This window comes from Centropristis striata, chromosome 18, assembly GCF_030273125.1.
Source record: "Centropristis striata isolate RG_2023a ecotype Rhode Island chromosome 18, C.striata_1.0, whole genome shotgun sequence".
Taxonomy (NCBI): Eukaryota; Metazoa; Chordata; class Actinopteri; order Perciformes; family Serranidae; genus Centropristis; species Centropristis striata.
Window position 1 is genome coordinate 8,563,382 of NC_081534.1, and position 116,818 is coordinate 8,680,199.

The 116,818-nt window shown below is 39.1% G+C and overlaps 10 protein-coding genes, 1 long non-coding RNA gene and 2 other non-coding genes across 23 annotated transcripts; 6 read left to right on the plus strand and 7 right to left on the minus strand.

Annotated features, from left to right (window-relative positions):
* Window positions 1–4,251: 4,251 nt before the first annotated feature.
* On the minus strand, window positions 4,252–9,664 carry LOC131991210 (alpha-1-antiproteinase-like). Its single transcript, XM_059356541.1, has 4 exons — window positions 8,777–9,664; window positions 7,268–7,535; window positions 4,973–5,117; window positions 4,252–4,765 (listed from the first exon to the last, which is right to left on the minus strand). Exons 1-4 carry the CDS (start codon window positions 9,540–9,542, stop codon window positions 4,577–4,579), a joined length of 1,368 nt encoding a protein of 455 aa, XP_059212524.1. The 5' UTR covers window positions 9,543–9,664; the 3' UTR covers window positions 4,252–4,576.
* Window positions 9,665–10,069: 405 nt separating this feature from the next.
* Window positions 10,070–18,942, minus strand: clmnb (calmin b). Its single transcript, XM_059356527.1, has 9 exons — window positions 18,270–18,942; window positions 18,083–18,178; window positions 16,110–16,193; window positions 15,900–15,992; window positions 15,554–15,780; window positions 15,235–15,428; window positions 14,274–14,356; window positions 11,719–13,148; window positions 10,070–10,917 (listed from the first exon to the last, which is right to left on the minus strand). The coding sequence occupies exons 1-9, from the start codon at window positions 18,378–18,380 to the stop codon at window positions 10,791–10,793; spliced, it is 2,445 nt and encodes an 814-aa protein (XP_059212510.1). The 5' UTR covers window positions 18,381–18,942; the 3' UTR covers window positions 10,070–10,790.
* A 3,757-nt stretch (window positions 18,943–22,699) lies between these two features.
* Window positions 22,700–24,583, minus strand: prkrip1 (PRKR interacting protein 1). Its single transcript, XM_059356369.1, has one exon. The coding sequence runs from the start codon at window positions 24,454–24,456 to the stop codon at window positions 23,872–23,874; it is 585 nt and encodes a 194-aa protein (XP_059212352.1). The 5' UTR covers window positions 24,457–24,583; the 3' UTR covers window positions 22,700–23,871.
* Window positions 22,944–23,221, minus strand: LOC131991745 (small Cajal body-specific RNA 13). Its single transcript, XR_009396177.1, has one exon. It is a non-coding gene; the product is annotated as a small Cajal body-specific RNA 13 (non-coding RNA).
* Window positions 24,584–24,637: 54 nt separating the features above from the next.
* glrx5 (glutaredoxin 5 homolog (S. cerevisiae)) lies at window positions 24,638–29,967 on the plus strand. The gene is made up of 2 exons (XM_059356370.1): window positions 24,638–25,175; window positions 27,739–29,967. The coding sequence occupies exons 1-2, from the start codon at window positions 24,878–24,880 to the stop codon at window positions 27,909–27,911; spliced, it is 471 nt and encodes a 156-aa protein (XP_059212353.1). The 5' UTR covers window positions 24,638–24,877; the 3' UTR covers window positions 27,912–29,967.
* A 2,736-nt stretch (window positions 29,968–32,703) lies between these two features.
* On the minus strand, window positions 32,704–49,593 carry ints9 (integrator complex subunit 9). Of its 3 annotated transcripts, none has more exons than XM_059356504.1 (17): window positions 49,570–49,593; window positions 47,020–47,147; window positions 46,863–46,923; window positions 46,673–46,735; window positions 46,222–46,361; window positions 45,235–45,321; window positions 44,799–44,919; window positions 44,560–44,694; window positions 42,425–42,536; window positions 42,156–42,336; window positions 41,507–41,567; window positions 38,818–38,989; window positions 38,583–38,707; window positions 35,789–35,956; window positions 35,419–35,517; window positions 33,505–33,642; window positions 32,704–33,089 (listed from the first exon to the last, which is right to left on the minus strand). In XM_059356504.1, the coding sequence occupies exons 1-17, from the start codon at window positions 49,576–49,578 to the stop codon at window positions 32,913–32,915; spliced, it is 1,977 nt and encodes a 658-aa protein (XP_059212487.1). In that variant the 5' UTR covers window positions 49,579–49,593; the 3' UTR covers window positions 32,704–32,912. The 3 variants fall into 3 exon arrangements, with proteins under 3 accessions (XP_059212487.1, XP_059212488.1, XP_059212486.1); XM_059356505.1 differs by lacking the exon at window positions 49,570–49,593 and adding an exon at window positions 48,349–48,371; XM_059356503.1 differs by lacking the exon at window positions 49,570–49,593 and adding an exon at window positions 47,558–47,790.
* Window positions 48,496–59,376, plus strand: pla2g7 (phospholipase A2, group VII (platelet-activating factor acetylhydrolase, plasma)). Of its 4 annotated transcripts, XM_059356508.1 has the most exons (12): window positions 48,496–48,875; window positions 48,947–49,038; window positions 49,616–49,743; window positions 50,190–50,340; window positions 51,949–52,042; window positions 52,151–52,219; window positions 54,119–54,287; window positions 55,003–55,116; window positions 56,300–56,391; window positions 57,231–57,401; window positions 57,487–57,635; window positions 57,718–59,376. In XM_059356508.1, the coding sequence occupies exons 2-12, from the start codon at window positions 48,975–48,977 to the stop codon at window positions 57,816–57,818; spliced, it is 1,302 nt and encodes a 433-aa protein (XP_059212491.1). In that variant the 5' UTR covers window positions 48,496–48,875; window positions 48,947–48,974; the 3' UTR covers window positions 57,819–59,376. The 4 variants fall into 4 exon arrangements, with proteins under 4 accessions (XP_059212491.1, XP_059212489.1, XP_059212492.1 ...); XM_059356506.1 differs by having other exon boundaries at window positions 48,496–49,038; XM_059356509.1 differs by lacking the exon at window positions 48,947–49,038 and having other exon boundaries at window positions 48,498–48,875.
* A 1,297-nt stretch (window positions 59,377–60,673) lies between these two features.
* Window positions 60,674–77,651, minus strand: tdrd6 (tudor domain containing 6). Of its 5 annotated transcripts, XM_059356240.1 has the most exons (20): window positions 77,424–77,651; window positions 75,138–75,212; window positions 69,116–74,600; window positions 68,633–68,712; window positions 68,449–68,526; window positions 68,264–68,309; window positions 67,839–67,909; window positions 67,634–67,688; window positions 66,750–66,817; window positions 66,558–66,659; window positions 65,705–66,305; window positions 65,481–65,575; window positions 64,713–64,764; window positions 63,126–63,187; window positions 62,948–63,002; window positions 62,769–62,809; window positions 62,617–62,680; window positions 62,377–62,444; window positions 61,357–61,411; window positions 60,674–61,210 (listed from the first exon to the last, which is right to left on the minus strand). In XM_059356240.1, the coding sequence occupies exons 3-20, from the start codon at window positions 74,568–74,570 to the stop codon at window positions 61,119–61,121; spliced, it is 7,140 nt and encodes a 2,379-aa protein (XP_059212223.1). In that variant the 5' UTR covers window positions 74,571–74,600; window positions 75,138–75,212; window positions 77,424–77,651; the 3' UTR covers window positions 60,674–61,118. The 5 variants fall into 5 exon arrangements, with proteins under 5 accessions (XP_059212223.1, XP_059212221.1, XP_059212220.1 ...); XM_059356238.1 differs by having other exon boundaries at window positions 65,705–66,659; window positions 66,750–66,790; XM_059356237.1 differs by having other exon boundaries at window positions 65,496–65,575; window positions 65,705–66,659.
* Window positions 77,652–82,008: 4,357 nt separating this feature from the next.
* Window positions 82,009–85,452, plus strand: LOC131990627 (uncharacterized). Of its 2 annotated transcripts, XM_059355706.1 has the most exons (3): window positions 82,009–82,281; window positions 84,372–85,089; window positions 85,127–85,452. In XM_059355706.1, the coding sequence occupies exons 1-2, from the start codon at window positions 82,215–82,217 to the stop codon at window positions 85,064–85,066; spliced, it is 762 nt and encodes a 253-aa protein (XP_059211689.1). In that variant the 5' UTR covers window positions 82,009–82,214; the 3' UTR covers window positions 85,067–85,089; window positions 85,127–85,452. The 2 variants fall into 2 exon arrangements, with proteins under 2 accessions (XP_059211689.1, XP_059211688.1); XM_059355705.1 differs by having other exon boundaries at window positions 84,372–85,452.
* An 817-nt stretch (window positions 85,453–86,269) lies between these two features.
* Window positions 86,270–87,487, plus strand: LOC131990628 (uncharacterized). Its single transcript, XR_009396067.1, has 2 exons — window positions 86,270–86,564; window positions 86,694–87,487. It is a non-coding gene; the product is annotated as an uncharacterized LOC131990628 (long non-coding RNA).
* A 9,299-nt stretch (window positions 87,488–96,786) lies between these two features.
* LOC131990652 (ubiquitin carboxyl-terminal hydrolase 26-like) lies at window positions 96,787–101,800 on the minus strand. Its single transcript, XM_059355735.1, has 18 exons — window positions 101,553–101,800; window positions 101,291–101,358; window positions 101,009–101,111; window positions 100,812–100,855; window positions 100,538–100,625; window positions 100,363–100,424; window positions 100,031–100,204; window positions 99,507–99,743; window positions 99,234–99,302; window positions 98,975–99,106; window positions 98,732–98,849; window positions 98,484–98,635; window positions 98,253–98,352; window positions 98,005–98,081; window positions 97,701–97,809; window positions 97,529–97,589; window positions 97,162–97,319; window positions 96,787–97,076 (listed from the first exon to the last, which is right to left on the minus strand). Exons 1-18 carry the CDS (start codon window positions 101,580–101,582, stop codon window positions 97,071–97,073), a joined length of 1,788 nt encoding a protein of 595 aa, XP_059211718.1. The 5' UTR covers window positions 101,583–101,800; the 3' UTR covers window positions 96,787–97,070.
* A 1,844-nt stretch (window positions 101,801–103,644) lies between these two features.
* On the plus strand, window positions 103,645–103,831 carry LOC131991736 (U2 spliceosomal RNA). Its single transcript, XR_009396168.1, has one exon. It is a non-coding gene; the product is annotated as a U2 spliceosomal RNA (small nuclear RNA).
* A 3,450-nt stretch (window positions 103,832–107,281) lies between these two features.
* sf3b6 (splicing factor 3b, subunit 6) lies at window positions 107,282–111,132 on the plus strand. Its single transcript, XM_059356319.1, has 4 exons — window positions 107,282–107,405; window positions 108,814–108,932; window positions 109,332–109,470; window positions 110,485–111,132. The coding sequence occupies exons 1-4, from the start codon at window positions 107,376–107,378 to the stop codon at window positions 110,572–110,574; spliced, it is 378 nt and encodes a 125-aa protein (XP_059212302.1). The 5' UTR covers window positions 107,282–107,375; the 3' UTR covers window positions 110,575–111,132.
* Window positions 111,133–116,818: the final 5,686 nt, after the last annotated feature.

Here is a 116,818-nt window from a genome sequence, read left to right on the forward strand (position 1 = left end):
TGGCCGGTGTTCAGCAGACACAATCATGTTCTGGGTCATTAAATAATGAATTTATCACCAGGATCGCCTATATACAGATGCAAATAATCATAATAAAATAAATAATATAAAAGCATCCCGTGCCCCTGAGCAGGACACAGTTCACAGTATAAATACAGAATGCAGGTTGTTATTCATGTGCAGCTGTTTGTTAATCAGAGAAAACACTTATTATTAGTAGTGCATGTCTACAGCTGTTAATGTGACTGACAGCTGATCCAGCTGTGATCATAGACTGTATAAATAATGGATATAGTCACCATGACATCACCCATTGGTTTGTGGCCTGCCTTGGTTTGAGGCATCGAGTTCAGCTTTACACTCATCTCCATCTTTTTTTCTGATACGGGGAGCAGACCATATCTGGACTGTGGAGGAGGAGAGGGATCTGATCACTGACTACAGCCTCTCTACACCTCAACCTGACTGAGAGAAGCTGCTGCTAATTCATGTTAGCATTAATTGGAGCATTAACTGGGATGGTAGTTTTGGTTAGCAAAAAACAAAAACATAATGTATGTTACTTACATGTCTGTTAGTCCAACCAAATGCTTAACAAGACATTTTAAATAAACAAAAGTCATTAAGTAAAAATACAGTGAAGGGGTTCAATGTTATGAGACCAAACCGGTAAACATTATTGACACGTTGCCGTGGATACGCATTGTTCTGCTTCTCTTCTCATGACTGCTCGCCTCGTTAGTGACCTGTCAATCAAAGGTAGCCCCGCCCCAAATCATACCGTTCTTTATCTTCTATTTTCTTCTAAATGGGGCCATTATTAGAACTATTAACATCAAATTGTCTTGAAGAAGATTTTTTACTGGTGATTGAGACCATAGTGTTGTCCTAAAAGAAATTCTGAGGTGATAAATCAAGTGAGAAGTTTTCTCATTTTGCATTGAAATTAATGGACAGAAATGTTTTTGCAGCCAAACTTAGCACTCCCTACTGGAATTTTTGGTTGAATGCACAGCTTAAGGTACTTCCTGGTTTGCCTCCATGCTCAGACCCGGAGGTTTGCCGCCTGGTTTTTGAACGTAAAGCCTGATTTCCACTGGGCCGCGGTCGCCGTTGCTGATCGCTGCCACTCTAATCAATGAGAGCATTTCCACCGGGCGCAATGCGGAACGTCTCAGCAGCGTCCCAGCCGCGGCTCTCCTCTCTGCAGCCCGAGCAATCAGTGCCATTTCTATTTTCTCCGCGACCCGTTGCTAAATCGCGTCAAGCTCAACAGAGCAGATTGCACCAGACAGGAAATCCGACTCAGAATCAACGTAATACACTTCCGCCCCCTTTCAAAATAAAGCACAATACGCTGTGGATGCAGCCTAAAACTACTTCACATCAACATGACGTTATGACCGGGGGCACCAGAGGCCTCATGTATCAATGGTGCATACGCACAAAAAGAATGTGTGGACCGTTCCGCAACCTTTCGAGATGCCGTGAGAATGTCCGGTGGCACCGCAAACTTTTGTTTGGCGGAAACTACTGTCTTTTATGCTCTATTTAAAACATGTTTATGTCTAAACTCAAACTACACACAACCGGCATTGTGTTTACAGTTTATAGCTCTCAGACAATGGAGGAAAATGCAGTTTTCCACCCTCAATAACCCGTTCTAAATATGAGGGGATAGATGATTTTTTTTTAATCTATTATCATATTTTAGATTTCACCTGTGTACTGCTGCTTACTTGTGCAATGATAGCTCTGAATACAATTAACAACGGTGGAGTTTAGAAGGGTTTAGAAGGGTCTCTGATCCGGCTGCGTTCACAGCCACAATGACACCTTGTTGCTGATCCCAGAGCTAAGGCAACAAAAAGCTCATTTTTCCTGGCTCCGCCCCAGAGATCACCATGTCCACCTCGCGCGCAGTGGCAGTAAGTTAATTTGCTGTTGTTTTGTCGATAATCAGTAGCCTGGGTATACCCATACTGCCTTGCGCGCTCGATTTCATTTGTCATTTCGATTTTAAAAGAAGAACATTGTTTGACTTTACACTCCTGTTTCACCACCATAAAGGATGTTTTAGCCTTGCTTCCGACAGGATTTGGCAAAAGCCTAATCTACCAACTAGTCCCGCTACCGCTAGCTGCTGTAACGGTGATCTGGCTACGAGCCGGGGGACAGCGGAGCCACCGAGAGACCTGCAGCAGCTCGTCTATTGACCATAAAATCAGTGGATGTGTGTGGCTGAATGACATGAGGGGGAAATGGCGTAAAAATAAATAATCTTGCAGAAAGCGAGAACTGGAGAAGCAAAGCAGCAAGCAACACTCTCACAGACACACACACACACACACACACCAACATTGCCGGTAGTGCCGGTACTGTGAGCAGCCAGAGTCAGAACATGCTGCAGAAAAACGTTGCAGAAGCTGAATTGAGCATTTTAGTCTCAAAGTAGAGATGCTAGAGGGCTAGTCTGGCTATGTAAACATCAATTTCTGTCGCTCCACATACGTCATCTGGTATAGCTGATATGATTGGCTAAGAGCTATGTACAGAAGCTTTTGATAGATTCGTAGTGCCCAATAAACAGCTCTGGAGGATCGTAAACCACGCCTCCTGTACGGAAAAATGAATTGCTGGTGTCCAGACTAATCTCATTGTGATTAGTCTGGCGTCAGCCAGGCTAGATAATCAGCGGGCATGCCAGTGATTTATAGTCATGTGCATGTCAATCTGCATGTTCATTTGTGGGAGGAGCCGGGACGTGGTTGGTGGCTCGTGCGCTCAGTTCCAGCTGGTTGGGATGTATCAAGGAAAGGTGCGCTGAACCTGGCACAGTTTGCACTGCACAGTTTGATACATGTTGAGGTGAGTTTGCGTACGTACTTTTCTAGTTTTCGGAGTACGCCATCTTGCCTTAGTTCTGTTCAGTTCTCTTTTGTTAATCTCATTTTTGGGCCAGGACTGTTAATTTGATAATTTGTTATGTCTTTTGTTTTCTGGAAAATTAAAAAATACTCTTTTTAAGAAGAAACCTGTGTCTGTCTTTATCTATCTGCTTGGTCCCTCACAATGGTTACGGTTCATAAGATATTTTACAAACTGAGTCTTTTAATATGGGGTGTTTATACATATACTTAGATTTAGCTATACACTGATTAAATATGCATCTCATACACAGAAATATCTGACCTGGCATCGCGAAAACCAAATCTCTTATAGCCATTAGTCTGGAACCTCTCAGAACAAAGTCCATGACCAAAAGGGACTTTGAATGGACCTAAAACCAATCAGAGCTACAAAGTGTGTGACCTAGCGGTGAGTGACACAAGTTGAAGTGGTCCCTGGTCCATTTTCAAGACGGACAAACATAGCATCCAGCTAACAAATTTTCTCAAATTACAGGTAACCAGTCACTAATATACATTTCTGAAAACATTGAGGCGAGAAATAGTCAATACAGTAACAGATTCTTGATTCTTATTTGATCAGCACTGCCTAGTTTGACAGTTTGCTCGATATCAGTCATCCTATTAAACCCACTGATTGGCCACGGTGAGGGCCAGGCTGTCTGGAAATCTCCCGTCTGAATGGGAGAGTGAGTGGAATAAAGACTTATCTGCCAGAGCAAATTCAAATGAGCTTGGTAGATTTGTCTGGATTCCAGACTATGAAATAACAGATGTCTAACACATCTCATTTTTGAAATACTGAAAGCCTTACTACAACGTTGATTAAACAAAAACAAAAAAAGAAATATCTTGGTACTAGTTCAGACCTGTGTACATCTATTCTAGCTTTGGAGTTTTTTGGGGGGAAGGAGGCTGAAAAAAAAAGCTATACCCCTCAATTCTAGGCTCCCTACATTTTTCCAATTGGCTCACAAACCTGGGGTGTTCAAGGCGTCAGTCCTTCTTGATGAATAGGCTGACATTTCTGTTACTTGTGATAGATCTGTTGTCCTATTCATCAAACCATCCTCTATTCATCATCTCCTCAGTGAGCTCAATATCATCTCCCAAAGGCTGTCTGACGCTGAGGTAAAAATGAGCCAATGTCCCCTTGCTACTAAACTCTAGTGCAGTGTGAAAATGTTACTCTAATTTTTATGAGTCTTCTTTTTGTGTTGGCGAATAAGCTTAGATGTTCTTGCAGAGCAATTTCCGGTAATTGCATATGCTGATAAAGAGTTGCTAAAGGACGAAATGGGTTGCAGTGTGAAAAAAATGACAAAAGATAAAATGCTTTTGTAATGGAAGAAAAGTGTTTTATGTTTTTGCAAGAATAGCAAAGATTCAGTCACATGGATAAATTACTGCCATTTGAATCTTTTTATCATTTTGTGAAAATGGAGAAATAAACTGAAAATCATCCTGCAATGTTTGGAAAATTGGAGGTACAACAGCACAGGCTTTTAGCAACTTCAGTGAAATTGCTGGTAGTGCATTTATTTCCCCCAGAATGATATACCATACTATTGGGACGAATACGCATTTATGTAATGTAAGGGAAAGCAGCACTATATTAAGCACAAAGGAAAAAGCACAAAAAAGGCTCATGTGATGTTTACTTCAGACTAGAAATCTGTTGGATCGATAATTCTCCCCATGAGCAGGACGAGCCCTGTGAGATCATCATAGATTATGAGCATAAAAGGTTTGTTAAAGGTAATTCTGGGGGGGACAGAGAAGTCCAACATGATGTCAGGTCTCGCTCTGTCTTCTGACTTGGTCTCTTCCACCTCCAGCATAACCTCATGAGGAGCCTGGTACAGAAACAGAGAGAAGTAGTGAAAGATCAGAAAATAAATAAAGAGAATAAAATTGTGCCTTAAAGAGAGATATATTGGGGGAAAGTATAGTACAGCATGTCCACTGCACATAGTCAATGAAAGTGAATTTCTATGTGTAATAAGGGCTCATGGTTATCCATTCTGACAGAGAAAAATAGGATGTTTTGGTTCTCTATTAACCTTGACGAGTTTCAGCGTCTTCTGTGATACTCCAGAGAAGTCGGCTGAATCTGAGAAAATTGATGATACCCCAGACTTCCTCAGGAGGCTTTCTAAACTGTAGGATTTCCTTAGTTGGAACTTGGGGAAACGGATTTCTGCCCGCCTGTGAAAACAACAATCAATGTTTTAATGGATTTGCTCTAGTTGTCTTGTTACAACTTGTGGGACCCGTATTGCAGGCTTTCGCTCACTGATGTGTAGAGAGCAGTAATTATTGCTGACTTAGAATCTACTCAGCATCATTCATCATGCAAGCAAACAACAGAAAGCAAGTGACTGCAGGGGACCAGTGCCATGACATGGATCAATATATTGTACACTCAGGGATAGGCAAGCACCCTTTAAAGAGCAAATTAACTGTACATGGACACACTCAGACCCATATATACCACCAACTATGCCACATATGTAACTATGTAGGTTGATATGTAATTCACGCAAGCCTTATTAGGTACTTAATTACTCTATTTGTTTTTAACCCATACCATGACCTTTAAGAAAAAAAAACTTATCCAAGCGGCAACCCCCCAGGTCTGACAAGTGAAATCAATGCAGAACTGCCTTTAACCTACATTCTATCCAATGGCCAACAGTAGGTAACACTACTCTGTTTGTATGCAAGTCAATAGAAAAATGACCCTACCTATGACTTGATTTATTATCTCATTAAATATTCTCATAATGATTTTGTGGTCTCATTTGTTAGTTTCAAGTCTTCTTCAATACAACATGATGTTTATTTTTTTATATTATGGTCCCATCTAGAGTAAAATAAACAATAAAGCAAGGTATGCTTTAAGGCGGGGCTACCTTATGATTGACAAGTCGCTAACAGTGTGCATTGTGTTTTTTGTCTTAGAATTTTGACCCTTTCACAGTGTGTTTTACACTTTAACATTTTGGCTACTCAAAATGTCTTGTTCTTTCTTGCCTTTGGACTAAAAGACACTAGAGGATGTTGGCTGTTCATTTAGAAAAACACTTGGCTCTTTCTTATCAAGCCAGCTGGCACTAGCGTTAGCTGGGGACGTAGCATCATTCCAGCTCCCCCACTGTGCCCTATGGTAATAAACCAAGATAGCAATGGCCAAAATGCCAAACTCGAGTCCACAACGCAACAGTTCACAAACCAATCACATTGACTACATCCACTATTATTATACAGTCAGTGAACTTGACCAAGCAGTTTGGGTACCCAAACCTAGCAAAGTTATTCCATTTCAAGATATTAACAAAAACCTTAACAATGGCAGTTCTGATGGGGGTCATGGTGGGGGCCAGTGCTCCTGTAATATTAAGCTCTTAAAACTAGTGTGAAGATATATTAAACTAGACAACCTAAGGAATCAATTTGCATCATGCTAGCTTTTTGGAAAGGGGTCTAAATAACGCTGTAAAGGGCTAAATTCTGCCAGCCGTAGATCATGGCTGAAATGTTTTGAAAGAGGTCCCTTGACCTCTCACCTCAGGTTATCTAAATGAAATGGGTTCTATGGGTAACCACAAGTCTCGCCTTTACAAACATGCACACTTTATGCTAATCACAAGCAGTTTGGGGCAAAACATTCCACATTTGCATGCAGTATAAATAGAATATTTTCACCTATTCTAAAAATGGTATAATGATGTATTTAAATATTCATGAAGAACTGGGCTCCCTTAACAGTCATGTTCTATAATTAAATACTTGGGGGTGTTTGTGGTACCCCTATTTATCGCATATGCCCCAAAACACCATTCATTTCATGTAGTTATTTGAGAAAGGTGTAGACTCTCCCCATCACTTCACTTTGTTCTATAAAAGATGTAATGCTGTGGAATTTGAAATGTTAAAATCTGAAAAGTTGTGAGCACCACAAATTAAGTTCCAGTCGCTTCAATTAGATTGAGCTGGGAGAAGTAATCCCAAAGAGAGATATCTTTAAATCAGGAGACAAACCACTGGGGGATAAATTAGATTTTTGTGTTATATCAATTACATTTTGGATAAACCGGACCATAATGGGCCAACCTTTACCACCACTTATTTCCCAAACTGCTCCTGGCGATATATTGAATTATCTTTTCTGAATTGGATTCAGTAAGAGCTTAGTGCAATTCAAATAGGGATGCATAATGGCACAGGTAAAATATTTTCATTTCACTCATCCTTTAAGCTGCTGACACAAAAGTCCATGCAAATAGGCAGGAAAACATGAGAGTTGATAAGATATGCACCCCATTCCTCTTCAACAATATGGACTCCCCACCTACCCTGGCTTCAGGTTGCTGAGCCAAAAGCTCATGCGGCTGTCAGAGAGGCAGTCCTCCAGCGGCTGGAGCTCGGCTTTTGGAAGAAGGAGCAGCGAGGCCAGGCGTTCTGAGCAGGTCAGCCGCACCACCGTGGCGGAGCAGTTGGTGTCGTACAGCATCATCACCTCAGAGGAATCATCCCTGAACATCATGGCAACCTCCGTGCTGGTGGTAGCATTCAGCTGGAAGCTCCGAGGCACTGTGTGGCGCCGCTCAAAGGGTTGATGACCTGATTTACGTGTCATTAATAAAGGGAACAGGTTACGGATGAAATATGAAAGCAAATGAGCAAAGATTGAGATTGCATGCCTATAAAAATCACCCGCTGTGTAAATTTACTGGCACCAACTGTCACAAGAGAGCATCTGCTCCTTTTAAAAAACAATGAGTGATGAAGAAGCAGGTGCTTAAAATGCTGTGCAGTGGGTGGTATGACATTGGCACAATGAGCACATTTTGGAAGTGTAGTGACTTTGCTTTTTCTAATTAGCTGCAATTTGTTTTCATTTAAGCTTTCATTTGAATGTTTTTACAGGTGTACCTTTCTTGTTTGCAAAATGATACATCTGTCTGATTGTTTATACCCTTAAAGGGGAATTTTTATATTTTTCAACCTGGGCCCTATTTTCGCATACTTTTGTGTCTAAGTAACTCATGGGGTTAGCAATTTCTGAAAACAGTCCAGTATTGACAGAGAAAGCATAGGCTCAATAAAATATATATGCAGCCTCCACGACAACACCCATAGGATACCAAAGCCAAAATAAGGGTTAAAGTGGGTGGCTCCTGTGGTGCTGTTTGTTTGTTTGTTTCACCACCTTGACAGTGCCTGACACCTCCCAGCTAATCTAGAAAACAGGAGGACAAGCTGAGGACTATGGATGTATAAAGAGAACTGGATACAGCATTGGAGGAGGGGCCCCATTCATTTGAAAGCTGTAATCCAGATCTTCCACATCTTTGGGGCCAATATAGCAAGTGTGCTAGAGACATCTGCCGGCCAAGCTGGCTACTCCAAATTTAACTTAAATGGGAATAAATTATTTTATCATGCAGCTCTTCTAGACTTTCCAAACATTGTCGGACCAAATGAATCAGATTCTGATAGTGAAACAAGTCATTTTGCTGGGATTGTTACGCTCAAAGCAATGGATTTGCTGATTTACGGAGATCTTTTTATCCCAATGTATATCTATTGGAAAAAGTATTTTTGGGCCCTATGGCATCACATGATGTTGTGATTCCACAGTTTGACCACTGTTTTGCTGCTTCTGGCTGTCTCTCCAATATTGGACCCTTTAAAAAAATTGTTTAGTTACTTAGACACAGAAAGATGGGGAAAAAGTCCAGGTTGAAAAATACCCAGATTCTCCTTTGTATATACAGGAATACTACCCAGCCCTGTATTGAGAATATGAATTTTCATTTTAAAAAACAGCAACTTTCACCATCTGTACAACAAGAAGCTACCTTTGAAATACAAATAATTGTTAAGTTCAAGTCTGTCAGAAGCTTCCAAGTCTTTCTTCAGCGTGTCAAAGCTGATGTTGAAGGCAGAGGGTCCAGTGTGCTCAGGCCTGGACAGAAAGCTGTCATAGTCTAGTGAAGGTTTTCCATCAATATGAAGGCTGTTCCACACTCTTAGCTGTGCCCCAGGATGAACCCCATCCTCAGTTCCATTCCTACCCCCTGTCCCATCACCTGCATCAGTTCTGTTTCCAGCATCCGCCCCTCCAATACCCTCCCTTGGTGCGGCCCCAATGTTAGCTTCTATTCCGGCTCCGGACTCTGCACTTTGAACCCCACCCCCACCCCCTCCCTCCTGTAGAGTGAGGCTGTGTTGCAGATCTGTAAGAGCAGATATGGTGGCCTCCACGCTCTGCTCTGTAGAGTTGGCTGCCAGCCCCAGGGCCTCCAGGGCCTGGCTCCGACTCTCGGCCCCAGTCACTCGGGACAGCAGGGCCAGAGCTGACGCCAGGCCCAAGGGGGAGAACAAGATGTTTTGCTGCTGCTGGACCCCGAGCTCAGCAGTGGTCCTGGTTGCCAGGTCACGATACGGTTCAAAGGCCAGGGCTGTGTTTAGGGCTGATGTGTTGAGCTGCTGATTGACCTCTTGTTCCCTTCGCAGAGGCCTGCAGACGAGTTCGTCAGGCTTTGGTAGAACCGACCCATCTGCTGTGGGACCCGTGAGCAGTGCCAGCACTGTTAGACATGTAAAACTATACATAATAGACATCAGCGTTTCTTCTCTCGCCCCCTGGCTTGGCCTGATTTGGAGACGCTGCAGGTTGATCTCTCATAAGACCAGCCAAACTCCAGCTTTGGGGAAGTGTTGTTCTTGTGGCTGTGTGCGGGGGTGGCGGTGCTGTTGAAAGTATATCGATCTGCGGGGATGAGCTTTTGACCCGTCGGTTGAGCTCCAAGTAAACAATGGCGGAATGTTTTTTTAGTTTCTTAGAATTTCAGCAGCAATGAATATGTGTGTGTGTATCTCTGGTGTGTGTGTGTGTGTGTGTGTGTGTGTGTGTGTGTGTGTGTGTGTATCTGGTAGTCAGTGAGGACATGAGGACGTGACGACTCTTCCCCCCTTTAATACACATGGATTTTGGACTTTTATGTAACTGATGCATACTTATATTTTGCTTTAGTTTCACACCGGTAATCTGACAAAGTAGACATAGTACTTGTGCCAGATATGACTTTGACGCCAAGAAATACAATATATACGATAAGGCTGATTCTCTCTCGTGGTAAGGACCAGAAAATACACGAAGAAACAGAATTATTCATGAAGAATTATTATTTATATCTCAAAGTGACAAAAATGTCATGAAAAGAGCATGTAACGTTGATGAGTTTTCACCATAGTACAGTAGCTCATGAGATGAAAACAATGACACTGTATACATTCTAAGCCACAAGAGACACAGTGAAATGTGAAATGTCAAAGTGCTCATTAAATACTATCAGCTTAATCTCACCCTGTCAATAGAGCTTCTAATTAAACAGCAGGTCATATGGGATTCTCAGCAGTCGGCAAAATGCTGTAAAGACAGTCTGTCATGTGAGACTGTGGCTGCTGCGATGCTGCAATGCCACCATGTGGTTGAAAAAGTCAAAAATGAAATAAGTATTGCTGCCAGAAAGATAAATCTAATAAATGGAGGATTTTGGACATAGCAAAAAATAAACACCTCCCATCCCATGTCTGATAATTAGTCTGGTGTGAAACCAAGTAGCTGACAAAATGTATAATAATAGGGATAGCAGCATTATGTGTTTTATCTGAAACTGTAGCCCAAATGACAAATTATTTCTGTCTGCTGGCAGCAAAAAAGCAAACACAATCATTAAATGTTGCCTTGAGGGAAATTTAGTGACACAGATAAAGAGTCAACCCAGCCCTTAGTGTCCTTGTTTGGCTCGTTAGTGGAAACTGGGCTAATAAGCATATCTTAATATGAAGGGTGCACTGCAGGGGGACTCAGAAGTTCATTTGAGGTAGGACGAAGCAGCAGTAGAGCAGAATCCACAGGACCAAGAGCATTTTCAGCTCTAATGGGGTTATGTCACAGGAGGCTGGTAAAGAGTGAGGGATGAGTCCTTCCTCTCTGTTGGCCAGTAGATAAAGCACAAGAGTGTTAGATTCAGAATGAAATGAGGCACTTTATGTTCGTGGTTATTATGAAGGAATAGAAATTACATTCAGACAATAAATGCAGATAAAAATGTTATTATTTATATGCAATTGTTAAAGTTGAAGCAGCAGTGTATGCTAAACACTGTGGTAAGAGCAATATTAAATATTATATTATTTTAGTATATTCGCAATATCCACAGTTGCCTATAAAATTGGAATAATTTTGTTTTCAGACACAATCGCAAGAGATTTATTTTTACAGTTTTGCAAAGATATACACTTTATCTATCAAGAATAATTAACATTGTCAAAATCATTTCATGGAAAGAGGTAAAAAAATATTTTATTCCAACTTTATGAGTGTCTGTGTATTGTGTGTATTGCTTTTTTTGTCCTTTACAAAACCAAAACAGGTAGAAAACTGATTAAACAGTGTGTTTATCCGTTGTAGCGTTAGCTGCAAACATTAGCATTAACTTTAATTTCTGTTTAATTTAATTTATTTGTGTGTGTCTAAGTCAATCGGTGTCAATCTTTACATTAAATGTTTAAATGATGTAAATGCTTCATTTAGCACAACATTTTCAAAAGTGGCTGACAGAAAAAAATTACGAGCCTTCCACAGTGGCAGGCAGAGAAAAAAAAAGTTAATTTCAGCCTCTGGCCATGTGCCATGCTAAACTGAGAAGCCTGGAATGTTGTGACTGCAATTAAGTGCTTAGTGAATGGTCAATTGTACTTGTACTCATAAATCACAAATGCCATGACTTACCTGACTGAGTGTGAAGTTGCACTGCAGGCAGGAGTCCAACTATCGTCAACACCATGGACATTGACTTCTCCATTAGTGCTGTTGTTTGCAGTTTTACCAGAATGCTCTGCTGTTGTTGTCTTGTTGTCAGTGATTTTACATCTCTTAATGTGAAGTTCCCCGTCCTTCTCTTCTACTCTTCTAACTTCTCTAACATCTATTAAATTCATGACATTGTCACTGTCTTCTTCCCTGTCTTTGTCTTCTCTTGTGTCAGTTCTAGCTTCTCTGACTTCACATACACACTCATCTGTTAATATCTTCTCATTAACCTCTTTCTTGAAACTTTCTAAATTCACACTTTGGTGATTTCCCCTCTCTTCCTCTTTAACGCGATCCTCTTCTACTTCCCCTGATTTTCCATCCTGCCCTTTCTCAAATGTCATCACTATTTCTTCCTCTTCTTCTTTGTCTGGCACTCTCTTTTCACTCACTTGTCCATATTCTTCAAACAGCCCCCTTTCACTCTCTTCCTCAGCCTCTGTCTTCCAACTAGCCACTTCAAAAAGCTTTGTGTTGTTGGTTTCATCAATCAGAGCCTCTCTTTTATCACATCCATGCTTCACCAATCTAGCATTTTCTGCCTTCTTCGTCTCTTCCTCACAATAATCACCATCATCATTACTCTGTTGCCCAACATCCCTCTCATCTTTTCTTTCCTCTCTGCTTCTGTTGTCTTCCTCTGGCTCCATGTCAAACACAGCTTTACTGTTTGCCATCTCACGAACGCTACTTTCATTTTTGTCACAATCAAACGTCCTATGCAGCACCGACTGAGCCCCGACTACTTTTTCAGCATTGTGTGTAGGAGCGCCTTCTTCATGTTTACATCCATTTAATGTCTCATGTACTTCCACATGTTCTGACTCGTCAGCCTGCTGTCCATTCAGGAACATTTCTTCCTCTGTTTCTTCTTCAACCCTTGGCACTTGTCTTTTCAGCTGATCATAGGGTTGAAAAACCTCTTTATTGAGATCCAGGATGTAGCTGTAGGCGTCCTCCTCGTCTGAATCCAATGCTGACAAGCTGTAGATTCCTTCCTCCGAGCTCAAAGAAAAGTGACTTTCATCCACTCTGGGCTTGCTGTAGTCCTGATCCACAGATGCTTTCTCCATCCATGACCGGATGTCCCGGTTCACTACGCCTGCGTCCAGGGGACTGGGTGGCTGTAAAATGCTTCGACTCCTGCTTTTCTTTCTGTTGAATGGTGATGCAGCTTCACTCGAGGATCTTCTGGACCATCGTTTCCACAGAAGCTGCTCGCTGCTCTTCTCCAAGCCTTGGAGCAAAGCTTGGGCTTCTGGGTCGTCAGCGGGGGTCTCTCCCAAGCTGACTGACTCCACTGATCCAAAATTTGGGATATCAGGAACTTCCACATCTGTTGCATAGTCCTAAAATATAGAGTTGATTAGGGATAATTACATTTGATCACTGAAATAAGGCTCAGAGAAAAGTATCTTTGGTTCAAAGTGTTTGTGAATGCCTTTGTCTTTGGAATAGTTTGACAAATTAGTAAAAATGGCTTTGGATTCTTTTTCTCCTCGAGTTAAATGAGATCAAGAGAGGATTAGAGCCAGGTAGGATAAAACATAATGAGAAGAGGGGGAAAAATGAATTACAATACAATATTGACAAAAAAAAGTCAAAATGTCGAGAATAAAGTTTAAATGCAATGTTGAAAAAAAAGTTGAGAATAAGGTCGACTTTATTAAAGTAGACTGCAAGCTACAACCTGATTTTCCTCAATAGGCCTAATATATGTCTAAAAAATTTACATATATTACATAAAAGCAGATTTCCCCAAAACAATAGTTGTAGTAGCTACTACCAAGAATAGCTCATTTATCTGTCAGTGGATTTTAGTTCAACTGCACCCTTAAATATTGTGGTTATTGTTGTGGCTCATTTTATGACATTGATGAAAATCAGGTTGGAGCATGCAGTCTTTGTTACCTAACTGTTATGATAGATGTGCTGTTTCTCTGAAACAATTAAATGTTCCTCTGATGATTATTGACACAGGAACAACCAATCTGTGAATATCTTTCTTTATCTAAGTTTACTGAACACAAAAAGTTGACCTCATTCTCGTAATTTTGACCTTTTTTTTGTCGTAATTGTATTTCAACTTAATTCTTGACATTTCAACTTTATTCTCATCATTTCATCTTATTTTCTCAAACAGCTTAATGAAAAAACAAAATCCCTTTTTTCCTCCTACCTGACCCCAATCCTCTACCATAGATCAATACCTTTTTCATACCTATGCACTATATATTAAACTACAGTACTACAGCCAGTTAGCTTAGCTTAGCAAAAAGAGTTGAAACAGAGGAATCAGCTTGGCTGTTTAGATTCAGATTATTTGTTTGTTATTGGATTTTTAGTCCTTAAGCAAAGATAAGCAACTAGTGGTAGCTCCATATTTAATAGACTGATGTGAGGGTGGTATCAATTTTATAATCTAACTCCCAGCAAGAAAGATAAAAAGCAAAAATATTCACAGCCATACTGACCTCATCTGTGTAAGAACAATGCTTCAGGAACATAGACACATAGGTGATGATTGACTGCTCATCTGGTGAAGTGCATGCCACATCTGGAGAAATAAGAATAGACAGCTTTCACACATTAGTACTATTCTACAATTCTACAATGGCATTTAGCAGATGCTTTTATCCAAAGTAATGTAAAATGAGAATGTATACAAGACAAGAAAGGAGGAAGTCAAGAAACCAACCTGGTCTCACAGGAATCCGTGAAATAGCCACGGATTTGCTTAACTCAAAATCCGTGGAATAGCCACAGAATCACTCAAATTTCCGTGAAACTGACAGAGATTTCGCTACAATGCAAGTTAATGACATATCCCGTGGCTATTCCAACATACAAAGTGATTATGTACATTCACTAAGTGAATATTTAGAAAATAAAACATATATTTCTCGCTAGAAATGTGATCAAAATCTATTTTTATGCAGAAACTAAGTCAAAATATTGATTTTGAATATTGAACTGTCCGCCATGTTTTTTGTTCTGCTATTCCATGGATTTTGAGTTAAGCAAATCCGTGGCTATTTCACAGATTCCTGTGAGATCAGGTTCCAAGAAACATAGCAGAGTAAGTGCCGTGGGTTAAGTTTGAGTCCATTAGGATACCAGTGCTTTAGGTGGCGCGAGCGGTCAGTGTGATAAACAAGTGTGAAGGTGTTCAGTAAAGAGTTGGGTCTTCAGTCTCTTCTTAAAGATTGATGGTTAGTAGGTAATGTAGTGGGTAAACAGCAATGACCTTTGCTCCTTATTTCTAGTAAGGTCAACTTAGTCTACAATAGGACAAGTGCTCCTCATCTACTAGTTCTCTTTGACGTTCCTTATTGTAGGAGCAGTGGTAGTACTGTCAAGTTGAGTGTGCAAAAAAGATATCTGTAAGGATGGAAATTAACCAGTGTGTAGGACTTCTATCTGGTAAGCTTTTACCTTCAGGGTCCAGCAGAGGGGGTATATCCAAGCTGTGGTGGGCTATCAGGAAGGCCTGCGCAATGTTCTCTCTTGGCTCTCTTGACAGGCTCTCCCTCAGGTCAACCAAGAATGGGTTTATGGACTTAATCATGGCTAGGAATGCCAGCCCACTTCTCCAGCTCTTCCCAAAGTCATGCACCTCCACCCCAAATCTGGAAATGTAAAATTGCATTATAGGAAACCGCAACTTCAACAGAGCCAGCTCAAACATGCATGGCTTGGGAGGTTTTCTTTACAAAAATTGCTTTGTAAGCAGTTGGATCTATTTCAGACTCACTTTGATGTGCATCTTTGGACCCATTGCAGTAGAGTCTTGATTGCTTTCCCATGGTACTTTGGCTCTCTGGCAGCCTTCCTGCCTTTGCTTGGCAGGGTGCTGCAGGAGTTGCTGCCAATGTCATTTGGCTGGGGTGAGAGGTCGCCGGATGAGGGGTAACTGCTCATTGATAAGGAAGAGAGGCTAGAAGACAAACGCCTCTGGAGGCCTCCTGTCACCTCCTTTACCTACATTAGAGTAAAACAGAAAAGGATATGTAAGGTCAGTGAGAAAGACAAACACCCGGGCAAGGACTGAACTAATACATTTAGACATTGGAGTGATAGATATGGGGGAAAAAACCTGCCTGGAAATACAGGATCATGCTCCAGACAAGGTTAAGCACAACAGATGGGATCCCATCAGCGATACCTGAGGCGTCAATGCCAAGCAGCTTCACCTGAGAGACAACAGGGAGGAGACATCAACTGAAATCTAGTTTTTCTGGAAATCAAATGCAACTGTAACACTCATCAAAACAATATCACGTTGTGGACTTACAAGAAAACACACTCACATGTCTATCATCCAGGAAAGCCAGGGCCTTGGAAATGTTGTTCAGTCGGAAAATGCGGTGAGAAGACTCCCTAAACCTGTAGAGCTAATAAAAGATATTAAAGAAAGGAACGTTAAGGAGAATAGTTTGACATTTTGGGAACTATTTTCTTTACTGCTGATAGTTCAATGAGGATAGATGCCACTCTTGTGTATGGAAAATATGAAGCTACAGCCAGCTGCCAGCTTAGCCTAACATAAAGACAGGAAACTCGAGACAGCTAGTTTGGCTCTGTCCAAAGCTAACAAAAAAGTTACTTATTTGTTATTATTTGAACATTCTTTGGCTTAGCTTTAATGGTGCTGGTAGGCAGATTTTGTGTAGAAAATATGAAGCTGCAGCCAGCAGCCTGTTAGCTTCTAAGGACTGGATCAAGGGAGACAGCTAGCTTGGCCACCAAAGCTAACAAATTTATTTTTTGTTATCTATTTCTTGGCTGAATTGTTTGCCTTTGAACAGAGTAAAACAGCTTTTCCCTCCTTGTTCCAGTCTTTATGCTAAACTAAGCTAAGCTAACCATCTTCTGAATGTAAATTTATGGGTTTATTCTGACCTGAGAAAATCTCCTTTTAGTTTTTCTACACCAAACACTTGGAATTATCTGCAAAACGCTCTCAGGGATGACACTCACTACCCCTAGACAGTTTAAGACAATGATCACCGTAATGTGCAATCGTTTTATTGTCCTTTGGATTGTGACTGCTTCTTTGTATCCCAACAGCATTGCATATGAGGGAAATGTCAGTGGTTTTAGAGGCTTGAATGAATGAATAGTACTGTATTATATTTTCTTCTTCTTGCTGATACAAATATTCCCACTGTATAACTTGATTCTTGTGGGCAGCACAGTGGTTCAGTGGTTAGCATTGTTTCCTCATAGCAAGAAGATTAATTCCAGAATTGAACCTGGCTCTCGGCGCTTCTGTGTGGAGTTTGCATGTCCTCCCTGTCTCAAGATGAGTCTCTGTCAGGTTTTTTGACTTCCTCCCACAGTCCAATGAGTTAGCTTACTCTACGCGACTCTAAATTGCCTGTAGGTTTTCTCTGTGTTAGCCGTGTGATAGTCTGGCGACCTGTTCATGGTGTACACAGGCGGCAACCTCCATGTCTGAGCAGGGAGGCAAACCAGGAAGTGCCTTAAGATGCATTCTACCTAAAAATCCAGCAGGTTGTGCTAAGTGTGGCTGCAAAAAATTCTGTCCATTCATGTCAGTGCAAAATGAGAAAACTTCTAACTTGATTTATTACCTCAGAATTTTTTTTAGGACAACACTATGGTCTCAATCGCTAGTAAAATATCTTCTTCAAGACAATTTGATGTGAATAGTTCAAATAATGTCCCATTTAGAAGAAAATAGAAGATAAAGTATCATATGATTTGGGGCGTGGCTACCTTTGATTGACAGGTCACTAACAAGGCGAGCCGTCATCAGGAGAGAAGCAGAGCAATGCGTATCCACGGCAACATGTCAATACAGTTATATATATAATGTTATATAGATATAAAAAAGGACATTTACCGATTTGGTCTCATAACTTTGACCCTTTCACTGTATTTTCACTTAATGACAGTTTATTTGAACGTTTTGTTCATTAAAAATGTCTTGTTCAGTGTTTGGTTGGACTAACAGACACTCCAAGGAGTCGCTGCTCAGTTTTCTGAGGTAAGTAAGGTACATTTTGTTTTTTGCTAGTCAAAACTAACATCCCAGTTAATTTCCAGTTAATGCTAACATGAATTAGCAGCGGCTTCTCTCAGTCAGGTTGATGTGTAGAGAGGAGAGAACTCAATGCTTACAACGGCAGTCAACAAACCAATGGGTGACGTCACGGGTCTATGGGTGTACACCACCTTTCACCAAATGTCAGCTGGGATCGGCTCAATGACCTTATTTAGGATAAGCAGTTAATGAATCGATGAACCCGGCTCTTACTAGTTGGCACCCAGACAGCTCCTCCAGCAGAGCCATCAGTATTCTGCCATCCTGAATGTCTGTGAACAGGTCATGCACTTCCACCGGAGGATCACACTGGAAATTACAAAATTTAAACCTTATTGGTAATTGCATTTATGAGCTGAAGTATAATTTTACAGTCCAGTTGTATTGGGTAGTGCCTTACTCTCTGCAGAAACATATTCATCCACCTGGTGAAGGTTCTCTTCTGCACTTCTTTCCTCTCATCTGTGGAAGAGAAAATAGGGACATGGCAGTTAAAATACTTGTTTTCCATTAGAATACTGGTGCAGTATTTTAAAGTCCAATTTAACTGTGTATAATATGGGAAGTTCTGTATTAATGTGTTAAAATGTTTGACAGAATGTGGAAAAATGGCACGTGTTAACAGCAAAAGACTGGAATTTTGAGATGTTAAATATTCTTCTTTGTATTATATTTATTTCACGTGCAACATGGGCGTATTTAAGAACCAAATTATCACCAAGCAAAAAAAACAATGTATGATTGGGCAATCAGATGCCACAGTGCCAAAGATATCTGCCTGGAAAATAACTATGAGGAAATTCAGTTACAGAAGGAAAAGACAATAAATTTATAATAAAAGGTACCATACATTTTTGCTGTGTATATAATGATTTAACATACTATTATCACACAGTGGCTCACTAGTTACCATCAGCACAAGTCAGTATTTGTTGTCACAGTACCTTTAGGCTGCTGTACTCGTTGACCCACAGATTTCTTTTGCAAATCCCCGTTGGCCTTGTCCTGCATTCTCATTTAACTTCACTTGTCACACGTCTACTTATGATCCATTGCGGAGATAAGACGGGGGAACGATTCGAAATGTCAGGCACTTGTAGCAATTAGAGGAGCTCTGAGGTTTCTTTACAGAATAAGGCTGAAGAATAGGCAAAGTGAGGCAGTGTGTCTTGCCTGAACACGCTTGGAGGTGTGTATCAACTCCCCCGAGACAGCTCAACATGAATCCTATTGGCAGGCTAGGGTTCATAAAACTATGTGGAGGCAGACACGTCCTTAACTGTTAAAATGATGAAATCAGCTAGGATCACATTTAGGTTACAGGTGGTATGGTTTTCCTGCATAGTCCTGTAATAAATCTTTCTTGTTTCATAACCTGGTTCAGTCTTGAGGAATGAAACATCTGGCTTTCAACAGGAATGACCAGATGTGGCCAAGGTTTTTACTGCGGCTATTTTACAGTGTTTGCACATAAAATAATAAGTGGTATCTACATATTTTTCAGTCGAGCAATGCTAGTTCTAAGGGGAGGAAGGGTCCCTCTAATACTAAGCCTCGATACACCAACATCCCCCTCTGCCCCACCCCTAAGTTTGAGATCTTTCTGAGACTATGGTGGACTTTTAACACTACAGAGAAGACACTGGATATTATATGAACCTAGAAGACCTAAGGAATGTATTGGTACCCATGTCATCATATCTTGAAAGGAAACATGATGTAGCGGGGGGTAAACTGACATGACCATTTTCAAAGTGGCTCCTCTGACCTCAAGATATCTGAAGAAAATGGGTTCTGTGGGAACCCAAGAGTGTCCTGTCTTTACAGACATGTCCACTTTATGCTAATTCTATGCATTTTGGGCAACACATCATGCAATTATTCTCATGCAGTACAAATATGTTATTTTCACCTCTTGTATTTGCATATTTCTGCATACTGGGGTCCTTAAACAGTCTTTGATTGCATGATTTGGGTATGACTGGAATTCTGAGGGTATACATGTTGAAGTGTCCTGGGGTAAGATACTGAACCCCAGATTGCTCCCGATGCTGTGTTCATTGGTGTGTGAATGAACTCCCAATGGTGGCAGGTGGCACTGTTTAGGGCGGCCTCTGCCACCAGTATGAATGTTGGTGTGAATGAGTGCAGTCTGTAGTGTAAAGTGCTTTGAGTGGTCGAAAAAGTGTTGTATAAGTGCAGGTCCATTTAATGAACCCATTTTTATTTATGTGTGATCATGTCAGTCCCCATAGTAACCATTTAATTGTAGTGAGAGGATTAAAAAAAAAAAAACTTGGCCTCACTGCCCTCTAGGAGAATCAGCCTCTTGAACAACCATAAAAGAGATACCTAGAGCTTTCAGAGGATCTACAGCTGGCCTACATATGTTGACACTGAGACGATTTCTCAGCAGCTACCAGAACAAAAATGCTCGCCATCCAATTGCTGAAATATGCAGTTCTTAAAGAAATCTCCAAAATTACAAAGGTTTTTGAAACCAAATTACAACATGGATTTTTCTATGGTGTACCTCAAGGTCTTGCTGTCTTTATGTGATATTTTGGAGGGATGTTTGACCATTTTAATCAATTCGCCAGTGGTCAAAAATGTTACATTTAGTACAAAATCTGTAGAACAAATGATATCATCCCAAAATTTGCTGCAATAACCCCAGAGACATAAATAGGAATGGCCTTCATATACTCATCTTATAATGTTGTAAGTCCATTGAAACTCAAAGATAATGGAAGATAGAGAAATGATCAGAAATGAGAAGAGAGCAAGATGGGGTATAACATTGAGCATTGGTGCTGAACCAGGGATGTTGCTGTCCATAGTCCATGTCTTTCAGCAGACATTCAGACCCAAACCAGACTTGTTTTACAACAGAGCTCTGTTCTACGAAGCGTGTTCAACATACCCAGGATATCTTCTTGTGATCTCGATTCACTAAGCCGAACAACCGCAGTCACTGATAAGTGGTATCATGAAGGTGGTAATCAACTTTCTGAGTTAACCCCGGCTTCCCTCTTCAGGCCCTGTGCGCGTTCACACAAAGGTGGTGTTGGGAGCGCCCTTTGACCCAACTACCGGGAAAAAACGATTGCTTTCCGCCCACTTCTATGAAGAATATGAATTATTATTGCAGTTAAAAGCAATACTGTTGCTCTAAATAAGACACACGATTTATTTTGGCAGAAAATAACAAGTGTGAATTCATGATTTAATATATTTATTTAACCACTCCATGCTCTCTCGATGACTACTGTTGATTTCTAACCTTACAGCTGCACATAATGTTACACTGAAAACTGACTTTTAAACATTATAATCATGAAGTGGATTTAGATCTGAGACTGTTCCATAATGAAGGATCCTTCAAACATATTTTGTTTTGCTCACTTCAAAAGGAAATTTCTTTTAGGCCTATTATCTTGGATAAACAGGCTTACAATAGACATTTTCAAATCGGTATTATCTTTCTTAAATTAAGATTGTTAAATCTAGAAATAGGCATGTTGAGTGCTCAAAATAAGAAATAACGATTAAAACAAGATAAATTATCAAACACTTCTAAAGTTGTTTTTTTATCTTGGTAAGAAAAAAATAATTTGCAGTGCACTCTGCTCGGGCCAGTTCATCTCTGTTTGCAGCTTTAATTTATCTTGTTTTAAGAGTTAATTTCTTATTTTTATCATACAACATGCTTATTTCTAGATTTAATAATCTCAATTTAAGAAATCTTGTCAAGCGAAATTATCTGTCCATGAAGCAAGATCATTTCCCTCAGATTTAGTGTTTTTATCTGGTTTTTAGACGCACCTTTTTGCCAGCATGAGTTGCCATGGTGATCTAGCCAGATTAAAAGAGAACCACCTTTGTGATACTGTAAACCCAGGGTTAGAGCTGAAGTTACCTCGCTTACCCTCAAATCCAGCTTCTTAGTACAGGGCTCAGGTCAGGGGACTGCATGGATAAGGGTGTGACACTAACATACAACTAAGGAAGTCCAGCTGGAGTAACTGATTGAGTTGGTTGAGCTGGTTGGTTGAGGAGGATATTAATCCTAAAAGTTATAACTCTGAAAGTACTTTAGCTAACCTCTTGATGATGCAAGGTAAACAAAAATGGATGACGTTGGATGAAGCTGTACTTGGTTCAACTCTTTTTGCCTAGGCCCTCTATAGTAGCACCCCACTGAACTGCCAGACTGTCTTCATTATCATGATTTTTTTTTAATTGAAGACAAGAACATGATCACAAGATGGAATTACAAAAAATGTCCCAATATAGCTGAACTCACTGCTTGTGAAATGTACAGGTGCATCTCAACACATTAGAATATGATGGCAAAGTCCATTTCCAGTCCTTCAAGTCAAATAGCCCCAAACAAGTATTGAGTCATATAGATGACATACTTTTCAGAGGCAACATTTCCATATTAAACATTCTTAAAATTGGTCTTTTGTAATGTTACATTTGTTTGAGACACTGAATTTTAGGTTTTCATTAAATGCAAGCCATAATCATTATTAGAAAAATCAAATAAATTAAGACATACATTTTTTTTATTCTGTGTGTAATGGATCTATATAATGTATTATTTCCACTTTTTGAATTGAATTACTGACATAAATAAACCTTTCTATGATATTCTAATTTATTGAGATGCACCTGTTTTCAAGAGGACCCCTTAAGGTCAAACATAAGAGTTGTCACTAACCTAAATAATAATAATTTCTAAAAATGAATTACATGTAATGGGCCCACTTTATAAATTAATGAAATATTTATTGCAGAAGAACACACACAGAAGACTATTCACTCATCACTTAGGAATATCTTTATATACTGCAATGGAATTTGTATAAAACACTGAAATGCAACCTCAGCAGAGAACTTTGAGTTTCAAAATTTGACTTGAGTTCTTGAATATACATTATTGTATAATATGAGAGAGTAAAAAAACATTTAAAGCAGGCTGTGGGTTTAAAGAGAAGCTAAAATATTAAAATAAGTTTATCAATAACAGTAATTGATGGTTTTGCATGTGAGAAAGGAAAAAGATTATTTGTGCGACAGTTGACAGTGTCTGACAGGAAGAGCTTCACCTGTTTCAAACAATATCTGACCGTCAGTTTTTACTCTACCTGCCTCAAGAAAGGTGATGGCTACTGAACAAGCCCGTCACCGCCGTGGAAAGCAGGAAGTTTGTCCAAGGAACATCGCACGTGAACCTCCTGAGCCTCCAGAAGTCACGCCTTTTCATTCTTTGAGATGCTCTCTGCAACCTTGTTGTGCCCACAAGCAATAGTCCATGCAGGGAGCGGCTTCACAAGGCTGCAAAGTCAGGGAAAAACTTGACATGTTATTCACTAAACGACTTCTGCAGACAAATCATTGATGAAAATGAAAAGAATTGTTAGATGTCCTAGTGTGATGCACATATAGACTTCTCCAAATACATCTCACATACATATACAATAGGGTTTACAACAAAACAGACAATTTAGCAATCTGAATGTGAACAAACTGAAATCCCAAATTTCTGTGTATATTCACATTTTTATTTTAAAAATAGATTTAACAATCCAATCAAGTCAAAATTCTAAACACATTGTCATAAATTTGGCAGACTCAAAGAGAAAAGCAGCCCTGTCCTGCTAGCTGAAACATTGATAACTAAAACAACAATGAGATTATGAAAAGTATGATGACAAAGCACAATAGTCTCAACATGTCTTTAGTCCAACTGGAACATGGATCACTCTTGTGTGATTAAAATCATGCACTCGATGCCTATTAAACTAGGCAGTCCCTCCAGGTGTTTTTTGGTTATAAAAGCACATTCTCCTGTACATGACTCAAACTGGTTTCAAATGTTTTTGCTTCTTTCATGAAGTTATGGGGATTGTTGTGACTGATGACCAGCAATCCCACTATGGAAGACCCATAAACCAGTGGCCAGTCCCGACTGTCCCCCTGAAGGAACAAAGGGGTCACTTCTTCCCCATGATGAAGCTCGGAGCCTCGGCGTCATCCTCAGCCTCTCTCTCCTCCTCTTCGTCCTCCTTCTTGTCTTCTTCGCTGCTGTCGGAGCTTTTCTCCTCGTCGCCCTCCTCCTCCTGCTTCTTCTTGGACTCCAGCTTTGCCTTCTTTGCCATCAGCTTTTTCTGCTTCAGCTTTTCCCGCTTCTTCCGCCGCTTTGCTGTTCTTTCTTCGGCGTCTTGTTGGTTTTGATCCACCTTATCCAGATACTGCAAGTCTTCGTTGTACTTGGCTGCTATCTTGTCCAGGAAGTCCTGTCTCTGGTACTCTCTGCGGCGGAGGTGTCGGTAGACATGAAACTCCCCGCTGCCTGCACCGGCGCTGGAGCCCATCACGTCCCGGACGAACTCCGGCGGAGCCCGCGGGTTCCACTCCTTCGGCCGGTCCGGGATGGGAGCGACCTTATCTGGGTTTCTCATTAACCTCTCCAACTTCAGACGTTGTTCCTCGGCCGGAGTTTTGGCGATTATCAGAGGCTGAGCCTCTTTTCCTCCAGATTTCCCCGGCTTGTTATTCTTCTCCGTGTGCGCCGCCATCTTTCCAACAACCACCGTCTTCTTCCGTTTTACTCCTGTTGCCCCGGAAGTTCTTAAGGGCTTCTGTTTCCTGGAAATAGTTATTTTAATTTTTTAATAAATTGACTTCTTTTCAAGTAAAGTTCAAAAATAATAATATGTGTGTTATAGTTACTTTGGTTGTTTAATTCATTTTCCTTAAATCCTCACTGTGAATATTATTCCTTGTGTAACTGGTGTTATCGACGCATGGCTAGACCAATGGCAAATCATTTTAGAAATTGTTTGGGCACAGCTGTCCAATCAACGCCCTAGTCCCGCCCCTTCTCGCGAGGGTGAACTGTTGTCTGTCTGCTTTCAGTCCGGCTTGTTCAGAAGCAGGTTAGTCCATTTCTGAGACATTTTTCTCGCTTCATATAAAGAAAGAACTTAACAAAAGACAATGAACAGTTTAATCAGAACAACTGCGAGGTGTCTGCGGTCGGGGGCGGCAGTCTATCTCCCCAGACAGGCCGACAGACGCGTGTTGTCGGCCCCGGCCCGGTTCCTGTGCGCGGCGGCGGACCTCCAGAAAGACCTTGCTGAGATGGTGAAGAAGGACAAAGTGGTGGTGTTCATGAAGGGGACGCCTGCACAGCCCATGTGTGGCTTCAGTAATGCCGTGGTTCAGATCCTGCGGATGCATGGTGTGGACCAATATGCTGCGTACAACGTATTAGAGGACTCCGAGCTCAGAGAAGGTCAGTAAACTGAGATAACCTGCTCATGACATGACAGCAACAAGTTGTCACCTCTCAATCTAACTTGAAATTTTGGCTAAACTTCTTAATTGGCAGTGGAAGTGTTTCTAGACTTTTTGCTTGTAATTAATGTGACCAGATAATTAATTTATCAGGTTCTTAAAGATATGCTTGTCATTCACACGTTTTTTATTGGCACAGTCAAACCAACCATATTTATCAGTCATCTGTCAACGACACTCTTTAGCTAGTTATTGACAAGTGTTTGACAGTTTTTATCAGTGCTCTGCAGCAGGGCCCAAGGGTGTGGTCCAAGTCAAACATGACACCAACAGTATGTCTTTGCGAGTGAATCCAGCCATAACTGGAAAACTTACTGTTTTAAACAATGGCAGCACATATGTAAAGGAACAAGGAAATGTTTTTCTAGTTACAACAGCACTGACCTTTCATAGGATTTTGTAAATGGAGGCATATGATGCAACTGCAGTGTAATGCTGATATAAGTGATGACATATAACTCACCCAGCATCCAGTTGATGTGGCTTCAGTACATCAGTAGACCTCAGTACAGATATATTTTTTACTTTAGGATGAGTCTGTTAGGAATTCAAATCCTGATGGGTTCACCCATTAGTCCAAGGTGGTTAGCATTAGTCTTAGTTTTGTAGTCACACCAGATGAACAGCCAAAAACTTACTTTTGTTGTGTTCCGTATTTATATCAGTTGGCTGAATCAATTTATTTTGTTTTAATGTTGTGTTTTATTTTGATGCAACTGATTGAAATTACCCTCCAACATTTTATTCTTATATTTATACGTTACCTTGACTATACTGACTTGTATCTGAAAAAGTTTGTCACTGGATAGATGCTTTCATATTCCTCTACTGAATATTCTTCCCTGAAACCTGAGCTTCAGGTTTACACAAGGAAAGCTAGGTTAGATACATCAGTCACAGCATCAAAAAGGCACCAAAAAGTCTTACAAGGAAGCTGAAACCTCCAGCGCAGAACAGACTTGAAAATAGTGGAAGATATTATTGTATGTTTCACAACCGCTAATGCTGTCAGCCACTGCCAGATGCTAACTAACAAGCTAAGTTATTCTATGTACAAAATCACCTCAAGCTTTGTTTTTGTATTTAAAAAAAAAAGTTTTCAAATTGATTTATATCCAGCAACATGTACGCCGTTATTGATAGATACCAATATCAGCAGATAATATAACCAAATAAAAACATTGGGTTATTTTGTTCCTTCTTACATGATAATTCCTGTCATTCCTGTAAACGAAAAGTTCTGACCTGTTTTAGTTTTTGTTGGGAAAAAAAGGTTGAATAACACTTTGGAAACAGTACTGTCAGTCTTGTGGCATAAAATGAGACGTGCCAGAAATTCATCCCTTTCAAGATAGATTTAAATGCAAAAATGTGAGAATGTACAATTTTTCTGGCTTTAGTCATGCTTGTTGACAACTCCCGATAATTTGAATGCACATCTCAAAATCACTTATTGTCTTTTTTATTTACGTAGCGCAATAAATATTGCGTCCCTAGCTCAGCGCTTAATTCTCCTTATGATGACTTACAAACTGCTGTTGCTGAGTGCTGTTTTTACAATAAATTACTTCCTGCTGCTTTTTTTTGACAAAGCAAACCACCAACTCCTGGTGTCAAGAACATTAAGAAGAAGGCATGTAACTGGTTTAAACTATAATTTAGTTCAAATACATTGTAATAGTTTAGTAGTCCTCCCTTGACAATCTAGCCTGATACTAGGTGGCCTGAAATATATGTGGATACTCATATCCACATATATTTAGGCTGAATATCGATATACAATATATATCCTGATATTTTTATCACAAAGTGAGAGCAAATGTTCAGTCAAAGCCAAATATGACATGTAGTAGTCTTAGTGGACTGTTTTAAGTGAACATAAATACTGTATAACAACAGGAGTACCTTTTTAAAAAAAAAAAAAAATCAATGCTCCATAAAGTGCACATTTAAAAAAAAAAATCTTAAATATAAATAGCCTATGAAATGAAATAGGCCAATCTTTTTCTGAAATAAATATATTTATATGAGAAAATAATAACGAACATTACAAAAGAACTAAATATGACAATCCCTAGTAATGGCAGCATTGATACATAAAGCAGCTTGCCTCACAGATCACAGTGCAAATTTGAACAATGTCAATATATGTGATATGGTCTAATTCAATATTACATTAACTCATTGAAGCCTGGAAAGCGGATACGTCGTTTTGTAGTATTTCTATAAGCTCTCAAATACTTTTTGAATTTCATTTCTATCTGCTACAGAGGCTGAAAAATCTATTATTTAGTAGAAGTGTTGACACTTATGTTGAATTTCCAGAAAAACTTCAGGTTTTAGGGGCTTAGTTTAAAATCGCCCAGAGGGTTTTACAGGCGTTTTAGGCCTCAATGGGTTAAAAAATATATCAATATATTTTTTCGCCCAGCCCTAGCTGACACCTGGTCTAGTATTGGTTTATTTCTGACTCTGACTCCACTGCCACCTGCCTCCCACAGGAGTCAAGGCCTTCTCCAACTGGCCCACCATCCCTCAGGTGTACTTCAGCGGAGAGTTCGTGGGCGGCTGCGACATCCTGCTCCAGATGCACCAGAACGGAGACCTGGTGGACGAGCTAAAGAAGCTGGGCATCAGCTCTGCACTGCTGGAGGCTGAGAAAGAGTCAAAGTAGAGGGAAAGGATGAACTCCAAACAGCTGAGACAGAGGACACATTAATCAGGTTTAATCCCCCACTCAGACGATCAGATGAATCAACTCTTTAGGCAGACGTACGTTAAAGTGACTCACCTTTCTGGCCAAGCAGGCTCAGCTGGAGTGCAGATGACCATTGGAAGTAGTTTTGAGGCAGCACTGTATCTTAAGTCATGGATGTTTTACCATAGTCTATGCACATACCATACAGAGTTTCTGCTGTACTGCTTATACTCTACATTTGCACAGATACTATATCTGACAGGTGAGGACAGTGTCTTAACAGGAATCCAAAATCAGATTTTCATAACTCTCGACCTACATTACATGGTTATATTCTCTTTTAAAGCTGATTCTTTTGGCCATTTCTGGTCTTTGGAAACTAGTTGCAATCCTAAGATATTATCAGCTTTTAAGTTGATCAGGCAAACGAACCAAACAAACCAAAACAGCCAAGGTTGGGGGCCAGAAAACCAAAACAGTGAGCTCAAAGATGCTATGAAGCTTCGTGGCTGGGGAAACTGTCAGCTCATAATTCTCTTTGGCTTTTTCACATTACAGTCATGAGATCCATTTTTGTTATTTAACATATTAATCAAGCAGCTTAAATATTTCTCTCACACAAAGCAACTACAAGGACCTTTTCTAATGCTGATCAGCTGCCTCAGTATGATCTCAAAAAGCACACTAAAACAATCGGCAAGAATACTGGCTGTTTCTATCGAGTTGTTCTTAATAGGTGCCACAGGGTCAGATTCTGACTAAATCATGCAGCTTCTCCTGGAAGATAATACAGAGAGAGAGACACACTGCTGGCAGCCCCCTCTGTGTTGAGGCATGGGAGATCCAGAACCAGGACCATGTGGGCTGTCAGACTCACTTCAGGTTTTCTAACAGCAGTCTGGTGCTCGTGGAAACTCTCTTTTGTCCACAGGTGTCGCCAAACTCAACACAAAATGACATTTCCTTGTAGCCGCTTTAACACATGGAACTTACAGCAATTACTTAAATATTAGCTAATACTATCTTATAATAAATTGTATCAAAAATCCATACCAGCAAAGTTGTTGAGACTTTTTAGTGAAGGAAACAGTAATGAGAAGTCCAACTATAACCCGCTGTTAGAGACATCATTTCACATCGACTTCTACTGCCGGAGGGACACGGTCAGGTCCCCTCACTGTGCTTTAATCAGTTTACACTAAAAGCCCTCTAAAGCCCTGCTACCTCCGCTGTCCACCTTTTCTCCAAATCACAGTCAGTTTAAGACCAAATGAGCCTCAGGGTGCACTAAGACTAAATTAAGATCTTTATATCGCTGCTTGGATCCCACCAGGAAAAGATTTCATCACACGAAAAACTTTATAAAATGCACTGCCTGCAACTACAGTATACAAGAAGGAGGAACAAAGAGGAGACAATACTGATGTTTATATGCTAGGGATTAATGAAGCTAGTTCTATAAATGTGTTTTAGTTTAATATATGTTCAGTTACAGCTCTTTAATGGATTTCTAGTGGAGGTTATAGACATGGACCACACCTCAGTGACCTCATAACACACATGCACTGTCAGTATGATTGAGCCCACACTATTGTCCCTGTTTGTTCTTCCTGCCACAAACACATTGTGTCCCCTCTGTATCGATGCCTACATTCGCTGAAACGCAACAAACATGCCATGAGACCTTTTTCACTTTTTCCTGAGAATGGCTGATATAATACAGCACATTTGGACAAACATAGGCAGTTATATTTGCTGGTTTTTATGCCTGTCCGGGTCTGTGGTATTTGTCAATTTATTACTGAAGGAAAAGATGTTTTTTTGTTTTTTTTTTGGATGGGTGCAGAGTGTGAACCCAAGAACCCCTGACATTTATTAACCCTAGATGTTCCTCCTGCTGCACACAGTTGTATTATCAAAGCAATGGTCATGTAGTACACTGTAACATATTGTACATTGGAAGCATATTATTAAATGTATTTTAGCTGCATGTAAACCCTGCACCGATTAAATATTTTGACACAAATAACAAGCATCCTGGGTTTTTTCTGTGTATAACCATTAATATGCAGAGTTCATTGTCCAGTTCTGTGTGTGATATGGCACGGCAGCAAAGTCTGATCTGGATCAGGAGCACCACATCATCAAGTGAAGCAGACGGCACAGTTGATGTCCTTTTTCAAAGCTCATCTTTTGGCACATTGATGTTGGTCTGCACCGTCAGCTGTTCAGTTAAACTCAATCTGCTCTCACTGAGCGGTGGCCAAGTCAGCACCTTTCTCTCCAGCACTTGTAAATGTCCAGATAAAAGTGCTAAGTGCTGTGTGCCCTTTGGTTGTGCTGACACCTGTCCTATTAGCTGTGCTTTCATTTTCATACTCCGTATGTACAACAGGCTAATGTGACAGATCACATTCACCAGCATCCATCCACAATTAGCAGATAGAAGGAGTCTTTTAAATGGCATACATTGTTCTCATTGTTGACTAGTCAGTCACTGTTTTCCTTATTAATTGCCAACTGTATAAAATGTCAGTTAAGCCCACAGTGCTGTTTTCAGATATGCTGTTTTAGATGACCAACACTCTAAATCCCAAAGATATTCAGCTAATTATATAAGACAAGTAAATCCATTTAACAAAATATATTTTTAATGATTTGTAGTGTTGCTGATTATTTCTTTTATTCTATCGACTGATAAATTGACTCATTGTTTCATCCTGAAATATTAAATATCTAACTGATTTATTGCATATGACCAAGGCGTATAAATGTGGACCATTTTTTTGGGATAATATGTCAAAGTATATATTTAGCTTTAAGGTTAAGATTCACTTTGTCATTTCCCTTCGTATTTTCATAAACAACAGAAACTTTCTCCCCAGCTCAAATCAGTGCATTAAAAGTTATACATATTTAAGATTGTCCATCCCTAAAATGAAAATAAAAGCAAAAACAACAAAAGTGCATTAGTGTCCATGGGTTCTCTGTTGACAGGTGCTTAGTTTGTGTGTGTAGGAAGGGGGCAGAGTCTATTCACCATCCATACAGCTTGTAAAAAGAATAAACGGCATCCTGCTGGATCTGGAGAAGCAACTTTTAGTGTTAATGCCCCACGAAAGTGGAACGCCCTGCCTGACACAGTTAAACATGCCACATCAGTAGCCATTTTTAAAAACAGATTAAAAACCTACCTAAAGTGGGTGCACATGTGTGAGTAAGTAAGTGTGTATGTGGTGAATATGGCATAGCTTGTCTACCTGCACTCTTCAATTAATTTGTAATTTATTTATTTTTAAATTGTTTGTTTGTTTTTCTGTGTTCTGTTTTGTTTTTTAACTGTAATTATGTATATCCATTGTGAAGCACATTGAGTCTGCCTTGTGCATGAAATGCGCTCTATAAATAAAGTTGAATAGAATTGAATTGTTTAGCTGCTGTTGTTATAGGCCTTGCAGCTTCTAAACCAGGAAGTGAAGCTGTTGGTCAGGATGCTTTCATTGTAGGAGGTGGTGAGGTGAGGAGTTTTGAGGAGAGGGTGGAGCCACCGCTGGGCTATTGATGTTGATGATGGAGGTCAGGTCGTCAGCTAAGTGAACTCCCAGGAAAGCTGACCCTCTCCACAGCTGCACCATCAAGGCTCAGCAGTGTGTGGTGGTGTTTGCCAGCCTTCCTGAAGTTGATTACCATCTCTTTTGATTTGTCCACAATACGGATGTGGTTGTGGGACCTCCACCCTGCATGCAGACCCTTCGATGTCGCTGACAGCCACCACCGTCTTGTCGTCAACAGACTTGATGATGTGGTTGGTGCTAAGTCTGGCAGTGCAGACTGAACAGCAGGGGGCTAAGGACGCAGCCTTGGGGTGTGCCCGTGTTCACTGCGATGGTATTTGATGTGTGATAAGCTTCTCTCATTGACACTAACATTAACATTACAGGTCATCTAAACAGTTTGGATGTTCTAAAAGGCCTAATTCCAAATGTAGCATTTTCCAAATTAAGACGTGAGATATGCGGATATTATTGTGTTTTTTTTATTCTTTGGACATGTATGCAGCACGCGCGGAAAAAACGTCTGAATTGGGATTTTTACCACAGTTTGTGAAACACAGCATGTTTAGATTCAGCTCTTAGTGTGTTTCTGATGGGCTTTACTCTTGGGCATGCGTCTCTACCCCAGTCTTCCAAACTGTTGGTTTGTATTCAACACAGACTTTTAAACATTATGAAAGATTTGAATATCAAAAGGTACATACACCACTGGGGTGTTTTATGTTATTCTGAGTGTGCAGTCATATGTAAATGGGACTTCATTTTCAAATCAGCTTTTTTGTGAGTTAGGGAGTGAGTTAGTATGCACAATACCAGGCCCTTAAACTGAAACAGCTAAATGGAATTCAGTCATTATTCGTGTTAATATTTAATTATCATGTGCTTTTGGCACTGCGACATGTTAAAATGTTCCTGAAAAAAAGGCCTCTTATGTCCCTTTTCAATAGAGGTCCCTCTGTAAAGGTAACTGTGGAACATTTTATTCAGCTACAGCTGGGAACATTCAGTTCCTTATTAAAAGCACCTGGCCTTTGTTACATTCAGAGCTTGTGGCTAATTATCTCAGCTGGAAACCTGAGTTGACTTTATGAAGTTGGATGACGTGAAATGACATTACACATCTTTTCTTACCACCTCCTTTGGAAAGAACAGGCTCATGACTGATGTCGACTGAGTAGAGTGCCAGTGATAGAAAAACTCAGTGATCTCCAACATGTTTTAAAAAAACCTTTAATACAAAATACTATTTTACAAAATATAACTGCAACAGTTACAGTAGTTTTACTGTAAAGACCAGTTACTGAGGTGGGGACAGTCCATGTCCTCCGCCTCCATCATCATCATCTCTTTTACTATCCCGAGTCCAGTACGGCAGAAATACTGTTAAAGAACAAACAATAGTGATGCCTGAAGAGGATCCAGGTCAGAGTTTCTGAAGGAAGCGGAGCACCAGGTCTCTCAGCGTTGTACGCAGTGGTTCATTGTTGTCACAAACAATGTGTGTCCCGTCCTCTTCCAGCTGAATCAGTGTGTCCTCTGCCTGCAGGTGCAGAATGTGTCCGTCCGCTGTCTCCTCCACTTTGACCTCTGTGATACCGTGCTGCAGGGAAGAAGATATGCAAATTTATGCAAAATAAGTATGTGATATTTTCTGTAAAAAAGGAAGGATAAATTGTCCCTAGAGTTTGATAATTTAAAGTTAGATTTATAGTTATTGTTGGGGCATGCACATGCTTTTGAATCCAATCTAAAATGTCATTATAGCGGTTTTTATGGTTGTTTTAAATCAGCTAAAATCCCTGCCCTCTGCTGTAAAAAAACTACTAATCCCAACACGGTTATGCATGAGGAGATTGTAATATCAGATGGGAGGAGATTCAAGGCTGCAGTCGTCTCCTTTGGGAGTGCTAAACACAACGAATGAGGGAGCAAGAGGACAAAGTATAAAAAATATTAACTGCTGGCTGCTATAAATCTAACACTGAGGTTCCCAAAGATGTTTGCAGATTTCACACCTTCTGCAATGTGACCAGGAAAGCTTCCAGGGGCACAGCTCCACTCAGCAGGGGTTTAGGAGCCAGCACCACTGGTGGCTCCTCCATCACTCGTTTCCTCTTCTTGCTGGGGGGCACTGGAGGGGGTTTGGGCACCGACTGGCAACAAAAAGAGAAGAGAAAAACTTTTTTTTTTAACTTCATGGATTTTTGTAAATACATACTTTGTTAATACATTTCAAAAAAGTTGGGACAGGAGGAACAAAAGACTGGGGAAGTTATGAAACACTCAAAAAACACCTGTTAATTGGTTAATAACCTGTCCCAACTTGGGTGGGAAAGGAGCTTCTTCAAAAGGCTCAGCAGTTCACACGCTTCAGTTGAAGTTTCAACACACACACAAAACTGTATGAACAAATAATCCAACATTTTTCAAATCACAACAGCAAGGAACTCAGATGCAGAGATTTCTCCAGATTGTCTGAATCTTTAAATCCCTAAGGAGCCAGGGGGCCATTGGATGGCTGTGACCTTGTCCTTGTGACTCACTGCGTAAAAAACTAACATGATTAAATAAAAGGACATTACTACATGGGATTAGGAACACACACAAAACCGTCACTGGTAACGCTTTATAATAAGCTCCTTAATAACCATTGATTAACAAGTAATAAGGCATAGTCGCTTTAGATCCGGTAGTTGCAAAAAGCATAGTTAACTTATAATAGATGAGCAATAAAGTATATTTTAATATCAATAAGCAAACAAAATAAGATTAATAAAGGCATGGCAAAGACATAATGGGTGGGTCATGGGTGTTTGTAATGCCATTATTAACACTTATATAAGCTTATAAACACACAATATGTTAATAAGCATCTTGTAAGGACTTACAAGGGCCTTATTACTTGTTAATTAATGGTTATTACAAGGACCTTAATAGCGTTTTTTTTAAAGCGTTACCCCGTCACTTAACACAGTTTGTCACTGCATCTACTAATGCAAGTTAAGACAACTTCTCTGGGCCCAAAGCCAGCATCAGTGATGGTGTGTGTGGGGTGTTGGTGCCCATGGCACCATGGGTAGCTGTCACATCTGTGAAAGCACAATTTATGTAGAGTGAGGACTAGACTGTCCTGCCTGCAGTTCAGATCTGTCTCCCATTTAAGATGTGTGGCTCATTATGAAGCACAAAATATGACAACAGAGACCACAGACTGTTGAGCAAATGAAGTCATACATCAAACAGTTTCAGAACTTCAACCATTAGTGTCGTCAGTCCCATAACACTTACTGAGAAAGAAAAGGTGATGTAACATAGGGCTGGGCAATATATCCATATAAAAATATATCGATATATTTTAAATGTGATATGGAGTTAGATCACATCGTACATATCGATATAGTTCAATTTTTTCTCTCTTTATATACAAATGCTGCCATTGTCATAGTTCTTTTGTAATGTTAGTTATTATTTTCTCATATAAATATATTTATTTCAGAAAAAGATTGACCTATTTTATCATAGGCTATTTTTATTTAATTATTTTTATTTAAATGTGCACTTAGATTTTTTTTTTTTTTTTTTTTTTTTAAAGGTACTCCTGTTATACAGTATTTATGTTAACTTAAATAAATGGTTTCAATAAAACTACTTTAGTACTTGGCTGTGACTGAACATTTGCAATAAAAATATTGGGATATATATATTGTATATCGATATTCAGCCTAAATATATCAGGATATGACTTTTGGTCCATATCACCCTGCTCTAAAACATAGTAGTAAACAGTAAAGTTTATCAGTTTGAACATTAAGTACATTATATTTCTACAGTTAGAGAGTGATCACAGTGTTTTTTTTTATTGAAGTCATAGACAGCGGCCCAACTTTATTGAAATCACAATTATACCTACACAAACTCAGAAGACTCACCTGTAGTGTGTGCTTATTGTCCTTGGAGTGCAGCACTGCAGACACGGTTGCCAGGGAAACACCAGGTTTAATCTCAGAGGGCACCAGGGAGTTGGCCAGCTATGAAGACAAGAATCAGACGTGAAAATTGGCCACCTGCTTCCATAATATAGATCAATCTTTAATTCTGAAAGGTTTGCAATCACCATATGTCATCGTCTCCTACCAACACATGAGAGAATTTCAAATATGCCCTCACCATCTGCTTCCAAAAGGATTGCTCTTTTATTCAACGTTGTCAACCGAGTCTGTTAGGTCCCTTTTAAGCCGACAAGTTGAAGAAGAATATATTCATAGCCACATGAGTTCAAGCCGCTGTGATGAGACTCACCTCAGGCAGGATGTAGACGCGCTCATAGCGGCGTCTGAAGGGCAGGTTGAGCACAGAGCAGCGTCTGTAGGGCATGGGAGGGGGCTGCAGCTCCAGCATCAGGTCAGAGCGGTGGGACTGGCTCAGTGGAGGCTGGGTGTACTGCTCTGGACACACCACATGGAGGGGCTGCAGGGAGGATGATACTGTTAGTCCCCAAAGTGGCTATTCATTGTAGTTACAGCATTTATTCAAACTTGACCTCATTGTATAAAATGACCTGTTGTGACCTCTAGGACAGGGATTCCCAAAGTGTGGGGGTGCACGGGCTGCCCTAGGGGGTGCGCGAGATGAAAAATGTAATGGCGGTCTGATAATTACACAATTACATTTTTTTCCCCCACACACAATAATGACGCGTTATTAAAAATTTCCTTTGTAAAATGTAAAATTAAAAACTAATATTAATTAATAAATGCAGGCTATTCAAAATGCACTTCATCTTAAAATGAAGCGTAGAAGTTATCTTCTTTCATTTTTCCAGCCTGTGTTATGATGACGGGTTGTTTAGCTCCACCCTCATTTAACTTGCTGTAATTTTTGTTCTACGCGGCTCAAAATATTATAACATTTTCCCCAACTTATGTGCTTTGTGCCTCTGATCCTGAGCCTGTCATCATCTTCTTTGCTCTTAAAAGTGGAAGCTTGTGCATAACTTTGTTGCATTATATTGAAACTGTGTTTCAGATTAATTCAACTGCGAGAGCTCATTGTTGTGATGGTGATTATTTTACTATATGTGTGTTCAGGTCATTTGAGCATGATTAAACATGCCGCCTTTAATATGGCTATAAAAAAGCTTATTGCATTTTTTTTTTTGAAGGTGTGGGGGATTGGGGCTGCATCAACCCGGCTGAGACATTGAAGGGGGTGCAAGGCTTAAAAAATTTGGGAACCGCTGCTCTAGGATAACGACAGCCTCATGAACCTTTACGACCACAAACTAGAGGCCGCGAGGTTATCCTAGGTATACGGACAATAAGGGGCATTCTCAGCAGTTTACAGAACAAAAATGCTCATCATCCAATCGCAGGAAGTTGCAATTCTTAAAGAAATCACCAAAATCTTTTTAAACCAAATCACAGCATGGATTTTTCTATGGTGTACCTCAAGATCTCCGTTGTCTTAATGTGGTATTTTAGACATATTTTTTATCACTTCTTGAGTGGTCAAAAATAAGCACCAAATCTTTCCAACAAATGATATCAACTGAAAAAATTGCTGCAAATTGGACTTCATAAACTCCTATTGTGATTTTCTAAGCCTGGATACACTTTGACAATTTAAATAATTTCATTTATTGATTTATATTTCAGATTCCTGGAACAACTTGACGCACAGTGCTGAGCTGCATCTCCAATTAATCTTCAGGTTCCAGCTTTCCAACTATGTTCACTCCTTTATGTGGCATTTACTGCTGACCTGCTATCGCCCCCTGAATTCTACTGTCCTCCACCTCTACTCCTTTTAAAAAAAGGGGGCAAAATTGTGAAGAGGTGGAGGGGAGATTTCATTATTTAATTAATTGTCAGTACAGGTTATGTGGTTTCTGCAGCTTAATTTGATCATTACTAAAGGCTGGTATTGGCCTTGGTTCATTTTCAAAGTCAAAGTGAGGATTACTAATTATCTGACAAACTGAATTGTGTCTATTCATAGCAACCATTTATTCATTTTATGTCCCACCAGTCCACTGTATCTACTGAGGCCATTTGGTTGACTAAATGAGGAGTTTTGACAAGATGACATGAGACAAGAATAGTAAACTAAATGGCAGGCATTAAACCATCATGTTGCCTCTGCAGGACTGTTGTTTTCCCTCCTGCTCTGCCCTGCATGCTGATCTGATATTGTTATGTTATCTTGTTTGTGCCTGCCTGTTAGCTTGTAAAATTGTTTCCATTCCCCTGTTTCACCCACAGGACCTCTACTCAGTGATTATTTGCTTGTTGCACAGTTCTCCTCTTACCCACTGTTGCGTGTAAAGAAAAAACCCATGAGGCAGCCATTTCTGAGCTACACAATCAGGATATTTTTCGAGTCATTATCTCACTCCATTTGCCAATTCTGAAACTCATCTTTAAAAACAAGACTCCCTATCTAAACTCCCTGCTCATGTAGGTGCTTCTGCTTATTTCCTGGATAGAGGAGAAAGTGCTAACAGCACATTTGTCATATTTATGAATTGGTTGGTAATATGGTTGTGCCATATTGTATCGTTAACGATAATATCGGTATATTTTTTTTATGGTTAAAAAAAATGCATATTATGATATTGTCAATGTTCCTACTTCTTGATGTAGTGGCATAAGGTTGAGTGTGTCACCAGTCAGTCAAGCTTTCAAAATAAGAGCACAGTGTGTTAAGAGAATCCACCACAGAATTTACAAGAAGACTGTAAAAATAAGATAGCTTAAATAAAACATACAAGAACCTTTGTTCTCATTTACAAAATGTTATTAAAATATGCCCCCAGAACCCCTAAATGGTTATTTTTATTATAAATATAAAATTATATTATTATTAAGAGTCAAGAGTATTTTTTTGTATTTGGCAACTGTTGAGATTTGCACTTCAAATTACATTTTAGATTTGTATTTATTTATACAGTCATCTTTTCGATATCTTTTTAAGTATTTCCTAATATCATCTAGAATATCGTTATCGCAAAAATAGCCTGCAATATCGTGATATTCTTTTAGAGGCATATCGCCCAGCCCTAGTTGGTAACATGACAAACAAGTGCTTACTGTACCTGGACTTCCTTCAGCAGCTTTGACACTTGGTGGAAGTTGAGGCGTGTGTCGATGGGACAGTAAACACACTTCATGGCCAGGGGCTGGTAAGGAGCCAAAGCATCCAGGTAAGAGAAGTCTGGCTCTGGAGGTGTGAAAGAAAAAGATTTTACTTAATATTTACTGACTGACATTCTTTTTGATTCATGCCGACTCTGTGATATGGGATTGCTTGTAATAAAGCTGCTGGTTTACCAGTAAAGATGATGGTGTTGAGGCTGGATTTGCCCCACAGCTCCATGAAGTGAACCACGTCCCCGAAGCGCAGAGAGGGGTGCCCGGTGAACACCACACAGGGCTGACGGAACTCACTGCTGAAGTCTCCGTGGATGCTGGGGTAGTGCTTCAACTTGTTGGTTTGGATCAGCTGAAAGAACAACACATGCATTATTAGAAAGGTGTCTATTAGGAATGGGAATAAGTAATCAATGATGGTTGAATTTGGTCGATCACATGGAATTTTTAATCAATCTGTGTATTTTTTTATTTTACTTTTATCTCTGACTACGTATCAGTACTCACTAAACTGAAACACGACCGGGCTTTCAGTTCTGCGGCTGTACGTCAATAAGCCAATGAGCTGAGAGTTAAGTTGGATAGAGCTACAGTTTGCAAACTGAAAATTTGCAATAACAATTATAAAACACGAAAATGTGTTTATTACACATACACCCTGAAGATTTTCCAGTAAATTCGAAGAAACGCAAACTAATCAATTTCTGTTTGTCGCAAGCTAAGCGTGTAATTGCTTTGACCATTGTTGTTATTTATTTAATTAATTAATTTTAATTATGTATACTTTCTTTATTATTATGATTGTGTATTATTGTTTTATTATTATTTATTTATTTCCTCCCCATTTTATAATGTATTGTTTTTATTTTATTTATATATTAATATGATTTAATTTATTATTATTATTATTATTATTATTAATAATAATTATTGATTAATAAAAAAATTTATTTTTTGTGTCCGTTGTTATGTTCATGTGTATTACTTTTTGGGAAAAAACTCAATAAATAAAGTTTTGAAAAAAAAAACAATTATAAAACACACCGAAATACAATAGTATTAATTTGAGCAAAACTAGCTTACTGTATCAAACCTTGCTGGCATGAATAAACACAAACACAAAACACACTTATATATGCAAGATTACTGTGAAAACTAACTCATGCCTCTTCGGGGGCTAAATCATAAAACATTGAACTCCTTTTTTATCTCCTTTACAGTAAAATCTCACCTGAGTTAATTTTACGATCGACAGGATCAAGTCTCTTTTCGTCCTTTCAAAACAAAAGCGTCCGTTATTAAAACAGGCTTTTGCATAGCACTGTGAATATATATCATTTATTTTACTTGTGTGCATGCAGCGATTAATCGATTAATTGATCCATAACATTATTGATGCTCAAGTTGGTAGGTTTCTTCCAAACGCCCATCCCTAATGTCTATATTATCATTCGCTAAAGACATCCATAAAAACACTGGAACCTGAACTAGAACAATCTCCATAAATTAATATGCATATAAATGATGAATCTGTCAGCAACGGGACAGATTTTGGTATCAGGAGCATGATATCTGTTTGTATCCTGAGTAGTATTGACCATGGATTGTGTAACATAGGGACATAGTCTGCGTAATGGATGATGGTGATTTTAGGATTAGCTGGGAGATAGGCCACCCATAAGTCCTCTTAACTCTCAGCTAATCCAAAAATGGGCAAAGTTGGTGGAGCTGAGGCATTTTAAATGAAGCCTGGTTTCTGAAATATGCCATCTGTGATGACAGCCACCTGTCACTCAAAGTGACCTGCTCTCAATTATGCATAACTTAATGAATACATTTAAATAAAACAGATTAGATGTATAAAAGTTCACTCCCTGGGAAGTTAGCAACAAAGAGAGTTTTTGTACCAGGCTATAAACTGTTCATTTCTACTTACTTAACTGTAAAGTTGTTGTTGTTTTTAACATGGGGGTCCATGGGGATGGACTCCCTTTTGCAGCCAAACCAGGAAGTGCCTTAAGCTGCATTCTACCTAAAATCCCAGCGGGGACGCTGACGTCGGCTGAAAAAGCATTTCTGTCCATTCATTTCAATACAAATTGAGAAAACTTCTCACTTGATATAAATCAAGTGAGAAGTTTTCTCAGTTTACCTCAGAATTTTTTTAGGACAACACTATCTTCTCAAACTAGTAGAAATCTTCAACACAATTAGATTTTTATAGTGTAAATAATGACCTCATTTGATGTTAATAGTTCAAATAATGTCCCCATTTATAAGAAAATAGGAGATAAAGAATCGTATGATTTGGGGCGTGGCTACCTTTGATTGACAGGTCATTAACAGGGCGAGCTGTCATCATGAGCATAGACTGTATGATCAGAAGAGAAGAAAGCAATGCGTATCCAGCATAGACATAATAAAGATTGTTATATTTATTATGTCTATGGTATACAGCCATGAACTTGTTTGTCATTGTCCGTATTTCCGTCCGGTTTCGTCCCATAGCTTCAACCCTCTCACATTGTATTTTCACTTAATGACAGTTTATTGGAACATTTGGTTGATTAAAAATGTCTTGTTCAGTGTTTGGTTGGACTAATAGACACTCCAAGGAGTCACTGAACTTATACATTCAGAAAAATACTGATGTAGGGAGATTTATGATGCCTCTTTGTGTGTAGTGTTTATAGTGAATACTGTCATGTTGTACTGCTGTCAGATAACTGCATAGGATTTGAGAAGTCTTCTCGAGTGGCTGGCAGGGTCATTCCAGGGCACATTTGCTCGCAGAAAATTAGGATTTCCAACTATTCACAATTGTGTGGCATTATTTTTGACTGATAGGAGAAACAGCAGTAGAACTCACCTCTGCATGAGGGAATGGAGGCTCTGGAAGATACACCTTTGTTTGCTTGTTGTGGCAAAGCCTAGAGAGAAAATAATAAGAGTAAATAAATATGATAAAAATATCCCAGAATGATCCTGGAGACAATCACAAGGTGGCTGAGAACAGTATCAGGTGAACACAACCTTCAGCAGCCTTAGCCAATCAGCACTGCTGTGAATAAGCATGGTTTACAATTTGTTTCTGTCTTGACATGCCTTTAAGATTACAGTAAAATCAAGTGAAAGCATGGCTGATCCACCAAAATGACAACAGCTTTGTCTACTGCAATGCACCATTTTGTCAGATAATTATAATCAGTAGACACTGTGCTGCTGCAGCCAACAACAGACACTAATCAACCCTAATACTGGCTGTTGCATCTGCACTGTTTTGAATGAATAATGAACCAGTCATTTGGCACTGCATTTTGTTTAGAGCTTCATTTTTTCTCTTTTTTCCCCCATGTATTTTGTTAGAAAACAAGAAGCAAGCTTTGACAAACAGTACACCTGTCACTATACGTTGGTCTCCATCATATTTGTATAATTCTATTTTCTTTCATTGCTGGTTTCCTGTAAGATACTGCACAATAACAGAATTTCTGAAATAGTGACGAACAGCTCCTCACCACTCAGCAAAGATCTGAGAGAACTCTAGCGAGCTGTTGGCGACAGGGGAGATGAAGTAGAAGGGTGTGGTCCCCAGGTTGGCGCTCTCGATGAACTGGTACAAACACTCCAGCAGGTCATAGATCACTCCTGATGAGTAGCACGGCACCAGCACATTGCCTCCTGCTCGAATCGTCATGGCTACAGGCAAGGATGAATAATAAGGATGAATTAAAATACTCAGAACTCCTGGAAATAATTTAACATTGTCTTGTACATTTGACCCTACCAAGGTTGCTGCAGAATTCTCCCAGCATGCCGTCTGGGTTGGCAGTGGGCATCTGGGTGAGGCCTGTCAGAATCAGAACGTCACTGTTCTTAAGGGAGCTTTGGTCCATCGGCTGGGAGAAGAGAAGAAGAGATAAGTTACATTATGAAGAGACTCCAGTGTTACAGTGAGATTATCACGGTAACACTGTAGACCCATTTTCCCGTAAAGATTTGCTCAAAATAGTGGCTGTAAGCACAGAGGGAATTTTAAAAAATCGACAAAAACAACTGAAGTCCAATAGGAGGGTTTGATTATCTTGTTATCTTATATTACATATTTGATGATTTCCTCAGGCCCTCAGAATCTGTATGTAACAGGACAAGATTTTTGATTTTGGTTGTAGTCTGAGTAGTATTGACCAATCACGTTTGAGCAGGCTTTGGTTGAATGCAGGAAAACAGTCTGTCTGGAAATGAGCAAATGAGCTGCAACGCTTGGGCCAAAATGCAATCTTGGAACCCATTACCTATCATCAGATGAAGTTTTAACTCTTTATTAGCTTTTTTTAAAAAATATCTGCCTTCATATGCAAATATCTGTGTATAGAGATAAATTGAAATGTAATCTGGACCTAAAACAACTAGAAAAAGTATCAGACTGTAAATAATGACCAACGCACAGAAGAGGAGATCTTGACTTAGGTACCCCGACACCTGAAAAATGGGCCATTATCCCCAGAGGCTAAATCACTGATAGACAAATAGCCGATAGGTTCTGAGATTGCATTAGGCCTCTTAAGTCTGTTACCAATAGTAGATTCCTGCAACGCATTCCATTAGCTGCAGTTTCAGGCCTCATTTTTCAGGACGGCGCACCTAATGAATTGGACAACAGGATTTCCAGGCCCATCATTTTAAAGGTTTATTCCACCCAAATACTACTTTGTCTAACTTCTTATAATTTTAACAGTTTATACCACGCAGATACTACCACTACTAATTCATCTTGATTGCTGCTACTTGCTAGCCTGGCTAACACCAGACAAATCTCAAATGAGATTTGGTCTGGCAACCAGCCATTCATTTCTCCGTAGAGGAGGTGTGGTTTATGATCCTCCTGAGCCGTTTATTGGGCGCTTAGAATGTCTATCAGAAGCATCTGTAGGTAGCTCTTAGCCAATCAGATCAGTTATACCAGATGACGTAGTAGAGCAACAGAAATGGATGTTTGTTGTGTGTGTGTCTGTGAGAGATTGTTGCTTGCTGCTTTGCTTCTCTAGTTCTCGCTTTCTGCAAGATTTATTTTCACGCTTTATTCCCCCTCATGTCATTCAGCCACACACATCCACTGATTTTATGAGCAATAAACAAGCTGCTGCGGGTCTCTTGGCGGCTCTGCTGTCCCCCGGCTCGTAGCGAGATCACCGGCGAGACCGGCGGCTCGTAGCGCCGCTAATCACCGCCGCTACCGGTAATCTCGCTACGAGCCGGGGGACAGCGGAGCCACCGAGAGACCTTTCGCCTTTCAACTTTCGCTCTAAACTATTTAAAACACCATCTAGAGCTAAAGAGAGTTTCGTGTCTGCAGCAGCCATGTTGTATCCGTAAGAAAACTAGAAGCTTCCAAGTGCCGAGCAGTACGCGTTATCGTCTTGCCGTCCCTCCCCGCTCTGTGATTGGATCCCTAAAACAGGGCTAAGAAACTGCCTTGGTTGCCAGACCGCCTGGAGGTTCGAAATTAAATTTGAGCGTGCAATGGGTATACCCAGGCTAGCTACTTGCAGTAATAATCATCATAAAGAAAACACATCGGGTGAAGTTTGGCAATCGTGACATAGGTCCCTTTCGTCTTAAAAGGCAAGGAAAATGGATCTTATTCTTAAACAAAATAGTCTACTCACATTTCGGATATTTAACAATAATTTTGCTTTGCAATTCAGGACACCATCATAATTTTTAGCGTCAATTCATCAAGCCTCAATTCAACATAACTCACAGTTGTCTGTCCTCCATATTTTCTGGAGAAATGCAGCCGTTTATCATATTCTTGCAGTAGTTATCCTCCTAACTAGGTGGTGCAGTTGTGAAAAAAGGAGAGTCTGAAACTGCAGCTCTCTGGTATTGCAGGAGTCCCTTAGTCCCCGTCACACCTACCTGTGGATGTGTGGTGAGGAGAGATGAACCCGACACATAGGAAACTTTCTCATGATGAGACTGGATGATCCAGTTAGAGCTACCCAATGAGTAACCAGAGCTCAACGGGGAGACCTGTACAGCTCCAAACAACTCCTGGAGACAGAAAGAAGATGATACGATAAGAACAGAAAAATACAGCAAAACAGAATGAGGACAGATGGTTAATTTAGATGAGGAGCATAATAATTCATCTTTACCACTTTCTGTGAATAACCCACAAGCTGCACTTTGCTGAGGGCAGAGTTGACTTCCTGCATGCTGTAGCTTCGTTTCCACGTCCACACATCTACTGCATCCTTCAGCGGCCCAGGGAGCATTCTTATGTATGAAATTATAGAAAAATCATATTTCATTATGTTAAATGCTTCTGTTGAAATGTCACTGAAAGTAATTGAAAATGCACGATAAAAGGTGCAAATTAAAACCAAAGCAAGACCAGATGAACAGAGACTAATAAACAGGCAAATATTAGGTAGAAGCTAGGATGAGTATTGTGTTTTTTATGTCAACATTTTATTTTTAAATAAAAAAGTATTTTCAAATGTGAAATTGTACATTTCTAAATAGTATTTTTTTCCACAACTTCCCACAGATAATATTCTTTCTGTATGTTTTTCACAACAGTTTTCCTACCTTTGCATTTCCTTATTTTTCCAGCAGGTGGCAGACTGGGCTTTGGGAACTCTCTCCATGAAGTTCACCAGTTCCTCCATCAGCAGTCTGTGGAAAATAAGCACAAGAATCAGCATTTCTTAAACATCAGCTAATGTCTTTTGGTTCACTTCGCAACTTAAGCTATGACATAACACATTATTCTTCAAACACAAAATTAAATTCAAACCTAAGAATCCACAACCGACTGGCGGCTTTGAAGGGCATGCTTTCTTCTTTTTTTTTTTAAATGGCCAAAATCTTTTTTTTCTCTTTTTTTTTTTAAATCACCAAAACTACAGTATTTATCTTAGCCAGAAACTGTAAAAGCAGAAAATATTGTCAGATTTTCACATTTCCAACAGTCCTAACCAAACCATGTGTGACCAATGCTTCGGTCAGGAAAATTACCAAATACATATATAAGATAGAGATATTTTACCCAAACACTTGATTCTATAGTTCTCATTTAAAATGTTCCCAAAAAAGAAACCATTTGCACTCATCAGATCCTGTATAAAATGTTAAATTCTGTGCTCATCAACGTAACTGGGAAACCACAAATGACTCAACAAAAACCAACAGGCACATGACAAAAAGTTAGTGCAACAACTAAACTGTTTAAACAAAGCAGAGAGGAAAGGACAAGAGAAGCTGAATAAATGTAAATAGCCCAACATGTATATTGTGTCATCATATATTTTTTTCCCCAATATTGGTAACACTTCTTCCAATTGTTGGAACATAAATGATCAAAGAATGAAGGAGAATGATTTATGGCATTATATCAGTGTTAGATTTCACAAAGACATATTTAAAATTTCTCGCTACTTTTGACGATTTTACTGTTTCTATACATGTCCTTAAATGCTTTTGGGTGTAGAGGGTTAAACCCATAAACATGTATATTTTCCTTTGCATTAACATATAAAACAATATGATAAAGTTAAATTCATTGTATCTCCTTACCTTCCAATCTGCAGGGTGGGTTCGGTGGCATAAACTGTTCCAGTAAAGCCTGTGTTTTCAGTGATATAGGGCAGGGCCATCATACAGTGGTAGTTTGAGATCAGGATGACATCAATCGTAGATAGATCCAGCAGTTCTCTCTGTGGACAATATCAATGGGAAATATGGTTTATTTAGACTAAAAATGTATTATTACATACATAGGGCACTTATTGTAACCTGCACTTGATTCAGTAGATTGTGGAGGTAATGTTAACTGTGGCAATAGCACAGTCATGAAGAGTAAATAGAAAAAAGTCTGAGCGGGTACCTGATTCTGATCACAACTAAAATACACAGACTATTCTTTTAGTCTTCTGCATTATATTAACAATTCCATTTTAAGCATTTCACTGTGTGTGTGTGTGTGTGTGTGTGTGTGTGTGTGTGTGTGTGTGTGTATTGAGTCTACCTCAGGGAGACAGAACTCTGGTTGTGAGTCCACAAACACTCTCCCAGCACATTCCTTCAGCTCCTGGAAAGATGGAAAGAAATAGTTTGTTTTCAAAAACTTTAGGTTATCTACCAAAACAAAAATCAAACACAAGTTGGAGTTTTATACAGTTTTAAATGCAGAAAAAAACAGATAAAGCTTCTCATACCTTCTCTAAGTTTATTGTTCCATCCTTAGAGACCCAACCAGGTAGCTTGGAGAGCCTTGCGCTGAAAAAATAAATAAAAATAAAGAATTATTTAGTAGTCTACCACCCATAAATGAATGAATGAATGCAGGCATTACTGTTGATGCCACTGACTCACCTGTGCACGAGAGGAAGGGGCAGGAAGTTAAGGACAGATGTGGTGTCCAGCCCACAGTCCAGCATGATAGTGGTGGATTTGAATTTGAGGACATTGCAAGGCAATGTGGGATGACCAGACAGACAATACTGAGGAAAGGGAGGAAAGCAATAACAGACACACGTGGAAACAACATCACTGTGTAAACAATAACACAATAAAGTTACATGACAGAGATAATAGAAGCAAGATAAACATCCTGTTTACTACATACATGAAGACAGACAACAGTAACGGTTTATCATTGTAAGAAAAAAATGCTCCTTTCACAACAGATGGACTGTGTCAGTATCTCACTCTCACTGGGGACAGCACGAACTAAATCGTTTACATAGCCTAGCATACACTGTATGGTTAACACACCAACAGGGATGCTAGCTGCTAAGCTAACAGAGTAGCTATAAACGTAGCTGAATGAACGAATTAGATACGCATTACTACCGTCAGTTAGGGTTGACTTGGCCACTTTTATCATGCAAACAGAAAACTGGTAACTTACCAATTTCATGTTTACTAGGATAAATTAGCTAAATGTAGCCGGCTTCGCTAGCACTGCATCCTTCTACAGTGTCTTATTTGTTTCTATGGCTGTTGCCCTCTACTGCCCTCTACAGGGGCGGGGTGTTTTTTGATAAAAAGCTTACACAGGTTAGTCAAATATTGAACAAACACAGCGCGTACGCGTTTGTTCGAAACTACCATGAAAAAAGTATTGAGCCTCGCAACATAATAAAAATATCAACCAGTATCGATAATTATTGTCAACAAATGCACGTGCCCACTAGCCGCAGGGCTGTCAATCACATTGGCTGGCTTTAATGCTGCGTTCGATAGCAGTCGGCCACAGCAAACTGATGTTTGTTTGGATGTCTTTCGAGCATTTAAAAATTATTCTGGGGAAGTACATCAGCTACCTGGTACAACATACAGTTAAATGGTTGTGTCCTCTCTGGGTCCAAATATAGGGTGGAATTTTGGTTTGCTAATACTAAGAGAAACGCTATAATTAAATCGTATCAATTTCCTGGATATAATAAAAATAAGTGCAGTATTACACCTTATAGACTAATGTAGTTTAAATATGGGAAAAACTATAATATTTTGTCCACTTTTACTGTGCTTTTTCGTCCCTACTACACTCACACAAACTCTTTAATTGACAGAGTGGGAGTGCAAATACCACTACAAAGTAATCCTACACTTTTAATAGAAAAATGCTAAATCAAACGACACATAACAGACATAAATGTTGAAGATAAAGTGACTGTTTTCCACCTATTTCCGACCTACTCGGGCTGCTTGGATCCTACCCGAATTCCCGAGTGGGAATCCCGAGTTCAAGAGCCGTCCTATTGCACTTTTCCGACTCGGAGGTTGGATCTATCCGAGTTCCGAATGCAATCGAACGCAGCATAACCAGAGCCTTATGTAGATCAGTTCACCCAATCTGTGGAGGGACTTTGAAACACCTACAGAAATATGCCTATACTGTATTTATGATGATATATGAACTTGGTGGTCAGCTCTTAACACATTAGTTGTATCCGGGTTTTTTAAAGTTTATATAGGAGAATATTTTAGCAGCCAGAGGCGGGGCGACTGCTACGTTACGGCGAAGTAACACTGTTTATTCAGGGCTCTGGTTTAGCTCCGCCTGTGCTAGTAGCGGCAGGCTAACACCAACAACCAACGAACTGTCAAACCACTCCCGAGTGACTCATACCGGTTCATTTATCTAGATAAACTCTATTTAGTTACGTGGTAATGTTGCGAAACTGATGTAGTAACGTTGGCACCCAGCTACTTCTGTATCTCCGGTAGGTCTCGTTTATTGTCGAATAGTTATATTACTATTTTTGTGGCTAACGGCTAACGAAAATATACCAAGGTTGTCGCTTTTGAAACTACTGAGGTCGATGTTATCTCATGGAGGACTTGTACAGGTATTAGTCAAGAGGATATACAAGTGGGTAAGGACAGGTACGGGTTGAAATGAGACTTTTTTATTTTTTAGTGTTAATACACTTATTTCTACAGCTGTAGATAGCTGGGAACACAAGATGTGAACTTTGACACGCACCCAGTTACGATTGTTGAATTTAGTTACACATTCAAATGATTAATATAACTTGGTCTTTTTTTTCTGTCTCCGTTTGTTAAAACGAAAGTGTAGCGTTGCTCTTGCTAGTTATCTTGACGATAGGGGCATACACAAGAGTAATGTCAACAATAAACTACTTAATGTCTCATACATTACCGTAAAACATGAAGGTAAAACATTCAACCTAATCATTAAAAAAAGAAGAGAATGAACATTTAGCATTATGATACTGTTCAATAATAGGTTACAAATTGGAGCTGTACTCATAATCCGCTGACTTTTAAAATTCACTGCCAGAAATCAGAATCAGCAGTTGGCTATGCAGAAATAGTCACAGTGACTGTTATTTTTTTTGTCAAGTCATGTCTCATCATGACTGTCACCCCTTACAGGTCATATGCCTTTCTCACCTCAGACATAGTAGAAAAGCACAACAAGTGTCTCTTTATTTGACAGACCAGAGGAGGTACACACTCGGTTTCTTCGCCATGGGAAACACCTGCAGCAATCATCTTGGGATCCCTCCAGCCAAGGGCCCTAATGCTGTGGGATGCACTGACTTCATGATGGACCATACTGTAAAGGTAAAGCAGAGAGGCACAGAGGATATGTTGACTTTTTGTGTGTAAATGGCTCCTATCAAAGAAGTAAATACAAGTAAAGTGGCACTGTATTTATTGCATGTTACGGTGTTAGCTGTTTCAGTCAAACCGATGCAGCTTGTTTCACAAGTTTAAAAGAGGCTAGTATACCTGCCCCTTGTGCAATATAGCAAAGATGATGAACACTTAGGGTGAGAAGCTTCCAACTTTTGAACAGTGAAAGGATTTTGGTAGTCATAATGTACTGGATTTTAGATAATAGTGCACTTTATGCACTCAACATAGCAAGTGTAAGTACAGAAGTACTTGAATTGAAACACAGCAATTGTCTGTGGAAAAAAAAATCGAAAATATAATCACACATGCTTTGGGAACAAGACATTTTTGACATACAGTTAATCACTTGCTCATTGCTGTCTATTTAACAGGGCACATTCTTCCGGCTCTACTATCCTTGTCAAGAGACTGAAAATGGCGAAAAACCAGACTGGGTACCATGCAAGGAGTATTTTAATGGTCTGGCAGACTTCATGAAAATCAACAGGAGTCTCAGTGAAAGGATTTTCAACCACCTCTTTGGTAATTATACTTCAAATAATAATAATAACAACGGGTCGAATGCTTGGCCTCTGGTATTGTTGCTTTCTTGAGAACTTCTTATCCAAAAACCTTCACAGCTCCCTGACCCTGCACGTCCTTGGGTAACCAGAAATAAGACTGCCAAATGTGAATGGTTCTTGAGAAAGTTAAAGGACGGACATACCATGGATGTACAAAGAGAACTAGATAAGTGCTGGAAGCAGGGCCCCATTTATTCCAATGAAAGTTGCTTAGTGGTGCAGTGTCCTCACCCGATCTGTACCAGAAACCAAATTCCTTTAGGTCTTCTCTCTTGACCAATGGGCTATCCTAACTCCAACAATTCGATGGAAAAACCAGGTTACAGCTACAGATTGGGCAGTGAGATCCTTGAAGCAAAAAGTTCACCATGTGTGTGGCCCATAGGGCAGCACACTGAGTGTTTCCTTTGACCCCACCCCCCAAAAATAACCTGGGATTCTGCTATTAGCAAATTTAAAAAAACTTGTAAACTAATGATTTAAATAAGTGCTATTTAAGTGTTTGTATCACCCCCAAAGAAATATCCACTTTCACAATATAAGTTTATGGAAAAAAATAAAAATATTCTGGGGCTCAGAAGTTGTAATTACATGTTTGGCCACTATGTCAAGTTTGCACAGCCCAGCACATTTCAAATGTGTGGTTTTCTTAATGCACGCGGTTTAAAGTTGTCTTTCCTGAATCATGCTAGCTCAGTGGTGCTTTAAGTTTTGATGACAGAGTGCGTTGAAAGTGAAAGTACTGAAATGGTGTGTGTTCAAGCTGAGCGCGAGGCAAATATTATCACTTGGTGTGATTACATACAAAGTCAAAGCAAAGGTGTGAGTAGATGCAAAATGTGTGACTGGTGCTATATTGTAAAAGCCTTTCAGCTTTGAGATTCTCCTGCACTGCATAGCTCAAATTGATCCAAGCTCCATTCATAAAACAAGCATTTTAAAAGTGGTTTGCTTTTCATCCTACAGACAGACGGACCTGACAAAGCATGACTCCAAACTTTTTACATATCCGCATCATGTTATCGTTTTTTTCGTCAAATTTATATCCATTTACTGCAATGAAATCAAAGCTAAATCTGTTTATTTTGGGTAAATACTGCTATAGTAGTAGCAGCAGTCAGCATCTCTAATCAAACCAAAATGTTTATGTGCCACCATTAGCCCACTGGGGACATTTTCAGCAACTATGTACAAGTATGTACAATTTTTCCATGTGTTTTGGACATTTGAATTAAACCTTTTTTTTTACAGTGTTTGAACCAGCTTAGAACCATGCTTGCACCAAATACTTTTTCTGTGCTTTTTGTCAAAGTTGTGTGATTGTTGCACATCAACCTGCACTTTCAACTGCATCATAAAGCAACAGTAACAATGAAAGCAGAAATGGTGTCCACCACAATTATAAATAACCCAACTCTGATAAGTTTCAATTTCGCAAGTGAAAATTAATGTTCCCACAGTATGAGAACTAGTTGGACATCTACAACACGACAGCATGCTTTGGGACTTGTAAAACCTGTAAAATTGTGGTTTATAAAGCTTCTGTTTCATTACTTGTCTCTTCCAGGGTCCTTTAAGATTCCAGCCTACTTGAATGCTCCATTTAAATCCAATGAAAAATGTCCTGTGGTTATCTTCTCCCATGGCCTCGGAGCTTTTAGGTATAGACAGTCAGTTTTAACACTCCTCCATTATTCACTCACAAATTCTACTTCTTACATATCAGATGGTATTAACGGTGTAATTGACATCTCCTTGGTGTATTCTAGGACTTTGTATTCAGCTATATGTGCAGAACTGGCCTCTCAGGGCTTCATTGTGGCGTCTGTGGAACACAGGTAATGTTTATTTTTTTTATTTGTATTTTTTTACTTTTTATTTATTTCAACACATACAAGTTCAACTTCAACTTGGAAGATGCATATATGATAATATTTGTTTAAAATTATATTTCTTTCATGTCTGTGGAGATGATTTATATAATACAAAAAGCTATGTAACATGTACAAATATACATGTTCTCCTATTATTATTATTATTATTATTATTATTATTATAGAGAATTAAATGTGCAACATTTGTAGTATTGACCAAGCAGCATTTTAAATAAATACATAAATAAATAAATAAATAAATAAATGGGAAAAAAAAGACAAGTGCAATAGGAATCAAACCCCAAAAATGAAGAAGAAAAAAACTGTAATAATAATAACAATACTACTAATAATAATAATAATAATGTAAATATGGATCACAGGAATTTGTCATTTTCTTTTAAAATAAATTAGTGATATTTATGGTGATTTATTTAATTAAATCAGGAAGTAAACACAGCACGCAAATCAGAGTTGGGGGACAGCAGTTATTCAAACAGACCTAATGTAAACTGTCATGTATAGACTCTTTAGGTATTTGAACTATATTGTATATTGTACTACATAACTGTAAAATGTACACTGACCATTTGAATCTCAGGACACGTGTCAGTTGGAGGAAATTCTAGTTGATTGTTAGCCAAGCAAACAAAAACAGGGCCGTCTCTTCTGCATGCGGCTGTCTGTTTATCTGTGGAGTAGGAGTGGAAAGGGTGTGCAGACAATAGTACGAACCAGCTCATCACATTTCTTTTCAGTATAGAGACAAGGGGACCGTATGGAGATGAACATAATGGCGACAGATAGTCTGTCACTCATGTGGGTTAAAGTGGTATTCCACTGATTTTAGCTGCCGGTTACAGGCTAAAGCCACAGAAAAGGCATGTGACAGTGCTGTGACCTAGTTCATAGCTGTGACATGAGACAGACAGAGAGCGTGCTGCATTGATGGCCAGAGGCCAGCCAGCCACTGGTGTTTTTTGTTTGGTCTGCCACCAAAAACAAACCGGAACAATTATAAAGAATTATAAAAGGAGATACTACAGGTTGAAACTTCCCCTGTTGATAACTTACATTAAGGGAATTCATTTTTGTATTACAAGGTTTCAGAAATGTTATGTTTAAATATGCAGATTACCTTAATTGATAATAATACATAGTTGGCTTGGTGCATCCCTAAATAAAATGTTATATAAATAGGAAGGATTTTTTTTTTTTTTTAATTTAAATTTACTTCTTCTGTTATGTAAAGCCTCTTTGAGTGTTCAGAAAAGCGCTATATAAAACCAATGTATTATTATTATTGTTATTATTATATGAGAAAAGCCCTCTGTAAACACCTTCAGAATACAGATTACAGACAGGAATGAAACTGTAAAATCTAGTGTATGTAAGTGAAATGAGATTTCTGCCTCAAAGTAGCTAGAAAAAACTAATTTTGAGGAATAAAATCTACAGATACAAATCAGAAAGTGTAGCTATATTTTTGATGTTTTGTTTTCTACCAGAGAAAGAAGACATGTTTGGCGAGTTAGTGTGAGAAAAAACAACATCACATGATTCTTTTATCAGATTATTGATGTGCACCCTCTGATTCACTTTAGACAGGATGTGCTGTTAAAACCCAATGTTTCCTGGTAACACCAAGAAAGTTATATTCATCTCAAGGGCTGCAGTTAATATAAATTTTCATAAGTTATATAAGTGATGTTTTCAGTTAGCTTTTTTTAAACAGTCAAAAACATTAACAAATTAGAATAACAGTCAAATCTGACAAAGGAAAATGGCAAGCTCTCACATTTGAGAAGCTGGAAGCAGACATAAACAAGACTAAAAGACTAAGACTGTTTCTTTTCCACGCAGAGACGAGTCAGCCTCAGCTACGTTTTATTTTCGTGAGAAGACTGAGTCAGAGAAGAACAAGAATGTGACTAAAACATCTGCCCCTGCCCAAGACAACTTGGTGAAAGAGTGGATGTACTACAGAAGTCTGCAGCACGGAGAGAGTGAATTCCCCCTCAGAAATAAACAGGTAATCAGTGGAAACGGCAGCATACATCATTAGACCATTGTATTCTTCAATTTCTTGTTGATTTTAATGCCTGGTACAACTAAAGGTGCATTTGTTTGGACAAATATAACGATAACAAGAAAAATTGCTCATAAGAGTTTAATTTAAGAGCTGATATCTAGACATTTAACATGGTTTTCTTCACTATAACCAAAATAATTATGAAGAAAACCATGGAAAATGACTAGATATCAGCTCTTAAATTAAACTCTTATGAGATATTTTTGTTGTTATCATTATATGTGTCCAAGCAAATTATACCAGGCATTAAAATAAACAAGAAATTTGAGAAAACAAGGGTGTGTAATCATTTTTTCCATGACTGTTTATGTGTCAACGGTTACTGTATGCAAAGGTATAGGTGGAGTCTTAATTCCTCTTTTATACAACGTGTGTTCAGCTGGATTGCGCAACATGAACTTTACACTCAGTAACCAATATGCATGATGACTTATGTTCAACTCAAACCACATCCTGGTTTCTTCACTCTCTGATCTGATCTGATATGTTTCACATTTAAACTCTTATTTTCCCGTTTCATTCATGCTGCCTTTATTGTTTTTAAATACTGCACTTTATTATATTGACTGTGCTTTTATTGATGTGACATTGTGGCAATATTTAGTGCACTTTTCCTTTTCTCCTAACTTGTGTGAATGGTTTGTGTCGCTCCCAGGTGAAACAGAGAGCAGATGAATGCATCCTGGCTCTGGATAAACTCTTCGAAATCAACTCAGGGATACCAGTGGAAAATGTTTTGCAAACACAGTTCGACTGGACGACGTTGGAGGTGACCTACTCGTGAACTTTGATCTAGTTTTAAGAGATTGTTGAGTTTATTTTGAAATGAAAACCATCCAACAAGGCAGCAGCACACAATATTTAATGACAAGACAGGATAAGACAGGAACAAAAACTAGCCATGGTAATACAAGCCGATCAACAGGAAACAATGGGAAAATAGGATTGTTTTTCTGTTGTTCTTTATTAAAGTAGATACGATTTACTATGTTGAAGTTCTCTTATTTTAATGTGTAGTTCTTTGCTCTACAGGAAATTCACTAAAAAGACACACAGAAATGGAAAAAATGTAACAACGTCTAAAGAATCAGTGTAATCATATCTAATTATTTAAGGTGCACAACACACCACTAACCTTTTGTAAAACTCTAAAAAATATCAATATTCAACTACTACAGCTAAAAAAGTAAGGTTGAAAATATTTTAAATTACTGTTTTTAAATGCAATAAAGTAACTTTTTAGGTATCCAAGCATTCAGTTTTTCCTCGAAAGGCGACCTCTGAGAAAACTTCCAACATGGTAACTACTTTGGACATTATCACAAACGGAGAGCGGTGTGTTGATATGACATATTCTTATAAAATGGTTAAAGTCTTTTCACTGTAACTATTATAGTATTATTAGTAATACTTTGATAGTGATAACCTTTTGAGTAGTTGTAGTTTTGTTTTATTCAAGTAACATTTGGGATAAAGGAAAAATGGAGGTAAATTGGGGTCTTCAGTTGGTCCCAAGCCGTCTGAACTTTTCTTTTTTTCCTTTTTAATAACTTTAATGAACAAATATTTTCGTGTGCTGGATGGAATGAAACACTCTTAGCAGCGTCCAAAACAAAAAACAATATAATATATAAAAATAGCCTACAGGTGTGGACTGACTATTATTATTATTATTATTATTATTATTATTAATAATAATAATAATAATAATAATAATAAACATTTCTTGTACATGGTCATCCCTATATTGCTTTGAATTATAAGTAATCTTCTAAACAAAGTCTGCACTCTAAGTAGACTCTGGACTTCCGTAGCATGTCCACTTTAGGGCCCTTGTGGATAGACTGATCAGCTGTGTGATGGGAAAGAAAATATAGAATATAACCAAGACAGTAAACATTTTATGGTTCTAATGACTCATAATTTATTTGCTCTTGTCTCCTGTCTACCAGAACTCCATGGATCTGTGCAGGATAGCAGCAGTGGGGCATTCCTTTGGAGGAGCAACTGTTGTTGAAGCTCTGTGCAAAGAGGTCAAATTCAAGTATGTGACTTCCAGGTTTCCTTCATTACCATATGTCCTTGTTTAAGAGAAGCAGGGATATAATACAACATAGGAATTATGTTATTATGCCTCTATGCCAGCACAGCTATGGCCACAGGCATTATGTTTTTGGGGTTGTCCTTATGTCAATGCCATTTTCACGCACACGATATCTCAGAACCGCTTCAAGGGAATTTCTTTTAGTTTGACATGCATTTAATTTGAACTCCATGATGATAATTAGATTTTCATTGTTAAATGTCAAGGCCTCTGTGATCTAATTTCAGTCCCATTCACAGAAACATCCACAAGGATTTTTTTTTTTCAAATTTGGCAGGAACATCCACTTGGACTCAAGGATGCACTGATCAGATTTTGGTGGTCAACATGACCTCACTTCTGTCCCATTCTTGATAATGATCAGGAACACCTTGAAGTATTTTTCTAAAATTTGGCAGAAATGTCCACTTGGACTCAAGGATGAATTTATTACATTTTGGTAGCTAAAAGGTCACTGTGACCTCAGGTGTGGTCCATTCCCGTCAACATTGTATCTAAGGAATTGCCTGGAGGGAGATTCTTTAAAATTTGTCCCTTAGACTCAAGGATGAACTGATACAATTTTTTGAGGTATATCCAAATTTAGCAACAAATTTTTAGACTTTGTAGCATCTTTGCAGAAATATCAATATGTGAAGCATTGTCTACTTTGATGGATGTAAACAGTTACTCGGCTGGTTTGGGGAGGCATACAACTATGAGGCATTAATTCTACTTTACATGACACATTTACAGTATTTGCAATAACCTTCCCATGAAACTCAACTCTCTTCACTCAGGTGTGGCGTAGCTCTGGATGCCTGGATGTTCCCTTTAGATGACGAGATCTTCCCCCGGGTGAAACAACCCATCTTCTTCATCAACTCAGAGAAGTTTCAGTGGGCGGGAAACATCAGTCGCATGAAGAAGCTGGACTCAGCCGTCATTCAGAGGAAAATGATCACGATCAGGTATAACGCAAGAACTGATGTTGGAACTTGTGGATTCTTTAAAAATGTGATGTTTCTTGACATTGTCGTGATGTTTCTTTATCAGAGGAACAGTCCACCAGAGTTTCCCAGACTTCACCTTCCTGACGGGCAACTGGATCGGCAAGCTGATGAAGCTGAAGGGAGAGATCGACCCAGAGATCGCCATAGACCTCTCCAACAAAGCAACACTAGCCTTTCTGCAACGCCATCTTGGTAAGAGCAAGAAAGCACTCACAATCCCTGCCAGTCATTTGTTAAAGCAGAGATGCACATGTTTAATTTGTGGACTTTGCAGGTCTACAGAAGAACTTTAATCAGTGGGACCCTCTGATCGATGGGCAAGACGAAAACCTCATTCAAGGAACTAATGTTACTGTGCTGCAGTCTGCCATCTGAAGCTGCAGAATGTACCTGGGACTTCCTGGCCGTCAGCAGAATGACTTCACCTCGTGCATGGGAGTCTGGGAAATTCCCAAAATGCCAAGCCAAGCCTACTTGGCATTTCAAATGCACTGAGGATAACATTTTGGAGTAGTTTATAGACAGAAGACAATCTCTACCTCATCAGCAGGAAGGATTTGTTTTTCTTGAAGGATAAAACACCCACTCATCGTACCAGTGTTTGTTCATGAGGCCTGAATGTTGCTCAACTCTTTTCACTGTTAGTGAAATCTTCACTTTTACCAGCAATTTTATCAATGAGTGTATATAAACTGAGATAATATTATTTCACACAAGTACTGTATGTCTCTTTGGATGTATGACCTTCCAACAGAGACAGGCTACGCTATGATTGCAGTGTGATTATGGAATAAGATATGAGAATAGTATTCAACCAATGGGCTGGGGATGGAAATTGAAGAAAAAAAAGTTGGAATAAGGACTTCTATGATCTTAGAAAAATGATTAACATAGCCAGGGTATCAAACTTAATGTATCCACCCTGATTATACAGAGTGCAGATCAATCCGTATCATCAAAAGCTCACAAACACTAAAAGGTTGCATAAAGAAACCATGTGCCTTAACTTACAGTTGTGTTCATACTGGCTCAATGTAACGGCCTTCTACTTTTATACACTTACCGTCTAAAGTATCTGCCATAACACAAATCCAATAAATCTGGTTTGTATATACAAATATGTCGTTTGCCAACTTTTTAAGTGGTGTTATCTTCCATATGTGCTAACTTTCATGTCTTTGGGTTGTATACATCCATCCGCCTGTTGCCTGAACACTGTCTCAGGAACACCTGCAGGGAATTTCTACAAATTTGGCGCAAACCTCAACTTGGACTCAAGGATGAACTGATGAGGTTTTGGTGGTCAAAGGTCACGGTCCCTGAACTCTGTCCCATTCTTATGAAAGTGATATTTCACGAATAACTTAAGTGAATTTCTTCAAATTTGGCACAAATGTCTACTTGTACTCATTGATTAACTAGAATTAGATTTTGGAGGTCAAAGGTCAAGGCCACCTCACAAAATACATTTTTTTGAGCACAACTTAATTCATGTGCCAAGTATAACGTTAAACAATTTATTTCACTGTGACATAATCTGCAAAAACACATTTCCGGCCATTGAGGAAAAACTAAGCAACAGAATGAGAGATCGTGACCATATTTTACATGTGGTTAGATATTAAATATGTGGCAGATGATTCTGTGTGAAGCATTAGCAACATCTGCTGTCAGTACAGATGTGTGTGGATGTAAACTGTAACTTGGCTGGTTGAATGAGGCATAAAACTAACAGTTAATTCAAGTTTAGAGCCTGTAACACTGTGACCAGGCTCTAATCTCTCTGAAACCCAAGTTTTGGATGAATGTGCTTGTAGAAAGCAATAAAGAACTGTTAGATGTCATTAGGTCAGTGTGAGGGCTGAAAACTTTTGCTGCTATATTTAAAAGGCATTTTCACAAAGCATATCATTTTCATCCCAAACAACTACCAGCAATTTATTTTTTCTTTTTAAGGATTAGTGTTTTTCTTTTTAATATTAGTGTATTATTTGGCGGGATATTTTGGTTCTTAAAAACTGGCTGCTGTCAGACCAAACCTGCAGAAGGTCCAGCTTATTGAGCTTACCACACACATAATTTTAAATAGTAATTGTTTGCTTTTAGATTCATAATGCATGTTAAAATATTACCTTTAGATGGAGACATGTAGGTTATTGTAAACTCACCATGATCTGTAATATAAATATATTTAATGATTAACTGCAGAGCTGTTTGCTGAAAATGTTTGTTATTAAAGCTGCTTTTAAGAGACATTACTAAGGTCTCATTTCATAACAGGCTTCTGATTAAAACTTAGAAATAACTTGCTCCTGAACATCTCCAGTTAAGTACCAGCATCACTTATAATACTGTTTAAAAGTGATCAAAGTGTAGAAACATTGTGAAGACACCACTAACAATGCAACAACACATACAGTACAATGAGGTGATAAATCAATCTACTGCCCCAGTGCATGCTGGGATGAATTTCAACACATTTACCTTATATAACCACAATTGCATGGTCAGCACTCAGCTAATCGCATGAATGCTGCTCGTGGCTTCAACTCTGTACCAATTTCAAAATAAGAGCACACAGTTAATGGAGATTAATCAATCCTCAAATTGCTTTCAAAGAACCAATTAGCCTGATGAGGAAAAACAGGGTACATTAGCTTGAAGCTATTACCCCCTATACCAAAAAACTGGAACACTGTAAACTAAATACAACTGAATGCTTCAGATTCAGTGTAAAATTTTAGCAGCTCAAACATAAAATAGTCTTTGTAGTTTTGAATTGAATACAACATTGATTTATTTACATTCAGGAAAACACCAGCCCAGCTCCAATATTTCGAAGTTATTTTATCCTTTACTAATTATTAGTAAAAGACAAAAAACATTTTCCAAGAGGCCTCCGACTCCACACCAGGCATGATTTAAGTCCATGAAAAAAATTGCCTCAACAATCGCCAAACCTCATCAATTCAGGTTCACTTGAGATGGGCCAGCATGAAATATCATAAGACACCGGGATGGTTAAAAAGTGGATTTTCAAAATCTGCAAACATTTGTGCAAATTGTGACTGAGAAAACAGTTTTTCAGTAAATACCATCAGTTTTATATTTAAAGTATAATAGTATAAAATGATGTCACATCTAAGAAACATTATCTCAACAAGGAAAAACAGCCAGATAACTTTACACACATTGTTGTACCAAACAAGGAAACACAGGACTCCTCTCCATAGATCTGTAATGATATTTATTGTGCCAACATAAATATATCTTCAACACATGCATGTATCCATGCAAAACACAGAAAAGGATCATGAAAACTGCTGCATTTCACATCAATCTTTCAAAGCAGCACAAACAAAAGAATTACTACATTCCAAAGAATTATGTGGCAGTTTATCAGAACAGATCTGTAACAAAACAGTGCTCCACTTTAACACTGAGTGAGCACGTGGATACTGACTGTACAAAGGCACTTTTAACTACTAAGGTGTTTTTGAATAGGAACAATGAAATGAGCCACTGTGCTGCACACCTGCAGGTCAATCCAACGAATCACAACTGTCATTAGAGAACAAACGGCAAAGAAAACCTGAACTTGAACCTGTTGTAACTTAAAGTGTATGCAGGTGATAAATGTGTCTGATAAAAGGAAAAAAAGGAAATGGAGTGGTGTTACTCCTCTGACTGCTGAGCAACAAGCATGAGATCAGCAGAGGCATCGTTGATAATCAGAGAGAGATGAGTTACCATTGACAGCTGAGCCTCTGAAGAGAAGACGGAGAAAACTTTTATGCGTTAATGTTAAAACGTCACCGATTTTAAACATTCTGCAAAGGAAAGGAAAGGTGATGGAGATTGGAGTTTGACGAACTGATATAATTGACTGATAACTATTAAAAGAATCACTTACCAAAACTGTCATCAGCAGGTGACATTTCTTCCTCAAGCACTCTTTCGCTGAAATCCTGGAAAATCATCAACAAATTCAGAACCAAGTCAATTAGTGGCCTTTGATATTATTCATGTTAAGAAACCTGCTGATCCATCTCTATAAACATGACGACAGTATCTCCTCCGTTTCTGATCGTCTGTGAGCAGTTCTCTTTTTTTCCACCATTTATCAGTCAGGTGAAGGTTTTAAGCTTCTGAACAGAGCACAGAGTGCATCCTTGCAGTGTTAACTCAAATAATTCACTTTTCTCCGCTTTTCTCTGACATTTACATGCTCTTCTGTATCTCAGAGTTCAGCTAAGCTGTTATGAATGTATGGATGGATAATAAGCCTGTTCATTTACACATTCACATGGTCAGTCATTTTTCTGCCTGCTGTGCTTCCAGCACTTAGCACCTGTATCGCCTTGAGCCTGGTTTAGGTTTAACTTCTTTGTATGTAAATGTAATACTACAGTTTCTATTCTCCTTCTATGTGATTGGTCACAAGCTGCAATCATCACCCCTTTCATGTAACCTTAGCTTGATGGCGGTTTCTATGTAATAGGGCGCCACAGGAATGACTTCTTAAACCAGGAAGTAAGTTAGCATTTTAGCACCATGGGGTCTATCATCTCAAACTCATTTTGAATTTTTTTGAATGGGATTTTTGTTAGATGCCTGAAATAAGATTTGTAGTAAACACAAGCTGAAGAAACATTTGAGTTTTGTTAAAATAGGTTGGTAAATACCCCCACTTATCAACTTTGGAATTTTTATTTGTCCTTAAAAAGACGGTTGCTAACAAGTGGCTAAATGAGTCCACAGTGGTTGTCTGGGACATTAAATGTCATCACACCTCTGGTCGTGTTCTGCTAACTCTTGTAGATTGTAGATTAGGTTAATAAAGAATTTATTAGGCTACGGTTTCTCTAGCTTGTCATAACTGCTGGTGGATTCAACCACCAAAAGGCTTCACCTGTTTCCCCCAATTAATTACCTGTTTTAGACAGGGGGGTGTATGCACCAGTTGCTCACTGTCCTCCCTCTCAGCTTCTTGTCGTGCATCTGAAATAGAGACAAATCTGTATAATCACGCTTCTATCCTAGCTGAATATGTACTTAAATAATAAAATTATGTCACCGTCCTTGTGAAAATCAAGATCAGGGTTAACACAGGGTAGACATTGAATTCATGTCTAACTGGCAATGCATTTCTGGAACATTATGTTGTTGGTACCTCTGCAGGTGTCTGTCAGACAGATCTCTCCCACTAGACAGGTCACCTCTTCAACCAGGTCACTCTGAAAAACAACAAAAGACAGCATTCATCGGTAAGTGATGCAATGTTTGGGGTTTCATTTAAGAAATCTGTTGATCGCGCTCCATTACCAAATTTGGATAGGGAACTGTGTTGGCCTTTGGCTCAGGAGCTGCAAACACAGAGACAGCTGAAACAAATATATGTAATCCACTCTCTATTAAATACACTATAAAAAGACAGAGAGAGTTTAAAGAGGAGGAGGAATTTTGTTCACTAATATAACAGACGAAGGATGAAAGCAACAAACCAACAAGTTTATCTTCGGGCAGAGTCAAAGTCTCATCTTCAGTCACTGAATTATTCTAGAACAGAACACAAGACCAATCATAGACTTCTTCCAAGCAAATCAAACAGTATTCATGTTGACACCTACATTGTTTCAAACTCAGTTATTTTCATTTGACCGAGATTGGGTTCTATCTTACCTTGTTCTGTATTGGCTCATCCTGTAGAGAAAAGTCTCCTACTTCATGCTGTGAGGAAGCTTCTGTAAAGACAATCACAACCACAATCCAGATCTACACATCATCACAGTGCATGGAACGCAAGAACAGAATAAAAATAGCAGTTTGTTGGGACCAAGAGCAATCATGGAGCGTGATGCGGACAAGGCCTGAGAAGCTTTGGAGCTAATTCATAAATTCATATCGGTGAAGCTTAAAGTTGAGGAAAGTTTGAAAAAATGCTGAAAATGCTGCAGTTGTTGTCATCCATACATGTTTGATATCAGTTCAGTTCAGTTTGACTGAATACTTTGTTGGTCAGTCTGTGGGTTTGACTCTCGTGGAGAAATAAAAAGACTGAAGTGAGATGAATAGACTGAATTTTCTCTTATTTTGACAAAACAATTCTTGATTGAATTTAATTTTGTGGACACAAAATGCAGTTAAACAGTTAAATCGCAATATATTGTATCGCAACACTCACCATGTCACAAAATGCTTAAAAATCGCAACAACGCATCGTGACTCAAGAATGGGGATAAAATCGTACCGTAGGGCCTCTGCTGATTCACACCTCTAACGTCCAGTGGTACGTGCATAAGACACTCCTTAACTGGACTCAAAACACTGTATCCTCACATTTTAGTGCATTAACCTTGTAAGACAAGACTGCAGTACTCACAACCTCGATTCTAAAAAAGTTTGAACACTGCAAAATTTATATAAAAACAGAATGATCATTTTCTAATACTTTTTGACATATTTTTGACATATGTAGTTTCACTACAAAGACAGTATATTCATGTTTCACCTCATCAGCCTCATGGATTGTTGTAAATACAAGACTTTTTAAAAATTTGATGCCAGCAAAACATTTCAAAACAGGGCAATAACACACTGGAAAAATTATGGAACATCATGACTGGGTATGAAAGGTGCATCCTTTATCGTGATCATCATTTTGGCCATAATCGTGCAGCCCTGAGCTTGTTTGTTGAGAGAGACTCCACTGTTGGAGTATAGATGCATTTAAAGCAAGCAGGAAAACATGGCAGCCTCCTCTGTGTATGACTTGGAGTAACTATATGAATTGCTTGTCTTTACTATGTTGACCAACAATCAGAAAGTCATTCTTTTGTCCCTTACACTGCCTTTGACCTGACCCGTCTCCCATTGAAAATGGTTGTTGCATTATGAAGTGCATAATACAACAATGGAGATCCTTGACTGTTAAGCAACTAAAGTCATATCAAGGAAAAATGGGAAAGAATTTCAGGTTTCGGTTTCAAAAACATTAGTCCTCAGTTCCTAAATATTCAGTGTAACACAGTGGTAAAATGCCCCAGCCCCAACCTATTATGTCGCAAGCATCAAATTCAGAACACTTACAATCAGTTTGCACATATAACGCATTGTCTTTTGCTTTCAATATGCATATGTTAAAAATGATTTAGCAAATGATCACACCGTTGTATTTATGTTTTAGACAGCGTCCCCACTTCTGTGGAATCAAGGTTTTATTGACAAACTTACTGTGTATTATGTATGCTGTTGTTAGAAATGACTCACCGGTTATGTGTTGAAGAAGCTCCCCACAAGGAAACACCGTTTCATTTGGGGCCTAAAATTTTAGAAATTGAAACATTTTAATGTAAGGAAAAACAATTTCAGGCACAGTCAAATTCACAGTATTGATTAACTCAGTATAACAGAGTCGTACTCAGGAATTAGTGAATGAAAATTCTTTTTTTAATCTTGTTTTTTCTTTTCACTGAATGCGACTCAAAATTTAAAACCTATGGAATGATATTCAAGTTATTAAATAAATACATAAAAATAAATATTGCTATGATATAAATCCTGAAAAAAATAGGCAATAAATACACAAATAAAATGTTAAATATTCAAAGCACTACTTAATGAAATATAAATATAGGTGTATGAAATAAAAGTCCCATTAAAATAAATTAATATTGCATTGTTAAATAAATACACAACTCTGAGGAGCAAGTGGTCGGTATATCATGATTGTGTTGCTGTAGCCTTCTCATGAATAAGTGCTGTAAAAATTTATGTTTTGCTGAATTTACCATGTTGTTGTTGGCCAACAGAAGTTTCACTGCTGGGCTGTATTAGGTACCAACCAATATATTTTTATGATGACCACAGTTCTGAATGCTGGCTTTTACATGTTCATTTTGTGGTATTCACCTCTGCATAACCTCACAGTTTTATATTGAGTCTGTGTCCTACCCACCCTGTGCTGCAACTGCAACAAAGCCTGAAACCCAGCAGAGAAACACTGCAGAAGCATATACCTCGTATGGAGGAACTCACTGTGATGCAAATTACCATTTCCTCTGCTGTCATAGCGCTGACACAATCATCTCTTTCACTGGTGTCATTGCCACAATCACTTGGCTCATTTGGATCTGCAGTGAAATGGAACAAAGGTCAAATCATTGAGAACAGTATATACCAACAAATAATGCTGCCACTACTTTAAAGCAGTGCTGTGAGAACATGGTCATTCTTAGTCAGCAACCACTTAAGTGCGATACCTGCGCAGACGTCTTTCAAATGGACCTCAGTCGCCTCTTCCACAAAACCAGTCACCTCCTCAAATGAAGCAGTCGCCTCCTCTGCAAAACTAGTCGCCTCCTCGACAAAACTGGTTGCCTCCTCATAAGAATCTGTCGCCTCCTCAAATGAAGCAGTCGACTCCTCGACAAAACTAGTTGCCTCCTCAAAAGAATCAGTTGACTCCTCAAATGAAGCGGTCGCCTCCTCAAATGAAGCGGTCGTCTCCTCAAATGAAGCGGTCGCCTCCTCGACAAAACCGGTCGCCTCCTCGACAAAACCGGTCGCCTCCTCGACAAAACCGGTCGCCTCCTCGACAAAACCGGTCGCCTCCTCGACAAAACCGGTCGCCTCCTCAAATGAAGCAGTCGCCTCCTCGACAAAGCTAGTCGTCTCTTCGACAAAGCTAGTTGCCTCCTCAAAAGAATCAGTTGACTCCTCAAATGAAGCGGTCGCCTCCTCAAATGAAGCGGTCGCCTCCTCAAATGAAGCGGTCGCCTCCTCGACAAAACCGGTCGCCTCCTCGACAAAGCTAGTCGTCTCTTCGACAAAGCTAGTTGCCTCCTCAAAAGAATCCGTCGCCTCCTCAAAAGAAGCAGTCGCCTCCTCAAATGAAGCAGTCGCCTCCTCAAATGAAGCAGTCGCCTCCTCAAATGAAGCAGTCTCCTCCTCAACAAAACTGGTTGCCTCCTCGACAAAACCGGTCACCTCCTCAAATGAAGCAGCCGCCTCCTCGACAAAACCGGTCACCTCCTCAAATGAAGCAGCCGCCTCCTCGACAAAACTGGTCACCTCCTCAAATGAAGCAGCCGCCTCCTCGACAAAACTGGTCACCTCCTCAAATGAAGCAGTCGCCTCCTCGACAAAACTGGTCACCTCCTCAAATGAAGGAATCGCCTCCTCTGCAGGACACGTCACCTCTTCAACCCCATCACCCTGAGAAGCAATAAAGACAAAATTTTCATATCCGAAGTGACAACTTAGCAATTTTATTTTAGAATTCTGTGGATTCAAAACTTTATCTACCAAATCTTGAGCAGAAGCCGTGAAGGTCCGTGACTCACTGGCTGCGGTGTCAGAGGCAGCTACCAGGACTGCAGATTCAAAGACAGGTTATTAAAATACACAAATAAAGAGCAGATAGACAAGGAAGCCTATTTTCTACCACAATTTATTGAGATTAAAAATATTTTCATGGTTTCATTAGACAAACAATTACCGCTTCCTTCCATGTTTTACACTACATGCTTTATTATTTGTTCAAAATAGGGCTCATGTTTGCCTCTCTCCATTTGTATTGCACAGAGTATGCACCAAGGTTATAATAGTTTTGGATTTTTCATTAGTTTTTAATTTCTTTGTGATTTTTTGTTTTCAAATTCAGTTGGTTTTAATTCGTTTTTAGAGTGAGTTTGCTAGTTTTAATTAGTTTTTATTTTTTGGAAAATGCTTAGTTTTAGTTTTGGAGTTAGTTTTAGTTTTTTTGTAAAGGGGTATTTGTTGGGTGCGGATTAAAAAAAGTCGCAATAATTATCTTATCCATCTCAGCCCCAGTAAGTTTATTAAGTCATAAAACCAGATAGATGAAATAGATTTTATATCAACCAAAAAGGTTACGGATGGAAAAAGTTGACAAGACGTAAACAAAGGACATTTGCACTCTAATTTTAGTTCGTTTTGTTACCACATAATACAGTTTCAGTTAGTTGTCGTTATCTTAAAAACTTTTGTTTTGATCATTATTTCAGTTAACGAAAATGTTTTTTCAATTCTAGTTTTTGTTAGTTTTCGTTAACTATAATAACCTTGGTATGCACACATAGATCATAGCCAAATCAAAACTAACGGAAGAACCTGTAACGTGATCAAACCAACAATTCATTTAGGTAAATATTCTGAGATGATCAAACCTGAATATGTATCCTTGTGAAAAGCGCAGCTCTCTCCTTCCGTTATGGAGTCATTCTAAAACAGAAGAGATTACTGAATACCAATACTGAATTGCACACTACAGTATGTCAATGAAGTCTTGTAAAAAATACACAGGTATTCAATAATACTGAGAAAAACTAAACAAAAAACACCGTCCAAAATACTGCGTTTCCAAAGGATTACCTCAGCAGGTGTAGATGGCTGCTCTTCATCTAGGACATCTCCACTGTCAATTTCCTGTTCTGAAGGAGCTTCTATGAAGATCATCATCATAAAATACAGTTATTTCAGAACACACAACACAATATAGAGCTCTGTGCATCATGTGACCTTTTTTTTTTTTTTAACAGACCATTTTGCCATTTTTCAGGAGATTTAGGAATCCAATATAATACTCTCTGATAACTTGTCCCCAATTATTCTGTCATCCCTGAAGCCAACAGCTAACTACCATGCTCACTAGAGCAAGCATAATAAACTGGCTTCGAGCAGTCATTTGCGCCACAAGCATGTAAGTGCCAATACGGCAGTGTTTTGAGTTTAAGTGAATGTGTGACATTAACTACCAGAGCGCTACTGCATTGTTGGAATAATGATGAATCCCTTACCAAATACAGGAAGCACACAGGAAGGCAGCACAGATTCAGTCTCAGTCTACAAGATGAGAAACACAAGTAGCCAAGGAATTAAACAATTAGGTAGAGCACAAGAGGAAAAAGAAAACGGCAAGCATTTTTTTTCTTGGTAAACTGTCCTTTTATGTATAGTGTGCAATACAAGTAACTTTATGTACCTGCTTTAAGTCTTCACAAATGGTATGTGTCTCATGCAGAGGAAAGCTCTTCCTGGAACAAAAATCTTCACAGGGGACCTTGAGAAGAACACAACACCCAATTAGATTAGATTTTTACTGAAGTCAGCTGTATATATACACATTCACACCTTTTATTTGCAGAAGCCATTGTGACACAATTTACCATTCTCACTGTTGACCTCTTGGTAAGAGAATTATCCCTTTCATTGGTGACCATGTCGCTATCTTTTTCCTCAGTTAGACCTGAATATACAAATTAAAAAATGCAAGAAATTAAATTTTCTATAATGACTGACCATTCACTTGTGAGTTATGCAAACTTTAAAAGCAAGTCAAATTGCTTTTATGCTGCCGTTTGTTTTACTTTACTGAATATAACGATTTGCATATCCTTTGCAACATACATTAAATCAAAAACAGTACAAAAGGTATCTAATGCTCAAAGAAGTTTTTGTTTTTTGTACATTAATACACTCATTCTGAATTTGATGTATGCTGTTTGTTTTACAAACCGTTTTAACTTTTTTGCATTTTTTTACAATCTGTAATTAACATTAAGCTGCTCATTAGATGGGCAGGAAATGTACCATTACTTACTTACTAATCAGAAACAAAGACTTAAAAAAGAAATTAATGTGTTACGTACCGGAAAAAATGCTGCAGGTTTTAACCTCTCCATGCAGAACCTCCAAGGGTCCATCTGGTCCAACAATGTCCATCACTGAAGCATCCTCCTCTTTAGTGCCTTTGGTAGTCACCACTGCACTCTTGTCAAGGTTTAAGCTCAACAAGCTCAAAATGGCTTCATCAATGCCTTTATCATCTTGCAAAATGTGAGGGTCAATAAGTTTGTCTGTGTTTTGGTGAATGCAAGCATCGGTAATATCCATTTCTTGGCTTTCAGGAATCTCTACTTGATCCTTGGTCGTAGCAGTTTCTTTCACAGTTGAATCACATTGCAGTGGTGTTTCGTATGAAGGTTTGTTTTCTGTTGGGGAGCTCTTCCACCAGGTTTTCAGTGCCTCATTTATCACTTGGCCCTCACATTCCATTAGCACAAGGCATTTGACTTTCCCTTCTTCTCTTGCTACTCTGGTGACAGTCAGGTGTACAACTTTGTCTGTTGTAAGTGCTGACAACTCATCTACTGCACCACCGTCCCAGGATCCATGTGAAGCACCAAAGCCGTCAAGCTCACACAAAAATGCCTGTGGGGGAGTTTCCATTAGCTCAAGGGGCATATTTCTCACATCTGTAATGTTGACTTGAGACTTGTTTCCATAGTCCACAAAGAGAACAGACAGCACATCTCCATCTTTGTCGATCACCTCTGCACGGTACCAAAGCTCGTCATCTGAAAACAGAGCTATACATGGGCTGCCTGGGGTAAGAGAGACTGGGTCGATACGTTTTTGATCTGCTGAATTCCCCACTTGTGAGACACTTGATGTCATCTTATCCAGCTCTTCTGATTCTACAGTTTGGCACCAAAAGGTCTGAGCATCATCTATATTTGTGATGTAGACCTCCAATGTTTGTCCCTCTAAAAACTCTTGTTGGTTGTAATGTAGAGAGCAGGGGTTTTGCAGCGATGAGTTGTGGGAAGATTTTTCCTCCATTTGTCCAAGTTTCTCTAGGGCGATTTCTGTACCATTAGTTGAGCATCTGGTAGGTACTTTGCACATGACATTGCCATCACTGTCTTCAAGACTGACTTCCCACACAGATCCTGACTGCCTGATAAAATGGCACTTGAGCATCTTTTCTCCATCCTCACCAATGTCTTCTTTGAAAGCTGACACCACTTCTGGGTCAAGCACTTCCTCTTTTCCAAGACCTGCAGACTCGCTCATCATACAGTGTGTGCTGTACATGGGAACTTGCAAGAAAGACTTATGGAGTCTACCCATCTTGGCGATTGGCATCATTGCCGTATTTCCAAAATCAACAAACTCAACAAGAGCCATAGATTTGCTGTGGATCTCTCTTATAACTGCTCGATACCATGAGCAATCATCTGCAAACTCTGCTTGAACAAGGTCACCTGGTTGCAAGTCTTTGATGCTGTTGGTTTGGGGGGCGTATTGGGGATCATTCAGCTTTTCCACAAGGGAGATTATTTCCTCTTCCTCTCTGACAAGTTGCACATAGAAACTCAACGGGCTGTTGTAGTGCGAGACATAAACATCTGCTTCCATATCTAATGTGAAAGATTTTGACGGCAGGTCCACAAGTTTTGGGAATTTTTCATCATTGATTTCCTTCTGCAGTTCTGTGCCAGGTGAGTTGGATTTGAGCTGTTTAGTTTCTGTGGGAGGGCTCTCTTTTCTTGGTTGGATGTAGGCACCAGCCAGATCAGAATCAGTGGGAAGGCTCTCTTTTCTTGGTTGGATGTAAGAACCAGCCATATCAGAATCATTTTCTGTATGACTTGTCATCCTTGTAAATGATTGCCTTTGGTGTGGAGGTCTGTACAGCTCTAACGGAGCAACTTTCTTCTTACCGTTTTCACAAACATAGCGCAAGGGCTTTGGTGGGGACTTCAGATTCATGTCAGTATCCCTTATTTGACGTGCTGGTTTCGGGGCAGGAACATTTTTCTTGATGGTTTGAGTGTGTCCTTCCATTTCAACAGTTTGTTTTGGGACAACTTTTGGAGTCTTCTGTGCATGATTTGCTGAAGCCTCAAGTGCTCTCCAACCCTGGCACACAACCTCCTCTTCTGGAAGCACCTTAATCTGAAACACTTTTTTGATCTTTGAATTAACCTGAGTGTTTCCATGATACAACTCAACCAGCAGTTTTCCATCAGGTTCTCGGGCCACTACTAGCGCCCGAAATTTACATTCTGTCGCACTTCTCTCAAACCAGCTGTTGACTTCACTGGAAACTTCAGCAGGGACATCAGAGAGACTACACACAACTGCTTGCACTGGCACAGTCATGATGTCATTAGCCTCTCTGGGAACTGGAAGCAAGTCAGATTTTTCCACCTCAATAGTGTCACCATAATCAACAAAGTGAACCAGAATCCCTGGCTTTGTGGCCTTGATCTGTCCCCTGTACCACTGCCCATCAGTGTACTTTGCAAAGCACAAAGTTCCAAAGACTGTTGGGAGCTTTACATTCTGAAGCTGATGACAGAGATTGTTCACCTTGATCTTGAGATCTTTTATCACATCAGTGTTCCTTTCGAGCTGGCAGTAGAACTGGCTGACATTGTTCACACATGTCACTGTGACCTGTTCCTCTGTTCCAGTTTTGACGTTGTGCGCTGAGTAGTAGTAGGTGTCAAGACGAAAAGATGGCCCAGGGGCTTTCTTGGGAGGAGCACTTTTGGCTAGATTGATCATACTGGTGCAGACACTCTCAAAGGGAGTTTCCAGATCCACAACGTTGAAAACAATCTTCTGCTCACTGTACATGACAGCATATATGGTGCACTTCAAAATCACAAAGTTGGATGCTGCAGTTTCCACAAAGCTGTGGAACATTGATGTTGCTTCTTCATTCCACTCGTTATTGGCAAATGTGGGGTCAACAGGGTTTAACAGACTACACCGAAAAGCTTGGCCACGCAGATCAAGGAATTGTGGGCTTATCTTCCTTAGGTCGTAGAGAGAGACTGTCTCCGTTTGGCCGTAGTCAACAAACAACACATCCACATCAGATATTTTATGTTTGTGAATTATAAGGGCCCTGTACCACATTCCATTGTCAGGATGTTGTGCAACACAAACGGTTTCCACAAAAGGCTGAAACTCACTGCCTGCATAGTGAGTTTGCAAGTCATGCATGAGCAATTTCAAATGACCTGCGTTTTGCACAAGTTGGCACCAGAAGTCATTTGGGCTTTCGATGTAGGAAACACTGACATCAAGGACACTTCCGATGGAAAACATGAGCTCCTTGAATGCAAGAACTCTTCTCTCACTACTAGCAGGTCCAACTGCATTTATGGTCTGGAAGGACACCCCATTGTTCCTGTGTGAACCTGAGAGCCTTGCATCTGGAAGTTGTGGCAGAATGGCAGGTTGCATGGTCATTTTGACTTTGGGTTGCCTTTGTGTTTCCGCCTTTTCAGCAAAGCCAGAACTACACATCAGTGTACCAAGATCCCTTTCTCCCTGTGCCTCAAGATCTGTTAGTTGGACAACATAGCCCTCACCATATTTTGCTGCCACATGTACAGTTAGTTCTTTATCCGTGACTGCTTTTAAGAAAAACTCACAGGCATTTTGATTCCATCTCCCATCTTTTGGCCTGACTCCAGCCAGAGTGCATTTCAGTGAAAGACATGGCAGCTTTTTGAACTTGTCAGGAAGGGTCCTGATGCAACTTCTGTCAACCACTTCAGTGTTTCCATAATCTACAAAGAACACCTTGATTTGAGTCTCACCAACTTCAGCCACAGTTGCTCGGTAGAACTCACCATCTTCTGCTTTGGCAGCACAGTACAGACCTACAGTTGGATTTCTTACCACATGTTCATCCACTTTATCTTTGTACAGGTTGTAGATGCCCTCCATCAGTTCCTCCAACTCATTTGCATAGGTCTGTGTTTGGATCCAGAACTCTGATGGGTCAGATACGTGGTGTACAAATGCCACATGGGTTGAGTTGAGAGAGAGGTGTTCAGCTTGCAGTTTCTCTACTAATCCTTTTCCTACTTTGTCCTCTTCAGGCAGTCCAGGAGTTAACATCTTTTTTTGATTTCTCTCTAGCTGAGCTGGATGCTGGCATTTGTATGCAGTGCTAGGGATGGCATAATCTCCAAGTGTTTTTTCAAACTCTGGAAGGGAGCTCTCTTTGGAAGCAAACAAGTTGTTGACGTTTGTGTTTTCGTCCCCATAGAGCGTGACATAGTGAACGCCCTCAGAGATGCTTTGGTACTCAAATTTGGCAATCACTGTCTTTTGCAGAAGAAGGGTCTTGAGATAGTCAATCTGGCTGGTTGTCCATCCAACCCCCTTGTCAATGATCCCATGGAGCGAGCAGACATAGGTCACAACGGGCATCCTGAAGAACTCAGCAGCCAGTGGTCTTACATTCTCTACTTGAACAAATTCTTTTGTTCCATAGTCAACGTTCAACACTTCCACAAGTTTGTTGGTGAGGAATACCTGTTGTAGAACAGAGCGGCACCACCTGCCATCACTTCCTCTTGCAGCACATGGAAAACCAATCATTTCTGGGCCTACGATGCAATTGGTCGTTCTGCCCTCACAGCACTGCGTGATTTGCCCTGAAAGTTTCTTCAATTCTTGTGAGAAGACCTTCAACTGGCAAAAAATCCGCTGTGGATTTGTCACTTCTGTGACTACAACAGTCTCCACAGTTCCTGCTGGCAGCTCTGGGTACAGAAAGAGCTCTTTTTTGTGAAGTCGTTCAACTGGTTCCTTGGAGAGCTGTGTCTCTGGAGGCACTTCAGCTCCACTACTGGACTGCAGTGACAAAAGCACAAAGTCCTGAAACGCATCTGGTGTCAGCTTTTTGGCAATTCCCATCTCATACATTTCTTTGGATATGCAAGGGATGTGCAGGAGAAATAGTCTGTGTGGCACTAATACATCTTGCACATGTGCCTTTACAGTCTTCCCAGAGAGAGTTTTCAGAAATTCAAGAGCCACCGGAGACCATCTGTTCTCAGGGGAGAGTGGTAAGACATTGGCTAGCACACAAAATTCCACTTCGGGTGGCAGGTGGAAGTGCTTTTTCTTACCCCATGCCAGATTACTTGTGGTGGTGCCATGTGTCCTCCCTTTGTCAATGAGGAACACACAGTATTTGGAGCCATTTCTTGAGACTATGCGAGACCTGTACCAAGTATCATTGATTCGAACCAAGCACTGGTCACCAGGATTTCCTTCAAACTCTTGAAATGGGTTTTCAGGAGATTGAATTTCTTTTGCCAGGCGCTCATAATCTGCTGTCGTTTCCTGGCCAAACTTTCCCCAGAACTCCACAAGCACACAAAGAGGATGCAAGTGAGCCCTGGTTATGAGAATGGTTACATCTGACCCTTGTGTAGGGAGTCCTGGGATCGAAGTCATTTTGGAAGTTTCATGAATTCCAGCTACCCATGATTTGTCACCTCTCATAAACACAGGAGTGTAAGCACTAGATGTTACCTGGGAAAACATACAAGAACAGACACATTAATCCCTTAGCGTTCTGAGGGCCTGCTATTTATTAATGTAGATGTAATCATTAAAATATATATGTTTTTACTTCTTTTGAATAGCTTTAATACTTGAAAAGGTACATAGCAACTGTAAACTATAGAGGGACATATCACATAGTAAGAGTCTAACCACAAATGTAAGATTGCTAGATAAATTATTCATTTAAATAAAATAAAAATCACATATACACAAATATATTTTATTTGTTTGTATATATAAACCATCTACTTATCAAGCTTTTATAAAGCTAAGGCTGATTCCCCTTTAATTAATTGAGTAGTTTTTTACATCCGACAAGTGTAAATCTCTAAACTCTTAAAAACAACAATTTTAGCTAAATTAAAAGTAAAGTAAAGTACAAACTAAGTTAACACTAGAATAAAACTGCTCACATTACCAAACATTGTACCTTAAATGTGCATATATCTAACTGGCCAATGCAATTCATTGCAGCTAATGCTGCTATATGGTGAGAATACTCACTGGGTCTGTGTTGTTCCTTTGATGTTCACTGGAGATGTTGCACAAATGTTGCTGAGAGTAGATGCAGTGGGAAACCTGCAGGCCCACAGCACAGGAAAAAAACAGAAACCCACATTGACCATGTTAATCCATGCTATGCAATTAAATATTGTGAAACATCAATGCTGAAGATGTGTGGTATTATAAAACAGCAATCTAGTCAAGTCAAGTGGTAGAACACACACCTACACCTATCCAAATTTGAAATGTCTGGAGTAACCCTATCCCTTTCAGAAAGGCTTGTGAAGATAAAATGAAATAATTGTATTTACATTTTAAATTTACATTTGTGTTTTATCACTTTTATCAATGATCATTACTGATATTATTTGCAGATGAACTGGACTGATTCCTTTATATTTTCCATGCATATATTAGTTAAATCAATAATGAATCATAAATACTTAGTTTAAAATAATGTCTTGATAAGTTACAATAGTGAAATACCAAACAAAGTGTATGATCATGGGACAATACCTTCTTAGAAAATGAGAATAGATAAACTTGCCTTAAAATCCATTTAAGTCATACCTGTTTTAATAACATGTAATAATACATTTATTTTGTATACTTGAACACAAAAAAAAGCACAAACACAATTTATTACATTGTTCATCAAATTATTACATCATCTGTTTTGAAGAAAATAATTACCCACCAGAAATGTATTCAATGCATAACATTGTTAAATTATTAGTAACTTGATCTCTGTTCACCAATTGAAAGATCGATACATAGATACGCCTTTATTTTGAAAATCCAACTTTGTATTTATTCTTTTCGTTGAAAGAATGACAGATAATTTAATGAAACTTTCAAAACATAGTATATCAATGAATATATAAATATGAATTTTTTTTCATTCACTTAATAGATGCCTAACCGAGTAACGTGAAATAAGAACACTCTTATCTGTTTGGTTAAGTTAGCTCTATACCTTAGAGGAAAATCAGCGATTTCCCATATATATATATATATATATATATATATATATATATATATATATATATATTTTTTTTTTTTTTTTTTTTTTTATTTTTTTTTTTATTTTTATTTTAACACCTTGACGATTTGCTAGTTGGAGGAATATATCGTCACCCTGTTAAAATAATCGGCTAACTAATTTTTTCAAGTTTTGCTGGAAACACAAAAGACTTTTAACACAAAACATGACATTTATTGATCATTTCACTCAAAAAGGATGTAACAAAGGATGGCTATTGGCATAATAATAACACTGTGTAAATTATGTAACTTAAGAGAAATAAATCACTTAGGCAATTTTTTGAACATGCTTTTGTGACTTAAGCAAGATATGGTAACACTTTATTTTGAAGGTGTCTATATAAGAGTGACACAAGCCTGTCAGAAACATGACATGACAAGTATCATGAGCATTAATGTTACTTCAAAGTGTCATTAATGTTCATGACACATCCCATGTCATGTTTATGAGACACTCATGTCACTCTTATGTAGACACCTTAGAGTAAAGTGTTACCAATATTAGTGTCAACAATAAAACGCTGATACACAAAACTGATACACAAAACTGATAACGATAATAATCTCTCACTAACTCTTCTTTGCTGGGTTCTTATCTAATGCCTATGAATGTGGCAAATTGCTAAAGAAGTGATGATCTTAAAGGAGTAAAATCACATGATCTCATCAACTGAGGATGTAGGCGATTTTACCATATGTGGCCGGCGTCATGAGGAGATGATTTAGGCAAAAAAAACAATTTTGACAAAAAATGACTAACAGTGTGACGAAATGGGACTTGACAGGCCACAAGCCTCAACTACGCTAACGTAAAATAAATACAATGAAGGAGTTTATTATGTCTTTGAAAACAGGCAGAGATAATGCTACCCGCTGAATATTTAAGTCATGAGATATGTGAGGGTCACACAGCTTTCAAACTGACAACACATTTTGGTTTCAGCTGTTACGTTACTAATAATCCACGTTAATATTGGGCTCACAAATCTGTTTAATTCATATTAACACTTCTAAACAGTTGAAACGATCCTCAAGAAAAAAAAAACACAACCTCTACAATAACAAAACGTTAATTTAAACGTTGTCACCACAAAGTGAAGAGTTTTGTTTAATGTTAGCTAGCTAGCGTTACGTTCTCATGCAAATTCAACTGACACAGCTAACGTTAACGTTCTTCAGCACCGCAACCATTTCATTTACACAAAGTAGTAACTCGACGTGAGTTGGCACAAAATAACTCACCCGTTCTGTTTCAGAAGGTTCTGTCCAGTCTTCTTAAGCTCTCGACGAAGGCGGCAGCACAGTTTTACCAAATCCACACAGAGCGACCTTAACTTTTCACATTTAGCGAACTAGCCGATGCGGTTACAGCGCCTGTTGTACAAACGGCAAACCGACTCCACTAACGGACGGTGAGTCAGTAGCTAATGGCAACCAGCTAGCCGCAACTCCACGCGCTTCCACAAAAAAACGTTTCCCCCCTTTATTTTCATCCTTGACCCGGAACTGACCTTTTCGCATCCAGTCACACAAATAATGGCACATTTTTAATTTTTTGTATTATTTTTTTTTTTATGTGTACATTTATTTATTGTAACAAAGCAACTGGTACACTTAATTTAATGTGAACAGGTTTCCAGTGGAACAGGAGAAACACTGCAGACTCGGCAGAAATATTTTTCTCTCCCATCGCAAAATGTAAGGTCAGCTCAAAATTAGATTTTAGGTCGCTTCTATTTAAAAAAAAAAAAAAAAAAAAGTAAATTTCAAACCTTCTTGTGGATGTTTCAAAAACAAGATGATTTTTTCTTAGAAGTCTGTAATATAATTTGGGCGAGCACTTACCATTCTTATCTACAGGCAATTCATAGTTTTCAGAAATCCTTTGTAAGAATTGCCACTAACTCTTCTTATTTAGCCCCAACTAAACCATTATCTAAACAATTGCAACTACTAACAATTTATGAGGTCAATAAGTATCAAACAGGGGTTCTTATGTATAAAGTACTTTGCCTTCCTGCATCTTTACCTAACTTTTTTCATAGTTACTTTGAGTTTAATTCTCATTATCATGCACATCTTCCAAGAAGAAAGAATGATTTACATATTCCTTTCTGTAGGACCTCTGTTGCTAAATTCTCATTTGTTTATCAAAGTGCAGTGCTGTGGAATGACATAAAAAATCTAACAAAATCATGTTCCTCTTTAAATACTTTTAAGACCAAGCTCAAAAAATCCCTATAGATGTTCTACACCTTTGTATTTGTTTTGTTTATATTTTGTTTGTATTTTTTAATTTTCATCTAGCTAGGTAATTTAAGTAAAGTATAGTTACTTATAGGTTTAAGAGGGCGGGTCGTGTATAAGCCCTTTGGGCTTTTTGATCTTTCCTGCATTTTCTTTTACTGTTTCTTGTACTGTTATTTCCTTATGATTGTATGTTTTTTTTAAGTGCAAACAACAATACATTTTTTTAAAAAGTATATATATATATATATATATATATATATACAACACACATACATACATACATACATACATACATATACACATACACACACAATATATATGTATGTGTATGTATATATATATATACATATATACATATACAGCCTTAGGCCTATATGTGGAGAAAAAAAAATATTTAAAAATAAAACATTTAGGTCACAAAGCCAGAGGTTCATGACACATAACACTTTTGCAGAGGCCAGTTAACAAACATTAACAATATTTAATAGAAAAATTGAAAAACATTAAAAGTCTCATAACTCATCTGTCTTTGTAATTCTTTATTTTCAAATGAACTGATTTATTAACTAAATTAACCTGGCACAAGGACACTTGCCTACAGGAGGGTCCAGGGGATCTGGATCTGTTTTGTTTTTATGATAAACAAATAGACACCTCTTTTAATTTTTATTACAGAAAAATTCACTCAGTGTGAATCAATTAATTTTAACTCTGAATCAGAAATTGGTCAGTTCCCTACCAAATATCGCAAGCATCACTGCAACTGGTTAAAAATAAGCCACCTGGTGTAATTCTTTAGTAAGTTTAACTTCAAACAACACTTTTGAAGGGGTGATGAGGAAAGTGTTGCCTCAGTTATTTCACCAGCACCTTCCTCTACACACACAGGATGACAGCAGGGGAAATTGGTGAAATATCACTCAGACTGTGAATAATCATATGTTAAGTCATGAGTAATGTATAGGCAGGTACAACAACATGGAACATTTTGTGTTTTAAGGTTTTATTTAACATTGTAGTGTTCTTGCTGAACCACTATATCAACAAAAAAAATCTAGCACCGACCAGTTCCTCGTGTCATCTCGTGTTGCAGAAACACAAGGATGTTGACAGGCGTATGACATTTGATTTGGAAGATCTGAGTACCCTGTGATTTGATTTGATTTGGCTTGAGAAATTGATGTTTTCTTATATGTGGATCTGAAGAGAAATAAAATTGGCACATCATTTGTCATTGATTAATCTGAAACTGTCTTTGAGGAAAACAAATGTCCTCCAAATCTTCAAGTACCAAAGATTAATATGAAGTACACTATTTATATGGCTCAACAAAGAAACAATACAACATTCCTATACAATGCATTTGACATTTTATCTGGCACAATTACACCACCAGGGAGAGCCAGTGCACCATAATAAACTTTACTAGTGAAAACTTGAACTAGTGAAACCGAGCATGCAACTGGGTCAACTTGTTAATAATTGGAAATTATTTTTATTTCCCTTGTTCATTACCAAAGTCCCAAAGTTAATGACTAAACAAATTACACATTTTAGTGCATGCATGTTAAAGAAACTTCCGTATTAAATAAATTAGTTTTATTTTTGCAGAAAGTTGTTCAGACATTTATATGGACAAAAATTATGCTGAAAAAGTAATTAACATGAAAAATATGTACAGTGAATTGGATGCTCTACTGAAAAATAATGATTTATGTTCAGTATACTGAATTCTTATTTATTAAACCAATTACTTTTTTATGTTCAGGTTATTCAATTAGCCTACTGTCTTTAAAACTAACATGACTTGTAAATGTTGTTGTTCACTCAAATTTTATCAAAAGATGCAAGAAAATATGCTAAAAGCAGTCAGTTAAACAACCAGCATTCCATGTCCAAAAGGAACTAAAGCAAAGAAAAACTTCCTCCCACTGTCCAAAGACATGCAGCTTAGGTTTAATTGGTGACTATAAATTGCCCGTAGTATGAACAAATGGTTATCTGTCTCTATGTGTTGAGATTTGCATTATAATAAACTTAAGATAAGATTCTTTCTTGTAATTGCATGTTGAACAGAGCAAGATTTGGTTTGGAAGCAATACACTCCACTTAACAGCACATATAAATGTATTAAATTTTCAAAATCTAGTCAAAGTCAAGTACCGTACACACATGGCCCAGAAATTATTGTTTTTTTAAACATACATTGATGTAACTTTAACACTTATTGTCCTTACTGTATTAGCAACAGCAGTAATGCACTTGGGGCCTATGTGCTAGTTGTTCTGTAGAGAGAGTCATGGGTTCTGATGACTCTGGGAAAAAGCTGTTACTCTGCCTGCTTGTCCACATTCGTATGAGCCTGCCTGAGAGGAGGGTGGTATTCAGAAGTAAGGTCATTGTACTATTGACTTACATACAAGCAAACTACTTTTTGTAACCAGTGGCATCGCCCCCTGCTGGTCATTAGAAAGAATGCAGGTTTGAGGCACATCTGCATTGCTTTTCTCCACAACTACAAGAGTTGTGAGAAGTAACAACACTGTCAAACATAATTCCAAGTAGTTTTCTTTCTTTTCTTTTTTTTTTAAACAAATGTTTATTGATTTTTGATTCAGAATGTACATATATACAAGGCATATATAAACATACACTGTGAACAATGATAAACCCACCGCTAGCCCACCCACCAGTTTCTCATCTCTCAATAGTTACCAAAAGAAATACAAAAACAGGAGAAGATTACAGATTAACATAAGTCTCAGAACATGGTACATAGTGCAATTCCATGCAAACAAAATAAAATAAGAACAGCAAGTGTACAGACATCAGAGCAGTATTACCAGAGTATCAAGTCTGTGTAGAGCAAGGCATACATGTATTATTATTCTAGTAGCAGATAGATTTGTAGAATGAATAAGTAACAGAGTTTCCAGATTAATATGAATATGAATGTAGAACACCCTTACAGGATGTGTCAGGAGGAAGGTAAAGAGTCAAGGGTCTGTTGCAGATCTGTATTTTCTAGAAACTGTAGGAAAAGGCTCCAGATTTCATAAAATTCAACAGGCCTATCGGAATCATGCATTCATCATTATGACAGCTATCTTACTCCATAGTACACCTGCTAACTGAAAACCATTCCAGGGGAACACCTCATGTATCTGACAGAGAGAATAACAGAAGTGTGCAAAGCTTTTTTTAAATTACATAATTCCACAAGTGTTCTTTCATGTGTCCAAAATTTTGACTAGCAGTTATACATCATGAGTTAATAGGTTAATTCATTTATTTAACCCCCCCCCCCCCCCCCCCCCACACACACACACACACATTTTACTTGAATGAATCACATCACTGTGCATGTTGCTGTTTTTTTCTATATCGTCTGATTGATATTGATGAGTATATTCAGGTTTGCAATGGTTTACATGGTAAGCAATAGCTCGGAATGGCAAGTAATGGTAGTACTAATGAAGAACAAACACAAGCATAAATAAAATAAGAATATATGACTAATATGAGGAAAAATACATATTTCTTCTCTTCCTGCCTTGTCCAATCACACGCGTCAATTAGATCCATGGAGACAGAACGTTGGCCGATCCAGGTCGAGTATAAAAGGGCCGCAGATCAGTCTCATCTCCCCTTTGCATCTAGACTTTGACGCAAGTTGACTTTTTGCAAAACAACCTTTGAAAACCAAACTCTCGCAGTTTTAAACCGCTAGAGATAATCTGATCTTGTTGTAAAGCTAAACTCCTGCATCAGTGAACCGTGACCATGGTCGTCAGCCGCCCCCTGGAGCACCTGCTGGCAGCAGTCCTGGAGCTGCGTCTCGTCCCTGGAGGTAAGACAACTATATTTTTTATTTTTTATTATGTTTTAGTGGTTGATTAATCTCCTTATTACGGGTAAAAGCTTCATCAGTGAAGAAATCAGTGTAACTTTCAGGATTTAATGATGGACAGGTCACATCAGGCATCAGGCCTTTTAGAAAATCACAAATTTGACTTTCACTCGACGATTTCTCCGTGAATATTAATAATTTTAAGCAAAAAATGTCTCAAATTTCCCGGTAGGGATGTGGAATGTATATTTAATGAGCGATATGGTTTGAAAACACTGTTGTTTTGGTATGAGGACACCAAATCTAACAAATTTATTGAAAATATTGAAACAAAAAACCAAGTTTATTCCCTATATATGTTGATATATGAATATATGTTTCCCATGGAAACCATGGAATTATTATGAGGAGGACGTCAGAACGTCAACGGCTGCGTCAGAACGTGCAGCTGTACTGAAACATGTCGTGTTCTTCTGTCTGGATGAAACCCTGACTTCATTGTTTCACTGTTGAAGCTTGAACTTATTAATGTGGAAGCTTTTACTTTTAAGGTTTATTATATTAAATTAACTTGTTAGATATTCCTCAAAATACACCAACAAATTAATGTGAAGATTCAGCCTATTTCTTTCCGAGCTACATGTCAGATAGTTCGTGTCTCTCTCTCCCTATTTGATCATTTTCCGGTTGTCCCACTGCTTCCTTGATGATATTTTCTTTACTAAAAGCTCTGAGGCCTGAAATCTGAACCCAGATTAATAAAAAGAAGTGGAGGGAGCCGTGCGTAAAAGCGCGAGACAGTGCCTCCTCTCCAGCACTTATGAATCATTTCTCACGGCAACTTCTTATTAATGATGATGATGATGATGATGATGATTATTGTTATCATTATTAGTAGCGGTGGTGGGATTTAACCATTTAACTAAGTACATTTACTCAAGCTCTAAGCAAGGTTATTATAATTAACAACAACTAACGAAATAAAGAAAACTAGAATTGAAAAAAACATTTTTCGTTAACTTAAACAAAAATAAAAACGAGTTTTTTTTTAGTTTTTTTTTTAAAAAACGATAACTAACTGAATCTGTATTATGTGGTTACAAAACTAATTAAAATGATAGTGAAAATGTCCTTAGTTTTCGTCTTTGTCAACTTTTTTCATATGTAAACCTTTTTTGTTTGATATGAAATCTATTTAATCTATCTGGTTTTATGACTTAATAAACTTATTGGGGCTGAGATGGATAAGACAAAGGAAATAAAGGCAACATTTATTATGACTTTTTTGAATGTCACACCCAACAAATCCCCCATAACAAAAAAACTAAAACTAATGAAAACTAAACTAAAACTAAGCATTTTCCAAAAAATAAAAACGAATTGAAATTAATTTAATTTAAAAAGAAAAAATAACAACAAAATTAAAACTAAAATTAATGAAAAATCCAAAACTATTACAACCTTGGTTCTAAGTACAATTTTGAGGTACAGAGTACTTTATGTACACTTTTTAAGTACATTTTGATGCTGATACTATTTTACTTTTCCTGAAATAAGTATTGAATGTAGGACTTTTACTTCGTGGAGTAATTTCACAGTGTTGAATGAGTACTTTTACTTAAGTAAAGGATCTGAATAGTAGTAAAAGTAGTTTATTATTATGGTTTTTATTTTGTGTTCTCTGTTCATCTACTCTGACGAAAACGTCATAAACAGCTTTTATATTTACAATCATGTTTAGTTTCCAAACACAATATTTTGAATGACAATATGAGTAAAAGTATTTCACCACATAAACATGTGATATCAAGTCAAAAATAATTTTTTCTAAGATGAACACATTAACAGTTAGGTTGAAGAGTAAAATATGATGATCTCTATGTCTCAGATTAATGCAGCATAAATTGATTCTCATGTTCTCATCTGCTCAAAATAAAAATATTTGATATTGTGACGAGTCGTAGTTACGCTGCTGTTTTTTTAAAAATTAATTTTAACCTTGTTTGTTGCAAATTTAATGCAAACTATTTGATGTGAAGAGAAATCATTATGATGTAAACTCACATTCTCAGTTCCTTTTTTTCCTGCAGGAGACGGCTTCGCGGTGTTGGACGGTGATGCAGGTAACTATCTCCCAGACCTCATCTCTTCTGATGAGGAAGGTGAGTATGGGGCTTTTCCTCACGGTCAGGTTTCTCTAATTGAGTCCGACGAGGAGGAGGGTGCCTACTGGTCTGACTCTGCCAGTGAAGACTCTGGCTACGGCTCCCCATCTGAGGACGAAGAGGACCCATTTGACGAGGACATCCGTCTCCGCTCCCCTCTCCTCCAGAAGCTCCCACCTCCTGCTCCCCTTGGTGCCCTGTTCCCCAGTCTCTTTGGTGGCCAGCCTCCGGAGCTGCCTGCGCAGCCCTCTGCTCCCTCCACCCCAGGCCTCACCTCCACCAAGAGGACCAGGGAAGACAGCGATGGAGAGCAGGTAGGTACGAAGAGGCAGAGGATCCACCCTGAGGAGCCAGCTCCCTCGTCTTCAGGCCTCGCCTCCTCCACCAAGAGGACCAGGGAAGACAACGATGGAGAGCAGGTAGGTACGAAGAGGCAGAGGATCCACCTGGAGGAGCCAGCACCCACGCCTCCTGCTCCCAGGAGCACAGAAGAGGACTACAGGGACTCTGCACCCTCCACCTCTTCAGGCCTGGCTACCTCCACCACCAGGACATTCTGGCTCGGTCCTCGCCATCACCAGTGGGACGATGACAGCGACTCCGATGAGGACAGCTGGTAATGTATACTGCAGGATTGGAAAGCCTTTGCGTCTAGCGGGGCAGAAGAATCCTCAGGAAGCCTTTGCGTCTTGCGGGGCTCACTCAGCCCTCGGTAGCGTCTTGCACCAGGGCCCACTTGTACATATCTGAATCTTGAGGGCTAAAAGGCCCAGGTGAACTCTCCACATCTGACATTGTTGTGGATGCATTAGGTAGCGTCTTGCACCAGCTATTTCTTTTTACAGGTCTTTTTATTACAGTTAATGTATTTGGACAATGTGGGGTTCAGTGTCTTGCATCTATATTTGAATCTCACACCCAACAAATAACCCATTACAAAAAACTAAAACTAACACTAAAACTCATCAAAACTAAACTAAAACTAAACATTTTCAAAAAAAACGAATTAAAACTAGAAAACTCACTCTAAAAACGAATTCAAACTAACTGAATTTAAAAAAATAATAATAATAAATCACAACGAAATTAAATCTAAAACTAGTGAAAAATCCAAAACTGTTATAACCTTGGCTCTAAGTATAATTTTGAGGTAGAGAGTACTTTACTTTTGATACTTTAAGTACATTTTTATGCTGATACTTTTTTAACTTTGACTTGACATTGTTGTGGATGCATTAGGTAGTGTCTTGCACCTAGGTATTTCTTTTTACAGGTCTTTTTATTACAGTTAATGTATTTGGACAATGTGGGGTTCAATGTCTTGCAGCCCTAGTTTAAAGTGTTGAGGTTGTTTTAAGGTTCAGGGTGTTTAAAGGTGTGAACAGTGGATGGATGAGAGTGTGTTAGGATTTGACAACAAATGTTGGTGGCATTTATTGAAGTTAATTTCAACATGTCCAGTCAGTTTCTGTCCCTAACTCAAATACAATGTTCAAATAGAACCACAATAGCATAAAAAAGAATGAAAATCACATTAGTCAGCACTCAAGCCTTTTGCTGGAGTACAGACATGATGCTGTGTTGTGGATACATTAGGTAGCGTCTTGCACCTAGTTATTTCTTTTTACAGGTCTTTTTATTACAGTTAATGTATTTGGACAATGTGGGGTTCAGTGTCTTGCACTTGTTCTTTGATTTTTCAGCCACGGATACCAGAGGTAAGTTGACAATTAACGACAGCATTAACACATCTTAATTTCACTTATTTAATAATTGAGGGATTATTCGTCTTACTCACTTTGTTATGTTTTTTTTTTTGGCCACACCAAAAAAACGTAAGTCAATATTTAATGAGAAAATAAATAAGTGTAAGAATCTCACTTCCCAGTGATTCAAAGACTGTTGATTTTACTCACTATTGCTCTGTTGTGTTGTAACTGACAGACGTGAAGTAACTGGTGGCTAAATATCTTTGTCTTCTCTTTTTAGTCTAGGAGAGCCAACATCCAGGACTTGTTGACGACAGAGACGATGTGTTTACCCCTGGACCAGATGAGAAGGATGGACGACTACAGGAGCAGCAGGAGGGCGGTGGTGGCCTTTCTTTCACTAGGCTAAGTATGTAATCCCCTCACTGAGACTGCTAAAGTACCAGTAGTGACACTAAGTGGTGTTCAGTTCATTTTATATATGTGAATTGTGAATTTGTCCAACATTATTCATGAGTTATATTTGTGTCTTCCACAGGGCGGGACTCCTCTGTGTTTGTGGTACTCTTTGAGCAGCTGAGAGTGGCTGTCAATCATCTCAGGCAGAACCAGGACCACAGCAGACCACTGAGCCACTCTCAGCCTCAACCCCCCCTGCCTCTCCAGCCCGACCCCGACAACACCACCAGGTCCTGCCCCCACCCGACCAGCACAGAGGACGCTGTTACCATCTTCTTCTTCTGTGCTGAAGGGTTTGGGAAGCTCCTCACACACACAGGAAGCCCACACCACAGACAGCTGAGAAACTATTCTAAAGGCATTGAGTTTATTACACTGAATACAGTTTGTAAGGACCATACTGTTTATCTTCTGAATAAATATCTTAAATAAAAAACACATTTGGTGCAAATTATTTGATTTAAATTGTTTTAATATTTGATAACATTCCTGTTGGTTGCATTTGAGTGTTGGAACAAACAACCTATTGGTTGTGTGGTTTGGAGGATTTGTTGGTTTTGTAAGTCTTGAATTCTTTTTGCTCCACTGATGAATGAAGACTCTGAAAACTGAAAAAGTCCTGAATTCACAATAATTAAATGGGGACCACATTTAGCCCTCTGGGGTCCATCCATTTATTGAAAATGCACATGTTTCATTTACAGTAATAACTTTATTTATATATGATATGTAGACAAGCTGAGAAAGCCTGTTGAAAGTGCAATCATAGCACTTTTCACAGTGTGCCATTTATGTTTCTAGACCATTTTTAAAATGTGAATTTTCTTTCGACAATGAAAACTATTACTATTTTTAATTAATATGCAAATAGACTGTTTTGCAGTTTCATTTGTTATTTTTTCTGCTGTTTTTGTGTGTATAAATGGGAAAAAAAAGAAAAAAACATTTCCATAGACACCTGTGTCTTTTGTTTGTATTTTGGGTTCCTGGCAGCTTTATACTTTGTTAATTAAAATGAAATGAAAAATCTGACTGATAGCCAAGTTTGTGTGGAGAAAAAGGAGCCATGCATGTGATGTAAGGACAGACTGAAAGATGCTAAACAGAGACAGAAATGAATGCATAGGAAGTTGACAAATTTGGACCAAAATCTCCTGGACTTATGAGGTTTAATAACAAAACACAATCTCAAAACTTCCATTTACAAACTCTCACATAACTCATGCATCCATCATCCTTATCCGATTATCCGGTTACTCTGTTACTATGTGATTAAAGTTACAGATACACACACACACAGATGCACGAGTAAGCGCGCACACTCCTCCAGATACACATGCTTCACACACACACACACACACACACACACACACACACACACACACAGGTAACTTAATGTGACTTTACTTACATACACATACACACACATTTTGAGGTTGAAAGGGCATAGGTTGCTGTATAAATAAATACTTGAAAAGGAATGCTTGTTGTAGGTGTGCTCCTTGTACATAATATAGTATCATAACATTACTAGTATTAATTGTTTGAAATCTCTGAAGATCTCATCATAGTGTACACACACTGGCAGTAGCCCCCGTGGCCCTTTGAGAATTTCCCCAGAGGAAATTTTCTAGTGTTTTTGTTACTAGGCTAAGTTTAAACCCATTTAACAGTTCTACTCCGTTAATGTCCAGTATTGCATTTAACTTGTTCTGACCATATTTCCTCAACAAATTAAAGTCACAATTTTCATTATGGAGATGCAAACAAAAAGGCAAATGGTTATTAGTTTTTATTATTGATATATTCTTATTTTGTAACTTAAAAAGAAATCTGAAAAATAATTTATTGTTAAACAGCACTGTTAATGTCACAATTTTGATATATGTTGTGGAGATGCAAAGAAAAAGGCAAATTTGTGTTTCTGTAAGCAGAAAATGTTGAGTTCTTTTTATTTTAAAATAAGAAATAGCATAAACATAAATACCATAAACTCCCAGTGTAACGTATATGTGACATCACAGATCTCTGACATTTAGGGGTAGTATATAAAAAAACCCATCATAAATGTGTTCTATTTGGTCCACTTGGTCTGTGCTATATCCCCCATAATTTTTAATAGGTCTGGGTTCTTATGGGTTAATGTTAGCTAGCTAGCATTACGTTCTGATGCAAATTCAGCTAACACAGCTAACGTTAACGTTGGCAATATTCTTCAGCACTGCAACCATTTCATTTACACAAAGCAGTCAGTCCAGCACCTGTTGTACAAACGGCTAACCGACTCCACTAACGGACGGTTAGTCAGTAGCTAACGGCAACCAGCTAGCTGCAACTCCACGCGCTTCCACAAAAAAACGTTTCCCCCCTTTATTTTCATCCTTGACCCGGAACTGACCTTTTCGCATCCAGTCACACAAATAATGGCACATTTTTTATTTTTTGTATTATTTATTTTTTTATGTGTACATTTATTTATTGTAACAAAGCAACTGGTACACTTAATTTAATGTGAACAGGTTTCCAGTGGAACAGGAGAAACACTGCAGACTCGGCAGAAATATTTTTCTCTCCCATCGCAAAATGTAAGGTCAGCTCAAAATTAGTTTTAAGTCGCTTCTATTTAAAAAAATGTACATTTCAAACCTTCTTGTGGATGTCTCAAAAACAAGATGTTTTTTTTCTAAGAAGTCCAGATTTGCTGTCAAAGCCCCACTACACAATAATGGCACACGTAAAACTCTATCTAACTTTTTTCCCCTGCAGTCTATTCACTTCAGTTAATGCAGCAATCAAAGAAATATACACTAAAATATTATTTAAATATTATATCTTTCATATTAATACAACAAAAAAGAAAAGAAATAGCAGGTGTCTAGAAAAAAACCCATAGGCCAACAATATTTAGTAATAATAATACCTTTATTTATATAGCACTTTAAAAATAGCGTTCACGAAGTGAAGTACATATATATATATATATATATATATATATACACATACATACTATACATATAACATATACATAACATCACATGAAAACAAGTCTGTAAATGTAAATGTGTTTTGAGATGTGACTTAAAATAATTCACTGATTCAGTGAGCCTTAGCCTTAGGCCTATATGTGGAGAAAAAAAGAAATATTATTATTTAAAAATACAACATTTAGGTCACAAAGCCAGAGGTTCATGGCAAATAACACTTTTGCAGAGGCCAGTTAACAAACATTAACAATATTGATCAGAAAATTTGAATAACATTAAAAGTATCATAACTCATCTGTCTTTGTAATTCTTTATTTTCAAATGAACTGATTTATTAACTAAATTAACCTGGCACAAGGACACTTGCCTGCAGGAGGGTCCAGGGGAGCTTGATCTGTTTTGTTTTTATGATAAACAGACATCTCTTTTCATTTTTATTACAGAAAAATTCTCTCAGTGTGAATCAATTCATTTTAACTCTGAATCAGAAATTGGTCAGTTCCCTACCAAATATCACAAGCATCACTGCAACTGATTAAAAATAAGCCACCTGGTGTAATGCTTTAGTAAGTTTTACTTCAAACAACACTTTTGAAGGGGTGATGAGGAAAGTGTTGCCTCAGTTATTTCACCAGCACCTTCCTCTACACACACAGGATGACAGCAGGGGAAACTGGTGAAATATCACTCAGACTGTGAATAATCATATGTTAAGTCATGAGTAATGTATAGGCAGGTACAACAACATGGAACATTTTGTGTTTTAAGGTTTTATTTAACATTGTAGAGTTCTTGCTGAACCACTATATCAACAAAAAAAATCTAGCACCGACCATTTCCTCATGTCATCTCGTGTTGCAGAAACCAAAGGATGTTGACAGGTGTATGACATTTGATTTGGAAGATCTGAGTGCCCTTGCCTGTCATTTGATTTGATTTGATTTGATTTGGCTTGAGAGATTGATGTTTTCTTATCATAATAAACTTTACTCGTGAAAACTTGAACTGGTGCCAGAACTGCTTTGAAAAAAGCTTTCCATGGACCACCCTTTTTTAAAAAGTATGCAACTGGGTCAACTTATTAATTTGAAATTATTTTTATTGCCCTTGTTCATTACCAAAGTCCCAAAGTTAATGACTAAACAAATTCAAAGGTGGACAATTTTATTACATTATTACATTTGAGTGCATGCATGTTAAAGAAACTTCCGTATTAAATAAATTTGTTTTATTTTTGCAGAAAGTTGTTCAGACATTTATATGGACAAAAAGTATGCTGAAAAAGTAATTAACATGAAAAATATGTACAGTGAATTGGATGCTCTACTGAAAAACTATGATTTATGTTCAGTGTACTGAATTCTTATTTATTAAACCAATTACTTTTTTATGTTCAGGTTATTCAATTAGCCTACTGTCTTTAAAACTAACATGACTTGTAAATGTTGTTCACTCAAATTTTATCAAAAGATGTAAGAGAATATGCTAAAAGCGGTCAGTTAAGCAACCAGCATTCCATGTCCAAAAGGAACTAAAGCAAAGAAAAACTTCCTCCCACAGTCCAAAGACATGCAGCTTAGGTTTAATTGGTGACTATAAATTGCCCGTAGTATGAACAAATGTTTATCTGTCTCTATGTGTCAGCCCTATGATAGTCGAGAGTTGCTTTTCTCCACAACCACAAGAGTTATGAGAAGAAACAACACTGTTGAACGTAAATTCGAGTAGTTTTCTTTCTATACTTTGCTCTGATCTTGGGCACCACATATAATTTTGACCATTTATAGTGTTATCTAACACTTTGGAGGCAAACATAAAGTTTTTTTTATTATTGTTGTTATTATTGGAGAGATAAAGACCATGTGTTATAAAAACCTAGAAGACCTCCAGCTAGCTGCTCCTGGCCACGGGGCTTCCAACCTTTATCTGCGTCCGTCCTTCGTCTGCGTCCATCCTTCGTCTGTGTACATTGATGCCCCGTGGCCAGGAGCAGCAGGCTGGAGGTCCCAGAGCCCTCAGGAGGAAGGGACTGATCACCATGAAGGCCACGGTGCGTCTATCCTTGCCCTGCATCCATCCTCCGTCTGCGTCCATCCTTCGTCTGCGTCCATCCTTCGACTGTGTACATTCTTCAACTGTGTCCATTGACGCCCTGTGGCCAGGAGCAGCTGGCTGGAGGTTCCACAGCCCTCAGGAGGAAAGGACCGATCACCATTAAGGCCATGGTGCATCTATCCTTGGCCTGTGTCCATGCTTCATCTGTATCCATTGACGCCCTGTGGCCAGGAGAAGCTGGCTGGATGTCCCACAGCCAGTCCTTCGCCTACATCCATCCTTTGTCTTCGTCCATCCTTCAGTGGTCTTCATAGTCATCAGTCCCTTCCTCCTTAGGACTGTGGGACCTCCAGCCAGCTGCTCCTTGCCACGGGGCGTCAACCTTTGCATGCGTCCATCCTTAGTCTGTGTCCATCCTTAAGTAATCTTCATGGTCATCAGTCCCTTCCTCCTGAGGGCTGTGGAATCTACAGCTGCTCCTGGCCACGGAGAGTAAACCTTCGCCTGCGTCCATCCTTTATCTGCGTCAATCCTTCATCTGTGTCCACTGATGCCCTGTGGCCAGGAATAGCTGGCTGGAGGTTCCAAAGCCCCCAGGAGGAAGGGATGAATAACCATGAAGGCCACGGGCCGTCCATCTTTCGCCTGCGTCCATTCTGCATCTGCGTCCATCCTTCATCTGTGTCCATTGACGCCCTGTGGCCAGGAGCAGTTGGCTGGAGGTCTCACAGCCCTCAGGAGGAAGGGACTGATCACCATGAAGGTCACGGTGCGTCCATCCTTGGCCAGCGTCCATCCTTCGTCTGCATCCATTCTTTCTTCCTGTCAATTAATGCCCTGTGGCCTGCAGTGGCTTGCTGGGGGTCCCACAGCCCTCAGGAGGAAGGGACTGATGAACATTAAGGCCACGGTGTGCACATCCTTCGCCTGCATCCATCCTTCGTCTTTGTTCATCCTTCGATAGTCTTCATGTTCATCAGTCCCTTCCTCCTGAGGGCTGTGGGACCTCCAGCAAGCTGCTTCTGGCCACAGGGCGTCCATCCCCCATCTGCGTCCATCCTTCGTCTGCATCCAACCTTCGTCTGCATCCAACTTTCGTCTGCGTCCATCCTTCGTCTGCATCCATCCTTCGTCTGCATCCATCCTTCAGTAGTCTTCATGGTCATCAGTCCCTCCACTCTGAAGGCTGTGGGATCTCCAGCTGCTCCTTGCCACGGGGCGTCAACCTTCGTATGCGTCCATCCTTTCTCTGTGTCCATCCTTCGTCTGTGTCCATCTTTCGTCTGTGTCCATCCTTTAGCAGTCTTTATGGTCATCAGTCCCTTCCTCCTGAGGGCTGTGGAGTCTTCAGCTGCTCTTGGCCACGGGGCGTAAACCTTTGCCTGCGTCAATCCTTTATCTGCATTCATCCTACATTGCCGTCCACTGATGCCCTGTGGCCTGGAGCAGCTGGCTGAAGGTCCCAAAGCCCCCAGGAGGAAGGGATGGATGACCATGAAGACCATGGGCTGCCCATCTTTCGCCTGCATCCATTCTGAGTTTGCGTCCATTGACGCCCCGTGGCCAGGAGCGGCAGGCTGAAGGTCCCATAGCACTCAGACGGAAGGGAATGATCACCATGACGGCCACGGTGCGTCTATTCTTGGCCTGCGTCAATCCTTTATCTGTGTCCATTGACGCCCTGTGGCCAAGAGCAGCTAGCTGGAGGTCCCACAGCCCTCAGAAGGAAGGGGCTGATCACCATGAAGGACACAGTGCGTCCATCCTTGGCCTGCGTCCATCCTTCGTCTGCATCCATTCTTTCTTCCTGTCCATTGACACCCTGTGGATAGGAGCAGCTTGCTGGAGGTCCCACAGCCCTCAGGAGGAAGGGACTGATGACCATTAAGGTCACAGTGCGTCCATCCTTCGTCTGTGTCCATCCTTTAGCAGTCTTTATGGTCATCAGTCCCTTCCTCCTGAGGGCTGTGGAGTCTTTAGCTGCTCTTGGCCACGGGGCGTAAACCTTTGCCTGCGTCAATCCTTTATCTGCATCCATCCTACATTGCCGTCCACTGATGCCCTGTGGCCTGGAGCAGCTGGCTGAAGGTCCCAAAGCCCCCAGGAGGAAGGGATGGATGACCATGAAGACCATGGGCTGCCCATCTTTCGCCTGCGTCCATTCTGAGTTTGCGTCCATTGACGCCCCGTGGCCAGGAGCGGCAGGCTGAAGGTCCCATAGCACTCAGACGGAAGGGAATGATCACCATGACGGCCACGGTGCGTCTATTCTTGGCCTGCGTCAATCCTTTATCTGTGTCCATTGACGCCCTGTGGCCAAGAGCAGCTAGCTGGAGGTCCCACAGCCCTCAGAAGGAAGGGGCTGATCACCATGAAGGACACAGTGCATCCATCCTTGGCCTGCATCCATCCTTCGCCTGCATCCATTCTTTCTTCCTGTCCATTGACACCCTGTGGATAGGAGCAGCTTGCTGGAGGTCCCACAGCCCTCAGGAGGAAGGGACTGATGACCATTAAGGTCACAGTGCGTCCATCCTTCGTCTGTGTCCATCCTTTAGCAGTCTTTATGGTCATCAGTCCCTTCCTCCTGAGGGCTGTGGAGTCTTCAGCTGCTCTTGGCCACGGGGCGTAAACCTTTGCCTGCGTCAATCCTTTATCTGCATCCATCCTACATTGCCGTCCACTGATGCCCTGTGGCCTGGAGCAGCTGGCTGAAGGTCCCAAATCCCCCAGGAGGAAGGGATGGATGACCATGAAGACCATGGGCTGCCCATCTTTCGCCTGCGTCCATTCTGAGTTTGCGTCCATTGACGCCCCGTGGCCAGGAGCGGCAGGCTGAAGGTCCCATAGCACTCAGACGGAAGGGAATGATCACCATGACGGCCACGGTGCGTCTATTCTTGGCCTGCGTCAATCCTTCATCTGTGTCCATTGACGCCCTGTGGCCAAGAGCAGCTAGCTGGAGGTCCCACAGCCCTCAGAAGGAAGGGGCTGATCACTATGAAGGACACAGTGCGTCCATCCTTGGCCTGCGTCCATCCTTCGTCTGCATCCATTCTTTCTTCCTGTCCATTGACACCCTGTGGATAGGAGCAGCTTGCTGGAGGTCCCACAGCCCTCAGGAGGAAGGGACTGATGACCATTAAGGTCACAGTGCGTCCATCCTTCGTCTGTGTCCATCCTTCGTCTGTGTCCATCCTTTAGCAGTCTTTATGGTCATCAGTCCCTTCCTCCTGAGGGCTGTGGAGTCTTCAGCTGCTCTTGGCCACGGGGCGTAAACCTTTGCCTGCGTCAATCCTTTATCTGCATCCATCCTACATTGCCGTCCACTGATGCCCTGTGGCCTGGAGCAGCTGGCTGAAGGTCCCAAAGCCCCCAGGAGGAAGGGATGGATGATCATGAAGGCCATGGGCTGCCCATCTTTCGCCTGCGTCCATTCTGCGTTTGCGTCCATCCTTTGTCTGTGTCCATTGACGCCCCGTGGCCAGGAGCGGCAGGCTGAAGGTCCCATAGCACTCAGACGGAAGGGAATGATCACCATGACGGCCACGGTGCGTCTATTCTTGGCCTGCGTCCATCCTTCATCTGTGTCCATTGACACCCTGTGACCAAGAGCAGCTAGCTGGAGGTCCCACAGCCCTCAGAAGGAAGGGGCTGATCACCATGAAGGACACAGTGCGTCCATCCTTGGCCTGCATCCATCCTTCGTCTGCATCCATTCTTTCTTCCTGTCCATTGACACCCTGTGGATAGGAGCAGCTTGCTGGAGGTCCCACAGCCCTCAGGAGGAAGGGACTGATGACCATTTAAGGTTACAGTGCGTCCATCCTTCACCTGCATCCGTCCTTCGTCTTCGTCCATCCTTCAGTGTTCTTCATGGTCATCAGTCCCTTCCTCCTGAGGGCTGTGGGACCTTCAGGACTCTGCTCCTGGCCACAGGGCGTCAATCCTTCTTCCGCATCCATCCTTCAGTAGTCTTCATGATCATCAGTCCCTTCCTCCTGAGGGCTGTGGGACCTCCAGCCAGCCGCTGCTGGCCACAGGCTGTCATGGACAGGAAGAAAGAATGGACGCAGGCTAAGGATGGACGCACCGTGGCCTTGTGAGACCTCCAGCCTGCTGCTCCTGGCCACGGGACGTCAATGGACACAGACAAAGGATGGACGCAGGCCAAGGATAGATGCACTGTGGCCTTCATTGTGATCAGTCCCTTCCTTCTGAGGGCTCTGGGACCTCCAGCCTGCTGCTCCTGGCCACGGGACGTCAATGGACACAGACGAAAGATGGCGCAGATGCAGAATGGGCGCAGGCGAGGGATGGACGCAAAGGATGGACGCAGACGAAGGATGGACGCAGACGAAGGATGGAAGCAGACGAAGGATGAACGCAGATGAAGGATGGACGCCCCGTGGCCAGGAGCAGCTGGCTGGAGGTCCCACAGCCCTCAGGAGGAAGGGACTGATGACCATGAAGACTACTGAAGAATGGACACAGACGAAGGATGGACGCAGGCGAAGGATGGACGCAGACGAAGGATCGACGCAGACAAAGGATCGACGCAGACGAAGGATCGACGCAGACGAAGGATGGACACCCCGTGGCCAGTAGCAGCTGGCTGGAGGTCCCACAGCCCTCAGGAGGAAGGGACTGATGAAAATGAAGACTACTGAAGGGTCGACACTTACGAAGGATGGACGCATGGATGCAGGCGAAGGATGCACCGTGGCCTCAATGGTTATCTTTCTTTCTGTTAGTGTGTAACTCACTTTTTAACTCTTCCTTTGACCTCTTCTTGGATCAGAGCCTCGATAATGGCTTGCTCTGCCAGGAAGCAGTCGTCAGGCAGCTCTGGCATCAGCAACTGGTTCTTCTGTTTTCTTTGCCGGCCATTTACTGAGCAGGAATCCCCCTGCTGGGCGATAATCAGCTTACCTGTCTTTACTTCTTAGAGCTTCTTTGGGTTCAGTTTTTTCTTCTGTAGATTGAAAAGATAAAGAATTATAAGTAAACTATGGCAATCATATTTTTCTGTGGTTACATACAACTAAAACGTCTTAGTATGAATGTTACAGACAACTTATAATGTTGTCACCATGAAGCTTTGATACATTCAAAGCTTCAAACATGGCTTACCTGGCTGAAACTGAAGAAGCCATTCTTGGTCTTTTTAGTTTTTCCAGCTTCATCTGTTGTTGCTGACACTGGATGAAGGCCACGGTGCGTTCATCCTTGGCCTGCGTCCATCCTTCTTTTGTGTCCAGTCTTTCTTTCTGTCCATGGACGTCCTGTGGCCAGGAACAGCTGGCTGGAGGTCCCACAGCCCTCACAAGGAAGGGACTGATGACCACCACCTACAGAAAAAATGTCAGACTTACCTTCTCTCCTGGAGTGTCCCCTTCCCTGTCCTTCCCCTTGTCCTACACCTGAACATACAGCCAAAACACTCACATTAAGTACATTGTGTTCAAACTGTCTTCTGGACCTAAGTGAAGGTGGTTGTTGTCTTACCTGTCTCTCGTAGATAAGGATGTAGGCAGATTTCCGACGCTGCTCACACACGGCTGCGCCTGTTGTTTCAGTGACCTCTGAGTCATTGTATGTCAGCCAGTGGTCAGCTGGCTCATCCAGACAGTCGTCTGGGTGGATGCCGTCACAAATGTAGTGTCCTAACAGGAAAGAGATTGTTGTTGAGACTTTAGGATGCAGTGGGGGTGATGTAGGTTTGTCACAATCATCATCAAAAAATGCTTTCACAATGTATACAAAACATAAAGTCTGCGGTCACAAGGGTTAGGCCATAAATAATAGCCTGGTCACACCAGTTACTGACGACTACAGAAGTTCCCATTAAGCCTTCAGTGAGTGATTATCTTACCTGATGTTGCACTGGTGCCGAGATGGCTGACTGCACTGACCAGACTGTAGCAGCCACCACCCTGAGAAGGAACACAGTTTAAAAATGTTAGCTTCACACAAAAACAAAAAATCAACAGCACATATTTACTTTGATATCAACCTGATGCTTGTGTTTGTTAGTTTGTCTTTACCAGTTTGGAGGACACCACCAGGTCCCTGTCCAGCATGACAGGGTCATGCACCTTCACCATCTGGTAGCTTGAGGTGAAGCGGAAGCGCTTCAGGTGCAAGATGAGCACTCTGTAGAAGAAGAAAAAAAGACAGATGGTTGAAAATCACCACTATACCCTACCACTTTCAATAAAAAGCATAAAAATGCCAAAAAAAATAATCTTTAAAAAAAAAAAATATATATATATCTATGGAGGATAGTAAAACCCAGTCTGAGAACCACTCAGGTGTTTGATCATTTATAATGGATATGATGTCACTCACCTTGGCAGGGTCTCGAAGGCCAACCTCTGTCCAGATGTTTTCCCTCCACATTCACATCTGTACTCCAGCTCCGTCTCCTATAGAACAGATACAACAGGCTGTGTGTTATAAACTAGTGAAGTACTAAGAACAAACATACAAACAGAGCTTGTGTGTGTGTGTGTGTGTGTGTGTGTGTGTTTGTATGTTAGTGTATGTGTGTCTTCTGTTAATGATAATAAGACTGAACAAGGACAGGTGGATCTTACCTTCAGGTACTCCTGGAGCATGTCGTCCACAGTTCCTCCAGGAACCAGATCCAGGGAAAGGTTAGTGAACACCTCCTGTCTTTTTGACTGGACCCCGCACCTGCACATTAAAGGAACAACACATGTAGGAATACAGCCGAAGAGATCCAGAGAAGGCCTCCTGCTGGACCAGACCAGGGGCTTTTCTAGACCAGGTTATTTGGAAGACAATGTTTTTCTCTATGGGCTTACCTCTTGCATGTCCTGGTGTTTTCCAGCTTGAACACCAGGTGATTTTCTACAGGGCAGGTGTATCTTCTACTGTTGCAGGCTGCAATGTCCTGCAGCACAGGGGACAGACTCCTCATCTGGTCCAGGACCGTGGTCAGGAATTCATGAGCGTCCTGAACACAAAGAAACACAACAAAGAGGAGTTTATAAACCGAGGAGAAACTATCATAAGGAGGTGAAATAATGGAACATCAAACTAGATGACTCACTTTTTGCTGACAGTCTCTAAACTCAGGCGCCTGGACTGAGACTACCTCCTTAAAAGAGCACATGAGGGGTCTTTTGCTGTCGCTGGAGGCGCGGGCATCTCTGATTGCCATGAAGCTTCTGCAGAGTGTGAAAGAGAAGAGTTAGATCTCTTATTCTGTTTTGTTCTTCAGATTGGTGCAAAAACCTGATGGCTACGTGTGTGTGTGTGTGTGTGTGTGTGTGTGTGTGTGTGTGTGCAGTACCTCAACAGTCGAGCCTCAGGGACTGAATTCCAAACGTCCTCCTGGCAGCTGATGTCCCTGACGAAGTTCTCGAGTGTCAGGAGACTCTGCAGGCTGGAGTTCATGTAGCAGCTCATCCCAATGTTTGGAAACCTGACACACAAACACAACAGGTCAAAACACATCAACATCATCACTTCTTTACTCACCAATCACAAACTGGAGCTCATTTTTCACAATTCATGTCTTGAGACTTTAGTTCTAGTGCAGATGTACTCACCCAAAGCTGCTGATGGTAGAGGTGCTTCTCTTATCACCATCACTGAAATGGACAACACTTTTTGGGTTGCTATCGAGAAAAACACAAACACAAGGTCAATAAACATGACGACAAAATAACTGAAACTTTTCACAGAATATCTTTAACCCCCATGTTGGACTGCAACATTTGAGTCAGCTCTTATCTGTTCAAAATATCCTTAAAAGCTGAACTTTTGTAACAAAAAATATTTGGAGTGTATCGTCAATGATGGAGAGTTCGTGTTTAACTCACTTTTTAACTCTTTCTTTGACCTCTTCTTGGATCAGAGCCTCGATAATGGCTTGCTCTGCCAGGAAGCAGTCGTCGTGTATCTCTGGCAGCAGCAACTGGTTCTTGTGTTTTCTTGGCTGGCCGTTGACTGAGCAGGAATCCCCCTGCTGGGCGATGATCGGCTCCACCTGGTCTTTTTGTGACAACGAGCTCAACTTTTGCTGCTTAATTGTCTCTTTTGGTGCTTCAGGACGGCTGCTGTAAGAAACACAGTTTGTTGATTTATTATTGTGACATAGTACAAGTGACAGAAAGACAAAATGCTGCAAAACACTGGTTGTAATATGTTTCCATGAGACAAATATTCAAATAAATATATTTTACAAACAATTCACAATGACCATGTGAAATCGCTTATTCAATATAGCTCCAATTTGTGTCTTTCATATAATATGATTAAAGTCAGACAGATCTGACCTGACGAAAAAATGACTAAATCTTCCTTTATTGATATTGTTTTGGAGTGGAGGTAACTTTTAACTTACCTGTTAAATTGTTCCTCAGGCAGCACTTCGATGACCTCCGGCTCGGGAAATTTTGCCGACGACAAGTTCTCTTCCAATATTTCCAGCTCTGTGACAGACTGCACGTCCATGTCCTGACAAGAAAGTGAGCTCCGCTTTATCTCCTCGTTTGTCTCTTCTGGTGTTTTTCTGCAGCTGGAGGGAAGAAGAGAAACATGTTTAGTTTTTGTTATGATCATGTTGCAGGTTATATATATATATATATAAATTATCATTACACTAAATCCAGACAGAAAAAATACTACATTTTAAGCTGCGGTGTTGTCATTTAAAAATAAAATAAGCGTCATTACCTCCTCTGAAAAGTCTCCTGGTGTTCGGGGGCAGCAGCAGATGGAGAGACTCGTGTTCTTTTCTGTTGGAGGAAAAATAAATGCTCACGGTTAAATAATGCAAATAAATAGTAACTGTATACTTTTTTTTATTGGTCTAGATTAGTAACTGTGATTAATGTTCTGTGAAACATACCTTACAACATTTAAACAGCCGACGCCACCAACAGGTCTTCTTGGATGACTCAGTTGATTCTGTAGATTGATCGGTTACGTTGGTGTCACTGGCGTTGGAGAGAAACATGGTGAGGTATTTCATATTAAATGTAATGTTTAAGTCAGACAATAATTTAAATTAATTTAAATGTTGTGGAACACTGTTTTTTTTTGTCAGTAATTATAAAAAAAAAAGAAAAAGTAAAAATATGAGTGTTGAAACACACAAATATATTGAGGATAAAAGTTCTTACCTGTCTTTACATCTGGGAGCCTCTTTGGGTTCAGTTTTCTTCTTCTGTAAATTGAAAAGATAAACAATAATAATAAGTAAACTATGGCAATATTTTTTGTGGTTACATACAACTAAAACGTCTCAGTATGAATGTTACAGTCAACTTATAATGTTGTCACCATGAAGCTTTGACACGTTCTGTCAAACATAGCTTACCTGGCTGAAACTGCCAAGCCATTCTGAAAAGCCATTCTTGGTCTTTTTAGTTTTTCCAGCTTCAGCTGTTGTTGCTGACACTGGAGCAGAGGGGGCAGCAACACTGTTGGAACAGCGAAACACAATTAGATCATTTAAGCAAAGAATAAATCATTTAGCATGTGAAACAATTGTTTCAAGGGGTTAAGCCATACAACAAATGGATTTATATTTTTATAATCTTACTGTGGATATGTAGAATTTGATAGCACAATAGAAATATAACAGTTAATATTTATTTACCTCTTATGAGAGCTGAGGTGTTGTTTGCTCTCATCTGCCACAAAATCCTCCACAGGTGCTATCTTTTTCTTTTCAAAATAAAGAAAAAATAAGTTGAATATTGACAGAAATGTGGGAAAAAAAACAATATGCCTTTATAGCTGCTGTGAGCTTACAGAAAATATCTCCAAGTCATTTAACTGAGGACAGTTTCTCAGTTCACAAAGTCACATAAATAGTAAAGAATCGACTGAAAAATGTGTTGATCATCTGTGAAACATACCTTAAGTCGAAGAGCACGTAGTACAAACATCTTGAATGCAGTTTTGATCAGTTTTCTAACTCTGGGTTAAACTAAACTTCTTGACTGTTCGGGTTGATAAACTGATATGAACTGTCTGTAACCTTGTCACATATAGAAAAGAACTGTTCTAGAATGTGTTTGTCATCATCTCCATTCCGTCCTAATTAGCATATAGAATGTTTTGTTCAAAATATGTATGTCATATATTTTATACATGTATACTAATTTTGTACGTACACAGTATAAACTATAAATCCCCAAGTAGCTAGCTATAAGCATTACTACCATTTACTAAAGTAAAATAACATCACATAGGCTATACATACCTCATTCAAATGTTATTTAATATCAAACTGTCACTTTGAAAAATATTATTCTTGTTTGCCATCTTACCCATGGGTCCGATGAGAAGATGATATCAGCTCCTTTTCTGTGCGTCCAGTGGGCTACAAGATGCGTTTAGCCTAGCTTAGCACAAATTGTAAGCTAGTAGCAGGTTGAAACTGCTAGCTTAATTTCACCAAAAGTGAAAAAATACCTTACAACTTCTCCAAAGCTGCCTCCATCTTGTTTCTTACCTAACTTACCTAACATGTTTCAATAAATAACAAATAATATTGTGGTTTAGCAGCACTTGCTCTAAGAGTTGGAGCTAATGTGTTCACTTTTTTAACAACAAACCACTAAACCTAACTACTTAGCGCATTATGTGTGTGTGTGTGTGTGTTTTTAATTCCTATGTAACTAGGCTAGCTGCATTTACATTTACATTTAAGTAAGAGCTTCATTGTGGAAATTAAAAGCACTTATTTATAATATATTATATATTATCCTTAGCAAGTGTTACATTTTTGGAAATTCAAGTCTTGAAATTGTTATATTGCTATCCATAAATACGCACACATCTAGAAACTGTAAAATAAGACGAGAAAAACAAAAAACATAATTCAACCACTTTATGTCATCTTAATTGTACAACTAGTCTATCAACAGATACGTATGAATGGATTAGAATTGTTTGAAATTGCTTAAAATAAGTGTTTAATCCTGTTGGTACAGTTAAAATTAGTTAATTTGATTATATTCTTGATAGAGAACCCAGCACGCATGGACGCTAAAATATTTAATATGACCAAAAATAAATAACTATATCAAAAATAAAAAGGTAAAAAAAAGAAGAATTCAATCATTCATATTCAACCTATCTTAAGTCGTTTTTTTTCTTTTTAGATATTTAACGCTATCTGTGGTTTAAATAAATGTCCAATGCCAACATTTATTCTGGTGTCTGAGCTGAAAAATCAAACTGGGCTGAAACAATTTAAACAGTTTTATTGCACATTTATTTATTTACAAAACATTTTGACATGTCACAGATGTTAAATATAAAATAATAACTGAATTCCATCTAGCTACTTCAGTCTGAGGACCTGATAGAAGCCACATGTCCCCTGTCTGATCTCACAGCTCATCCTTGTTTGATGCAGTTAGTTAAAGTTTATAATAAACTTTCAGTGGGTGTTCCACAAGATCAGCACTGGGCCCTCTAATCATTTATCTGATATACAGTATTCATGATCCTCCACAACAGTGTCACAGTATCAATGTCAGACTCTATGGTGATGACAGTTTAATATTAGTGTGAACACACAGGAAAGTGAGCTGCTTTGAAACAGCCTTATCTCTCCACCACAGGGGCTGATGGGAGGTCTGAGGACCTGATAGAAACCACGTGGCTCTCGTCTGATTTCACAGCTCATACTTGTTTGGCCTCAGCTGAATCAGAGCGCCACTTCTCCCCAGGTTCACCAGAGGAAATGCCGCTGCTCTGTGCTGTCTGTGCTCAGGTGAGTGTTTCCAGCTAATCAGGAGCCAACAAACTCCACCTTTAACAAACACTAGCTGTGTCCCAATGTCAAGGATCCTTCCTTGGTAGGATCCTTCCTTCAGAGTCGGGTCCTCCGAAGGCAAGGCAAGAGTCCTTCCTTTGACTGGTGTAATGCACAAATGGGACAGCCTTCGGAGTGTGCAGCTGTGCGTCATTGCGTAATTGGACGTCCTGCTTAACTTCAGCGCCGCTCTCGGACCTTTGGCTAAGATCAAGTGTAGTATCTGTTCTTATCAGTTTAATAAAAAATAAATAAATAAATTCAGCGCCGCAATTTCAAAATCAGTTCACGACATGAATGTGTCTCTGGCATCAGCACTCTGACACATATTTGTGAAAATGGAAGAAGATGCTTTAAGGTTGAATCTCCACGATTTATCAAGTAAAAACCATAAAGTGGATTAAACCTGAATATTTAACTGATCCTGGCTGAATTCGGCCGCTACTTAGTGTCATGAATGCAGCGGCGCATAATTCATCATGGAAATATATTCTGTGATTTTTTATTTTTTATTTTACAGTACAGTACAATAACAGTTATTTATAAATAACAATAACGGATAATAGCGGACTTTCGGTCCCTGTAAACACTATAAAGAAATGTATAACTTTCTGAATGGCACAGTTGCACATAGTACATCATCATCGGACACATATAAATTAATAAACAATAACTTTAGCGACTGAGACGGCATTAATTAACTTAACCGGCAATGTATCAAGATGACGTTTATTATCTTTAGACAAATATTCTGGCATTTGTTTATGTTTATGTTTTTGCTTGACTTTGAACACACATTTTGTAAGTTATGTGACAACATTCAGTGTAAACTGTAAATACTTATTTAAATGCATATTGAGCCGCTAGCGTCGCTGTTTCTACGCTCGCCATTTTTAAATCTCCCGGTAGACCGGTGTGCGTAATGCTTTATGGGTAATGGGAGCGCACGGAGGATACACACATGCATCCTTGGAATTTGGGCAGAAGAAGGACTCTGTCCTCCGGAGCATCCTCGACATTGGGACAGTCCTTCGGCGGATGTCGATGACGTGGCATCCTTCAAATCCAGCCGTTTGAGCATCCTTCCTTGACATTGGGACACAGCCACTGTCACACTCACACTACCTGTCTGTCTCCACACAGCACTGGCTTCCATGGCTGCACAGCTGCTTCAGGAGGATTTAACATGGACCAGGAGAGTTGGTGAAAGTGTCTCCTTCAGCTGTCAAGGCATTGTCCAGTGTGATTACAGTTATTCTTTCTGGTTCCAGAAGACAGACACAGAAACATTCACACTGATTCTGCGTATTGACAGGAGTAATGGTAACATAGCTAGAAGTTACAATCATTCTCAGGAAGATGATTTCTCAGCTGTGAATAAACAGAACGGCTGGGAGTTGCAGATCCAGAGCGTTAAACTAAATCATTCAGCCACCTACTACTGCTGCTGTGCAAAATATGCTTCCCACAGTGAGAAAAGATCCCTGCAGCCTGAACAAAAACCTCCAGATGAACAGATATTTGTCCTAAACTGTAGTTTGAGTTCTTCACTGTTTGTTTGGGTGAACAGTAACTCTGGTGTCATGTGTTGCACTGATGTTAAAAGTAGGAGGATCACAGCTCTTTCTCCTTCAAATAAAAACAAGACTACAGTGCAACACACAGTGACTGTGTGGCCGAGCGCAGGATTCATCCTCTGAGGAACAAGAACGTCTAAACCAACAATCCACGGACACTGACACTCTGCTAGTGTGTCTTAAAAGGACATTGAAGAGACAGTCATGTTAATAAATAATAATAATAATAATGCATTTTATTTACAGGCGCCTTTCAGGACTCTCAAGGTCACCTTACAATAAACAATTTAAAAACAAAACAATAATAATAAAACAGCAATGGCAGTAATAATAAACAACAATGAAACAATTACAAATTTGAACAATAAAGACAACAATGACAGTAATAATAAACAATAAACAACACTGAAACAATACAGAGAAAAATTGTAATTTGAAAATGATGAATATTTTAGGGATAGGCTAGTCTGAACAGGTGTGTTTTGAGATGTGACTTGAAAGTTGACAGTGTTGTTAGAGAGCGGATGTACTGAGGGAGTTTGTTCCAGAGTCGGGGGGCAGAGCAGCTAAAAGATCGTAGTCCCATTGTGGCTAAATGGGCGGAAGGGGTGGAGAGGAGTGAAGCAGAGGAGGTCCTGAGTGTACGGCAGGGTGTGTAGGTTTGGAGGAGCTCAGTGAGGTATGATGGTGCAAGGTTGTGGAGGGCTTTGAATGTGAGGAGCAGGATCTTGTTCTAATATGAACATTCGAGAAGCACATCATGGTGCTGAAATATGATACTGCTTCATAATTTGGACTGGTTCACCTCAGCTGACACACTGACACATATGTCACCTTGAGTTTGGGCACCACTCTTTAAAACAGAGAAAAGAGCCAATTCAACTAAATCAGAGACGTGAGAAGTCTCATAAAGTTACTAAACTATCAATGTGGAACTTTGAGTCATGATAAAATAAGTATCACCAAATAATCAATATTTAGTAATGGTTGAAGGAATTTGGATTTATTTTCATAGAAGAGGTTGGTATATCACTCATAGATGTATAACATTAAATGCACAGCATATATTCCAACAAAGTTATTTCTTAAATAATCCTTAAATCGAGTCTAGCCCTCATTAGTTTTTAATTTTTATACCTGTGAAATGACTCCTGTGAGAAAAGGCATTACTAAAAAACTTTGTTTTATTTGTGGAAATATATAAGATATACATAAAAATATATTATACTGTGGTGACCATAGACTGTATATAAATAATGGACGTAGTCACCCATTGGTTTGTGGACTGCCCGGTGGAAGCCTCGAGTTCAGCATTATACTCGTCGCCATCTTGCGTCGCCATCTTGTTTCCGATACGCGGAGCAGACCATAATTGGACTGTGGCGGAGCACGAGGGATCGTGTTTTCCTGTCAGTGTTTTTATTTATTTTTTATTTTTGTTTTTTTAAAACCTTTATTAAAGCAACATGGTGCAATACAAGTCAATACACCAACAAAACGCCGTCAGGGGGGTTTAACAATTCAGAGGCAACCTTTCATACAAAAAGATTGTAAAGTGTACATAAATTCAAATTCTTTCATGTTGCTAGATTTCTTAATATACTTAATATATTGTTTGGTTTCATTTTCAAAGACAAGAAAGAGAGGTTTTTAAGTTAAGGTTATTAATAAGGTTATTCCAATAGGTTGTTACATATGGAGTTGATACAACTTCTTTCTGAAATAAAGACCGTATATAGATAGATAGATAGATAGATAGATAGATAGATAGATAGATAGATAGATAGATAGATAGATAGATAGACTGTATTTATCCCAAGCTGGGAAATTACAGATATTACGGTTACTATTGCATGTAGAGGTGAAACAAACAAGATCAAAGGGCAATAATGATGTATTTTGGTAATATACTTTTAAATAACATAATTACAACTAGAGGGATTACATTAATGACAATATTAATAGGATTTTGGATTCTATATTTTATGATAAATTCTTGATATGTAAGTAATGGTCTGTTTGAGTTAAATAACTGATGAACTAAGACTATATTGTCAATAAACCAATAGGGGTAAAATAAGGATTTGTTTCTATATATAATGTCTTTATTGTTCCATACGTAGTATCTATGTTTCCGTCAGTGTTGGTGGAAGAAGTAGTGTAAAACATCTCCAGTCATCCTGCAGGAGGCAGCACTGCGTCATATCTCTGAGTCGGATACCGGAAATTCGTCACCAACTGGCGACCGCTGCCATTTTGACGGGACGAGTGGAGAGCAAGCTGGGAAACTGCGTATTTGTTGTTTAGCGGACTTATTTACACAAAACAATTTCACCATGGCTATGCAAGCAGCGAAACGCGCTAATGTAAGTTTGAACGAATCGGTTCGTATATTGTGTGAGGGATATAAAATAACAAGTAACTGTTCTGGTATTATTATATTGGTTTGGCTAGACGCTAGCTTCGACCAGCGTTAGCATATGTTAGCATGCTAACGAATTAAAAACAACCACATTGCCTAAGTAGAAACTTGCCACCTTCTTGCCTTATCACACATCTACTTCTTGAATTGACTTGTTTAAAACCAACTGCCGTCTGACATGTTTGGGAATGAAGCAACACGAACGGTGTTAAAATGTACCAGTGCCTCTAAATCGGCAATGTGCTAACAAGCTATGTGTGGTTATTGGAGGTTCAACACTATAACGTTATCGATACTCTAATCTAATATCAGGGTCACTGATGGTCTCAGTGAAACTAAAAGTATCATTAACATGAGTTTAATTAGTAGTCATTTTACACAGAAACAAGAGAAAGCTTAAAGTGTAGGATTTGTCACACTGCAGATTAACCCATAAGAACCCAGACCTATTTATCCTTGAAAGAAAATGATGGGGGATATACCACAGACCAAGTGGACCACATAGATCACATTTATGATGTGTTTTTTTTTTTTATTCTACCCCTAAATTTTAAAGATCTGTGATGTGACATATACGATACATTGGGCGTTTATGGAATTCATGTTTATATTTCTTCCTTTAAAATAATTAAATTAGACACGTTTTCTACTTACAGAAACACAAATTTGCCTTTTTCTTTGCATCTCCACAACATATAAAATTGTGACAGGATAGGATTATTTTTGTTTATATTTGGTCAAATGTACTTTAAACTGAACAGCAGAGCATATATTAATTTAAAATAATGTAAACCGTGAAAATAATTGAGTGGCCTATTACCATTTTCGTTTTCGATTTTAAGGTTAAAAGCCTGATGTGACATTTTTGTTACTTGTTTTATATTAATTTGTTCAGGAAATATGGTCAAAACAGGTTAAATGCAATACAGGACATTAACAGATTAGAATTGTTAAATGGGTTTAAACTTTAAGCTTTTTGAAATTAGCTACTTTTTCACATTTCTGTTTCCAGTCACACCCACATTTTGGAGAAGTAACTTCTTGTCACAGTCACACAGTCTTGCTAAGGGACTTAATGAGTTATGGTGAAGCATACAGCTGTATATGGGAGATTCTACATAATTTAAAATGTTTGTTACACGCGTGTCATCATGGGTTCTTATGGGTTAAAGGATCTCTGGAGTTGGTGTTTCATTAATACGCTATTTATTTGGTACAAACGCTTTTTTAAATGTACTTGCCTTGATTGTGACGTTTTTGTTTTTAAATGTTTACATAGCATCATTATTTACTGCTCAGTGGTTCAACTAAATCATGTTTTACTCATCTGTTTTTCTTGCTGTGTGTTGCAGATAAGATTACCTCCAGAGGTAAACAGGATCCTGTATGTCAGGAACCTTCCTTACAAGATCACAGCTGAGGAAATGTATGATATCTTTGGAAAATATGGACCAATCCGTCAAATCAGAACGTAAGTGTTTGGACGTATGTTGACATAGACAAAATGTGCCACAAGAAATACTTAACAACAATACGATTTGATTGTTATTAATGCATACACGGCATCAGATCTCGTGCTTTGTAGGAAATTAGTCTAAGAATGTGATAAGTTTAGATCATATAATGATACACACATAACTCCTGTTAATTTCTGAAGCTGTTTTAGTGCTATTCTAAAGCATAACTTAAAGCAAAACTAGTACTATTAATTGTCCTTTTGGAGGTTCACGTTGTTGTATCTGTATTGTTCACATTGTAAATCAGCATTACGTTTGGTTTCATGAAAATGGCAGGCACAATTTGATTCAGACTTTTTTCTTGCACATTTTGATCCTGTTATAAGTCCTTGTGTGTTTTGCTCGTTTCTCAGAGGGAACACACCTGAAACAAGAGGGACAGCATATGTGGTTTACGAAGACATCTTTGACGCCAAGAACGCCTGTGACCATCTGTCAGGTTTCAACGTCTGCAACCGTTACCTGGTGGTCCTCTACTACAATGCAAACAGAGTATGTATGAGCATTGTAGTGTCTATAAGCATTGTCAGGTCAGAGGGCAACTAACTATTATTTGCAGAATCGATAAATTGTTGGGCTAATGTATGTCAGAAGTCAAACACTTCCATTCCAGTTTCCTAAAATGTTTTTAAATGTCTTTTTTATCAAACCAAAACTCAGATATTCAGTTTAATATGATAGGAAACAGACCTGCTTAATAGTTGGTGGTTACTTTTCTATTTTAAGTCAATTAATCATTGCAGCTCTATAGGGCACTCAAGGTTTTGACAAAAAAAATTATAAGGCCTGGTGATCCAGTGTGTCTAATATTAATGTGACACACACTCCTTTAACGCTTACTATACAAGAAGTCACATTTAAAATAGACATAACAAAATGGAATCAAACAAGCAACACCAAGTACTGATTAAAACAATGACACAATTATGCAGCTGCGCATAACAGGAGTGAATCGCATGTTTTCATACTGGGTTGCTCTGGGATTTTCTCCCTGCTCAATCCAGATTTGTATTTAATGTCACTGATCATAGATCACTTGGTTCCATACCAATACCTTTAAACATTTTAAGTAACCATGTTTCTATTGAGAAACATTTGGCCTAGAAATCTTCTGATTTCACAAAATCATTTTTTTACAGCCAAAAAAAGCCAAACACTTTTTTTACATACTCTGGCAGAATATGTCGGATGTGTACCGTTCATTAAAGAAAACACAAGGGATCAGACAAAAAACATTTGGAATAGGATTCAAATGAAACTATAAGCATCCAAGAATAAGCAGCAATAAAGAAAATGCTGATATAATCCCTGTACAAGATTGTAAAAGTTTGCTTACCTTTAGTTCTTAACACGGTGTGTTGCCCCCTTTAGCATCAGGAACAGCTTGCCGTCTTTTGTAGTAGTTGTGCATGAGGCCTGTATTTGCCAGTGGTATAACAGTCAGAAGACTGTGATGAAGCTTCTCTTTTTAATGATTATTTCTTCTTGTTTGTCAACTCTCTGCAGGCTTTCCAGAAGATGGACACAAAGAAGAAAGAGGAACAGCTGAAGCTTCTAAAAGAGAAATACGGCATCAACACAGACCCTCCAAAGTAACGCTCCGGAAACCCACCTCCACCTCCACGCCTTTAACCTCTACGCTCAAAATCTTTCTGTTCTTTGGTTTATACTGGTGATCATTTACTGATATTGTTGTTAAAATATTCTTTTATGAATGATTTGTTGAAATGAGTGCGTTCTTATTTTTATTTTTTATTTTTTTGTCCAACATCAAATATATGTCACACTGGTTAGATTGGCAGTATGCAAGCTAACAACAGTGCAGGGAACTGATTCAAATGCTGTTTCTTAAAATTCTGTTTGATTTTTCAAACTTTGCTTGGTGTCACAATGATTGACAGACACAAATTACGAACTGTTTAACAGGAAACAAGTTGGATCAGAATGTTGGCAGTGACTGGTCACAGTATTCATACTTGGAAATATGTTGAAATCTCCCAGAACATGTGGTATTTCACTCTTTTTTTGATCTTTCCATATTTTTACAGTCTTTTAATTTAAGCTTACCATGGTCATACAGTGTGTGATATGAAGTTGATCAGTACAGACTGTAAACTATATGGTTTCTGTAAAATAAATGTTCCTTTTCTAATAGCTGGTGTCTTAACATACTGTAGGTGTAACAGTGGAAGTGCTGTCCTCTTTGTGAACCCATTCAGATCAATAGACTGTATACAGTTTCCACATTTGTACAGGGGTCGCACGACTTTCAGTTTGCCTGCAGCTCCAAACAGCTTGTGATGATGCCGTCCCTGGAGTTTTAGTGTGAGGACACGAGCCTCTGAGTGAACCCTGTGTGATCAGTTGTTTAGTGCTAAAGGGTCATGGGTAAACACTGCAGCCTCCCTCACTCCTCTCCAATCATACTGATGGAGTAGAGACTGTATTTGAACTTGTTGGAGTCATTGCCAGTGCAAGTCTACCAGATAAACAAACATCAAATGATGTTGCCAGTTAAAAATATGAAACATGAAACTGCACTGTTTATATAGCCGCACTAGTGTTTTAATACCAACTTTGTCTCAACAGTGACATCTGGTGGTTGTACAGGGACATTTTTATTTTAGTAATACATCTTCCAGCAAGCAGTGTAACTGCATACTGGCTATAACTACATGGATGTCTAAACCAGGGGTTGTCAACCTTTACTAACAAAAGAGCCATTGCTGGCAATAAGAAGAGAAAAAATGTCGTAATGGAGCCACAAACCGTATTCTGAGCCTTACTATGAAGACAAACCAGCCTGCTAACTCCAAATCAGCCAACCAACAATTCTAAATGCTAAATGGAGTGCACTTATATAGCGCTTTTATCCAAATAGCTTTACACTACACGCTAAGGTCATGCACCTGTTCACACACACATTCATACTGGTATTAGGGGCTACCAGGGCACACTGGTGCCACCTGCCACCATTGGGAATTCATTCACACCGATGAACACAGCATCGGGAGCAATTTGGGGTTCAGTATCTTGCTCAGGGATACTTCGACATGTAGGCTGTCCTGGTCGGGGATCTGCCTTCCGACCTGTAGACGACCACTCTACCAACTGAGCCACAGACGCCCCACAAATAGGTCATAATGAGCATTTGTTAGTTTGATTTTGTCAGAATGCAACAAGGACCAAAGTGCAAATGAGAGGCTGGACACCAGAGAAATTTCTTGCGAGATTTGGAATCAAAAGCTCCTCTAGCTAGAGAAAGTTGGCAAAATTTAGAGATGAAGACATCGGGCTATAGACTTTCGTAGGCTATGGTGCATATACTTGTTGATTAAAATGTTTTTTTTTAAAATGTCAGTGCCATATGAAAGCTACTTATTTTAACAATGGAGGAATACAAATTGCTTTGGGCCTATAACAATGATAAATGTAAATGAAAAATGTTTCATTAGTTTTCATTAGTTTCATGTTTCAAGTACTGTTTCAAGGTACTTGAGTATTTCCAAAAATGTAACTTGATACTTCTACTCAACTACATTTTGAGGCAAGTTGTGTACTATTTACTTCACTACATTTAGCTGACCGCTTTAATTACTTTCAGGTAAAAAATAACATAAAAAACATGTTAAAGTCACCTTTTAAACAATATATTTAGTAGTTAAAATGAGCCTTATCTTGAGAAAAGTAAAACTGCTTACGTAATTGCGTAAATAATAATCATAATCCAATAATGTATTTGGAATTGGAATATATATAAAAAATCTGAGGGGGTCCATTCTGCATAATGAGTACTTTTATTTTTGATACTTAAAGTATATTTTGAAGCTGGTACTTTTGTACTTTTACTTGCAGTGGAGTCATTTCACAGTGTATTATTAGTACTTTTACTGAAGTAAAGGATCTGAATACTTTTTCCACCACTAGATAGAGGCTGTTATAGACAATAACCAACTCTCCTGGTGGGAGAAAATTGGAAGTTGATCTTGAAGAAAGCTGATGAGGAGGAGTGGTCACAGATTTGGTCAAATCACAATAACAATATATTTATTGTTATTGCACAAATACAGCAACATTGAGGTAGAAGCTCTCAAATTCAATGCAATGCCTACACAAAACAAAACAAGTTAAAAGTAAAGAGGTAGGTGTGATGCATTTGCAAGTGTGTCAGGTGTAATTGTGCAGTTTTTAATGCAGTTCTGGGGCAGAAACTTTTTATTTTGGCTCTGATTGAGGACAACAGTTCAAAAAGGTGGTGAGCAGGATGCTAGGATGCTACATATGATGTTGTCTTAATGTAAAATTAGCTCCTGCACTGCAAAAAAGCCGACTCATATTTTTTTGGCCTAAAACAGTGATTTAAGTTGGTAAAACTTGGAAATATAAATTACTGACATTTAGGGCAATCATGTAAGTTAGCACAACAAAGGAAGCCAGTTGTCTGCTCAAAAACAAGTTGGTGAGTTGTTGTTACTTATATCTTTAAGTTGGGGTTCACAACAAGGGACAATAGTTCTGCTAACTCTTGTGAAATTTGGTCATTAGCGAAAGCTAAAGGCTAACTGATGCTAGCAGCTAACTGACGCTAGCGGCGCTGCTTGTTACAGCTACAAGAGTAGCCATTAGCGTATCAATGCTAACTCAAAATTGTGGTCACAACATTACCTGACATTTCATCGCGGCGTTACAATGGTGCCAGAGAAATTCAGAGTTGAACAAACTCAAAAACAAAACTTAAAATATTTAGTTTAATTGTCCAATTTAAAATTTTATCGAAGTTTGTTGCCTTGAAATTTTGAGTTCACCCAACTTTTCTTTTTTTGCAGTGTGGGAGCAAAAAATGTTCTGTTATTTCATCAAGCTTGGAAATGAATAGAACACCCACTCAGTGTCTACTTGTTAACTTTCATATTGGAAATTTGCCATCAAAGGAAATTTAGTAATCTTTCATTTATTGCTTCAAAAATATGTATTGCTTCTGGTTGGAAGGCCTCTTCTTCCCAAACGCTGTCAGTGGAAGGCTGAGATGCAGAGCTGTATTATTTTACAGGGTTTTTATTACAAACATTAACCATAAAAAAAGGTTGAAATTTGTAAATCAATAAAATTGGACATTATGTAGGCATTTCCCTACAGGATAATTAATTTGCTAAATGGTCTTGAATGTTAAATTACAGCCAATTCTCTGAAAAAATAAAAAAAATACACTTCATATTGCTGAATGTAAAATGAAGGCGGCTTTCTATTTTAGTTTATTTTTTACACTAAAACTTTGAATTTAATGTGAAAAAAATATGTAAAAAGAAAATGTAAAATCGGTAAGAAGTTTGGCACCAAGAGTAACCAAACACTTACCATTATATTAAAGTGTAAAAAAAACACCTTAAGATGTTCTGTACCGATATGTTTTTTTAAAATACAGATATTTATAGTACAGTATATTATCTGTATTTTTAAAGACATTATCTGTGAAATAACTTGTTGACTTTTGCTGCCAGACTGTTAAAAGATTGTAAGTGTAGACTTAATAATACTCATTTTCTGTAGCTGTTCCCCTAGCATTGATAGTTTGTTCTGTCTTTCTTGCTTGTTTGTCCGAAGGTATTCCACATTCATATAATAAGAATATAATAAGAATACACATAGCAGTGATTGTCACTCCTCTCAGCCTCACCTCTGTCGGAGTGAAACACTTTAGTAAATCCAGGAAACGAAGGTAATGATATGTATTTCACTGTAGGATGTCTTTTGCACTGTGTCAAAGAATACAGTTTGTAATTAGATGCAAAAAGTTTGTAAAATGACACACAGGACCATTTATATTGTGCAAGGTAATGTTATGAGTTCACCGTGAATTATCCATTATTAGCCAATATGTTGTTTAAGTGTGCCAACACTTTCTACCTCCAGTGAAGCTCAGTGGTTCCCAGTCTGCGTACATGCACCACAGGGAGTATTTTAACATCTGCCAAGGAAATGTGGAGTCACTCCACTAACTTGATAAAGGAGAAATCAGAGCTGGGCGTGATATGACACCAGATATCATCTTAGATGGTAGATTATATTCTAAGTGTTTCCTGGTTTTAAAGGCTGCATTACAGTAAAATAATGTAATTTGCTGAACTTACCAGTTTAGGCGTGTTTCCACTGAGTACTTTCTGAGTACTTTTTGGAAAGTTTTTGGAGTGTTTGGCTACTACCAATAGTTAGTTCCCCTCAGCCTCCGTTCCCATACAGGTACTTTTGAACCATCGGAGTTCGAATGTGACAACAGACTGACGCAGCAACCAGTGTTGTCAACTTACCAACTTGGTTGCTATATTTAGCGACTATTCAGACCCCATCCAGCGACTCTTTTTCAAAAAAATGACTAGTGACAAATCTAGCAACTTTTTCTGGTGTTATTGGAGACTTTTGGAAAATTGTTCCTACTCTTAACGAGCAGTTGGTACAGTCCCAAAGCACTCACAAGCGGCCCAGTCCTCCCACAGCAGTCTGTCCCAGCTGCAGGAGGTGTCCAGTTTGCACCAGTCTGCAAATGAATCACACATGTGCAGAGTCAGTAGTGTCTCAGAAAGTACCCGAGGCAGGTACTTTCTGAGACGCTACCGCCTATTGTTCGGGTGCATCTAATATTTGCCTTTAATTTTTTCCATAACTCTCAGCCCTAGGAAAAATTATGGTTAAAAATGTATATTCAAGTATAGAAGAAAATAAACATCCCAATAGTAATACAAAATGGTGTGTTGCACATGTGGCATTTTTTTCCTCTCACAATTATCATTGGCAGCTACAATAGGCTGCAAATAGTTGAAAATAATGGATAACCCAGAAATCCAATAGGATGAAAAAACGACTTCTGCTTTAAAATAAATGCAAATAAACATGAACGTCATTGGAACATGACAGGTGGGCATTTCACACTATTTGCTACCTGTGTGGAACCACTGATTTAGTTCAGCCTTTGTACAGAGTTAAAAAAAAATGTAGGAAAGGCTTTATTTGTATTAAGTATTGTAAGTATTATCTGGAAGATTAGGGTCAAGGTCAGAAATATGCTCTAATTTAAATAGTGATGATTGATTTTCAACATAATCTGGTATTTCATATACACAATCACTCATGCACACCAAAACTGGACTTGAAATGAAACAACTTATTACTGTTGCCATGTTTGTTTGTTGTCTCCTGGTGTCTCATACCAGACAAGCTCAGCAAGCCAATAGCTAGATAAGACCTCTTTATTATTTACAGCTAGTATAATAAAGACAAGTGTCAGTATACTTTTATTGTTGTTGGTATAATATAGTCTTTATTTTTCGCAACTGCAGTTATATTATTAATATAAAGCCATTTGAATCATATTTGATGCACAGCTTTGTGCAAGCTATTTGTCAATTTGATCAATATTTTCCTGAAAAATCTGTTGTACAGTTTGTTGTCTCCCTCTGGTGGAGGATCTGTGCAGTACAGCGCCCCCTATTCAAAGACCTGCAGGGTTTGTTTTTTGTTTTACAGAAAAATCTTTGCTTGAAAAAATTACATTAAGAATAAAATGTATAATCTAGCTTATGTTTCAGTATTTACTGAATTCAAGCAATTTATCATTACTTTGTATTTATCATCTTATTTGATGGTTGGAATGTGTTAGATAGATAGTTAGGTAGATAATATCTAAATCCCACAACCATCATGTTATTGCATTTTTATGATGAAATATGCATTATACCTACTACAATGTTGGACTTTTTTTTGCTTTAGTTGGTGCATTTAGAGAAGAAATTGAAATATTTTAATGTATTGTATATGTAAAACTTTCCTTTTTTCTTCTAGTCATTGA

Coding starts and splice junctions, on each gene's coding strand:
- clmnb (XM_059356527.1), bottom strand. CDS start 18,380: ATGGAAAACAAGTATTTTAACTGCCATGTCCCTATTTTCTCTTCCACA. Junction 16,194..18,082: donor AGCTGTCTGGGTGCCAACTA/GTAAGAGCCGGG, acceptor ATCTTTTATTAG/CTCTACAGGTTTAGGGAGTC. Junction 15,993..16,109: donor CTTTCCTGGATGATAGACAT/GTGAGTGTGTTT, acceptor GTTGTCTCTCAG/GTGAAGCTGCTTGGCATTGA.
- LOC131990627 (XM_059355705.1), top strand. CDS start 82,215: ATGGTCGTCAGCCGCCCCCTGGAGCACCTGCTGGCAGCAGTCCTGGAG. Junction 82,282..84,371: donor GCTGCGTCTCGTCCCTGGAG/GTAAGACAACTA, acceptor TTTTTCCTGCAG/GAGACGGCTTCGCGGTGTTG.
- LOC131990652 (XM_059355735.1), bottom strand. CDS start 101,582: ATGTTTGTACTACGTGCTCTTCGACTTAAG. Junction 100,626..100,811: donor GCTCCCAGATGTAAAGACAG/GTAAGAACTTTT, acceptor CTCCAACGCCAG/TGACACCAACGTAACCGATC. Junction 98,353..98,483: donor AACACCAGGACATGCAAGAG/GTAAGCCCATAG, acceptor TTTAATGTGCAG/GTGCGGGGTCCAGTCAAAAA.
- sf3b6 (XM_059356319.1), top strand. CDS start 107,376: ATGGCTATGCAAGCAGCGAAACGCGCTAAT. Junction 107,406..108,813: donor AAGCAGCGAAACGCGCTAAT/GTAAGTTTGAAC, acceptor TGTGTGTTGCAG/ATAAGATTACCTCCAGAGGT. Junction 109,471..110,484: donor TCTACTACAATGCAAACAGA/GTATGTATGAGC, acceptor AACTCTCTGCAG/GCTTTCCAGAAGATGGACAC.
- tdrd6 (XM_059356236.1), bottom strand. CDS start 74,570: ATGAGAGGTGACAAATCATGGGTAGCTGGAATTCATGAAACTTCCAAA. Junction 68,527..68,632: donor AGAGGTCAACAGTGAGAATG/GTAAATTGTGTC, acceptor GTTCTTCTCAAG/GTCCCCTGTGAAGATTTTTG. Junction 62,445..62,616: donor TCTGACAGACACCTGCAGAG/GTACCAACAACA, acceptor TCTCTATTTCAG/ATGCACGACAAGAAGCTGAG.
- prkrip1 (XM_059356369.1), bottom strand. CDS start 24,456: ATGGCGGCGCACACGGAGAAGAATAACAAGCCGGGGAAATCTGGAGGA.
- LOC131991210 (XM_059356541.1), bottom strand. CDS start 9,542: ATGTCTATTATGTATAGTTTTACATGTCTAACAGTGCTGGCACTGCTC. Junction 7,536..8,776: donor CAATTATTTGTATTTCAAAG/GTAGCTTCTTGT, acceptor CACGTAAATCAG/GTCATCAACCCTTTGAGCGG. Junction 5,118..7,267: donor CTCAGCAACCTGAAGCCAGG/GTAGGTGGGGAG, acceptor TTGTTTTCACAG/GCGGGCAGAAATCCGTTTCC.
- ints9 (XM_059356504.1), bottom strand. Junction 42,337..42,424: donor AGAATTCTGCAGCAACCTTG/GTAGGGTCAAAT, acceptor CCTTGCCTGTAG/CCATGACGATTCGAGCAGGA. Junction 38,708..38,817: donor CAACACCATCATCTTTACTG/GTAAACCAGCAG, acceptor TCACACCTCCAG/AGCCAGACTTCTCTTACCTG.
- pla2g7 (XM_059356506.1), top strand. CDS start 48,975: ATGTTATCTCATGGAGGACTTGTACAGGTATTAGTCAAGAGGATATAC. Junction 49,744..50,189: donor TGATGGACCATACTGTAAAG/GTAAAGCAGAGA, acceptor TCTATTTAACAG/GGCACATTCTTCCGGCTCTA. Junction 50,341..51,948: donor GATTTTCAACCACCTCTTTG/GTAATTATACTT, acceptor TGTCTCTTCCAG/GGTCCTTTAAGATTCCAGCC.
- glrx5 (XM_059356370.1), top strand. CDS start 24,878: ATGAACAGTTTAATCAGAACAACTGCGAGGTGTCTGCGGTCGGGGGCG. Junction 25,176..27,738: donor GGACTCCGAGCTCAGAGAAG/GTCAGTAAACTG, acceptor TGCCTCCCACAG/GAGTCAAGGCCTTCTCCAAC.